This window comes from Numenius arquata, chromosome Z (assembly GCF_964106895.1).
Source record: "Numenius arquata chromosome Z, bNumArq3.hap1.1, whole genome shotgun sequence".
Lineage (NCBI taxonomy): Eukaryota > Metazoa > Chordata > Aves > Charadriiformes > Scolopacidae > Numenius > Numenius arquata.
The window spans coordinates 67,501,364-67,624,727 of NC_133616.1; the positions used below are offsets into that span (position 1 = coordinate 67,501,364).

The window sequence follows — 123,364 nt, forward strand, 5'->3', positions numbered from 1 at the left end:
TGTTTGACCCTCCAAATCATTACTTTGTCAACCAAAACTCCCTGAGATGTACCATCCAAAACATTATGTAATTAAGGTATGCTTTCAGACATAGAGAAAATATGGCACTCAGCAAAGTATAAGCAACTTAAAGACTGAAGAAATAACAAACTTTTCAATGGTGTTACAACTACACTAAGCATTTAAGCATATAAAATACTATGTGAAGTCATATTTCTGAAAGCATGTCCCAGTAAAATGATATTAACACATCTGATCCTTGAGCTCTTTATCCCAGGTTCCTTTGCTTGCAGTCACAAATTTAATTCCTTTCTGTAGAATCATAGAATTGTTTGGGACGGAAGAGGTCTTTAAAGGTCATCTAGTCCAACTCTCCTGCAATGGGCAGGGACATCTTCAACTAGATCATGTTGATCAGAGACCTGCTCTATTTATTCACACCAACTTAAATTCCCCAGACTGTTTCCACTTTTTCTGACACTTTGCAATGCTTCATATCAATAGGTGATAAAACTGAAAATCAGTAAAACACTTAATGGCAAGGTACTAAGAATAAGTACTTACAGTTAATGCTTAGCAGTCTTGCTTCACAGGAAATACAGAGAACACAAATGGCAAGCAGAAAACATGTAATCAGCATCAGTTTCTGATGAATTAAATATTGAGATGTGACAGCAGTATGAGCAAATTGTCATTCCAGACAATTGCATTTCCATGCATTATGTATATTCTATATATTTTGTAAGATGTTTCTGTCTTAAAATGCTTTGCGTAGTCTTCAGGGCTCAGGGCGGTTGCTGACACTTTTAAAAAATCTTTGAAACACTACTCTTTTCCACTAGTTTAACCCTGTAAAGTCTAAAAACAATACTGAAAAGCTCCCCAATGGCTGAAAGCTCCTTTCCCAAAAGTGAACAAGGTGTTTAAAATCCCCAGCTTTTCATGCCAGACGTTTTGGTTCTTCTTCTTTTGATAATGGGAATTCAATGTTAAAGTCCTTCAGGCACCTGTGAACATCTGATTTGTAAATATAAAGGGTCTTACTGCCATCAGTGCAGCTCTCCAAAACTGAGAATCAGAATTATTTCCAAATTATCTAGAATTGCTTTCTCAAAAATAACACACTCACATTACCATACATAACCACCAGTACAAAAAAAAACTATGATGAAATATATTGGTGACTGCTGTAACCACCTACTGGGCAATAAAATGTAGAATTTACAAAGCACTATAGAGTAGGATTTTTATAAAATAAATCACTTAGAAAGGGAGAATCAACTTAGAATAGATAATGGAGAAGGAAAGAAAGAATAGCTTCACAGGCATTGATGTGAATGTTGCAAAACCCACACAATGCCACTAAAATGTCAATACATGCTGAGTTATTGTATCATGGTAGTCAGGATACTGTTGTTTTTTTTCAAGTGTGAGAAACCATCACTTTCCTAGATGCTGTGACACAGAAATTCTTAACGAGGATCACTGTACAGGAGTTTACATATAACTGACTGTAACACTGTTCAAATAAAAGATATTAAGGAAAAACACCAACTCTATAGTACTTGCCTACAGCTGAGCACCTACTGCTCATCTTGTAAGCAGGACTCGAGGCCTGGCCTTTCCTAGATCCTTACTTAATCCTGGCAGAGTTCCTTTACCTAATGCACACATTTAACATACAAAAATTTATACAAAATGATTTCATATAGACAAAGGATCATGGTATGTATTTCTCAGAAATTTGATCTCTCATTGGCAACATCTCCAGGAAGAATATTAAAGCTCTAATAAAATATTTTCTTTACTTTAGTGTGTATTTTTATGACCTGAAACATGCAACAAATACAGTGGTATTTAAGTCAAACGTATGCAGGCAACTGCATATATGTAAGTATGAAATCTCTTTCAAAGTTAAAAGGAAATATGCAGGTGAAGAACTGGCCCCAGATCCTTGTAGGTAGCTTAAGAGATCTTTCTTACATACTGTATTCTGTGAGATAATAAATTAATTCATCTTTTCACTGCATCTTAGTGATTAGAAATCTACTAGATAGATGCGGTCCTTGATGAGACACTATTTTTGGCACGGTAAGAACAATGCTGAACTTCAGGGACACTGAAACTACACTTATCTGTTTTCTCTGTATCTTCTAAGCCATATTTCCTGTACTAATAAGCTAACGTTGTACTTCTGTCAGCACAGTGGGCTCTAGAGTGAGTTGAAGAGAGAAATGTCATTTATCCTCCCCTTTCTCTCATCTTGAAACAAACCACCAACATATTTTTGTAAATTTAAAACCATCCTCAAAGCAGCCTCCTCCCTCATTCTAGATACTCAGTTTTTTTAAAAAATTATCACTTTCAAATAAAAGCTCTCTAAACATCTGACCACTTTCTTTACAACTCGTAAAGGAAAAACTCTAATACTTGTTCATTGGCACTTTCTTCTTGAATAGCTGTAAGCTCTGCTTTTCCTCTTGACTACTACAACCTTCTCTGGTACTTGGAAGGTGGGGAACAATCCTGTTTGCATGCATTCTCAGTGCTGAGTATATTAGTCATCTTCTGAGTGTTACTTCTATTCTACTATTGTTTACCTCCTAAACAATTAATGAGCTTTCTCTGTTTCACTCCTCCTATTTCCTTCTTCCCCTACCTCCCCCTTGCTCAAAAAACCCCCCAACAACCAGATTAATAATAATCAAAAATCTCACACGGAAAGAGCAAAGCTGGATCAATTCTTCACCATAGTCGTGTGATGGTATGATGCTTCACAACTTTTTCAACTTCCCATTGAAGGTTTTAAGGAAGGAGTTCTCTCCCCTTTTCTTTCAAGAGCCCAGAGCCACAGGTTCATCCTGATTTGCACCTTTGGGCATTATCAGACTAGAAGTATCGATTACTGAAAATTAAAGTTATTGACAAAAGCACAATTTTCAAACAGCTAAGTACTTAGTGTGAATAGTTCCATGGAAGAGAGACCACAGCCATAGTTAAGGGATGTGCAAAAGAGTCTGGAGAACTACAGTCTTTATTGTAATAATAATAATAATAAAAAAACACATAATTTTAAGGTGCTACAAAAAACTGAAGTTTTTTGCCTTGAAAACAAAGACTGACTATGTGCTTCCTTACAGCTAGGCTCTACTATTAGGTTTTTTTAATTTTCCCCTAAGGAATCTTATGCAACTGCAGACGGTATGAAAAACAGAACTCAAATGAATGACTATGTGCTAAATGCTCACTGCAGTGAGATGTGCAATTACAGATAGCTCTGATATCCCGTAAACAAATGTGCTCAAAGCAAAAATGGTTCTCGCTCCAGCTGCACTATTTTGAAAACACGTTGCTGGTATCACCTAAATAACTGCTTTGACCATTAGAGTGGAAAGGGTGACACTTCAAATTGTGTTTGGATACAAAATTTAAAAAGCTTAAGAACTATTCACCAAAAGGAAGACGCTTATCCAGAGCACAGGGCGCATTTATTTTGCATAAGTGCACCAGATGACAGAAGAAGTCTAAGCCATTTTACAAGTGATTTAATAGAAGAGACAGCACATATGATACACTCCATCTTTCTGAAGTCACATAAAGGAAAAGATAAAAAAACACAAACAAAACTCCCCATAAACGTCTTTCTTCATTATTCATGAAGGCCATATATAGTGGCTTACAATTTGTGGACCTTAAGTTGTTTTTTTAAACTGTTGTCTCTTAGAATTATATGCAGTCACAATGGCCCTGATATTTTATAGCTTTTAACCATTTTATAATACAGACAACGCATAAGATGAAGTGGTGTCACTTCTTAGTCTTTATGGGATTAAAGTTTGGCTTTAAACATACGACTTTACTCTGCCAGTGATACATTAAAAACCCAAGACAAGTAACATGATGGCATTGTGAAACAATATGGACAAAGATCAAGCACGGGAAAGATGACACACATTCAGTGATTCAGGTTTGGAATCAAAAACTCATTTCCAAGTGAGGAAATAAAAATAAAAGCTCAGTTACAGCAGCCTTACAGAACACTGCGCTTACTCCAAGTTTTATCCTGGCAGCTGTCAAGCAGTTAACATTGATGAAAGTGTCTACAGAACCATAAAGCATTATTATTACCTATGTCATGCCCAGAATTCTTTTTACCTGTATAACATGATATACTAGAGCAGTTTGGATATGAAATATTTCTCTATCACTACAATAAATCATAGCTCAATAAAATGCCGTAGTGCTGAAAGGAAGTGCTAGAATTACTGCCAATGCTAGTACTACTAGAAATCAAAACCTGTCAGATGCTATACGCTTAATATATCTCTCTTCTCTACCCATTTTAAATTGTAAAGAGCCCATCAGAAGCAATGAAACACCTCATTACAGATACTATTACTTAAATTGAGGGCTGTCAAACAGTAGCACATTATTCTTTTAAAGGCTTGATTAGTTCAGAAGACAGCAAGCACCAAAATAACGCATGCCTGCTGGCTCCAAAATGCAAAATGTCCTGTGCACCATATTACAAACACAAGATAGTTTAAACACATTCTTTTAATGAGCTACGTAATTTTTGACACAATAGCCTCACGTCACTTGATCAATTTCAGAAAAAAAAAAGGCAAGGAATTACACAATGCACTTATCTGTAACTTCTCCCCACATTTAAGGATAAAGGTAACATTTCAACTGAAAACTACACAGCCAGATGACGCCTACTCTAATATTTGACCCACATGGAAAGATTGAAGGAATTGAGGTTGTTTAGTCTACAGAAGAGAAAACTGAGGGAAGAAATGATAACAGTCTTCAAATTTGCTGCACCAAAGAGTTGAACAAATGGTTCGTGGCTAGGAAGGATGGAAGAGGAAAGAATGGTCTTCTGTTGTAGACTACCTCCTGATTTTGCACTTTTTTTTTTTAATATAGAGAAACTGTCCCTGCGCAAAGCCACAGCGAGTTCAGTGTAGTTCTCAGCAGACTGTACGCAGTCTGTGTAAAGTTTGCGGAGACCTCCAAAATCTTCAAGATAGTTATGAATAATTAAACCAGGAAAATAAAGAGGTCATAACAGATTTTTAAACCTTATTCCCTAGTTTTATTGTAAGTATTTATTTCTTTTCATAGTTAGTACAAAGCCTACTGTTTGTCTGGATTTTGTGGACTTTCAGTTTGATAGTCATTGACATCAAATTCCTACAAAAAGAACGTGTACCTCTTTCAGTGTAAGGAAGAGATTTTCTGTGTAAAATTGAATTTTCATTGAACATACTAAGTTTCTGCCTCTTTTTGAGATTTCGTCTTTAAACCTTGTTTTATCTTCTTCCAAAAAAAACTATTTAGCAGCATCACCAATGTGCATAAGCTTTCCAAGATAATGTAAAGCAGATCCTGTCTCATCTTGCTGTTTTTAAATCTCTTCAGCACTATTAACCACTCTTTTCATTCTTCCTGCATCATACTATCATCTCATACACGGATGAAACGTATTTACACTTCAATATACAGAGAAGCCATCCTTGCAAACACCAACATTTTTTATTGAGAGAAAGGGAACCCTGGAGAGTACTGTGGATAGTTTTGTTCAGCACACCTGCACTGAATGGGCTCTTCCATATTAAGGAGTATTAGATGAAGGAGCTGCCCAGCCAGACCATCTTTTCTTGTCTTTCCAGCTCATTGCTTGCTCCTCTGCACCTCACGATTTGAACACAAACCTAAAAATATTACCTTCAGACTGCTGAAGAATTTTAACATCCCCTCATATATGATCTAAGAGGAACCTTTTTCCATTTTCATCACGTTCCTCTGAACATCCAACAGTCTGTAACATTTCTTGTTTAGTGTAAGCATAATTACTACAACTTCAGAGCACAGAAATACTGAATAGGTAACTGTAATAAAGGTAGACTCTAGTGACAGAGATGGAAACGGTAAGTTTTCTCCTTCTGGATTCTAACTACTGAGATTTATGTGATTAGGTACATATGTGGACCGCAAAAGGTTTCTGTGAGTATTTAGTTAAAATCCCTAATCATTTTTTAACATATTTGTACAATAACACAGTCCTTTTAAAGTATATGCCCAACTACTGCAAGAAATCAGTATATCTTTGGATTTTGTTATAACTCCAGAGCTAGTCAAACACTATTATTATGTGGTGATGCAGTGCAAGGAAGGCAGTTGAATCATAATTTTAAATTCTCAAATCCGCAGAGAAAATAAACACATGCTCAGTTTACTCTGAGTAAACTTTCATGCTCACATATTCTCTGAAAGTGCACTGACATATCAAAGAGTATAGCCTAAGAGACAGTAAAGTTTTGGGCCTGATTTTATATTTAGAGAAGAATATGAGTGTGAAATATAGCAACCACCAACAGCGGGATCAAAGAAGTACTTTAATCACCTATACACACACAAACTAGTTTATTTCAGAGACAAACAGATCTAATTAGCTACAGGGAAACTGGTTAAGTGTCTTGAACCGTGCCCTGAAGCCCCATAGCCTCCAGTGCTGACAGTGAATCCCCATTGGTAGGGGGGTAAAGCTTTGGTTTAAAGCCCTGCTTCAGGTAAAGCCCTCAGTTTTACAAAATACCAGCACACAGGTTAGGTGCTAAAGTTAAGCCCTAGACCAGTCCTAGGTTCTTTGACCTAGGAGCTACAACTGCAGATATGTCACATCTCTTGAGGAAAAGGGGATCTATTTGTGTCAGTCATCAACTCAGCAAGATGATAATTTGGTGTTTCTGCTTATGTGCTATGTAATGTGGAAGCAGTAACTCTTCATCTGCTAGTGGGCATTTGGTCAACTGGAGACACTACCTGAAAAGCACACAGTGCAGACATCAACTTTTCAGCACCTTTTCAGCACCAGCTATTGTGTCTACTACTCCACCAAGGTGCTGTGCCATATACCCAGAAACACAGTTCCTCCTCAGTTTAATCCTGAGTGTGTTTCACATAAGCCACTGTCAGCCTCCTGCTTGCAGTGGATCAGTGTCTACTAATTATTTTTATTTCATATCCTGGCACTCGGAAGGCCACAAATTCCACTGTTACAATTTGCAAATATTTTAGGGGCCGTAGCAGCAACACCGTTATACCCTCAGCAAGTTTGCTGACGATGCAAAACTGGGAGGGGTGGTTGACACACCGGAGGGCTGTGCTGCCATAGAGCGAGACCTGGACAGGCTGGAGAGTTGGGCAGAGATGAACCTGATGTACTTCAATAAAGGCAAGTGTAGAGTGCTGCACCTGGGGAGAAAACCCCATGCACCAGTACAGGTTGGGGGCTGATCTGCTGGAGAGCACCTCTGAGGACAGACCTAGGAGTCCTGGTGGACAATAGGATGACCATGATCTGACAATGTGCCCTTGTGGCCAAGAAGGCCAATGGCATCCTGGGGTGCATCAGGAAGAGTGTGACCAGCAGGTCAAGAGAGGTTATCCTCCCCCTCTGCTCTGCCCTGGTGAGGCCCCATCTGGAGTACTGTGTCCAGTTCTGGGCTTCCCAGTTCAAGAAGGACAGGCAACTGCTGGAGAGGGTACAGCAGAGGGCTACAAAGATGATTACGGGCCTGGAGCACCTCCCTTACAAGGAGAGGCTGAGGGACTTGAGTGTTTTTAGTCTAGAGAAGAGAAGACTGAGGGAGCATCTGATCAATGTTTATAAATACTTAAAGGGTGGGTGTCAAGAGGACAGGGCTGGTCTTTTTTCAGTGGTGCCCAGGGATAGGACAAGAGGAAATGGGCACAAACTTGAATATAAGAAGTTCCACCTAAACACAAGGAGGAACTTCTTTCCTTTGAGGGTGGCAGAGCACTGGAACAGGCTGCCCAGGGAGGTGGTGGACTCTCCTTCTCTGGAGACATTCAAAACCTGCCTGGACAAGTTCCTGTGCAACCTGCTCTGGGTGGACCTGCTTTGGCAGGGGGGTTGGACTAGATGATCTCTGGAGGTCCCTTCCAACCCCATGTGATTCTGTGAATGTAAACAGATTTTTGAGCACAGAAGGTAGCAGGTAAAGAAATTTGCTAGGCAGGGAAGAGGCCAGGCAGTGGCTTAGGAAAGAGGTTTGTGTTTGATGGACTCGTTCGGTGCAGCTCCTGACTGCCCAAAGCCGGGGTGTGGGGGTGGGTGCCGAGCAGCACCCCTCTAGTGCCAACACAAAGAAAACTAGAATTATTGCAAAGGCCTCGCAGGCTCATGTCTCTCCTCAGCACGCTAAAAATGCCAAAGATGAAAGCCCAACCATCCACTTCCAAATTCCCCTGAGCATCTACTATTTTGGCTACTGCACCCACTTGTGGGATCTTCAAGGAACCCTCCCGCACCGACGGAGTAGCTGAAGTCACAGCAGGTCTACTTGCCCCCTCGAAGGTACGTCCAGCTCCTGTTTGGCCAGGCTGAGCCCCCCGAGGAGGCCACACTGCTTCCTCCACCCCCCAGAAGGAACTGGCACTATGACCACCCCGCCCCACTCCCCGGCCATTTGTAACCACCTCAAACCCAGCCAGGGGCCCGGGGCTCACCCTGGCAGTCCCCCGTACCCAAGAAGTAGAAAAGCCCCTCGGACGAAAGCCGCTGGGTCTCAAGGCACCGCACCTCTCCCACCGCCCACCTCAGCCCGGGCAGGGCCCCTTGCGCCAGCGCTCCCCAGGCCCTGCGCGCCTCGCCCCTCCCATCCACCCTCCAAAGCTAAGCAGCGCCAGCGCCGGCTGCAACTGGGATGGGTGACCGCCCTGCCGCTCTCCCCCCGCTAGCCCCCCCCGCCCCGCCACATGGCGCGGGAGGAGCCGCCCGCCCGGCGGCGGCGGGCGCAGGCGCCGCAGCGTTTGCCTCAGCGCCATGGCCGGCGGGGGGCCGGCGGCGTTCCTCGGCGCTGTCGCTTGCCTTTGCTTTCTGGCCCCGGGGGTTGAGGGCTTCAAGAAGAGAGGACCCAGCGTGACAGCCAAGGTGACTCTCGGCCGGGGCGGCTCCGCCGAACAGGAGAACCCCCGGCCGCCGGCCTGAGGCGAGTCGGGGTCGGGGGGTCGTGAGGGGGCTGCGGCGTCTCCTCCGCAGGCTCCCGAAGGGGTTGGTTTTGCTGCCAGCTCCGGGCCCGCTGTCGGGGGTTACAGAAGGGGTGGGGGCCGCCGTTCGCCCGGGTTTTATAGTGTAAAACCGGTCACTCGCCGGCTCCCTCCTTTCCGGGCCGGATTCTGGGCAGAAGGGGAGGCCCCAGCGGGGGTCGGGTTTGGGGGGGGCTTGGACGAATGCCTTAATTTTCCTATTCTGTGTTTTGGTTGGGTTTGGGTTTTTTTATGTGTTTTTTGTTGGTTTTTTTTTTTTTTCCCTGAACCCCTCTGGGCACGCCCCTAGGTGCTGCCACACCTGGAACTTCCCGGTGAGCCCCACCTGCCTCTGGCTCATGGAAACAGGAACTTTTAAAATCCCTAATTACATCTTTGCTCTCTGCTGTGGCCATGGGTGGTTTGGGGCTGCATGGATGTGTCCTTGCTGGCTGCAGCCACTCGGGGGGTCCGCCGTGCTTAGGCTTAGTTTTTGTGTGTCCTCTTCCATCTCTGCGGGAGCTCTTGGTGTCCTGAGCTGTCACCGTATTGACCCCTTCTTTCCTGTTCCATCATCGTTCCTGCCCGCAACAGGCCTGGGCACCTGGTGTGGTTTAAAAGCTGACCTGAACCCCGTCGTGACTCAGAGCCAGCTGCCATCGAAGCTGGGGACCCAGCATCGCCCATCTCCTTCCAGGGCAGGATGGTTACTGTGGCGATGGCAGATGGCACTGCCCAAGGGATGGGCTCGCTGGCCCTGCCGCCTGGCAGCAGGATGGGGATGGACCCAGTAATTGCAGCACGCCAATTTCCAAAAGACTTCCGCAGGCAAAGAAGCGCTGGGACATCTGCTCCAGCTTTGGGTAAAGTAGGGATGAGATGTTTCCACCTCTCCACTGGCACTCAGGAGCGAGTGCTGTAGTCCTGGTGAGAGACACATCCACTCATGAAAGCGTTACAGGGCAGGGGCAGAGCTGCTTCCTCAGCCACAGGCTGTGTCTTTGACTGTGGACTTCATTGCCACCATTGTCTACCATTGTCATCGTAGACATTGCCATCGTTGCCATCATGAATTTGACATTTTTTGGGGGTGGGTGTGGTGGTGTAAATCTCCTGTGTTTCAGCCTCCAAACTGTCTTCTGGAAATACATTCCAGTTTAATTATGCATAAAGTACTTTGCTTCTTCAGACCTTCTGCCTGGGATTCCATTTGATGCCCTTTTCTGATTCTTAACGTTGTGGGACATAGAGTATTTCAGCTGCCCATTTTCCTTGTCCAAGCCAGTTGTAACTTTACAGAGCTCATCAAATCACACCAGTTTTCTCTTCCAGCTTGCATAGTTTTATTTAATCTTTCTTAATGTGAAAGGTATTCTGGGTCTTTGAGCATCTGTGCTTCCCTCTTCTCTAGCTTTTTAAGGTCGATTTTATCATTCTGCAGTAGAGAAGCCAGAATTACATGCAGCGCTCAGGGTATGAACACACAGTACAGGTATATACCGTGGCATAATTATGCCCATATCTTGTCCTTAGCCGTTTTTAATTATTTCTAACATTCATTTTCCAAACTTTTCATCAGACTGCGCAGGGTGACTCCAGATGTCTTTTCTGATTGGTAGCTGATTTGGGACCCCTTGTTGCGGCTGTGTAGTCCTCTTCCGCATGCAGTATTTTGCCTTTATCAGGAGTTTGTTTGTCATGATATTACCTGGTCTCTAGGAATCCTGAGATCTTTCTTTCATAGTCAGTTCCTCCCCCCCGCCTTCCCCAAATAATTGAATACTTTTGGATGTTTTTTTCATTTTGATATACACCATCTTGTGTAAATTATATATGAATATGTTCATGAGAACCAACCACTGTTACAGGTGGACTTTTTCAGTCTTAAAATACTTAAGCAAATTGTAAATAAGATTAAAAAAAAATATATAAATGTTAGTAAGACTGAAAATTTACAGAATCACAGAATATTTTTGCTTGGATTGGACCTTTGAGATCATCGAGTCCAACCGACAAAAAAACCCAAACCAAACAAAAAAAAAAGCCCACCAAAACCAAACAAAAGATCCCCCCAAATCCCAGAACACCAAAACCAAACCAAAACACCCACCCACAACCACACACCACCCCACCCACAAACAGACACAAACCAACAATCTCGGGCACTAGAGCATGCCCTGAAGTGCCATGTCTACACGTTCCTTAAATACTTCCAGGGATGGCGACTCCACCACCTCCCTGGGCAGGCTGTTCCAGTGCCTGACCACTCTCTCAGTAAAGTAATTCTTCCTAATATCTAATCTAAACCTCCCCTGATGCAACTTCAGACCATTTCCTCTGGTCCTGTCATTATTCCCTTGGGAGAAGAGTCCAACACCCACCTCTCTACAACCTCCTTTTATGTAGTTGTAGAGGGCAATGAGGTCCCCCCTCAGCCTTCTCTTCTCCAAACTAAACATGCCCAGTTCCCTCAGCCTCTCCTCATATGACTTGTTCTCCAGACCCCTCACCAGCTTGGTGGCTCTCCTCTGGACATGCTCCGGCAGCTCAATGTCCTTCCCGTAGTGAGGGGCCCAGAACTGAACACAGTACTCGAGGTGAAGCCTCACCAGGGCCGAGTACAGAGGCACGATCACTTCCCTACTCCTGCTGGCCATGCTATTCCTGATACAGGCCAGGATGCTGTTGGCCTTCTTGGCCACCTGGGCACACTGCTGGCTCATGTTAACCCGGCTGTCCACCGGCAGCCCCAGGTCCTTTTCTGCTGGGCAGCTTTCCAGCCACTCTTCCCCAAGCCTGTAGCGTTGCCTGGGGTTGTTGTGACCAAAATGCAGGACCCGGCACTTGGCCTTATTAAACCTCATCTTATTGGCCTTGGCCCATTGATCCAACCTGTCCAGGTCCCTCTGCAGGGCCTGCCAACCCTCAAGCAGATCAACACTCCCACCTAGTTTGGTGTCATCTGCAAACTTACTGAGGGTGCACTCAATCCCCTTATCCAGATCATCAATAAAGATATTAAACAAGACTGGCGCCAAAACTGAGCCCTGAGGGACACCACTGGTGACCGGCCGCCAACTGGATTTCACCCCATTAATTACAACTCTCTGGGCATGGCCATCCAACCAGTTTTTTACCCAGTGAAGAGTACACTTGTCTATGCCATGATTCGCCAGCTTCTCCAGGAGAACGCTGTGGGGGATGGTGTCAAAGGCCTTACCAAAGTCCAGGTAGACAACGTCCACAGCCTTCCCCACATCGAGAAGGCGGGTCACATGGTCATAGAGATCAAGTTGGTTAAGTAGGACCTCCCTTTCATAAACCCATGCTGGCTGGCCCTGATCCCTCGGCTGCCCTGCACTTGCCGTGAGAGCTCACTCAGGATGATCCTCTCCATGATCTTTCCCGGTACCGAGGTCAGGCTGACAGGCCTATAGTTTCCTGGATCATCCTTCCGGCCCTTCTTGTAGATGGGTGTCACATTGGCTATCCTCCAGTCATCTGGTACTTCTCCTGTTGACCAGGATTGTTGATAGATAATGGAGAGAGGCTTGGTGAGCTCTCCCGCCAGCTCTCCAAGTACCCTTGGGTGAATCCCGTCCAGCCCCATAGACTTATGCATGTCCAGGTGTGTAAGCAAATCATTAACTACTTCCTCCTGGATTACAGGGGGGTTGTTCTGTTCTCCATCCTTATCTTCCAGCCCAGGAGGCTGAATACCCTGGGGGTAGCTGGTCTGACTGTTGAAGACAGAGGCAAAGAAGGCATTAAGTATCTCAGCCTTCTCCTTGTCCTTGGTCACAATGGTTCCCCCCGCATGCAGTAAGGAATGGAGATTCTCCCTGACTCTCTTTTTGTTGACAGGTTTATAAAAACTTTTTTTGTTGTCCCTTATATTAATGGCCAGATTGAGTTCCAGCTGGGCTTTTACCTTCCTATTTTGTTCTCTGTATAACCTAACAAGATCTCTGTACTCTTCCTGAGTTGCTTGTCCCTTCTTCCAAAGGTGGTAAACCTTCCTTTTTTCCCGAAGTCCCATCAAAAGCTCTTTGTTCATCCAGGCTGGCCATTTTCCCCTCCCTTTAATTTTGCGCCTCATGGGGACAGCCTACTCCTGGGCCTTTACGATTTCTTTCTTGAAGAGTGTCCAGCCTTCCTGGACCCCTTGCACCGCAGGATTATCTCCCAAGGGACCCTCCCAACCAGGGTTCTAAACAGGCTAAAGTCTGCCCTCTGGTAGTCCAAGGTGGAGGTTTTGCTAACCCCCTTCCTTACCTCACTAAGAATTGAAAACTTGACCGTTTCATGATCGCTAAGACCAAGACGGCCTCTGACCTCCACATCTCTCACTAGTCCTTCTTTGTTTGTGAAAACTAGGTCTAACGAGGCACCTCCCCTGGTAGGCTCTCCTAATTTAAATTTATAAATTTATAATATTTATTTTCTTTAAGAGGTTTTGGTGAAGAGTCTGGCCAAATGTTTTTTGAGATTTCAGACTTATGTGTTGAGCAGCTCACTAGAGTCTCCGTGCTTATTGAACTACCAGGGAACTTGAGGAAATATGCTTAAAAGGACATGGCTTCTCTATGCAAAAATTGCTTCTAGAGCTACCAAATATTTTCATATTTGATTTCCTGGCCAGAAATATGCACAGACACCTTATGTGGTGCGCAGTTAGGAAGTGCAGAGCTTTCCAGATCACCCAAGTGTGTAGCACAAGTATGTGGAGTGCTAGCAAGAAGCCAGGAACTTACTGTTTGTTCACAAACAGAATAAGCTGAAGGGATGCTTTTTGGAAGTACTGGGCTTGCTGCTTGAGTGAGCAGCTCTGCCACGAGTGTAGCCTTCTGCTTGGGTTAGGTTTACCATATATGATGGATTTGTCTTCATGTGCTCTGTGGAAATGTTTGATGTTACTGCTATTTGGGGTCATTGTTCGGTAGCCTCCCTTGAGTTACTCATATATGCTTGGATGTTTCAGGCAGTCCTTCTACTAGGACACCATTTCCAGGCAAAATAAGGTGCATTTAGAAAATGTGGGCAGGCTATAACCCTTACTTAGATAACCCTGGCAGCAAAATTCAGAGAAGCGTGTCTAAAAAAAGGTTAAGAAGTTAGTGAAAGTGTGCTGTTAATACTTTGGGAGTCACACATCTAAGAACTATGTTGTTTAGTGCCAAGTGCCAGGGAAATGAATGAGGTGTATCAAGAGGAATTTTATTTTCTTTATGGAACTTTTATAGCGTTAGCCAAAAGTTCAACAGTCAAAACCACATGGAAGATCAAGAAACAGTAGAAATGTTTAGTAGGAGAGTGTGAAAGAGGCATTCACATTGGAGAGACTGTGGTCATTTATTATCATCCTTGGACTAATTTCTTAGCGTTGCAGACAAGTAATATTTGGTCGAGTGCCACAAGGAACAGCAAATACCACATCACAGGAATACACATTGCTGTTTCCTAGAAGTTGTAATAGTCTTTATGTAACTTTTCAGAACTTCAAAATGCCTCATTTCCTGACAGCTGTTCCTATTTTCAGTAATTGTTGGAACATTTTTGCACGTTCAAATATGCATTCATATATTCTGAACTATATTAAAATGCTTTATAAATCACTTGCCTTTTTGAAGTTGTTTTTCAGCAACATCTATGTTGAAGCTTTTAGGCAATCAGCTGAATAATTTAGCCTGGTTATTTCTTTTCCAGGTTTGAATTCATTTTTAGGAATGAGCCATAGGATTTTCTTCCCACTGTTTGTCAATTTAATGAAATTTAGGCTTTCGCCTATACTTAATCACATACATGCTAATGCCTAGAACAGTGAAGGTTGTGAGTGGATAGCAAACTATCGATTGTGGGGAGTCTTAGTGCTATAGTTCTTTGTTATTATTCACCAGACTAGAACAGCATCATTGCTTTTCCTTACTTTCAGATTGGATCTATTCTGTACAGCATTAAAGACATGCATGTATGGGAAAAATCTTTGAACACTACCTTCAAACTTGTGAGGCAGAAGTCTTGCTGAGCCCTTAAAAGCAATAACAATCAAATAACAATCAAAACTATACATTTTGATAGTCTCAAACTATAGTTCTCAAACAGTTTTCTGCATAATCTGATTTTGGTAGCTCTGAAAGGGTTTTTCTTAAATAGCACCTTCAGGAACGGAAGGATTCTATTAAAGTAGACCAGCCATAAGCAGTTTCTTACTGCCTTAGCTTTCAAAAGCTTGGCCTTTTTGTTGCGCTCATGTTTGTATCACTTTTGTTCTCTTCACAAAAATGTTCAGGTGTTCTTTGATGTGAAGATTGGAGACAAAGATGTTGGCAGAATTGTAATTGGATTGTTTGGAAAAGTTGTGCCAAAGACTGTGGAGAACTTCATTGCGCTGGCAACTGGAGAAGTACGTTTGCAGTTTTCTTCCACTGTGTACTCAAGTTTGGATTGGGAAGTAAATATTCGTTTAATGCTGTTTCAATTGTGAACTGTTGATCTTAATTCATTGGAGCCTGTGCAAGAGTGCCACCCCACAGGCTGTGCTCTGCTGTGTGTCTTCTCAGGACCTTGGGGCTTGTTTCACAAGATGTGATTGTGAGATGTTGGATATCACCACCTCAGTCTGTCCCTGCAGGTCTAGCGTGCAGAGGTACTGTGGTCAGATACCAGTCAAATAAAGGCAACGGTTTTGATCGCCTGAATAATACCTGCTTTGTGGCAGTGCAGCTTAGCTGCATTCACCTGCATCTCAGTTTGATTTGTTTCTTGGCAGTATTTGTCTCTGGTGGTGGTGTATTCTGTGAAATCTGGCCATTCACCACATCTGTATTTCCATATGACTTTATAGAACTGGATGTTGTGTTCATTTAAAGAATTATTTCATTTTCTTAGAGAGGATATGGATACAAAGGAAGTAAATTTCATCGTGTGATCAAAGACTTCATGATTCAAGGAGGAGACTTTACAGCTGGAGATGGATCAGGAGGTAACATGCTTAGTATGTTCCAGATTCCCTTTCCTTTCTTCGAACGTCTATGGAAAAGATGGGCAAATTAGCATATTGTCTTGGTCTTTCAGCTCACATAAATTAAAAAAACCAAAACCAAACCAACAACGACCATTTGTTTTAGAGCATCTAGTACTTTTCCAAGCATCTTGGAATATAAGCTGCAATCATTTTGATTACCTGATTCTAAGTATGGGTAGAGCTTCCTTTGTCCTGAATTTTTGCAGATAGTTCTTTTCTGTCTGTGACTTGTCTCTGTTGAAGAAGCATGGCTTTGCATGGTGGGCTGGCCCACCAGCTGAGCTGCCCCTACAACATTCGGTCTCCAAAAGACGGATGTCTCCGCCCTTCCTCTGCTCTGGCTTTGTGACAGCATTCCTTCCCCGAGGCACTCACTGATTGCATGTATACCTGAACCAATTCAAGTCATCTGGCAGAAAACTAATCTGAGAGGAAATGGTGAAAGCACGTAGAGGGATGATGGCAGGTAGGGAAGGAGTAGGCTGTCCTCTCTGCCCTCGGCTCAGCCAGTTCTGTGGAACCTCCTAAAATGTGTGATGGGAAGGAATTTCAAAAAGGAGTAGAGAAATTAAAAAATGAGGGTCATGCCCTCTCCTCTTTTTTCCTCTTACTGAGTTTAAAACCATGAATTTACGGGTGGTGTGGGTTCTGGCTGGGTGCAACACTTTTCCCTCCTGAGCCTCCAGAAGACCAGTCCACAAAGAAGAGCAATCCCAGTGCAGCATCTCTTGTCGCATGCATTCTGGCTTCTGATTTCTTGTCTTCCTTTACACACATATTCTTTATATGCTATGATTTGAACTGTCTGCATAAAATGTTAGTGATTTCCCTCCTGGGACAGGATGGGAAACACACTTTTCCTTGCAGCAAACAATGGGGAAGGCTAAAATACCAAAGAATGAGACAGACAGCCTTCTCTTTTCAAAGTGATGTTGGTTTAAACATGACTCGAATGTTTTCTCTTCTGAACTGTCTTAGAAACCTCAAAATCCTTATGTAATGATTGTACAAATCCACTCCAAGTCCTTTAGGGTAATTTCCATTTGGTCTTCATATATTTCTAAACATGTCTAAAGCCATTTCTTATTAGGAGGAAAAGTTGTAAAAGTAAAGACTAAAATTGTCACAAAATGTGGCAACCTTATTTTTGGCATATTTTACGTAATTTAAATTTGTTGAACAGGGTGAAGTATACTGTTGTTCAGTGGTGTATGGAAACAGGACCTTTGAAGATGCTCAGCTTGTCTGTTAAATTCAAAGGATAAAGCATCATCAGCTTTAAATATTCTCTCCTTATATGTGGTGTTTAGCTTATCTTTACGCACAAAATGCTTTTTAGTTACGGAATCACTGGCAATGAAACAGTGATGTTGCTGTACTTACTCAACCAGTGAATCTTCAAGTCCTAAATTTATACTTTGTTTTTCCCATTTTTGAACAAAAAGGTTTTTTTTTTTTTTGTGGGATGTTTTAAGTGTGCTTTCTTATTTTATGTCATAGGAAGAAGCATCTATGGAGAAAGGTTTCCAGACGAGAACTTCAAACTCAAACACTATGGAATTGGATGGGTTAGCATGGCTAATTCTGGCCCAGACACCAATGGATCCCAGTTCTTCATCAGTGTGACAAAGCCTTCCTGGTTAGATGGAAAGCATGTAGTATTTGGCAAAGTCCTTGATGGAATGGTAAGCTAAAAGTCGTGACAAGATGAATCCAATAAAATCTGGACAAATTCTGCCGCATGATATATCTGTTAGTGTAACTTAACGCCATTGCAGTTCAAAACAATTGAGTGTTTATCTAATATGTACATGGTAGAAAATGATTGTGACGAGCCTGGAGCTGGACAATTTAGAATTGAAATAGCAAATGTTGACTGCAGAAATGGAAACTTAAATCGTGCCTTTGGCTTTCAGAGCTCTTGTTTCAGACCACTAACCACAGAAATCAACACTGACACCTTTGCAGATTACAAATGGAATAAGTTCAGGTCCCCCTTTCACTAACGCTGTTAGCCATGAAATAATTGTATTTCTACAAGCTAAAATCTAATTTTGTAGCCTGTGCTAGTTATGGATAGCACTTTCACTGTTAGGGTTTTTAGAAGCATGTGAACGTAAAATATACAAAGACATATATGCAGATCTGTTTAAAAAGAAAAAAAAATTAGTTAATTCCCTCAAATTATACACAGCTGCAAAACTGATCAAAGGCCAAATACAATTTAAGTTTAAAAACGGCATTTCCAACTGATTATAATTTTAGTAGTCTGGTTTTCCTTTTAAATTATTCCATTTAATCTCTATTTTGAAGTGAGCGGGGAAAACACGAACTGCTGCACTGACCAGTTCTTTGAGGAGTTTAAGACTTCATCAGAACACTTGCCACCCCCCCCCTCTTCATACTGAGTTCAACATTCATGAGCTACAGTAGTCACTGAAAATTTTTGAGGAGAGATTTAGACTAAGTTTTAGCGTAGTTAGATTAGTGGACAAATACCCAAAGTGAGGTTGTCAGTATTCCTAACTGAATTTTGTCCTTTAAAAATACTACTTTAATTAGGTGCCTAGCATGAGGCCAATACCTGTACCTGTCTGACTGGAGGGCATGGTACTGCACTTAAAATCAGAGTGTGTGTGTGTGTGTTATAATAAAGGTAAAAGCAGTCATCAAATTTCTTGAAGCACAGTTACATCTACGTGATCAGAAAAGTAATTACTGCTCATCCTTTATGATCTCCTAATTCCCTTTCTGCTCATGGGCTACAGATAGATAGACCCTGTATGTGCTCGATTGATCAGCTGAAAGGATATTTTCAGTTGCCCCTTCATAATATTTTTGTTGGCTGAAAGTTTTTATATACAGGCAAACAGCCTCCCATGTTCTTCTGCCAGCTGTGTGTGGGTTGCAGTGGCACAGCTGTTAATGTGGGACCTCAACAGGGTAAAGGTCTTTGTTCAGAAGTTGCTTAATAAATAATAATGCTAGGAGCACTTAGTTGTTTTACTAGGTACCAGCCTTGAGCCACTGGAGTTTCCTTGGTTAAACTGAACTTTTTTTTCTTTTTTCATTTTTAAACAGTCTGTGGTGCACTCGATAGAACTCCAGCAGACAGATGAACATGACCGGCCCCTTCAAGACTGTGTGATTGTGAACAGTGGCAAAATAGCTGTAAAAGAACCATTTGTAGTTGAAGTAGGCGACTGGTGAGACCAACAGTCAGAAAATGCAAAGTAAAACTTAATCACTTTTCTTTAAGGCCTGTTTTTGACTTAACTATCCATTGAGTTTTCTCCTCAAAACATACGACGCTATATTTAGACAATACCTATCATTGCCAAATACACAAAAGATACAACCATTTCTATAACAACTTGGTGGAGCTGTCACTCCTTGAAATTCAACACATATCCCACTAAATCCTAGATCTTGCAAAAAAAGTCTTTAATGAAAAATTTTAGAAGTACTTCTATTTTTTCAAGGTTTGAAATGTAGTCATTTTGTTATTTTTGGAAATTTTTGCAGTATTTTTTTTCTCCTTTCATCTGAAAAATACTATTTTCTATAACCGTATCAGCATTTTTAAAAATAAAAAAAAGTAAAAGACAGAAGTGTTTTGAATAAATAAACTTTGATTTCAAATGAATACTTAATGAAGGCCTTTTCCTATTCCTGCCACCAAAGGCCTTTTCTTCTCACCTCAGTTGATTCTGCAAAATACACAGGGGTTGCCGCTTTCCAGGAAATGAGGTTGTAAGGTTAGAGCGGGGATGGTAAATTTCTCTGATCTTCACGTGCCAGACGAAGTCCCTGCTGTCTTTCAAAAAAACCCACAGTATTCAGATACCGTCCTGTAATCAAGAAAGAGTAGCTCTGTCTATTGTTAAGCTAGAGCATCCGTTAGTAACTGATTAAAGCAGAAGAGTCCTTGTCCTTAAGTCCTTAAAATACTTTTAAGCTGACAACGTAACCAGTAGCTTTTAAACAAGGCCAGCATAAGGTACTGCTTAGAGACAGCCGTGTTTGTTAGGCTCCTTAATGAGCTACATGGTACTCCACAGGACAGAAGATGGGGGACTTCTTCTCCTGAGTTTCCAGTGTGCTAGAACTCAAGAGAGAAGAGCCGGTGCCGAGATCTGACGAAGGAAGGATTCATCCACCTGCACAGCAAGCAGGACACCGCTTACCTTTGTAGTTTGCTGCAGGGTGTCCTGGATCCCCTGCGAGGTATCCAGACTTGGAGTAGCGCAGGGAGGAGCGAGTACGATGGCAGGGAGCTTGTAGGTACCTAGGGGCACCACCCTCACACACACAAACGGCAAGATGCTGTGGGCACGGATTTACCTCAGGTCCTGACACATCATTTGTAGTTACAGGGTGCTTCTGCTGGTTCACCACCCACAGTCCTGGGGCCCCTCCAGAAGGTAAATACTGACACTTTTTTCAGAGCCCTGTGAAACGATGACCGTCCTCTTTAAAAGAGAGCTAGAGGAGGACTTGTTGAGGGCCTCTAAATTTGCCTAGTACTAGGCAGTTAGACTTCCATTTTACCCCTGTTCATGTTTCTTTCTATTAACTAACTGTTTGAAGTAAAATTCTCTGGGAAGCAGCGTTAGGAGTAACAGTGAGAATGCCTCAGACTTCCTTGCCTAAATAGCTTTCTGCTGGTAGCCGAAAGCTTTCCTAGAGGTTGATGCCGCAGACAGCACAGAGGGTTCTGCTGCCTGACCAGATGCTGCAGGCACAGGCCTACCTTTTGTGAAAGTCCCAGCTTTTCACCGTCCCCCAGCAGCTTTAAAACAGATTTCGTAGTCAGCAGGAGGTAACACCTGCGTCTGCAGGGTCAGGCTTCTGTCGGTGTCTAGCTTTGCCATCACAGCTTCCATGCAACACGCCCGTCATCTCATGACCCCAATGACTTACTGGCTGCTCAGTTACACTGAATTCTTCCCCCACATCCCGCAAGACATATGCTTTTATTGAGCCTAGCATGTTCAGATAGCATGGTGCTGAGAGTCCTAAATGAGCAGACACACAGGTATTTTCTCATGCTTCATGTGGAGGTATCTGTGAGACCCATCTCTGTTGACACAGCTCAGAGAAATGTCTTGATTGAACAGAAATGCACAAAAAATACACTGAAGCAGTACATTCATGTTCTAGTAATTTATTTTGTAATGTCCAGTAGCACACATACAAATTTCCAGTTAAACCTGAACAGATATATATATATGAGTGTATATATATATGTATCAGTTTTAGTTTTATCTTTTTTACTACTTAATCATGTTCTTGGTTTAGATTACCACAGAGTTGTATGCTCTGTGACTAATAAAATGTTAAGATATGGAATACAGTCTGGAAGTTGATGTGAAGAGTAAACATACAAACAGATTAGATGTCATAACTGAACGGAGGCGCATAAATGCCATGTAAAATCCCCTGGTAGATAAAATCATTTCAACTGAAATCTAGAAAATTTCCTGAGAGAGTGCTATGTACTTCGGAATATGGAAGCTTGTTTTCCAATAGAAACTCTCCATAAACCTGCATTGGTTCTTTTCCAACCTGGTATTAAGCAGATTCAAAATAATTTAAGAAAAATGAACAAAGTACTTTTAAGTCGCTTTCAATTTCTTCTTGCTTTAATTTTTTTTTTTTTGGCAATTCCTCACACACTCTCTTCAGTGCCAGCACTTTTAATCCATCCACTGCCAGCAATGGGTAATGTGCTGGGAAAAATCCTGGTGCAAAAAGGTTTGGTGTAATTTATGATAGAAATTGTAGAAATAATTAGTAAAGCTTTCAATTCTTTTCAAAGGTTAGTGTAATTCAGTGTATGACTTTCAGCTTTTAGTGTTAAATAGAGCATGTCAATATATAGAAGGTATAAATAACTTCAATACTGTTGTTTCCATATCTTCTTTTTAAAAAGCAGCAATTGTAGTAACATTGATTTTACTTAAAAAGATAGAATGCTTGAACTTAAACTGAGGTTGTGCCTCTTGCTTCTGAGCACAATTTTTCACATCACAGAATTTTATTCCTGTTAATTCCATTAAACATGACTCGGAGACTTGATTCAGCTTCTTCTAGCCACGCGTCACTTCTACCTGGGCAGTAAATGAGGATAAAATATTCCATGTAGAATGCCTTCTATAACAACGTTTGGAAAGTCATCTGAAAAAAAAAAAAGGAAAAAAAGAAAAAACCTTGGTTTCTTATCTATGTCAGTACAATATAAATGTTTTTGTGAAGCTTAACTAGGTAAGGCCCCGTGTAATTTGGGTTACTGCATCACTCAACTGTTTATCCGTGTTGGGGATGTGCTATTAGTAATGCTGTTTCAGCACTAAAGCCACTTTAGTGTAGCACTGGGCATTGCATGAATGCGCTGCCAGATTTGTAGCTTATTGATTTAAAGGGATGTTCTAATACTTAATGCTGCTAGGCTCCAGCTCTTTATCTGAATCTTTTCTCACAAGGAAGATGGATTACACTGGCAATTCAATTTCTAACAAAATCTCAATATACTTGAAGGAATTCCAAGATTGCTACTGGGAATACTTCAAAGCTGTTTTTCCATTGTGGTTTAAAGCAATGTTTAGACGGAGAAGACTTGAGGATGCCTATACAATCAGAGATGATTATTTGAGGCAGGGAAATTTCAGGCTGTCTAAACATAAAATGTCATGTGTTACAAAAAGTCATGCCATAATATCTGAAGGAAAAAAAAACCCACTATGTTCTTACCACAGATCTAGAGCAAACTGGCACTTCATTTTCATGTTGAATTTAGCGTGAAAGAATTACCTGATAGAACATGGGAATAGATCCACACAGAGGAATGGCAGGATGCACACTACTGAAGTGAAAACATTTTTCAAATGCACCAAATCCTGTGTTTTTAATGAAGGGTTTGCTTAAATCACTGGGCATTAAAGTAAGTAAGAATTTCTGATTGCATCTTACGATCTTAAAATTGCTAGTATGCTAGGAGATGGGTTTACCTAGAAGAACGGACTATTTCTGATACAGAACTTTACACACTAATCAACCTTTCCTTCACCTGTCAGCCTACAGGATATTCAAAAAGGGGAAATTAAACTTTTACAAAAGTCATTAGATAATTGATAAGTTACATCACCTGATGTGGGTGGGAATTAGGTTTTGCCCCTAATTATTTTTCTAGAATAATTTTGGAGGTAAAAATATTGAGCAAAAAGTAGACTTGGACTCAGTAAGAAAAAAAATAATACTTATTATCTTAAAGGTGTTATCTCATAAGGTGATTCCAGTACATTAAATGATGTTACAAACAGATTTGTTTAGGATGTTTTAGGATGTTTTAACGAACTGCAGCCTCCACTATAAACAATACATGCCTATTCTCCCCAACTTCTCATAGTAAATCATCATTATAAATTACTTGTTAATATTTTGAATCCAATAATGATTCCTCAGGTCCTGCAAGCTCAGCTAACCCAAATCACCCTGGTAGAATAACCCTGTGCTGTTGTCATTAATGTTATTAAAAATAAACTTGTAAGGGCAATATGATGCTTTTCTTCTAAATTAAATGCTGCATTTCCAGAAGCCAGTTTTTACTGGTTCTTCTGTAACATGCAGAATATATAGGAAAATAAGTATTGATTAAAAAAATGATACAACTTTACAGCATCAGATTTACTGTGAGGCTTTGTTGCTTAAAAAAATCAAGCATATTAATTTAAGTTAAATATATAAATACGCTGAAGCACAGTCTTGCAAATCTGTGAACTTAGATGGCTTGAAGAATCCTCAGAACAATTTTCCAACAAGTAGCAGTAAATCTGAGATTCCATTTTTTAGTTTTTGACGTATCATTTTCAATTTGCAGCATTTTAGATTTTTCCTTCATTTTTCTTCAAAACAGTACATAATTTTTCCCTCCCCCCACACCTTCAAAAAGAAGTGTCCACCTTACACAGAAAGTGATGTGCTGATGCACTCAGGCTGTGTTAGATACATCACAAAAACATGCGTCTGACAGTCAGTGAGGTTTGTAACTATGAATCTCATTTTTGGAAAGTTGGCTTGCAACTCAACAATGCTCAAAGCCCAGTCATTAGAATAATGGCAAGACTATATTTTGTAAAGACAGTGCAATAAGGTGTGTGTGTGTGAAGGGGAAATAATGTTCTTTTGAGTGTTAATTCCAGAAGCAACTATTTGTTTCATTAAAAACCCCAAAATACACAATTTCCTGTTGTATGGGGAGATGACTCATAGTCATCCAGGAGTCATCCAGGAATGACTAACTCTGGTTCTGGTCCAAACAAGTGTCACAATTCACCTACATCAAAGAGCACGTACAGTGAACAGTTATTTGTTAACGGACACTTTTGGTCATAGTTTGAACCACCTTGGCTGCTTCTTACAAAGCAGAGTCTATCAAAATAAGAGCTGATCTGAGAGAGAAAATTTTAGAAAGTTCATCTGTATTTTCTCTGTGCTGCAAACTAAAAATGAGGAAGAATTAAAGGCAATAGTAGTTGCGTAAAAATTTTGTTTTATTTCTAACTAGACTTGAGTCAACTACTGGAACCTCTAGACGTATGACTTGATTTTCTTCTTCCTTTTCTAAACTACAACTCACATTCTAATTTGTGTTCTAATTCATTAAGCTATAAAATAACTTGCAAGTGAATCTGATGTTTTAGGGTCTTCAAATACAAAGAATGTTCACCTGCCATATGAAACTCTAAATGCTGCGTGTCAAGGCCAAAAAATGCCTTGGCAAAAGCCTGAGAAGTCCTTTGTTTCAGATGTCATTAATGAGACCTACTTAACATTTAAACATATCACGCATTAAAAGAGGCTTTTATCTTAATCCAAGTAAAGCACTACTTAAAAGAGTAGTTACAGAATTCATGATAAAGCTCCTAATGATTTCAAGAAAAGGAAGTTTAGCCTTACTCAGAGTACATGTTAGGGAGGGAAGATAAATACCATCACAGAACTGCAAAATCTTGAATAGAAATCTTACAGCAAAACCTTGCATGTGGGCTGGAAACATTAAGTACTGTCTTCATTTTTCAGGATAACTGTATATAAAATCCATTTTCTCTCTCAGAAATGGTATGGAATTAAATGGTCTTCATAATTTACACCCTGCTCTTGAGGAATCCATGTTTTCAATTAAGAGGAGCATTAAACAGTAAGATTAAGACATGCTAAGTGGCTCACTAAATAGTTGTATAGGCAGCATCTGGACCAACTTTTAGACAGAGGTAACTCTGTTGTCACTTTGGTCAGAAGTGACCTTGCGAAGTGACCATCTGCCCTTCCTGTGCTTCTGTTCATCGATCTTGTGATTTGCACTCCAGCCTCAAATGGGCGTTCAGTCCACCTGACCACACTAGTGCAAAGTCGAAGTAAAAACTAAACAACCCTGCAATGTGTTTTCTAACCTGGACCTCGGTCCCATGGGACCTCTGCATGTGCTGTTTCAACTACAGCTTTAAGTTCAGTAGGACTCCACAGGGTCAGTAGCGTTGGGTCACACTACTAGCTAGAGTGGGCATTGCCTGCAAGAGAGACTATTTAACCCTCTCAAAATACATGAGCCCAGTCCCTATGGTTTTGAAAAACAGCTTGAAAAAGCAACAGAATCACAGAACAGTTACAGCTGGAAGAGATGACTGGTGGTCATCTGGTCCAAGCCCTTGCTCAAGCATGGACACCTAGAGCCAGGTGCCCAGGACCATCTCCAGGTGGCTTCTGAGTATCTCCAGGAATGGAGATACTCCACCACCATACTGGGAAACCTGTAACAGTGCTCAGTCAGCCTCACAGTGACAGAATGTTTCCTGATGTTCCTGATGTTCATGTTTGCCACTCAAAAGAGCCTATCTTTGTCTTCTTTACACCCTCCCTTCAGGTATTTATATACATCTTGAGAAAATCTCAAGAAAGTACTCTTTGTTGGCTAAGAAACTACACGCAAACAAGAATTCTTTTCTGAATTTACTCTTAAAATTTTCATGATTTTCAAGGCAGCTTAAGAACCTGACTCTTAATTTCAAACAAAATGCCACATTAAAAAAAAACCAACCTTAATTTGCATCTCTGGTAGAAAATTCTCCCTTGAAAGTGTATTACACTTATAATACAAAATTTAGTAAGCATAACAGTTCAAATGAGAAACCCAGGAGGAACAGACTACTAAAACTGGTATTATTTTTCCCAAAAAATTTTTTTCACACATTTAATTTAAGACAGAGGATAAGTTCTCTGAATTAATAATGCAAAGAACTTCTTATAATAAAAAAACAAAAAAGAAGAAGGGTTTATAACAAGCTCTTTCAAAAACTCTTTTGAGCCATGTATTAAGACATGAAGGCTAACGTAAATGTCTTGTGAAACACATCAATTATACTTAAAGTATACATTCTTTCCCCCCCTCTCCCCGCCCCACCCTAAGGAGCTCCAGAGGTTATAAACTGTAAGAAATAGTAATAATCCAAGTGGAAATAGAAACATGCTTGCAGCAGATCGACTGGTGTTAAGGGAAAAAGCACTTACAAAGGACTGGGCCTCTAAGTTCAAATCCTTCAGGCAAAACAGCCCAAAGGGTGAACAACAAGAAAAGCAAAGCAATGTTCTTTGTCTTTTGATTTGCATTCTCAATAGGTTTGTCTGAGAACAACTCGGGGAGAAAATTCCGCCCTTTTATAAATCACCCACCCCATTTAGTGTTTTAATGGTATCTTACACAAGAGCTATCGCTTTATTTGCAGGTTATTAGATTTTGGACCAGTGTCATTTGACTAGGCCGGTATTAATAATAATGTGTTTTATGTGGTGCAGGGTCAGATCAGTAAAGCGCTGTTAACAGATGACAGGTTTGATTACCGTTGGCTTTAGGCAAGACATATGGATCCCTTAGGAACAGCAGCACAGGCTGGTGGGACAGTTTGCTGGAAAGGTCAAAAACAGGGATGTCAGTATCAAGGGACAGCAAGCAGAATATTGTACAAACTAGCTTTGATAAAGTGAGGTGGTCGAGCTGGGCAGGAGCCATGCCAGTATGTTTCTGCACAGCAGCGCTGCCCCAAAAGGGCAGGCTCCACCTCCCGGGAGCAAACTTCGCTGCTCCTCAGCCACACAGTGAAACCATCAACGTGCAGTTGGAGGTGAAGGGGCCGCATCCAGGAGGGACAGCTTGCAGCTGGCTTTGAGACCTCCTGATCCTGCTCTGTTCCCTGGTACTTGGTGTAATGCAGGCTACAAGGTCACCTACAACCAGGCTCCGTGGTCTACAGGCTCTTCAGGCCACCAAACAGACTCCAAATTTCACCACCTTGTTCCAACCCCCAAAGTGGTTCCTGTACACCTCACCCATGAAGAGAAAGTCCTTGGAAGACCCTTACAGAGCTGTCTCCCCCCCTGCATATCCTCCCCAAGCCAGTGCCAGCCCTCTCCAGTCTGCTCTGTACATACATGTGCCAAGCAGTGCAACCAGATACATACAAAGCTCTATCAAACGCATAGGGGACAAGCCAAACCTCTAATTTCTTCTGCCAATTCTTCTCGCTATGGAAAGTATACTTCAATGGGTAAAAAACTTCCCCAGAAATATCTCAGAGCTAGCAGTATTCTACTGGGGTTTTGTAAGGAATTTTTCAATACAAGTATAAGGATGCTCAGTTCACACTACGAGTGGATGGATCTAGAACAGCTGATGAAACTAGCCATAATATTTAACAAACACATCTAATTTTAATGCTAAACTACTGCTATTTTGTCAACTTCAGGGAACATATACAGTAAACACCACTAATTTCAAGCAGTTTATTAACCTGATGTCCTAGAAAGAGTAGGAATCAAGCTCACCTTGATTCTTCGGATTCTGTTTCATCAAAAGAGCTGCAAGTGAAGTGAGAGGAAACTTTGGTTACAACAAAATTAACTCTGCAATAAAAAAATCCCCAAATCCTTTAAGAACCATCAAAGAGAGCAATCTTTTTCTGATCACTTGCTGCATAATGCAGTGTGATGGAATGAATGTAGGAGATCACATCATTTTACAACCACTACCTGGAAATGACAGCATCCCTTTAACAGATTCATAATCATATCTATCTATCTATGAAGTGATAGTGTACAGTCCCAATGAGTGTATGAGAACCATAGAATGGTTAGAGTTGGAAGGGACCTTAAAGATCATCAAGTTCCAACCCCCCTGCCATGGGCAGGGACACCTCCACTAGACCAGGTTGCTCAAAGCCCCATCCAGCCTGGCCTTAAACACTTCCAGAGATGGGGCAGCCACAACTTCCCTGGGCAACCTGTTCCGGTGCCTCACCACCCTCACAGTAAAGAATTTCTTCCTAATATCTAATCTAAATCTCCCCTCTTCCAATTTAAAACGATTACCCCTTGTCCTGTCACTACACTTCCTGACAAAGAGTCCCTCTCCGGCTCTCCTGTAGGCTCCCTTCAGATATTGGAAGACTGCTATGAGGTCTCCCCGGAGCCTTCTCTTCTCCAGGAAGTCATCTCTTCTTGAGAAGTCATTCTCTTCTCCAGCTGATGTCATTAACTACAAGTGAAAACTACAAGTCTCTTAGCTTCTGAATCACGCTTGAGATTGCCCTGGGCCATAGACACCTCTGACTGCAAGATGGCCTCAACATTATTTCCACCTTTTTCAACTGGCCTTCTCTCCACTGCAGATCCACACAGCCTCCCCCAAAGTGGAAAAGGGCCACCTTGCTTTCTGGGGAGCAAGTTCTGGTAATGCTGCTGGACTTTCCAACTATGTCAGCTTGCATAGCAAAAGAAATTATTCTCCCTGCAAACCTTACAGCTGCAGATGGTAGCAGAGTTTCCAGTTACACTATTTTCGGTATTTCTGTAGTCATTATACTCATCATAATCATACTAAGCTTCCGTTCTCCCACCCTGATCAAGAACCTTTCCCAGAGGAGGGATAATGGGGCTATTGGGATAGATGTCATCAGAAAGGTGAAAGATCCCATTTTCAAACACACATGGGAGATCATAAAATGATCACAGAATTAACTTTATTTTGTTCAGATACCAGGACCATAAAACACATGCAAAGGCTTTCTTCTATGCAACTTTAGTTAGTGTTTATGAATATTCTACAAAATTCATTTCAGTAGATAATTCAAGATCTATGAGAAAATCATATTTTTCTCATCCAAACTCTCCTTTGCTTTCCAAGAATATTACATTAAACCTCACTTCTGTCTTTGAACAGGCTGGATTTATTTTACCACATTTTGGGGATGTATAAACATACTTAACATGAACCTAATGCCCATTTATTTTACAGTGTTACAGTTGGCAGCAAGACCTTTTTAAGTCAATGGAATTGCATCAGCAGTGAGTGGATATGGGCCTTTTGGCCTCCATGTATTTTTCAGTAAATGAGAGCTTACCCGCAGCTTTCTGCTTTTGGCAAGGTAGGTACATGGCGAACGTTCAGGAAATCAAGAAAAATTTTAGGGAGCTCTTCATTTTCTAAAATGACTGTCTGTAAAAAAAAAAAAAAAAGGCACAATAGAAACCCAAGATTTTTTAATATTTTAGATATTGCACACTTTTATTCAAGCTACCAAAACATTTCCCACTTGCAACATTTTTCAATTCTTCTCCCTTTTTTTTTTTTACACCTATTTTGGAGAGCTTCATTTCAATAAGAAAACCACAGTTCTTAATGAATCATATAAATACATTCAGCCCAAGCTACTACATTCTGTTTCACCTGCCATCACTGGTGCCAAGCCAGATGCCTCTCAAGCAGAGACATCTGATTCTGGAACTAAGTTATTGGCACATCCATTTGTGAATAAAATTCTGTTTGTTTAAAACATGAAATAAAGCAGCTACAGCTCCGTGCTTTCGTTTTCACCTCACAGAAGGCTCCTGTCCAACACATCAGTGGAAAAATGGAGTCTCCACTTAGTGCAATTTTACTAATGCATGCCTTGGTAAATGCCAACAAGGGAAACTCTTTGCTTGGCTTGACAGACCAACTTACAACGTATTCCTGGTATCTGTGCTGCAACTCCTAATGACAAAGCTCTGACCCAGAGCTGCTGGCTAGATCTGCCACAATCTTCCACAGCAATGACATAATGGCCGGACTCCATCCTCCTTTGTTTTTCCATTGATCAGATGATGATCAATTTTCAGTAAATTAATTACAAATATGCTTAAAAGTATGTAGCAGATACATGAGATGCTTAGGTGCGTGTTCATCATGAAAGAATGACTTTTAAAGGAAACGACAGATCTCTTGACAGTTTCAAAGAAGCAGACCAAAAATAATTGTTGATCTTTAATTTTCACAAGACAAACAAAACAGTTCATAAATTCAACCAACGTCTCACATGAAAGATCAAGCACCTATTTATTTACTTACCGTTCATACTGCCATGCACTCTCATAACACACATATTTCACATGCAAATGAAAGCCACAAGCTCTTCCCTAAAGAGTTTTACTACATAAAGGCCTGGATCCAGAGTGAACAGGTGCATGGAAGAAATTTCACTACATTTGTAAATAAAACTACTTGTACAAGTAAAGCTATCCACATTCATCCTGCTCATTTTCTCACTCTACGATAGGAGAAACAAAACCTGGAGAAGAAACAAGACTGGTGATGGGAAGAAACATTACTCTGTTTACATTCAGGAGGTAACTTGTTCCTGCCTGTGTATTTTTTTACAACACAATATCACTAGGGAGACGCAATGATATGTAGAGGATAAAAGGATCTCAAAAAAAATTATGTTGGAAGAGACATCTGGAGGTCATCTAGATTTTATAGCAGGTTTTATAGCAGGTTTTACAGCAAATGGTTTGGTTATTTGTGTAATGAAAACCCAGTTAGTGTAAAAATTACATAAGATGTACATAGACTTAAAGAAAAACACATTTGAAAAACAAAGATATTTGAGAACAGGTTCCTTTTTATGTTACATTTGCAAATGTAGACTCTCAATACAGAGTCTATATTTCTTCAACACCTGAGGCCATCACCAATGAGTTTGAAAAAAAGAACTGGGAAAAATGAAGCTTTTGAACTTTTTTGTCCTAGATTTTAATGGGTGTAACAAACAGGGAGGTCTGAAATGTTGGCCAGTGTTAAGCCTTTCAATTCACCTCTATATGAAGATGCTGCATTAAAAAATGCCACTTGATTTGCATATTGCAAAATCAGCACTCTGCTGCTGCAAAATTTATCCTGTTCTGCATTCAGGTTATGCACAGAAGGAGGGGTGGAGGTGGATGCATATTCAGAGGGCGTGTGAACTGCATAACAATGCATATGACTTGCTCAAATAAAACCATCTTACTAATTATATGCAATGAAGAATGGCAAAAAGTTGTGTAAAGATGTTTAAGGGCACCCAATGCTTACATGCAACTTCATGCTTGCACATCCTGACAGCTTTTTCTGAAAGTTGAGCTGCCTGCTGAGGCTGCTGAACAGAACAGTGACTGTCAAGGAAGAAGGGAAGGATACATCACTGTATAAAAGGAAAAATCCCAACAGTTCTTACAAACCTATTTGTTTCTGTTTCCACTCACTCCAGATTAATATATCATTCTATTTCTTTTATTTTTTGTTCATGACATGCATCAAGTCAACCCAAGCCCTGCTAGCCTTGCCCTGACCAAATATGTTTCACAAAAAGATGTAAGTAAATAGCATCTGTTTTAGTGTGTTAATCCATGTAGTTTGTTAACTGTCAGTAACTCTGCTTTGGTGATCAATAAACTTGAAAATGTAGCATTTGCAGAGAAGCAAAGGCAATATTACACTGCACTGTACTTTGGATGCTACCTTTCCTGATTGGAACTTTTGTCATTTCCAGAATTTTATGACAGGAGGGATGACTGCATTGAACAAAGGAGGATTTTTCAACTGATGTAACGTAATGTGACATACATTTTAAGGAATTAAAAAATAAATGAAGGTACAAGTTAATACTAATAAGGGGGCAAATTATCTTCTGGCTTGACTTATTGGCTTCAATACAAAAAAGGGCCAGTACATAATCCAGCCATTTAATATGCACGGCACAAACCAAAGAAAAAGAGAAAAAAAACTGGGAACAACAACAAAATAAAAGCCAGCCACACTGGATTAGGTGTGTCTGTATAGCTGCATTTCCTACCTCTGGTGGCGGCCTAAAGTGGATGCCCAGAGAAAAATGTAAGCGTTCAGAACTTCCTATTTAAGTTGTTCAAAAAAACACTCTTAATCAGAATTAAATGGTACCCTAATTGGCTTAATTTACCTGGAACAACCCCTAACACAAGATTTTTAACTTCTGACTGAAATCTTGTAAGAAACACAGATTTTGCAAACTTGATCTTTAAATAACAGCTGAGCAGAAAAGGAACCAGCAGGTAAAGTCTCTAAACCACTATCTATAATCTGTGATGTAACATGCTCAACCATAGCCTTTGTTCAAGTGAATCTATGACATGGGCTTGTAAATAGGACTACTACTGTGTTTGCTCCGCAATCAGAAACTTAAAGATATATATTTCCAACGAAATAAAAACTCGCAATTAGCTTGTTAGTAATGTGAATTTCTCATACATCTGAATTCTACCAACATCATAGCCGTAAGTTTCAAATATGGTCCCCAGAGTGCTAAGTAGACTAATTTAAGAAAAAAAACAGCATATGTGTTTCCTTCCTAAAATAAATAAAAAACACCAGAACTAAAACACCTAACACAACCTCTGGCAAGTGATTTGGGAAGTGACTCCAGAAATACATTTTTCAAACTCATTGATTTCAGCTGAACTAAGAGTATGAGCGCCATATTTTCTTAGAAAATCGTAAAGGGTGTTTATCTGTTACTGTCACACTTTAATGAACTACTCCATGCTTCAGGAAAAAAAAAAAACAAAACCACAAGGGAAAGCCTGATGTTTACATCAGCAGAAACGTCTTTTTCATCGAAAGGGTGCAATTATTATGTAACACAAATCACAAAAATCCCAATTTTTCTACCTTATCAGTTTCATAAAATCATGTTCCCTAAGGATGTCATTGATTAGTTGCACATGTTCTTTCAGTGACATCTGAAATACTTAATTGTCGGTTATCTTCTCTCCCTCAGCAAGTAAAATATAGTCACAAAATTGCAAAGGGACTTGTTCTGCCTTAACCTTAGCTAGATGCCATCATGCAGTGGAAAACAGTGCTAAAATATCACAGGATAATGCTCTCCAACAAGGGAGACATATAAACAGCATAATGATTTCCCACGAGTTTCCTTTTTAGAAAATTGTCACTAAAGCCAGGGTAAATGGTGACATATCTTCACAGAGGACACTGCAAAATCGAACACTGGCATTCTAGTTAGGTCCAAACCTACTCATCAGCCAATTATAACAGTAACTGAACATCTTGCTGAAAACCCGAACAAGACCACTGTGCTAACCTTAGGAGATCACGCCACAGGAATACATCATTTTCACAGATTTTTATTATTGTTTCGTTGGGTTTTTTTAATGAAAAAAGATTTAAAAATTAATTTATTACAATCATCTAACATACTTTCCCAAGGTTGCTGGAACAGCTGTTAGAGGGGGAGAAATGAGAGTGGGGAGCTGAGTTATAAGGTTTTTAAGAGTCCTTACAGACTTTTCCATTCAATCGGGTTTAGTTTGAAATGCTGTACTGTTAGGGTGAAAAAGTTCATGACAGTTTTTCCTCTCTTCACAGGGAAAGACGCTTCACAATACCTAATTCAGTGGTGCAGCTAAAATGGGGGAGAAGAAAATCAATACCTTCCAGCTACAGTAAGTAGGCCTGAGTGTCAGTCTCCACTGGGACCAAAACCCACATCTTTTAGAACACTTTAGAGTCTATATTCTTCTATTAACCTGCTTTTCCTGAACTGCTTTACACAGTCCCATGAAATGATAAAAAGGTTACCAAAAGACCGCATTAACTAAAAACCAAGTAGACGAAGGAACCAGACTTCTAAGAGCAAGCTTTCCTTTTTTTAAAGTAATAGTAGATACAATAACGTTTTATATTACCCATTGTGAACAACTATGAAGAAACTCCCTTCTTTAGTGAGGATGTTGTTATAGGTTATCAACAAGAATTATTTCTAAGTAAGTTGTCGCTTAAGTTGTCGTAGTAAGGAGACTATGCTTTTCATTACTACCAGAAACATTCACTGATGGGCAGTTTTGTAAGAACAGGAGGAGGTTATAAGCCACGCTCAAAACTCTGTATAAAGATACAAGGAGCATGCAAACACACATACAATGACACAGAAGTGACGCTCTGTATGAAGGCAATACCAGCTAGTTAACACTCCTAGGCTATGCATCAAAGGGAAGTCAACAGTAAAAGTGCCATCTACACAGTGGAGCTTGAAAGTGAACAAGATACTGACCGTAGGTATTACATGCCAAAATACTTCCAACAAAGATCCATAACCTACTATGTGAAAGTTAATGTAAACTCACAAAATTAAAAAAAAAAACCAAACAAAACCCAAAAAGCGCAGAAGGGAACTGCACCTCTGAACCTCAAGACTGGAAAATAGTAGAAAAATCCCTGCACCAACTTTCAGATCCATTTGTTATACTTCCAGTGAGCTTAAAACTCACCAGATACCTCCTGAGTGACAAATCCATCACAACATTCTCAAGCTACACAGAAGAAAAATGAGCTAGATGGAAGGGAATCCCAACAGGTTAAACAACTGAAAACGATCATCACTGAAAATGTGTATGCAGAAATTAATGACAATGTCTATAAGCTATTATTGTTTTTACTTAAGCATCACCTACCCTAACTTTAAAGAATTTTACTCATCTTTATTAAAAATACTACCAAGTAAGTTTTAAGGTAGTGAGTACTTTAGTTAGAAAGGTAGTTAATTACACATTTACAGTTCCAGCTAATATTTAACTACTAAGTGTAGAGCGGATTCACTTGAGCCTAAGTGTAAAAATGTAACCCACTTGATGTGAAAAATACAATACTGAATTTTTTTTGGAAAACTGGGAACATAATGTAGGGGGAACAAACTGAATCTCTCTGCAGCAAGATAGGAGACTAGCCCTTGAAAGATTAGAAGCAAAGTGCAACAGACTACAGTTCCTTTGAAAAATAAAAATGAAAGGAAGCAGTCAATATCATTTCCTGAGACACTGCTCAAAGGACTGGAGGTTAAGACAAAGCTGGATGAGAAATGAAGAAATCAACAGAGCAAAAGGAAAAGAAGCAGAAGGGCAGGACGAGTTAATGATATTTAAAAAAGTCAGTAGGAACAAGAAAGGCTTTAAAAGTAAGTAACAGAAAAAAGTAGTACAAAGAATAAGCAGATCCATTAATGAAAGACACAAAAATAAATGTTGATTTTTAAATGGCTGAAGTGTTTTTTAAAAGTCAATGGACGACTAAGACAAGAGACAATTAACAAGTAATTAAGACCATGTCAATAATGCTGCTGATAACAAAAATGGTACAGGAATACCTTAGACTATATATATATATATATCTCAATCAGTAGATCCAGAAAATATACATCTAGGACAGTAAAGAAATGAATTAGTTATGCTTGAAAAAGTCATCTCAAGAGTACAGGGGAAGAAGGTTTGGAAAAAAGTAACTGCATTTAGAGTCCACGCTACAACAACAGGTAAAGCAGAAGAGGTTTAAACTTGCAGGACTGTTGCTGTTTCTGAAAGCTTAAAGGAACTAAATACAAATACGCTGTAATTAAAAAAAAACCCAGCATTCAGGTTGCAAACTACGACACCTGACAAGTTAGGAAACTGGCAGGTTTTTTGGTTTCTTGCACAGTCAGATGCTGCTCTCCTATGCTGATCCTTGAGCACTGAGGAGGTCAGATGGGAAAAAGAAGCAAAATCGCCCAACAGTATCTGATCAGGTAATTAAAGACTATCATAAATACACACTCTAAGGCAAATAAAGCTGGTACTGAAAATGTCAGTTCTAGATTTTCCAAATTTGCAAGTGTTTCTTCGGTCCTAAGACTGGTCCTCTATATTTAGTGAATTTTTCTGTCTTCTTAGTATGTGAAAACCCTTTCTTAGAGACAGAACCATATAGGTTGGAAACGATCCTTAAGATCATCCAGTCCAACTGTTAACCTAACACTGACCCCTCAGCACTACATCTATGTGTCTTTTAAATACCTCCAGGGATAGTGACTCAATCACTTCCCTGAGCAGCCTGTTCCAAACCATGACAACCCTTTTGATGAAGAAATTTTTCCTAATATTCAATCTAAACCTCTCCTGATTCAACTTCAGGCTGTTTCTTCTTCTCCTATCACTTGTTACTTTGGAGAAGACACCAACCCCAGCCTTGCCACAACCTCCTTTTAGGTAGTGGTAGCGAGTGATAAGGTCTCCCTTCAGCCTCCTTCTCTCCAGGCTAAACAACCCCAGTTCCCTCAGCCGCTCCTCCTAAGACTTGTGCTTGAGACCGCTCACCAGCTTCGTTGCGCTTCTCTGGATGTGCTCCAGCACCTCAATATCTTTCTTGTAGCAAAGGGCCCAAAACTGGAACACAGTATTCGAGGTGGGGCCTCACCAGTGCCGAGTACAGGGGGACGATCACTTCTCTACTCCTGCTGGCCACACTATTCCTGATACAGGCTAAGATGCTGTTGGCCTTCTTGGCTGCCTGGGCACGCTGCTGGCTCATATTCAACCGGCTGTCAACCAACACTCCCAGGTCCTTTTCTGCCAGGCAGCTCTACAGCCAACCCCAAGCCTGTAGCACTGCATGGGGTTGTTGTGACCAAAGGGCAGGACCCAGCACTTGGCCTTGTTGAACCTCATACCACTGGCCTCAGCCCATCATCCAGCCTGTCCAGATCCCTCTGTAGAGCCATCCTACCCTCCAGCAGATCAACACTCCTGCCCAACTTGGTGTCAACTGCACACTTACTGAGGGTGCACTCAATCCCCTCGTCCAGATCATTGATAAAGACATTAAACAGAACTGGCCCCAGTACTGAGCCCTCGGGAACACCACTTGTGACCGGTCAACAACTGGATTTAGCTCCATTCACAACTTTTTGGGCCTAGCCACTGAGCCAGTTTTTTGCCCCGTGAAGAGTACACCTGTCCAAGCCATAAGTACCATCATCAAGCCATCAGCATTCATCACCGCCAGAATTAAACTCTGAACCCTCGGCATATACTTTTAGTTTTCCTTTTTTTTTTTGGATACTCATCAAGGGATGGAAATGATTTTATGACTGAGGTCATAAAATCTACACAAGAATATTTGCTTGTTACAGCAACAGGTCAGCAGGATCACACTGTATTCCTCCAAAGGGTGTAAGAGAACTTGCTGATGATTTTTTTGAACTAGCACTGGTGTATACCATATTGTTTATGGCTGCTTTAGAGCTGGAGGACTACAAGAAAGACAACCGTAATTTTTTTTTAAAAAAAAGAGTACTATGAGAGAGCTGGGATTCATAAACTAGTATGCCTGTACCAGGGAAGTTGGTAACAACTACAATAAGGAGTAGAATTAGTGGGCACATGGGTAAACGTCTCTGTATGGAAAAGTAGCACAGGGCAGCTGTTAAGGGAGACCCTTTTTCAAAACTTACTGCAAGCCCTGAAAGGATCAATAAGCACAGATAAATGTGGTCCTGTTGGTAGAGCCGCTTTTGACAAAGACCCCCACCAAAGGCTTTAAGGCAAACCTAGCAGCCATGATCCTTGCACCGATAATTCAGTCACAAGTCCTGAAAGAGAGGTTAGGAAAACACGGCCCGGGGTGATGCATATTGGAAAAAAAAAACCACTAACAATGATGGACTTTAGACTGACCATCAGTGACCAGAGGAGTGAGATGCTGGGGGCTACAATATATACCTCAAAAGATAAGCTCCTTATCCAGCAGCAATTAAAAAAAGCAAATCAAAAGTTTATTAGAAACTATTAGAAAAGGAATCAAGAAATCATTAGAAAATATATCTTATATAAGGAGGGGCTTCATCATGGAACAAGTAGTTGAACCACGTGCCACAGCACATTGCAGACACTGAAAATGTATACAAGTTCAAGGGGAGACTGAATAGATGATGGAAGGGGAATTCATTGAACTGAAAATGCATGGAAATGGAGAGTATATTAAGGAGGAATTATCACAGCACGTTCTCTCTGTTCTCCCTCATGTACCTGCTTTTGAGCACTATCAGAAGCGGACTATTCTCCCAGAGGAGCCTCTGGCCTAATCTGCTCCAACTATTATTTTATGCTATGCCAGCTGAGGTACAGGGTTAATTGTACCAGTCCACAGTAGTGGATTGCTCTCCCAGAGAACGAAGATGGAGCATGGCTGGGATATGGCCAACTCATTCTCTTCTCCCTCCAGTTCACTCATCGCTAGTGCCTTTCAGGTGGTTGGAAGAGGCTGCTCCCATCTGCCTGTCCTCACCAGCAAAACCTCACCGTGGAAGGTAATTTATCCGCTTTTGTGCACCCACAGACCCCCTACGTCCTTCTTCTCCCAGCATTGGTGAGGGTGGAGATTTGCTGAGGGGACATGGGAGCTCTTTTCTGCTTTGTGGAAGGACTGCTGGGGACAGAGGACCGACCTGGAGGCTGACATCCCCATTTGCACGCAGTGAAGAAGAAGGGGTGATGCAGGGATAATAATCCAACACTTTTTTCTTGCTGTCAACTCTGAGAAATTTTATTTTAGAAATGTGCACATTAGTTAAAGATCTGTAAAGCCATATAGTATTAAGACAAAACAAATATAAACCAGAAAAGAGTTATTGGCACACAACAAATGCTTTAAGAAAACTTAAAACATGACTTGGAACCAAATATTGCTTGCCTTGTTTTACTGGTATTGAATACAAATTATCTGAGAGAAAATACATTTCTGAATGTAAAATAAAAGTGAAATGACTGTTATTTCAATTCACTAGAAGTTTTATGTAGACAGATTGTGAGATATATTAAAGTAATTCACACTTCATTAAAAAAACCTGTTTGACAGAGAATACAGTTTTAGCTGCAGAAGGGCTGCAGTGTTTGTATTTTCATGTTTAATTTCTAGACATACTAAAATATATAAAGTATCTTTTTTTCTCCTGTTACCATGTTTCATTTCAAAGAGGAGTTTGAAAAAAGTTGTCCGCTATTTCTGCACAGAATAATCTTACTGTTTTTTCCTGTGCCGCCATATTTTGTGTCTATTACATTTACTATGCTCGTAAATAGTCCTTTATAAGGAGGAAAGCTATGAGCAAGCCTGAAGAAAAGGCATGGTTAAAGAAAACTAAGCTGTACTCTATTCTTCAGAGCCAAATACAACCGAATGATACCTCAGCAGCCAGAGAAACAGAGGAGTGTCTCTGCAGCATGACTGGTTTCCTTTGATCCCCCAAAAACCCACTCTCTGCATGATGTCACAGACTATTCTGCTAAGATGCAGATGTTGCATTGAATCTTAGATTTTTTGGTCAGATAACATGGTTTTGGTCAAATAACACAGCTTCGAGAGAACTGAAGAAGCCTAGAAAAATACTGAAATACTAAGAATAGCCTTGAAATTGCATTTTCACTTCCGTTTTGATTCGTAAGAAATGTCCCACAGCTCTAACACGTTTTGCTGGGAACAAGAAAAGAGTCAGGTGGCTGATGAAGACTGAGGAAGTTAGCTATGAAAACAAGTCTTGCTTTTCACAAGAATGACAATTTCATGTAAATGCCACATCAAAAATCTAGAAATCATCCGAGGCTGATTTCCTCATCTGCATTGTTTCCGCAAGATACTGTAACAAAAATGCTATTCAACTCTACAATAATTTCTCATTTTATCTCCCCACTATTTTCTTGTCAGAGGTTTTGGGTCAGAGTAAACTCTTGAGAAATGACTCGACATTCCCTTTGAAACTAATTAGACTAAGCAGAAGGTACCCACTCCAAAGTCCAAACAAGAGAATGTAGAAAGCACAGGGAATTCACTGCACCTAGGGTTAATGAACTCATTGTGTCATTTTTGCAGAGGTAAAGAAGGGGTAACATAGCTGACCAAATCTATTTAGATTTATATGGTGGGGTTTTTTTTGAGTTTTGTTTTTCAGTTTTGAGCGTTGGTAACGCTTTCAGCAACTGACTTTCTTGCAGAACCACTGTAACAGAGAAAACCCTCTTTATAAACATGCACTTTTCTAGATCCCATCAAATTAACTTCTGTTTGTAATAATTCTTATGTTTAAAACATTTTCCTGCCCCCCACAGGAAGGCAAGACCCAATCAACTTAGAACAATGCAGTAAATGCTGTGCTGACAGCATTAGTCATTGATTCAAAAGCATCTGTTTTCTGAAAAAACTCACCAAGGTTTTTTCTCTTTGAAAAACATTCGTAAGAAATTTCTACTCCGGATTGAAACAACAGGTTAAAGTCAAAGATTCAGACAATTTCCTCTTGCCTGTTTATGCTACAGAAGCAGCATAATAAATAGTCAAGATGTAGTGATATCTAACCATATGGATATTAAAAAGGCTTAGACAGCATTTCATAAATTACACAAGCAAGTTGGAATCAATGTCAGAGAACAGAATTTTGAACAGATAAAGTAGGACATTTTTTAACAGACACTAATATGCATGTTTAAATTAAATTCTTGATAAATAACTAGCTACTAACTATGCTGTGAGAATATTTTGTCAGGGGTCATAATTCATGGATTATTTTCATTAAAAAGGAAGACAATAAAAATGACATGGAGGATAGCAGGGCAGTCATAACGGAGTAAATTATTTTATTTTCCCAAACAACCTCAGAGCAGGAAGATGCTCAAGACAGTTCAAAAATCAACAGTAAGCACTTTCAGCAGTAACAGTCACTGCAGAGCAGTCAGGTGGGCAAGGAAGATTTTAATATGTGTTGTCAAAATATTTAACTGGTCCAGTTCTGTCATCAAGTGGCTGAGTTTGTTAACTTTCGTACAACCACACTTGTGGATCTTGACAGATGGGTTATTTCTATGTTCAAACAGATTGATCGATGACTGCACCCTGCTTCTCAATACCACTTACCATACTACTCTTCCAGAAATAAAACTTTAAATTATCTAACATGTTTTGTCTTAGAACAACCATTTCTAAGCTCTCTTTACTGAAACCCTTTTCTATCATATATCTACATTTCATTAAAAGCTGTCCAAAAAATAAATATCTTGTTTATGCCAAAATTCTGCATTAAATATCCTTTCAAATGAACTTTCAGAAAAAGCTCTCTTTGTCCCCCACAACTCCCCCCTCCCATTTCAGGAGAGATCCAACAACAAATTATTAAAGTCTTACTCATCGGTGAAATGAACTGTTTGCAAAATCAAGCCCAGCGTTTGCAGCATGGTTTTGCCTTGCTAAGGAGTCGACAGTCTTTACAGAAGTAGAAAAAGACATGCATAAATAAAAAACATAGCAGTACAAGAAATGTGGTGTAGAGTCGGCAATGCTAAATTGTGGAATATCTTTACAATCTTAAGTACTTGCTGGCTCACAGATTCAATCTGCAGTGGGAATTAATGTTACCAGAAATGTTAGAACTAGAGAAAGTAACTCCCTTTCTCTGCAAGCATACAAACCCTGCTTTTTGTTTGCGTAGAGCTGCTAACAGAAGTTGCAAGGTTTTCCCTGTTTTTTTCTTAAAAAAAAAACAAACCAACCCCAAAGCAATCCCCCAGACCTCCTGTCCTTTTTTTTTCACTCCCACCACCCTGGCAAAAAACCCTTACCTCTCTTTCAGAGAAACAAGCATGCCTTGTTACATGCTGCTCTGTAACTATAGGAGCAAATCAATAGCAGCTGAATGCCATCTGCTTCGGGCAGCAGAACAGCACCAAAAGTGTGAGCAATGCATCTTCCCTTATTGAAAGGTTATTTTATGCAAGTAAACAATTCATCGTCTTCTTGCACGCTTGATGCTCATTTACCACTTTTGATCAATAAAATATGCAAAACAACAAAAAAATTGAATCCTAAGAGTAGTTCTGATGCCAGTGTGATAGTTAATCAATAGCAGGTCTCTGTTCAGTAAGGCAGGCAGTAGGGTAACTCCTTTATTGTATAAACCCAGGAAAAAGTGTGGAAATGTGTCTTGTTGCCTCTAAAATGCAATAAGAGAGTGAGAAACACAACTTTTATCCTGTAAATTAAAAAAAAAAAAAAACGAGAATGAATCAAAGCGCATTATTTTAATTGTATTTTTTTCTGTCACTACGCAAAGGGTACTTATGTCAGCTTGCCTGATCATTTCTCACAAAGAATCTGCTGCTATGCTGTTGATAAAGCTATATTATCATTAACACAGATACTTGGTTAAATTGTAGCCATTATAAGACAGACTTTGGAGAGCAACCTACTCTGAAGGTTTCCTTCGAAGCTGCTCTACCTTATTAAGTCTTGGTTTTCAATGTATTTATGTTTCAGGTGAACTCAGTTTTTCTGTTAAAAACAAACTGCTATGGGAATTTCTTTTGCACAGTGTTTCTTTTAGTCAGACCACAAACTGCCTTATTACATTAAGCCTCCTGACAATTGATCCAAGTAGAATACTTCTCTCCCAACAAAGAAAACGACATCATTTTTACAGATACTGCAGAACAAAACCTCCAATTTAAAGAGTTTCCTAAAATAACACAAAATACTTGAAATAACAGTTGCTGCTCACAAAGGCTCTTTACTCTAGTGATCCACATATCCTAATATTAAAAAAACGAACAGTACTCTCTCATTTGAACAGCAATTTTGCAGATTATACCACAAAGATAAAGCCACAAATTTAGTTGCACACTGTATGTTCTAATCTGCACTTCATATGGCATTTTCTTAATTGTTCTTTCCTGCTTATATCTAGAAACACAATTATTCAGGTATGTGGCCTTTGCTCACTTTGGTTATTTGAACGGAAAAAAAAGCTTGGTACGTTTCTGTAGAAGAGTATCTTATGCAGGGCTTCCATTTAAGAGAACTACCAAGTACAAGACTTTTTTAAAAAACGTACCATTTTTCTCTATATTTGCAATGCAAAGACACTTCCTAATGTACTGGTTATGGACTTCCAGAAAAGACTTATTAATGTGAAACCAAGCAATACTGAATACAAAAATAATTTCATGATTAGGTTAGTGCAAACACTAACACAGAAGAGACAGAAAATCTCGTTTCTTGTTTAATTCTCACGATTCATACAAAACAAGACAACTGGAAGAACATATCTATAAGCCAACTTGTACAGAATTTTTAAGGTAATTACTGGTAATTAACAAAGCAGAAATTTGAACATATAAAAAAGTTCTTCTGACCAACCAATGAAACTTATGAAATGTAAAAACAGATTTGTGTTTTGGGTCTATATAAATCTGTGAATTAGAGGCAGGTTTGTAAGCAACAGTTCAAAATTTTTCTTTTATAACCTTGTAAGATCCCAAACATCTATAACTGGCAGCTGCCCCTGCTGCATAACGAAGCTTGGATCAAGCTCCTTCTGCATGCCTTCTTCAAAAATGCTTATATGAACTCCAATACACAGTTTGATCACATTTATTGAAGCCAAAACAATTTTGATCAAATTAATAATACAGAACATAGTAGTGAAACTGCAGTAGCTTTGAGTCAATGACCCAACTAGCAGCAAGGGTATAATTTAAAGTCAGAAATTTCCAGTGCATGCACCGTTAGCCACAGTGAACCTGTTACTGCTCTAAAGGGAATTGTTTGCCTCTTATTAGATTTTCTACAGCACAGCCATAAGTGATAAATGTACTGCTGTACTCACTGTCAAGTTAATCAATGCTGCCAAAGTTTTGTTGACCTAACAGTAATCCATAAAGTGAGCGGCATTTTCTCTATCCCTATGACATCTCGGTCCTCAGTGGGGATACAAATCTTACAACAGCTTCTTAAAAAAAATGAAAAAAACAAAGCAAAGCAAAGCAAGGGGAAAAAAGATATTTTCAAATTTCTGTCTTTAAATTATCAGACTCTGAGAATTCCTTGCCTCTCTGAAAAATTGCTTAAAAATGAAGACCACACCATGAATTCAGTTTGATGGTTAAAATACTAGCAAATGGATAACTTCCCAGCGGATAAAGTTTTGCCTACTGAAAACAAGGTAAAAAAAAAAAGCTTCACAAGTCTTCCAAGGAAACAGTTGTGAACACGATTTACTTGTTACTATAGATTAGTGCACTGGTTCAAACAGAGCACAGTGCAGCAATTCTGAAGACAATAATGTGAAAACAATAATAAAAAATCACCACCAATAAAAATTGTCTATTTCTGTGTCTGGCTGTAATTCACAACCCATGAGAGGCATCACCACTGAAAAGAAGAAAAAGTCAGGAAACCATTCGTAGTAGAACGAGCTACTCTATAAACAAACTGCTGCCATGCTCTCACAAGCAATTATAGACATATGAAATATGAATCGCCATTGATTTTTCTTCTAGAGGTCACTATGCTCCATGTTTTACGCACTCTAGGCATTTATTTGGGTGGCAAACTGACAAGTTTTTACAGAATTAACGGAGCAATGTAATCCTTGCTCAATTGCAGGTACTTCATTATGGTTCTGTTCCTTGACACTTGTCCCTCCCGAAACTCACTAGCAAGGGAGTCCACGATAAAGGTGAGGAACAATGAAATTACTCATGAAAAGAGACCATCCTAACTTGGTCAGTGAATGCTTATCTACTTCCGCTGTGCTGACGGCAGAAAAGCAGCATCAGTAGGAGGGCTGCATTTATCACAGCGTAGCAATTCTGCACACTGTGTTCTGATTTGGCTAAAACTCTCCACATTATTATTATTGAAAGAGGGATGACTTCTCCAGGAAGGAGAATCAAGATTACAAGTTAGTCCCCTAACAGAAGTTAGATAGCTACCCGTATTTCTGTTAAAAATTATCATAACATTAAAATACTGCAAGAATGCCAAGCTTCTCTCTACATCTCATGTTTTTGATGTCACACTTAGCAATTGATTGATGTTCCTTACTCAGCAACTGGAAAACTACTTAATTTTGGCTAGTAAAGTCCACAAATGAGGTTGAAACTGAGACTCGTGAATTAATGAATCATATATCCTGGCATTTTTAGACAGCAATCTTCTTTACTTCTATTATTCATTTTCGGTACAAATATTTAGTCTATGGGTTTCTCATTGCAAGAAGAATTAGTGAAAAGGCTGTGTTGCATCCTTCCTTCTCAGTGGTTATTCTACCTCCAAAGGCTCCAGTAAGCCTTCGCATCTGAAGCTAAGGTTAAATTATTATTTTAAGTATATTTCTTTGTGCCTCAACAAAAGGACAGACCAATACTATAATACTGTGGCATGGAGAGCTTAATCAGACTCTAGACTCCATGATAAGCCAATAAAAGAGAGTATAGAGTATGCCAACAGTGCAAGTATATCTGGAGCTGTGGTACCCCAAAATCAAAGCGGATGTGGATACAGTATAAGGGTTCAGAAAGGATTTGTAGTAGAATTGAAGTCTACAAAAGACCTTACATTCTCTGTTGACTGGACACAGAGGTGACCTTCAACACACGATCATCAGAAGACAACGCTATGACTGACAAGTAGGTCGAATAAACCAGTTAAGGGGACAAAATGAAATCTCAGGGGAAAAAAAACAAAATGGAAAAAGGTGGCAAGATAGGTAGTGACATATGAAGTTGAAAGAATATGCTATAGATACAAAAATAGTAAGATGGGGATTAAGATAACATATAGACATAAAAATGGTAACGTGCTGGTTATAACTGGTAAATATACTACAGGAAATAATTCAGAAGTCGCCATCTACATATTAACAAATGCAGCTTCTCCACCTGTCCCATTTCTCAGTGTCAATCAATGGTGCGATGGGTGGACTTCCCTCTGATTTCCTTCATTAACATCACCACTTCGTAAAATTGGGCAAAAATATCTGACCAAACCAGAGCAATTGGGATTCTTTTCAGAATTTTCTTGGCTTTGCAGCCAACCCGGGCTGCTAGACCACTTCACTGGAGCGCTGTCTGTACTTTTACATTAATAATAGAGTTCCTGAATATCTGCATTGGACCACAATTATCAACAGTCTCCTGCACCATTCAAGCACAAATTAATTACAAACCCTACTAACCTTTTTTCCCAATACTACAAAAAGACCCCAATATCCTCTGACAACTTACTGTTGCAGTACATGACCTCATCATTCCAGCATTTGAATAACTAATTAGATTGCATTATTAAACTTGTCTGAATTTGATTAATTATAAAAAAAATCCACTTGTAAAGCAGGTAAGCACTATTGCATGGCATATAAGTACAATGTCACTACAAACAGGCAAACTGCTTCCATATCCTGATATCCTGAAGTTATACAACTGCTGCTGTCCAAACTATTAACACGTATCACTGCATGACCTTGACTGAGTCTAAATACACAGAGAAACATCTGATAGGATAATGTAGAGACAGCTGCTTAAATGCTGGTGGCTGCAAGATTGTGAATCCTGTGCATGGTCTTTGCTCCTTCTGTGGCTTTATGAGTGCTTTTGAAATGTTACATAAGGAATCTTCCCCACTGAACCAGGCGTGAGGGCTGGACCCCATGCTGAAAACCGCACTTGGAGACCTGGATGCCCTGACATCTGGAGAAACTGGAAGAGGTTTCACTCATCTAATTTCTTCATGATTTCTTGGTGACATTCTGAACATTTGCCAGAAGCCAACATTACAGGGAAGCTGCTCAGAAAACCACAGTTACTCACAATAGAACTAGTCACTTGCCAGCAAGGATATAAAGAAAAACACTGTAAATGACCTGTGTTCAAAGTGCTATGTCTGTTGTAGTATGTCTGTTATCGTCAGTTCATGAGCTGATATGACACCATACTATCACAGTTACGAATGCTGTATTTCCCTACTGATGATGATATTCAGGAAATAAAAAATAAGATGCTCAAAAATGGAGGATGAACTCCCCCAGTCAGACACACATAACTGGAATGACATTTTCTCAGAATGTTTTATTGGGAAAGTTATCACTGACCTTTTCATTTTCCTAGAATAGACATACCCAGTGGGTTGCAAGAGCATAAGAAGTAAGATTTTCATCCAACCATTTTAAAACTGTAATTCTACAAAAGCAGACTCCAGCCACGTCACTGCTGTAAAGGCCAGCGATGCACCACACAAACTGCTATTCTAAGAGAGCAGTTTTAAAAGCTGTGGCAGCTGGTGTATTTGTGCTGTCAGTTCACGTGAGTGATGCCAACATGCACAGCAGTGATACAACTTGCCTAACCAAGGTAATTCTGTAAAATCTGACTTAGAAATAGATTCATAGATTCATAGATTGGTCCAGGCCAGAAGGGACCTCCAAAGGTCATCTAGTCCGACCTCCCAGCAGTCAGCAGGGACACCCCCAACTAGACCAGGTTGCCCAGGGCCTCGTCGAGCTTCACCTTGAATATCTCAAGGGAAGGGGCCTCAACCACCTCCCTGGGCAACCTGTTCCAGTGTTCCACCACCCTCATGGTAAAGAACTTTTTCCTAATATCCAATCTAAATCTCCCCTTCTCCAGCTTAAAACCATTGCCCCTCATCCTGTCACTGCAGGCCTTTGTAAACAGACCCTCCCCAGCCTTCCTGTAGGCCCCCCTCGAAGGCCACTATGAGGTCTCCCCGGAGCCTCCTTTTCTCCAAGCTGAACAACCTCAGCTCCCTCAGTCTGTCCTCATAGGAGAGGTGCTCCAGCCCCCTGATCATTTTGGTGGCCCTCCTCTGGACCCGCTCCATCAGGTCCATGTTCTTTCTATATTGAGGGCTCCAGACCTGCACACAGTACTCCAGGTGAGGTCTCACCAGAGCAAAGTGGCAGAATCACCTCTCTGGATCTGCCGGCAACACTTCTTTTGATGCAGCCCAGGATGTGATTGGCCTTCTGGGCTGCAAGTGCACACTGCCTGCTCATGTCCAGCTTCTCGTCCATCAGCACCCCCAAGTCCCTTTCCTCAGGGCTGCTTTCTAATACCTCATCCCCCAGTCTGTATTTATACTGAGGATTGTTTCTTCCCAGGTGCAGAATCCTGCACTTGCTTTTGTTGAACCTCATGAGGCTCAACTGGGCCCACCTCTCCAGCCCGTCCAGGTCCCTCTGAATGACATCCCGTCCCTCTGGTGTATCGACAACACCACACAGCTTGGTGTCATCTGCAAACTTGCTGATGGTGCTCTCAATCCCTCTGTCTATGTCTTTGATAAAAATGTTAAACAGTACTGGTCCCAGCATGGACCCTTGAGGGACACCACTTGTCACTGCTCTCCATCTGGACTTAAAGCCATTGAGTACCACCCTCTGGGTGCGACCATTCAGCCAATTCCTTATCCACCGAACCGTCCACCCATCAAATCCGTATCCCTCCAATTTGGCAAGCTGGATGTTGTGAGGAACCGTGTCAAAGGCCTTACAGAAGTCCAGATAGATCACATCCATATGTGGCCCCTTGTCTACTGACCTAGTCACTTCATCATAGAAGGCCACTAGGTTAGTCAGGCAGGACTTGCCCCTAGTAAAGCCATGTTGGCTGTCCTGAATCATCCCCCTGTCCTCCATGTGCCCAAGCATGGCGTCCAGAAGGATCTGCTCCATGATCTTCCCAGGCACAGAGGTGAGGCTGACAGGTCGGCAGTTCCCAGGGTTCTCCTTTCTACCCTTTTTAAAAATGGGTGTGATGTTTCCTTTCTTCCAGTCTGCAGGGACTTCACCTGACTGCCAGGACTTTTCAAATATCATGGAAAGTGGCTTTGCAACTTCATCAGCCAGTTCCTTCAGGACTCTGGGATGGATTTCATCAGGTCCCATGGACTTGTATATCTTTAGATTCCTTAGGTGATCACGTACCATGTCTTCAGTTATAGTGGGATGGACTTTGTCACCTGGATCCTCAACTTGTGGGCCATCAACACAAGAGCTAGGAGGAGAGGGGTTGCCAGTGAAGACTGAGGCAAAAAAATTATTGAGAACTTCCGCCTTCTCCTCCTCCATTGATACAACTTCCCCACTGCTGCTCATTAGGGGGGGTACATTTTCTTTAACCTTCCTTTTCTGATTAATGTACCTGTAGAAGCCTTTCTTGTTTTTCTTTATGTCCCTTGCCAAGTCCAATTCTAGCTGTGCCTTGGCCTCCCTGACCTCATCCCTACACAGCCGGGCAACATCCCTATACTCTTCTCAGGTTGCCTGTCCCTTCTTCCATTTCCTGTGTAGCCCCATCTTACCCCTTAGTTTGACCAGCAGGTCCTGGCTCAACCATGGTGGTTTCTTGCCTTCCTTACCCAATTTCCTACATGTTGGGATTGAGATCTTTTGTGCTCTATGGAAAGCATCCTTAAAGATCTGCCAGCTTAAATTAGTCTGTTTAGTGTGTAACAGGCAACATGTATCCTCTCCTACCTTTTTGATGGAGTAACTTGAAAGCCTTATATACACAAGTATCAACAACTGAAGCAACATGCAATATTTTCTTTGAACGTACTAATACTGAAAGCTTATAAATTTATTTCAATATCAAAGGTGACAGAGAGGTTTTCTCCTCATGCTGATACACTCATGCTCAAAAGGTGAAAGGCTGGCACTTAAGAGGAGCATCCAGGTGGTTTTCCTACGGTTTGTCATTAAGGGAAATATCCAGAGGACCCACGTGCAGAATGATACTTACACCATGTGGGTCAATACCATTTGGCATGCACAGACAGCTGGAAGAAAGGAACACCCATCAAAAATGTCTAGATACATATGATTAGGGACACCCACCTGTATTAAGGAGGGATCAAAATCCAACGTGTTACATCTCTACCAAACACAGGGATTACTGGTTATTAACATAACCAAACCACACGTAGAGATTACCATGTCAACTATACAGTAACAGACACAAATGTTGTAGTATAAGCAGGGCTTTCCTGAGCTTTAGATGCAATTGCAGGTAAATCTTGTGGTCACACCTGAATTGTAGGATTTGTGATTTTCCTATGTCTGTTATTTCCTGCATGTTGAAGGACAAATGTACGTAAAGTGTAAAATACAATTTGACATCCTGGTAAAAGAGGTCTTCTAAAGAAACAGCTTTTAGTGCTTTTGTTGTGAAGGGAAACAAGCAAGACTAATTTCTCTACCATGGATAAAATTTTCTTTTGTGCTTAGTGGTTACTCTCAACTCTATTTTGTTGCATCAGTGCTTCTTATTGCTTTATATAAAATTTGCATTCATTGATAACGTTGGTTTACTCTGACTGTTATACTGAGCTTTCAACTAATTGCTCTCAATTAATCTGTTCCACTCTTTGATAGCTTATTTATCAGATTGGGAAAGATAGATTTAATGCTGCTTGCTGGAAACAAGTTCTTTAATTGGAAATACCAGAGTGTTTAGCTTACTTCGTGCTCTAGCAATTAAGGACAATTTGGAAAAGCGTTTTTCCCCCTACCATTGTCTCCTTGATTAGATATCCAAAGAAGCAGACAAAACAAATGACAATACCACCTAGCAATATTGGTTCAAATAAAAGCCCAGCAGCCAAATTACTTACTATGAGACATGTGAACCATCCCCATCAATTCCAATGCTGTGTTACATTAATTTTGCTGTATCTTTGCCTCCCAAGTAGGTAAATGGCAAAATTTCTTTCAAAATGCATAGCTCTATGCCTGCCTCTACACAATTATCCCTTTCCACAAATAAGCCAAATCAACAGCAGAAATTATTTTTCTTGATTAAGCTCCCACATTTCTCTTGGGATGAAACAAAACAAACAATTAATCTTTCCTTATTTGTTCTCAGAAGAACCTGCATCCCTTAAATGTACGATAACCAGGGTACCTGTGGCAGGCAGTCGGCAGCAATTAGGCTTGTGCTGAAAATGAATGGACTAGAGTCAGAATGCCTAATCTGCTGAGAGTTTCTACAGGAGGGCAAGGTTAGACCAGGAAAATTCCCTTGCTGTGGAAATACTGTTAAAAATTACCACTTGACTTCAGCATAATTAACAAGGTTTGGGAATTTATATGAACTGAGTAATTGAAAAGAATTAGCAAGAGATATATATACATTAATCTTCACCAGTTACAACGTGCCTAATGAAATTAAAGGTTCTACTTCTACTTCACGCTTTGTTTCCACAAACTTTTTTCATCTACAGAAGAAAAAGTATATTAGATATAGACAATGATAGTTATGAGAACTTAAAAAGAAGAAACTGCATCACAAACCTCAATTTTTGTATCAATACTTCTTGAAAATTTTCTTATATATAATTCATAGCATTTATCATAAGAAACTCTATGAAAGTTTCTTATGTCAATGTCCATGTTTTTAAAGTCAACAGGAAAAATTCATATCAGAATTATAAATTTAGGCATCATTCAGTAATGCATATTTGTTTATAAATGTATTTGCACTTAAATTCAAGTCTGTCTCAGTCAAGACATTATACAATCAACAGTTTCAGCAAAATGAACTTTTTTACACATTACTAAATCGGTATTATATTTGGATTACAGAGACAATAAGCAGGTAAAAAGAAAAATAAAGGCAAGCAATGCTGATGTGTGTGGAGACAGACAACGTTAGCAGAAGATAATGAGCATTTGATATTCTCCTAGGCTACCCATGAGCACAGGACCCTTTCCTCTTAGTTCACTCTGAAATCCTTCAACATATCCTTCAGAAAGGAGACGTGCAATATTGCATAAAATCCAAGAAAAGGGAACACCCACAACGGAATTGCATCTAATGTGGTAGAGTCCAATTTACTGCAGGACCAAAGGAGAAGGCTCACTGACCACCTTTGGACAACCTATCTGAGGAAGACAAGTCATCTCCTGCTTTGCTTACCTCTTTTAGCTACTGATGGACTAGCTCTTACTTCCTGCTTAAGCAGCCCTTCTTGCAAAGGGCTCTTTCCTTGCAACATCTCTAAAGCAGAAGCTCAAGAATTACTGCTTATTTAATTCAGTGTCTTTCTGGTAAAACCCTGTGATTAGTTCCACAGTTTTTTGTTGGGTTTTTTTTGGTTTGTTTAGTTTGTTTGTTTTCCCTTCAGAACGGCCTATGCTAAATTATATAAACAACGTTAGATAAAAACATTAAAATTATTATGGCACACTTCAAAGTGAATTATTGTCAGATTCATGTATCAAACTTTAATTCAGCTTCCTTATGCGTAAGGATTTATTTAATGTGCTTACATATGTAGTATGATCCCATATTACTTCCCCCTTGCCCAGAATCAGTTCATCCAAAGCACAGAATGGACGGCACTCAGTTATTCAGCATATATTCATTATTTTGTTTCCTTCCTTCTCACCTCCAAACGTCGCCTGTGTCTTATGTGGAAATTCAAATCTTGCTATAAAGACAGAATTATTCACTTCTTCATGAACGTTTTTCTCTAGCCCTCATGTGCACTTTATAAATGTGTAAAGAATATTAATGATTGGTCTTCAGTCACAAAAAGTGTGAGCAAATGTATACTATCAGATTGCATAAAGACAATGATTTGGCAGACATAGGTCTAAACTGCATGCTAATTTAGTTAGTTAACCACAACAGAACATAGTGTGTTGCACTATATATGCAATAATAAAATATTCTTTCACTAGAAAATAAGTTTTTCCCTTATTTGACAGTTCATTAACTTTACAGATTAATTTTGAAGTAAAAGCTCTTAAATCTTGCCTCAAAAGTCCAATTTAAAAAATCAAGTAATTTGTACATCAAAAATAAGAATTAGCTTATGTAGAACAACACAAAGCAGGAAATGAAAATGTGTTTAGAATGCTGTAGATTGATTAAAAAGATAGAGAAAACTGAGTCTTTCTACTATACTTCAGGTCATGACAATAAAGACTCTTTGCAGGAATTACAGCTCTCTCCTTCCTTCCTTTACTATAAATGGACAAACATTGTTTGACTTATTTATTTTTCCCTAGAAGAAAAGAAGTTCAGACTTGATACAGATACAGTTCTATTAAATATTTAGTAAGGAAAAAGAAAATTTAATGCCTACCTGTCAAAACGAGGACTTGACTTCAGGAAAGGAAGGTGACCCTTTTTTTCTTTCATCATAGCTAAATGAAATAAGTATCTCACACTTTGTATTGCTCTAGAAGGAATCAGACTATAGTGACTATAGCAGTGCACCAGCACTCAAGTTTTAATATCCTTCTTTAATATCCTATCTTTAATATACTTCTACTTTAACAGGCTGCAACATATTAGGCAAAGAACTTGATTTCTTTCTCCCTCCTCATAAAATATCTTACAGTTATTCTGAGCACATGCAGGTCATGATAGAGACCATTTCTCACTGTATACAAATGCACAATTAGTACTGTTTGATGTTCATCTTAACTTGGGCAAAAGTATGTGATACAGCAGCATTATGATATACAGCATAATGAAGACAGAACAAGCACTTAGAGATGGTTTCCAAACCTGTCATGACTTCTAATGTAAATTCTGCTTTTAACTGAGTAAAATTTATTTTGATCAGCTCTAACACATAAAAGTGAAATGAGAGAGAAGTTAATGCAGCACAATTCTATACAGCAAAACCAAACAGATTATTGAAGATGAAGGAAAAGATATGAATCATAAACCATAATGTAGCACCACTTGAAAAGCAAAAAATGTAACTCTTAAAACATAAACCAGGTAATTTTCCGAAACATGCCTGAGAAATGCTTGGAATATTTGTGCAGAAAACACCTCTCCAGATACTCTTAATAAATGTCTCTTCTCTAAATTATCTACAGAATTATTTTGCTTTCCTGTTTTCTCTTGCTTTCCATCTCCTTTTACCAAATATGCAATCCTGCATGTGTCAAGCACACTTCTTTAAAATCCACAGTCATCTAAAACCAGCTATGTATCTGTACCACCAAAGAAACATGTATGCACAACAGAATCTTAAGAGAGCTGGTCGCAGCAATGATGGATTTAAGTTATTAACTGATCAAAAAAAGATGGATGGTGGTCTGCTTTTCTTAATCTACATCATCATCTAGATCTATTTAAAGATATGTGGTACACTAACAAACTTAGTTAAGGTTTCGATAAAATCAGTAGAATAATCTGCCCTGTTACATTGAGACTGTATCGATCAATAAAATCACTTGTACTAGGAAAGTACTGTTAAGTACTGACAATCCCAGCCATTAATATTATTTAACACTCTGCTCACAATCTTTAATGAGGACAAAGAACATTTTGCCTTTTTATACTTACCATATCATTGCTTCTAGAGCTCCTTACTGGTACACTTCAACCTTGATTACTACAGACTAAATGGAGTTAGAGAAGGAAGACACTGAATAATTTTGGATAATGGAGAGAATTTTCAATATGATTAATAGATGTGGGTGACTCAACAGACTTTCCAGCAAAAAATCAGTTAAACCTTTTTTTCACGGAAGCCAACTTTTACTTGCACACTAAACTCATTCTTCCCAATGTATTCACCTGTATCTAAAACAAAACTGTTTTCCAGAAACAGCAATCAGGAAGATAAGCATCTGTTCTGGACTTTTCTTCAAATAAGCCAATTTGGTCTTAAATTAGTTAGAAATAGATTCCAACAGCAAATGCACGCACAGGACAAAGGGAAGGATTGCCTCTGCAGAAATCTTTGTGGTGGTTAATGAATGACATAAGGAAGTCAAAGTAAATTCTATCCAGCTCCTTCCCTCAGATATGGGGAATGGTTGACCAGAAGCCTAGTGGGAAAAAACTTGCAGGTTTTTTCATGCACAGAATAAGGTGGAGAAGAACAAAAACAGGCCCAAATTTTGCACAAAAGTTTCAGAGCTTAAAATTTCTTCCTCTGAGTTCAGCTTTTAAATATACAGCCAGTTACCTCTCATGTGTAAAGCATTTGGTCTTAAATGGCATTACCCTTTACAAGTGGCTTTGCACAGTGGCATCTGACCTGCATACCTCTTCATTATATCAATAGGATTCAACCATGTCTTCCCAGCCGCATGAGTCAATCTTTTTTCTTTTAAGAATAGTGTTTGTGATACATACAGGGCTCAGTTCATGAAAACACATTAATGTTTAATCAAATCTAATAACAAGCTGAAACACAACTATGTGTTTAATTACTTTAAGGACTGTATAAGAAAGGTCACAATGGTTCAGACCAAAGGACCATTTAGCACTGAATCTTATCTCCAAAAATGGCAAGAGTATAAAAATGGAAGAGTATAAATGAGCAAGACTAACATATGAGACATTTTCCTTCAATACTCTAGCAGCCTTGGAAGTTATTTCCAGCTTGAGAACCTTCTATGTTTTATATAAACTGCTCTTCCATGAACCTTTCCAGTCCTCCCTTAAAACAATTTAAAATTTTGCATTCATAATGCCCTTTGGCAAAGACACACAGGTACACAGTAAAAATGAAATGTTTGAGACAGAATGCATTTCTGAGAATATAAAGGAAGAACAATTGTAATGAACGTTAACATTGACCGAGTGGATAAATGTGATGAATGTGAACCACACAGAAATAAAATTTGAATAGCTGAATGATCATTGAATAGTTCTAAGATCATTCCACCATTACATTTCCAGAATTAAATAGTAACCAACTTGATTTATTTTTATTGGGTAAAAGCAAACAAATACCTTATAGAAGTGCACACATCACACACAAAGATCTCAATATTTCTACATAGCTCCAACAGCAGTTGTTCAAAAATGTCTATCACTACAGGTAATACATTTTTTTCTTCTTTAATATTGATATTGGAACATCAAGAACTGTCCCATTTCGAAAGCACTTACAGATCGCTTCTGATCCCAGAGAGCTATGTCAGCTTCAACCATCATACAAGCCGAATCTCCCTGTCTTTATATGAAATCCTAGCTCTTGTTCTGCCTAGCAGAGCTCAGGCTGACTTTTACGTACTACCTTGGGACATTTTTTCCTCCATTTCACAAAGAGAAAACAGTGAAAAATCCTGTGCATCACCACGGATTTATTTTCCCCACTTTCTCATCTTACTCCAGCCAGACAGCTCTGAAGCAGTATTTCAGCTACAGTTACAGAGGAGGAGTATTCAGCTACTGGAAGGCAAAACTCTAGCCAATGCACAATGTGGAGTACTTGCAGACTGACATCAGGAGTCTAGACGGCTTTTATCAGAGTGGAGACCTCTCCAGTCTTCTGGACAGACAAGGTTATAAATGACTGAGTTCCCATTCCTCCTTGTTAGAATAGCAAGAGGCAAACAGAAATTGAATCAGTTAAGCAGTGAAGAACTAATGAAACTTCCCACTAGGTGATGGAAAACTCTTTTTTTTCACAATTAGGTAAAAAACCCTGAGAAATCAAATTATCTCACTCCCCAGAATGATAGCGAAAAGGGGCTATGACTGACACTCAAAAGAAATCAGAAGATTCTTATCCTCAGTTGCAATACAGAATGCTGTATTAGCTCTGAAATGCTCTGTTGCTTTCCAAATAAACAAAAAGATCCTTTTGGTATTTTAATTTTTTTAATTGAATCTAAAACTTTTACAAAGCAACAGCCCACAACTAGGCCAACTTAGAAGAAGATAGTTTCAAAAGCTTTAGAATACAATTTGGATTGATGACTAAAATCAGAGGGGTTTTTGTTTCTAGGGTTAGGGTAGGTTATTTAATCCTTCCAACCAGATTTAGTGATTTGTTCATACCCATTGCCCAGTCAGAAAAGGCAATTTATTTATGTATTTAAACTTGACCACACGGAATTTAGTATCAACACTTACTGAAGGAATTAAAGAAAATCATCATGGCCCACGAAGAAACAAGACCTCGGGCCAAATTTTCTGTAAGACAGTTTTCCTTCTGCAGTCACTAACTGCAGAAATAGCTCTTTTGTCTTCATTTTTTTTTGCAGTTGCTGTTGAACTGTTCCCCAAAAAGAGTAAAAAAATGCAATATAATAATGGGTGATTTTCTCCTTTGTATTTCTGATGAACTTACTCATAAAGCAACTACAGATTATGCATAACTCCATCCCCTGTTTTCCTAACTCCACCCTGCTGGAAACTAAGACAACTAAGGAGTACAGGATTGGATTCTACTTTCTTAAGAGCAAAATCATAACAGATATGGTTTTATTTATCTTTTTCAGGAAGGATTGGTAGTTAAAATATTTTTAAAGAGAAATGCATTTTGGAGAATACTGAAATATAGGTCAAAGTGTTTCTCAGATCTCCAGATTATTTCCTTAAATGGAAAACAAATCTCTAGTCCAGTTTCATAAACTCCATAATTCATTTTGAAGATTTGGATTCCTGAAACTGCTGGAATGTTGAAGTTCATCAAGTCTTCAAGTCTCACAGCCAAGCAGCACTTTAACCAATCTTATCTCCAGGAATCAGGACTGTTCTCTTTGTAAAAAGTTCAAGAGTAAATAAAAGGCAAGTATGTTTTCTTGACCTCAGCTGAGAGAAATATTAGCTCTACATGATAACTCTGGTTAGAGACATATGTACATACAGACCCTACATACATACAGAGCAGTTCAGAAGGCTTACAGCCCTGTTTTATACTAGTCTTGCCAGTCATAAGAAGAATTTCTTCAGGTCACCCAGAGCATAAGAAATGAGTTAGTATCCTGAAGCTCATCAAAAATATGGGCCTCCTCCAAAATCTCTCCTCATAACCAAATCACTTCAGCAAAGACAAGCAGGAGCTACACAGTTGCATGCTGAGGTGTGGGTGCCACTTCACAGTGAATTCTGTTAACGCCGCCTGTTATCTTGTTGGACTGATGATATCAGCAAATGATGAGATTTCTTCTGCCCAAGGGGGTTAGAAAATATCTATTCCATTGAACTTTAAAAGGCAGACCTGTCAAAGGGCAAGTCCCTGGGGCAGAGAGACTGGATGGCAATAACATCCAGTGTCAGCTTACTGGGACAAGGATATGACCTAACTCCAAATCACTAGAGAGCCGGTGGCTAGATCAAATTCTTCCCCATTACCAATTCACTGGAAATAAGCTCCATAAAAACTGCTCCTCCAAGAGTACATCATATAAAATCTATTTGTAACAAATACTGATCCAATTGACAACGCAGCTGCAGCTGCTTCGATAACCAATTAGGTAAGGTCCCTCAGTGCTGCCCTTAGGAATCCCAGCAATCTCTTCAACAGCTAAAATAAAACCCCAACTACCTGTTCAGTTGGTCCCTCCACAAGATGACTTACTGAACTCATACACAACAAGAACTGTGCAAAAGGGAGCATTTCAAGTGACCTATATCCCCTTTAAATACACTTCCAAAGCGGACCATATTTCTGTATTGCTTTGTGATAAGCAGTCAGTCCAAGATTATACAGTGGATTAAAAAAAACAACCCACCAGCCACTACCCAGAAGCTATGATGTTGATTAACAGTCTGCCCTATCATCTTCCACACTTGTCTTTACCTTCTGGTACTTTCAAGCAAACATATTTCTCCAGGCTCACAAACATACTATCAGGACTCACAGACTTTCAATGCAGGTCCAATTGGCAGCCCTTCTCCAATTAGAGTCTCCCTACACAACTAGCTGCCTCAAATCTGCATCCTCTACCTTTTCTCAAACCCAAATTCTTCAGGAAACATGTCAAGAGAAGACATTTCATAACTACAAACAAATCACAGCTAAGTTCACATCTTAGTGCAATCTAATACTACTACCAGAGAGATTTTTGTCAGCAATTGTGCAATCCAATGACTTATTTTACAAATTTTAAATCAAAACCACCTGCATTTTCACCTCTAACGCATCCCAAGCTACAAACTCAGATATACAAAAATGTACCTATTAAGTCAGAATTTATATCACACACTAATTGATTTATGGTAACTCTTAATTGATAGCCACCACAAGGTAATTAGAGCTGGCTTAGTCCTCTTCCACTGTAAGTAACAGGGATTTTCTTATTTAGTGGAGACTAAATCAGCTCAAGCTCAACCAAGTCCTGTGTGCTATAGGTTAATATCATGCACAGAGACAGTTACAACAGATCACTACAGGAGCAATAGCTTATTGCTTCATAAAAATTTCCTTGAATATTTGGGTCCACAGTCTGTCATTCACTTATCTTTGCATCTGTTTCCTCATTAATAAATTAAATGTACTCCTCCTTTCCTCTTGTCAGTCAGTTGACTGTTCTCAGTATTCACAAGGACGCTGGTATTATTATTATACATGCAGCTAAATTACTACACATACTAGTGCTTACTAGTCAACTGTTCCACGGTATTAAAAACTAAAGTTGTAAATTCCAACCAAACATGTAAAATATGAAAGTCACTTAGAAGTAATATAGAAAAATTATTCTTTCACAATTCCATGAAAGTTGGTCTATTACAACAAGAAAAAATCCCCATTCAACCTTTCAAAGACAAGAGAAAAATAAGCCATCTGATGAATATTAGTTAACAGTGGATACTGAAAAATTTAAGAAAATTTGTATCTCACCATTTAATAATATATGGTTTATTCATAATTTTGCTATTCTTCAGAAAGATAAAATGAAATGTTTCTGAGCTTCTGTTCATCCATTCCAAGAAACAACAAACCTGTGAAAGCAACCTGAAAGCATTTAAGAGGGCACTTTCATCATGAAAAGGTCACAAAAAAGTAACAAGGTACTGGCAAATGCAGCACCTTCTGGCTCAGAGAGAAGAATTTCTTGCTTTCTTTACTACTTGATACAGACTGACTCTACTACTCTGATTTCACATCATTATTGTTATCTACATTTACTATAGAAGACTACTTAATTAAAAGTATATTCAGAAGCCAAAATGATTACATAATACCAGATATTTTTGTGTATTTGACTGCTATCTGCATGGCATATTGCTTCTTGCCTGTACAGGTTTTCAAGGTGCAAAGTGCAATAATGAGAAATGAATATATATTGAATTTGAATGTAACATCTGTGTAAATGCTCAATCTCTACATGAGATTCTGGCTGGCTGTGAAAAAACCGTTAATGACTACCATGACTCCATAATAGTTTACCAGCTGCACAAGCAGCTGGCTACTAGTACCACCACTGACTAGTGATGGCAGTAGCCAAACTGCTCTCACAGATTAACTCTCATTAGTATCACCTGAAAATATGTTTGCAATGTTTTATATACATGGTGTTAAACTAAAAACTGATCAAGTCTTCTGAAATTGTAGCATGTTCCTACACATGTCTTGGAAAATGCTTGGCACTACTAAAACCTTCAGATAAGTGAAGTGCCTTAATATGAACTTTTAATTGCCTAAAATCAGGCTCTTACTATTTTAAAATTTAAAATTTCATGGATGATTAGCTCTGCTTTCTTGCAGCAGAAACAGAAATTAATGACTTTGACAAGAATATTAATTATTTTTGTTCTTGTTTTAATTTAGTATGCACATTAGTATGGAAATAACTTAGAGGCTTGTCATGCTTTTATCAGATGACATCCAGCAGTCCCTTCCAGTCTAAACCACTGCATGTCCCTATGATAGCCAATGGTGATAGAAGAGGGGTAAAGTTAATTAAATGTACAAGGCTATACAAGATCAAGAGCTGGCTAACTCTTCCAGTAGGGGGAGATGTTCTTTTAAAGTTTCTCAGCAATTAAAAAACGCTAACTAATTTACCCCTGTATCTTTTTAACAAAAGCAATGTCATAAGAGAAATCAGTACATGTGCCTTAGTAGCGATAATCTCCAAAATACAGTTGTATGAAAATAGATGAAAAAAACCCCAAACACCAAAATTCACAGCAAACGGCCGTTAAGAGAAAAACATACTGATTATGGAGCAAGCTGTGCTGACAACCGTCAAAACCAAAAAGGCCCCATTCCTTTTCAAATCCAAAGTCTCTCCAACCGCAATGTTTTTTCACCCACACAATAAATGTAATTTTTAGATGCCAATGATGCTATAAATATGATAGAGCAAGAAGGAAAAAAGGATTCAATTTTTCAACTTAACAATAGTAACGAAATATTTAAAAATAAAAAATGAAAATTAACCACGTTGCCTGAAATGTTCCCTACATCTCAGAACAAAATCCGAGTTGTGATTTTCTCATTATTTACAAATTTTTTAGAAGTTTTATAACAGAATTAATACTGTCTCATGTCACACTGTAATTCTATTCTCCTCCATAAGCAGTTTTCTTTAACAAAATCTTCCTGAGAATCAAGGAGGTTCCTGAATGGTGCAGGTTACCATCTATTTTCTATGAATGCAGCTCACTGTCCATGATGTTGCAGTTCACCATTCTTCCAGTTGTGCCACTGCAACTGTGGATAACGGCGTAAATAAGATCTCTGAAATTTTTACTATTTTTACTACTCTGATCTGAGTAAAAATAGAATACTCTCACTCTTGCATTCCTCCCAAAACAACTATCCTTTGACTCGGATCGTTTCTATGATGCCCTTCAATCAAACAGCACTTGCATCAGTACAGCTGAAGGTGTAGTGAACTGGGAATACATCTAGAGGAATGCCTTAATCTGACTTTGTCACCAGAGAAATGGCTGTGAAAGTACACCTCAGCGGTTTTTTAAAGCAATCATGGTGAGAGTGAAAATTCCATTTATTAAAAAAGCATGGTATTTATCACTGGTATATTTAGATGCCTGTATATCTCAGTCACTCCTGAAGACTCTTTTTACAGTCTGTAGTAAAATCAGAACCCAAATAGGTACAATCTGGGACTTTAAATGCAAGTTCTCAAACCAACTGAGATGAATATGGGACGACAGGTGCATTTCAACTAGATGAACAGTTCAGATACAGGCATTTCAGATACAGGCATATCAGATACAGTAGAGGGAATATGAATTTGACGAGTTGATTCTTCCCTAGTCTGTCTAAATAGAGATGAGTTAAATAAAGCCTCCTTGTATCTCTTCTGCAACACTTTTGATAGGTATGGTCAGAACAACTTTGGAAAGAATAATATTATTTTCCCCATTTTAGGCGTAGGAAAATGAGGTACTAGGAGGTTCGCCAAAGTCAGTCAGCAGCTTTTGCCAGAATCAGGAAAAAAAAGGCAAAACAGTCTGGATTTCTAGCAGCTAGTCTTGCTAAGTGAACACAAATCAGTAATGAGCCGGTAAGTAGTTCATTTCCCCCCTCTAAAATTGCCCCTCTAAAATCAGTAAAACACCCCACTTTATATGTTCAAATGCTTTGGATACTATCACTCTGAAAATCAACGCCACTTTTACTTTCACAGTGCTGAGAGGAGACTCACCTGCAAGTACAACTCCAAGCCTTGCCGTCGCTGCTCCAAGACCTTGGGGACCCAGTTTCTCACGTGCTTTGAAGGGATCTCTGGAGTTCTTATGAACTTCTTGAGCTGCAAGTGAGAAGAAATGCAGACAGAAACAAAGTATAATAGCATCCCTTTAATAAAATAAACATGTTTTTGTTAGAAATGAGGCAGTACAGGTAAAATAACCACGCATAAAGGACAAGAGTAGGGCAATGAAGTTACTCACCATCAGCTCACTGAAGTTAACAGCAGATTTCATACTTACAGGTTGCAGTTAAAAATCTCAACATCTAGCTGCCCTGGTACTCTACGAACAATTTGTTGTGACTAACAGCCTTAGAACAAAACGGCAACTATATAAGAATACTTGAAATGCATTCCTTGTTAGTCAACCTGGGATGATACCTCACAACGTCACTGTGACGTACCCAGATATTGCCTTGCTCAGGGCGGTGACAAAACACTAAGACAATTTCCAGCTCTAGATTTAGGCAACTATGAACAAGTGGGAGGAGTACAGGGAGGAAACCTAACCATTTCTCTGGAGAGCTGGCAATCAAGACTGCAAAATATCCATGATCTCAAATTGCACCAACAGATTGACAGCTGTGTTTAATGTCTTATACAGAGAAATAGCAAGACTGCCACTGAATATATTTCTCAGAGAGCTCCATAACTATTCCTCCAAAGATTCCCACAGGAAAGCTTTTACACATATATATGGAAATGTGCACATACATACACAAGCACATATAGGTAGGCACAAACATACATTCTAACAACACTAAGAATCCTCTTGCTGGAGCAACTTTTTTTCAAAACCAAAAAATATTAATGTTTTCCTCAAAAATACAGAGCAAAATAATAATTGGAATAGACTCCATTGCATTTTAATAGAGGATGACATTAGACATTCCTTCTGTTAGATACTGCCTCTGAGTAAATTCGAGGCAAGAAATTCACGGAAAGAAACTCAAAATTGACTTTGACATGCATACCCATGGGAGACTGAGAATTTACATTTCATCTTTGAGCTTGCTGAGATGTCACTATAGGAAAAAAGCAGTGCCAACATATCAACGTCTCTACAATTACAAGTAACGAAGTTGCAGCAAGGAAACCTCAATTGCTCTGGAAACATTTTGTGACTTCCTTATTTCTTAAGGTGCTAAATTAGAATTAAATGTGAAGTGAGAAAAACAACCGACCAAAACAAAATCCCAAACCCATGTACTTTTACTGACTGATCTTAAAGCCAGAATATAAACCCCCATTTTTTCCTCTAAATTGGTTGAGAATGTTGAAGAAGCTATGGTCACAGCTGTTGCGAACTATGACAGCGCCTGCAGATGAGTAACAAATGAGGAGAATGCTCCAGATGAGGGGAGACAGATCTGAAACAATACAAGCGTCCACCAAGGCCTAGCTGCTTACAAGATAAATACTCTGTGGCTGGTACCTCAGCCAATAATTAACAATCCTTTTGTGCTCTGTGGCTCTGTTATACAAAGCATCCAAAAAACAATTGCGTAAATGTTCATGCACAGGTACTGTGTGTAGGTATAAAGCACATGCTATACAGATGTACAAAGAATAAAATACAAGCCCACTTTCTTATGCTTACAATAATCCAATAATATACTGCAACAAATAATTATTACAACGTCAAAGAATATTAAGCAAACCTACGTATGCATTAGTTATATTGCTTCAGCCCTGCCCCTACACAAGAAATATTTATCTGAGGGCAATTATTGGTTGTAACACCTTCCTATCCATAGTACTGATGTATGCCTTTTTGACATACTGTAGCATCTGCTTCCTGCAAAAAGGGCTCAAATTATCAAGTAAAGAATTATTTCTCCAAGTGTGAAAAGTCAGTACGATTTAGAGTGTACACTAATTACTCTAAAACTATAAATAAGTTGCAAACCAAAATGCAGAGAACTCAAGTTTTTTGCAAATTTCACTGCAGTAGTTGCAACAGTATCACTTTCTAGACTCTGCTGCTTAAAAAGAACTACAAATATTTAAAAACGTAAAGGCAAAAAGTATAAAAAGGAATTAGGGAATAAATACGAAAAAATGGTTGTATTTTTGACTATGTTATACACATCGAAAGAATTTAATTCTTTCAAAAAATTTGAATAAAAAAATAATAAATAAAAAAACTTTTGTTCAGACTTGAATACAATACTGTGATGTGAATGGTGCATAGTCTGGAAGGCCTGGTTTGTTGTTCATAACCAGGGCAAAGTATAATGGTCTACACCCATGTTCTTGGAAATGGTTTTGCTAAAAAAAAATAATATCAAAATTAATCACAACATTAATTGGCATTCTGATGAGTTAAAATGCCCTATATGAGCAATGGAGTCCTCCTTTCTCCATACGATGACAGTGAAGCATGTCCTTCTCTGGCAAAAGGCAGAATCTCCCCTTCAGCCTCCATTCCCGTTTTCTACCACGGTTGTTCTCTACAGAAGCTTTGTTTTTCCTGCTCACTACAGACATCTCCAGCACTAAGGGCACCTTGAAGACACAGTAAATCTAAAGATACCTTTCCAATTTCCATGTGCTCACAGCAACTTAGAGTGAAACTTACATTTTAAATTAAAGGGAAAGAGAGGAACAAAAGAAAAATACCCTATTGGCATGCTGGAAGCAAACTGGTATCTGGACCTGAGTATAAATAGTGTCATGGGATGTGAACAAATTGTTCACAAAGAACAATCAAGATACAAGTTCCAAATATTCTTCTACAGTACAAACTGTTCAAATACACGCCCCAGTTTTTCAAGAGTGTTGAGATTTTCTGCTTTAACACAAAACAGAGAGAAGAAAGGGTGAAACCACACACTGTATTACCAGAGAATGCTTTCTCCAGGATTTCTGTAACACAGAATACCCTAATAAAAGCTCAGAGCATGAGCTATTCAACCATGTTTACTGAAATTTTAGTACAACTTCAAAAAATAAAACTTAAGAAAAGAGGTATACTGATGCTAATATATGCTGACTGCTTTGAATCTGTACAGGGAACAAATAAGAAAAACTCACTATGAAGTTTGCAGAGTAATATGAACAGACAGAAAACAGATGAGGAATAAGATGAAACAAATTGAAGAGTGGTGCAGGTGCAAAGTGTCTGCTTAAAATACCTATTTTTCAAGTTTGTTTATTTTGCTGCTATTTCTGGAGAGAGACAAAGGGACTATCATTTATGGTTCTTCTGGCGTTCTAAGAAGAAATCTCTTGAAAAGGAGTTACTGCACAGGAATCTGTGTACAAGGAGACAAATCTGAGAACAAGACTGCAGTCATTCGTGACTTTTGTGTGGGGAAATTGTGCAACTCCAGAAATTACAGTGAAATTAGACAACAAGAGGAAGAAGAAAAAGCGGAGGCATTCAACTCTTTTTTGCCTCAGTCTTTAGTAATAATAATAATAAAAATTAATATAATATATAGTATAAATATAATAAACATATAATATTTAATATATAACGTTATTATACAATTATATTAGTATTATACTATTTATAATAATAGACCTTGGGCTGCCCAGTTCCCTGAGTTGGAGGACCACGAGTGTGGGAACAGTGAACCATTTGTGTCCATTTGTGGGCCATTCAGTGTCCATTTATGGACACTGAAATTTTAAGGCACCAGCTACATCAGCTGAATGTTCACAAGTCCATGGGGCCTCATGGGATTCATCCCAGTGTTCTGAAGGAGCTGGCAGATATTACAGCAGGATCCCTCTTGATCATCTATCAACAGTCTTGGAAGTTTGGGGAGGTCCTTGCTGACTGGAAGCTAGCCAGCGTTAGTCCAACCTACAAGAACGGCATGAGAGAAGAACCAGGGAACTACAGACCTGTTAGTCTAACCTCAGGACTTGGAAAAATTATGGAGAAGATCATAGTGGGTACTACTGAACGGCATTTAAAGGACTGCAATTTAAAGGAATGCAATCATCAGGCACAGTTAACAGGGGTTCACTAAGGAAAAGTCCTTTGATGTCCTTCTACGATAAGGACACCTGCCTAGTGAATGAAGGGAAGGTGGTGGATGTAGTTTTTCTGGATTTTAGTAAGGCTTTTGATACAGTCCCTCACAGCACCCTCTTGGACAAGTTGTCTGGCTGTGAGATGAGCAGGTACACAACTGCACTGGATGAAGAATTGGCTGAAGAGCAGAGCTCAACAGGTTGTAGTGAATGGGGCTACTTCTGTCTGTTGACCCATCCTTAGTGGTGTTCTTCAGGGCTCAATCCTACACTCAGTTCTGTTCAATATATTCATCAATGACCTAGGTGCAGGAGTTGAATGCACCGCTAGCAAGTTTGTTCATGATCCCAAACTGGGAGGTACTGTGGCCTCTCTTGAGGGACAAGAGGCATTGCAGAGGGATCTATACAGATTGGAGCACTGCGCAATGATTAATGGGATGAAATTCAACAAGTCCAAATGCCAGATGCTGCACCTAGGACAGAGTAACACCAGGCACAAGTATACACTGGAAGAGGAGTGGCTGGACCCCACCCCTGCAGAATGTGGTCTGGGGGTGCTGGTTGACAGTAGGCTCAATAGGAGTCAGCAGTCTGCCCTAGCAGCCAAGAGGGCAAAACGCATCCTGAGGTCCATCAAATACAGCATGGCGAGCTGGTCAAAAGAGGTGACTATGCCACTGTATTGAGTGATGGTGCAGCCTCACCTGGAGTACTGTGTGCAGTTCTGAGCCCCACAAGTTAAAAAGGATATGAAAGTCCTTGAATGCATCCAGAGGAGGGCAACAAAGCTGGTGAAAGGACTGGAAGGCATGTCCTGTGAGGAGTGGCTGAGGCCTCTGGATTTGTCTAGTTTGGAGAAAAGGAGGCTGAGGAGTAACCTCATTGATCTCTGCAGCTTCCTGAAGTGGGGAAAGGGAGAGGGAGGTGCTGGTCTTTTCTCTCTGGGATCCAATGACAGGACACATGGGAATGGTTCAAAGCTACACCAGGTTTAGGCTGGATGTTAGGAAGCATTTCTTTCCTGAGAGGGTGGTCAAACACTACAACAGGCCTCCCAGAGAGGTGGTTGATGCCCCAAGACTGTCAGCTTTGAAGAGGCAGTTGGACAATGGCCTTAATGACATGCTTTAACTTTTGGTCAGCCCTGAAGGAGTCAGGCAGTTGGACTACATGATTGTTGTAGGTCCCTTCCAACTGAAATTTCTTTTCTTTTTCTTTTCTTTTCTTTTCTTTTCTTTTCTTTTCTTTTCTTTTCTTTTCTTTTCTTTTCTTTTCTTTTCTATTCTAATTCTATTCTATTCTAATTCTATTCTATTCTAATTCTATTCTATTCTAATTCTATTCTATTCTAATTCTATTCTATTCTACGCTATTCCATTCCATTCCATTTCATTCCATTCCATTCCATTCCATTCCATTCCGTTCCAACCTAGCCTAATCTAACCTAACCTAGCCTAACCTAACCTAACCACAGGAGATGGTATACTTGGGTAGGGTGTGCTTTAAGCATATAAGTCCTAATTTTCTCCTCTTAATGTTTCCTAACTTATTTAGTTGTATAATTTCTACTCACCTGCTTTATTTTCAATAGCAGGATTATTCTTATATGTAAAATAAAGTACACATGTATGGCAAGGCTTGGTGGTGGGCGAGTGAGTTGTACTACTGATTGTGACATGGTTGCTCATGTGGTATCATATTCAATGCAAACATATGGGGGAAAATATCTGAGACATATCAGAATTAAAACAGTAAACAAGGAAATGTGTATTAAAAAGTGGCAGCTGATCCCACAACTGGGACAAGAAGCAAAAAGGCTAGAAATACTGGCACATCTTAATTACAGTGCAGTAAAGCAAAATTTATTCTTTTTCTTTGGACTTTTGAGGGCTAACACACAAATGGGTCAACAGTTGCCTTTTGTTCACATGAGTTTGCTTATATCCATGCACCATATAGGGCTGGCAAAATTCATCCTCTCTGCCACCAGGATAATGCTTCTTCCCTGAATGAAATGATTTCTGAGATGATTCAAGGCCGCTGCAGTGGCAGGAGCTGTAAACGCCCGTGCTCCACTCTGTCGTTTGCACAGGAAGTTTTTCCTGTGAAGGCAAGCAGCACCAAAGAAGTTGAGTGTGCACACACAGTGCACTGCCACTGAAAGCTACAAGCCAATAAACATTCAGTTGACCCAGATCCTAGGAATGAAGGACTGAAGCTCTTCATTGCAGCCCCACCACTGGCAATGGGCTCCAATGCTTTTCCAGAATTCTCCTTCATAATACTTGGCTTCCATAAGGCAGAAAAAATGTAAAACTTGCCTTTCAGCTGCATAACTATATAGCAGCATCCAGTTCAGCATGGAGAGGAGAAATCATACTTTTCCTTTAACAGTGATCAAAACAGTTTAAAGAACTATTAGAGGATAACCAATCTTGAAAGTACTGAGTTCCCTTCTATATATTAGTACGATGATTGGTATTTTATACCACATTCATTGTATGAAGAGCAGCTGAGTGAGATGGTCTGCACTGTATTTTTCATTTCTAGTTTCCTGGTGTATACAAGTTGTTTCCTCAGCTTTACATACAGCAGGTAAGCAACGCAACTTACAGAATTAAAAAATTATTTGCCTAACTGGCTAAATACCAAAAATGTATTTATTTGCTATATGATTGTGTCTTATTTTGTGATTTTACAAGAAAAACATACTACAGGCAGCATTTTAGCAATACAGCATGTAAACAATAATCAAAAGGAAAGGAGAGTTAGTAACATCTGAGAAACCATCATCCCTTTTCACAAAACAGAGAAGAAACTGAGTGAGTTAGGAACTCATTTCCAGAGACATGAATCACAGGATGTATTTAAGATAAACTATATATTGTAACAATTTCAAGAAAGAGTACAACATTACAACTAAGACAAAACAAAGTTATATCTTATAAAGAAAGAGATCACTACCTTTTTATGAAGTGCATGGAATTCACTATACCTCTTCTCCACAAAATGTTTCCTTCCACTCATTAGCACCTCTATTTTAAAGACCTGAAAATTATAAATATAAAAAGGAGATTAATGTACTTGCACAAACAGTTCTGTGACATGGCTGTGACTGCACGCTTTGCCGCGGTCATTTAATTTTTGAGGTGGTCTCAAAAAAACCATGATGACTCTCAGGAGGCGCAGAAGTACAACAATGATTAACGGGAAGTATGGCTGAATCTTCTGTTAACAAGTTTGTTCAACAAACATACAAAAAGAGAAATTAAGCTCGGACTGCATACTGTACATTAAAAAATAAGCATTAAAATATTCCCTTTCAGAAATATTTAATACATTTTGAAGTAGTTAAAAAAAAAAAAGATTAAAACAAAGGATGCTAAGGAAAAAAAAAAAAAGAGAGAAAATAAATAAAGATTAATTATGTTTCCCTTTCACAATACGGCATACTAACACACACGTGTGTTAGTCACACTGGGTAACAGATGCAGGATGTTATGCATGGAAAAGCAGAAATAAATACAAACACTGTATCATAGGTTAATTGCCTCCTAACCTACAAATTAATCTGTAGTCTCAATTGAGCTTGTGCTACTATCTATACACTAGGAAATAAATAAAAAAAAAAAAAACAACCACAAATATTGCAAATGCTTGTTTTCTTTGTGTGATACATGTGACAGCTTTTGTTGCTGCCTCTGGAAGGTTGAAAGGCCAGGAGAAGAAGCTCTCTGGATCCACTAATTAGTAGTCACTAACATGACATTTTCTTGATTCTTAGGTCACTGGGTCAGTTCTGAGGGCAAGTGATGAGAAATACTGTGAAGTACTCAGGAAAACACGGTCTATTAAATGAAGACAAGATCAGCAGAAAAGCATACAGAAAAGGTGCTTGGTCTATCTAGGAGTTCTTTGTTTTCTGTTTTGCTCAGAAAATGCTGGAAATAATTGTTTCCAGGACAATGAGACACGATGTTCAGGACAGATGATTACATCAAGACCAAAGACTTAGGCCAAATAAAAAGTTCTTTGAAATATATTTGCAAACAGCGTTTATGCCTGAATGCAGAAAAAAGGGGTTTCTGTCACATCATACCCAGCTAGCATTGATCAGAGCAAACATATAAAAACCATGCTGGATAAACACCTTCTATTGTCTACTAGACCCTGCCTTTCAAACAGGTCAAAATGCCATGGTTTTCACCAGCTAGCCAAACCACATTAGAAACAGACAGCATTTTATTTAATCCAGACTGAAATACGTCTACCTTTGTTTGAATGCAGTATGGATGGGACTGCAGTCATTTCACACCAGTGTTTACATTACCAAAATCAGTTCAGATCGTTGTAATCCATCAAAATAACTTGTGCTACATTTTACATCTTTGAAAAGGACTATTTCCGTGTCCTAATCACTGTGAGCAGATGACCTTATTTGGGTGCATTGATTTCCGCCCCCCCCCCCATCTATTTAGACTATTTTGGGAGAACAGCTATTGGCTATTAAACAATCTTCCTCTACACATGAAAAAACTCCAAGGCACCCTTAGGAATATGTTGTAAGTTCAGAGTTGTAAAGAGAACCACATAAAAAGAAAAATCAATGTAGGCTTTTTTCTTTAGTTGAGACTTAACATTCTAACGATATGAGAGAAAAGCATTATTTACATCATTATTGTACACACTGTTTGAAAGAAATAGTTCTGCAAGGAACAAAATGCTTTGTACAGGAAAGCCACTGCATGGAAGTAGTTTCAAGGGTAGCTTCATGGGAAGAATGCATAACAGAATAAGAAACTAGTTAAGTTAGAAGTGACCATGAGTCACTAGTTAAGGTGCTGCAACAGATTTGAATTAACTTTGAATCTCCAGCAATTATGATCAACTCATAACACCCACTTACACCTCAGTCAGCAAAGAGCCTCCGCACCACTGTTAGTTTAGCACTCTGTTGGCTACAGGGTTTGCCAAGCAATTCGGAGAAGTCTAAGGGGCTACTGCCTCAGCTGTAAGCACTCTCTTGACAGGTAACTTTCTTGTGAATCATGGCTTGGCTTGTGCAGTCCCATTCTGATTTTAGTTCATACATATGTGCAACTTCAGAGAAACATCCTTCCCTCTGAAGTCTATAAACCTGTCATAAAGGAGAACAGTTGGAATATGGGGAAGAAAGGAAATACCAAACCCTCTGTGGACCTTCCTTTCAAAGAACATATCTATTTTGATTTGTGTCCCATCACTGGTTAAGGAATTACAGAAATGGCTTCAGAACACCAAAAAGCATGCAGCATTTATTCAGCCTCCTTTGTAATCTTAGCAAAGTTTTAATTAGTTTCCATAATTTTTGCTAACAAGATAACAATAAAGAATATATTTGCCGGTCACTTTCGCACAAGACATGAGAAGAGAAAACCACATCTTCCGTGGTTTTAGACAGTGATGTTCTTTCCAAAACCACAAATCTGCTACCTTTACCACCTTCAACTGTTTGCAGCAGTACAGAGGCTTTAAGTTTGCCTTCTACCCTTCCAGAGCCCTTGGATCTAGCTTTAGCAGCCATCTAAAACTTACACAGCTGGACAACAGATCTGCTTTGTATGAAGTTGAAAATTACTGTCTGAAAACAAACCCCTGCAAACGGGATTTCTAATCTACTAACTGCGTCACTTGTATTTCACAAATGCAAAGCAATTCATAATACACAAGTGGAAAATCTGTATATGTTTTTGTTTAATGTAAATCTAAATACTAAGTTGATTTACAAATAACTTACAAAGCAGAAATGCAAGAAATGACAGATATTGTGCTCATGAACTTCGTATTATTATATTACTTTATTTAGACAGCATAAATTCCAGGTTTGCCTCCTCACTGTTTACCAGATCACAATTCTCAAGAGCAAACTAAAAGAACAGAAGTGAGTTTCTGTGCCACTATTTCATTTAACGACATGGCTTTGTGTGAAAGACAGAAAGATACATTAGCTTATGAGAGAGATAGGATCTTTTCATGGATTCAAAATAGCTATAGACAAATCTCACACAAATTGAACTGAGCAACTGCAGGCACTGACAGAAAAACAATGTAAGGAAACTGGTGAACATAGATGAAAGTGCCAAAATAAAGACGGAAAAACTATGGGGGAAAAAATGCAACACTGCAAGGAAATTACTTTTCTTGTAAAAATGTTCATGTTCTATGAACAGATAACTCCAAAAAGACATATGACTTTTTATAAGTGACAGTTAGTTAAATGAAAAATGCAACAATTAATCACTGAATAAGACAAGTAAAATGCTTTTCCCATAGTCATTGAAATACCAGAAATTACACTGCACTGAAAGATTTGCAGTTCATCCTGACTAGGGCATGAGGGACCATAGATATGAAGACACCAATTAGAAAATTCTTTACAAGTACTCTGGAACTAGAAATGACCCATCTTTCTTGGTTACTACCAGAAAAGTTATCAATGATGTTTGCACAAATCCAGAAGATCATTATCCATTAAAATAATTTTTCCAACAGAATTTAACCCACATGAATAATGTATGGGACAAACACCTTCGGATTGGATACCAGTATGAATAATGATGATCTTTTGCCTAGCAGAATTACAGATCTGCAGCTGCAATTCATAACCATCAAACCAGTAAAGGAAACGTTTCAAGAATTCCTAAGGTTTTCATTAATAAGATAGTAAAGACTTTCAAGTTTGACTATAAAACAGATGAACATGTGATATTTAAACAAACAAACAACTTTTTTGCCTCTCTTCTTTGCCTCCATTTTGTTCCAAAGATATGGGTTATATTCAGATCTTGGAAACCATTTTCTTACTTTAGCAAATATGCCTAATTTTGCCATTTTTCCTGAATTTATCAGTTTCTCACCATTAGCAAACCCCTAACTGAATGATCCTTTTTCACTATTTTCAAGAGTACTTACATTTCTCTTCTTGCTGCAGAAACTGGACAGTACTACAAAATAACTAAAATTGGATTATATACAGGCAAACAACTGGTACTCTATCACTTAATTTCCAAGACAAAGAGCACAAATGGAATTTAAAAAGAACCAACAAGACATACAAGAAGCACCCATACCTTCCTGTAAGTCCACCAGTGTTTTAAGTGCACATCAAGGACTGCGTGGCAAATAACACCGATACTGCCCTCCTTCAGTTCTTACATATGTCAGATGCTGACACTGGATATAAAAGGACATCTTTTATTTGATGGGAAATATGCAGCCCAAGTAACTTTGTCTCAAAACCCCAGAATTATCAGTTTAACAAAAAACACAGACAAGAATGACAAACATGACCAGGGGTAGGGAGGGAAACTAGTGAGAATAATAACTTCTCAGCTTCATTTTCTGTTACCTGAGAAATGCACAGATGGCATTTTTATATTCACTCATGGAAATTACATTAACCACACAGTTTATAATTATGGTAAATTAATACTATCATATTGAGTGCATTTATAAATGGAAAATTAATTGCAAAGTATATAAACTTCTGAAAAATTACAGTTGAGAAAGAGATTTTAGGCAGCCTTGTTTAGAATGAGGAGATACAAAAACCAGAAGCAGAAAAAGAGAAGTTTACAAAAAACAGATACATTTGTCTAACACTGACCAGGAAATAAAACCCCACAAAATTCTAGTACTGTGCTTTTCTCTCTCAAGACCAAGCTTACCAACGCTAATTCTATTTAATACATTACTTACAGAAATAAATACATCCCTTTAGGTGCTTCAGTATGCTTGACAGACTTTTGTCTGACAAACGGCTAATGCATTCAAAGTGTCAAGAAACTAAACCTTAAACCTTTGTCATGGCTGTACGGAAGGAATTCCAGAGCAAATGAAATGACAGCTACGGTCCATGAAACACTAATAGGATTTCCACGTGTTTAGTGTTTCATTATTGTTCAGACAATGGCACATTTTCTGTCTCAGTTGTACTATGACTAGAACAAGACCACAGGATGGAGTAGAGATCAAAAGATGACTTTAAAACTATTTCCATCCAACTGATCCAGGCGAAAATGATAGTCTGCAGAATCAGTAAGAGCACTGGGTAGTGGTGCTAATCAGAGCTGCATGTAGCTGCAGCTGCAATTCAGCATCTCAGGGGTGTAAGTGCCTCATGGCAATGCTCCATACTTCTGAATGCCCTCCACAGCAAAGGCGGAGACGACGGTATTCAGAGCCAACTTAAACTTCATAGCAGCCTTGATAAAACTGAATCTTGCTATCCCCCAAATGAGAACAACTTATTCTGACTTCTTCCTTTGGAAGGGGGGGCAGCAAAACTCAGTTCTACAGTGGGCACAGGGCAGCTCAAGGGTGCAGAGACAGGCTTGACATGGGTCACAGAGGCATGAGGTAAGGGAAATCTCCCTTTTTCTCCCTCCTCTCCAACCACATTCCCCTCAGTACTAGTTCTCCCATCCTGCACCCACTGTTTACTTTGGGTTATCCCCACCGTGTTCCACTTGCTGAAATACGACCTTCTGTGCCTTAGGTAGGTTGCTTATAGTCACATCTTTGCCTCCTCCCTGTAGCAATTGCTCTCCCTACTCTACACAAGCAGCACCTATACAAGCTCCTACACAGTCTTCCCATAAGGAAAGGGACCCCTTGCTGCTGCAGAACTGGGAAACAAGTTGGGTCACAGCTAAGTAAAAAGCAGAACAGCTCCTAAAAAGCTCAGTTTGATCCTTTTGGTTTTGCTGAGTCCCAAAGAAGGGATGAAAGTGACTATAAGAGGCACTAAAGGAAAAGAAGCAAAAGAGTAGGTACTAGAAACTGAGAGTAATCAGAGTGTTGGGAGGGGGACGAACAGAGCTGAGAGCCATCCATCCTTCCTAGCAGCAGTCCTCACATGCTGAACCCTTTTTTCTGATGGCCACCAGAGCAGGGAGAAAGCAGGAGCTGCAGATGGGCTGCTCAGCCAGCACAGATGTTTAGAGCACTGGTCCTCACAGGCAGGCAATGGGCCCAGAGCTACTGCTGCCTCTCTGCAGACCTGGGCAACTGCTGTTGTGCCTGTGCTTTGACCTCCAGCAGTACAGCTCTACTCCACACAAGTGTTCGCTTTTACTGAAGGGCCCAAAGAGATTCAGATCCATTACATTATCCATTGCAAGATGCGTGTATCTTACCAAAAGTCAGCTCAAAAGTTGAGCTGAACCTACAAACAGCCCCTTTCCCCCATCCCAAGCACTGTCATGTCTGTTATATGAAATCAGACTGTTTCACTTAATCCCAATTACAATGTACAATATTACCTCACAGCACAAGAAAAAAAGTACAGTTCTATTAACTATGGAAATCAAGGCTTGACATTATGCAATTACGATATTGCTTTGTCCAGAGTTTGTGAGGGAGAAAGACCATGTAAGAGAAGTGAAACATTCACTGCAGGATTTCCAGAGAATATTCCCAAAAGCTCCAGCCCATGTGAAGCAGTTACCTGACCTCTCCTGGCCTGGAGAAGCAGCCTTACTGTTTTTATAATGCAATAAATACATTTTCTACTGTGACATAAACATATTGAGAGAACAAGTACGTTGTTTCACTCACTCCTTCTGTTAAAACGCCATGTTATTGCAATCTAACTTGGACCTTCATTACTAAAAACAAGATGTGTACACAAGAACAATCAGAAGCACAAGTTCTTATAAACATGGCTCCTATTTCAAAAGCCTCCTTACTAATTTTATGTTACCTTCAGCCATTTATTTACAGCAAAAGCTATCTCTTCACTGACACTTAACAGTGTTTCTGGTACCAGTATCTACCCAAACCAGACTACAGTCTCTTTGAGAGCCTTTCAGCATGCAGTTTGTCTTTCCCACCAATACTACAAAATAATTAAGGATATTCTCTTTCCTACGCTCTTTTGCAGCATGGGCCTCCTCCACCCAAAAAATGGCACAGTGTTGGTAGGAATTACGTACAAAAGACATGCACAGGACTCCGGGGTATTCTTCTGAAGGTGGCCGTTGACAAGCGTATGTCATATTTCTTAGGGAATAGAGGAAAAGGCAGTAAAACAATTTATACTGCAACCCAGTCAGACAGTTTTGTAATTCCTACAACATGGGAAGCTCGAGGGAGGCTTCTACAGAGCTGTCACTGTTGAATGAAAGAGTAGCTGACATATAAGAGTAAGTAGTTTTCTGATTTTTTCAACTCTCTTTAAACCAATCTTTTCCAAACACATGGTTCATAAAATCCCATAGGAACTTCTCTGTCATTTCCTGAAAAATAACTTACTCGGCTTTCCAAGCTAAAAAGCCTCTCCCTTGCCAGCAAAACACTGACTATGGAAATCTAATTTGTAACCAAATCAAGAAGCTGCGAGATATGACTTGCGTTTGATATTTTTCTTTATTAGCCCTGCAGAGCACAACAGTTACACAGATGACACCCTTTTAAAAACTCGTTTTCACTGTGGTCACCTACTTGGCTAACTTCTTTAAGAACTTAAGGAAAAATGTGTTGGTCTTTTACTGAAAAAGGGAAAAGTTCCTAACACATGCTAATGTCTACAGTTACACAGACAAAAAAATTAGCCTGCTCTGCTCTATTTGTCCATCTGGATCATCTCAATGTCTCTTATCGGAAGTGTTCTACTAATAGAACCAACATGAGCCTCTTTATGAAAAAGATTAACTTTCCAATAGAAATAGCACATTGGGATAAAACTGAATATTGCAAAAAAAAACTGATGGCAAAAGTATATTTGCATGAAACGGAGGCATTCTAAGCTTGATGAAATATAAGGACTCTTCTATTTTGTTACAAAATCATTTGCTATTTTATCTGGACAGTCTACAAAGAGTCCTCTCACGTCTCAAGGAGGTGGGTCCTAACCACAATGGAAGTGTCCCCATATTGCATTCAACTACCTGCAAGAAACACCTTTTTGCAAGAAGTTATACACAAGACTATGTTTTTTCTAGAAACCTGCAGTCTGTGTTAACTTTGTTTGCACTGGTATTTGCCGTCTGGAGAGCACCTAGGCCACCTAAGCCCTCCTAAACACAGATGTCTTGCTTACAAAAAAAATGTCAAATAGTGTCAAAAAACACATTAAAAAAAGTATACAAGCAGCAGGGTGATGAGCATTACAGTTCAGAAAAGCTGGCTTTGTACTGTCTCATATTCCATTGCATGTGAATTTAGCCTTTTCCTCTGCTACTTACTAACTAAACATATATGAACATGAAACCCAATAGTATTTAGTCAAGCTACAGTATACACAAGCCATTAAAAATCAGCTCCACATTCTTCACGGTGAGTAAATACCAGGGGAAAGAAATACTGTGCATCCACCCTGCATCTTTTCTTATTAAGAGTCTCTGCACTAATCCATCTGAGAAAACTCTGCTTCTCTTTACCTGTCAACATAAGTAGTTCATCCAAATCGTTTTTCAAGAGCAGTAGTCAAACTAGTCAACGGAGGTTGCTTTTCTAAATGTCTGCACAGCTTAGCAAAGATCCTTCATATATTACATTTAAATATTGGGATTAGCCTGTGTTCAGCCCCAAAATGGAGGATTCAAATGCTACTCTGTTACTAATGAAGATGAGCAGTCAGGATGCATGCAACATTTTCAGGCACATCCTTTCAGGAAGTTAACTCACCCAAACTTTCACTAAATTAGCATCATCCTGCCTTCCAAAATGGAAACCTAATTACCTCTGCTACTGCCTGCAATCTGTGTTATTCTTACATGCAACTGACAGCACTATTTCAAACATCAGCAAGCATCTGAAAAGAAGAGTACCAATTTATCAAAGAACGCCATCCTGCTCACCAAAGGTTTCTCTTGCCAGGTTAATCTACTTTGAATGGTAATTCAAAGTAGGCTGAGGAAATAAGCTCAAAAAGCTATGAGGCAGCTTCATTTCTTACTGGACTAAGCCTTCTGTGACTGAGAGAAGACCTGAAACAGGTTACCAGGATGTGGTTATCAGTACATCCAACTGCAGAAAACCAGATGATTCTTCACGTGTAGGGAAGATGGAGAGAATGGAAGTGACAAACTCAGCACAACTACTGAAGAAAATCCAAAAGCAGCTATCACAAACAGAGCCCAAAAATAACAAAATATTGTGGCCAAATTAAGATTTAAGTTTTTAAGCTTCTGAATTTACATGCTGTGACTAACAGAGCATTTATGTTGTAGTTGGCTTGGTGGTCACAGTGAACGCAGATATTCCTGAGCCAGATTTAAACTAGTTCAGATAGTGCTTGCAGCAGCGTGGGCAGTACAAGCTGCAAAACTCGTGGCAAAGTCTGGACAAAGCTCAGTGCCGAGGGGGGCAGCCTGGCTCTGTCCTGGCTACATCTGCAGGAGCTGCAGCCAGCGAAGGGCAGCCATCCCACAAAAGGGAATGGGGTGAGTGTGAAGTTCAGAGACATGCAGGGTTCAGATTTGACCTGAACAGAAGGGAAGAGAGAAAAATTTGCTCCCCGTAGAGTTACAGTATAAAACACAACAAGCAGGTGAATCACGGAGACTTCATGTAGAACTGCACTGGTATGAGTGGAAGAGCTAACGCAGCACAGAAATTGACTCAAACACTCATATCTGAGAAAAGGCAACATCTAAACACTTATGGAGACTACATCCAGTGCAATTATGTCAACATATTGTATAGGTTCAAAGGCAGTAGAAACACTAATACGACCGAATATCCAGGATAATATATATAATTAAAGTATACTATTAGCAATTTTTGCAATACAAGATTGAATAACGTATCAGAGAACACTGGTTGTGCAATTAAATATTTATCATTTCAAAGACAATGAAAATTGACTCATTGAGAATTATGTTAATGTGCAACTGGCCTCTCAATCACCTGCAAGAGGCAAACATCAAGTAATTACATGCCTGCACGTGTATCCAGCCAGATAAAGTATTACGTATCCAACACATTTCAGAAAGATTTTAAGTAAGTTATAAATTGAGTCTGATGCTGGAAACATGGAAATAAAAGCGTGCATACTGCAAAAAAAGTGACCAGAAACAGGTGGTTGAAAATCGTGCTAAATGTTTTATTGATGACTATCACTGGAAGTGAAGATTACACAAGGTGCAAAAACTCTTCAAACATTAACTAGAAGCATCAGAGTGAAAAAGGATCATTCAGAGGTCTAAAAATCTGTGACAGTCTTTTGTCAAAGAAGAAAAAAATTAAAGACACAGCTGAGCACAGACTACCAAAGAACTAACTTGGCTTAAACACTTCAGTAATAAAAGCTAGTAGATTCCTAAACACAGCACTGTGAGAAAACAATATCCATAAACTAATTTTTTACCTGAAATTTGAGAGTCACACTTCATATCTGGGTTCTGGAGTGTAAAGAAATATTCATTTACTGTACTAGAAAACTCTGGATGTTCTCCACCTGCAGACACCAAGTCCCCTATTTAAATACATACAGACATAAATCCCTAAATTAATTTCGATAAACTCAGAAGTACTATCAAGAAAAAAATGACAGAGAGCAATAACAGTCATTAGAGATATCACTCCTTCCTTTATTCTTAAGCTTCAAATTTTCTTTTTGTCTTATTATGAACTTAGTGAAAACTTCATTCCCCTATGCAAACCTTATCGAATCTCGGCAATTTCCTAGTTCTTACCTTTTGTACTGAATAGAAAATCTTTTGCCATTTCTATTCACACAAAACACTGCCATAAATAACTTCTTCAAACATTTTTTTGTTACTAAAGGTCTATTATTGTGTCTCCAGTGCCTGCCTGCAGAAGGAATGTAAACTTTGCTTAGTTTGCTTTAAGTTCTTAGTTGATTCTTCTACATATGTGCAGAAAGTGCCATTCTCTATTTACAGTGCAGAGAAAATGCAACTTACCTTATCCTGTATGTGTATGAGGTGCCATCTTAACTCCAACTGCCTCAGCAAGTGCTCATCTTTCTGTACAGCCTCTGTCCCTAATTACCTTTTCTTTCATCCACATACCTTTTTCACAGGTAAGAAAACTGAACGGGTAACGAATGGACATTGACCTTGCATAAGTTGATTCCTCACCTTCCTGTTTCATGCTGCAGCTCACACACACTACTGCTATTTTTAATTAACATCTCAATAACATTTCAAGAGGACCTGAGGTGGACTTAATTTAATAAAATATATTATAGGAGTTAATGGCAGTGCTAGGAGTAATTAGAATAATCTAATATTTTCCATTACAAGGCTGTTCTCAGTTACTTATAGTTTTGCCAACCTTTAATTTTTGGGCTTAGATTTTCCATATCAGGTATGTGATTCAGAGAGAAAATATTTTTAGAAAGTTACAGCTCAGGTAGTCCAAACACACACTTGAAGAAAAATATATTTTACTTTACCCATGCCAAAAAACTCCAATCAAAAACCCCAAACCCAACCCAAAATAAAACTCAAACCCTTTCACACAAAGTCCCCCAAGATGTGGACAAGACGACCAGGAAGACAGCTGGGAGGCAAATTTGGCAAACCCATAAACTTCTGGAAAAAAGCCTAACTCCTCACAAAACTTTGCACAGAACGTGCATAATGCAGGTTCTCCGATGGTATCAGCACTGCTGGTGCTCTGGTATTTTTACAGTGTACCCACGCTGACTGAAAGCTTATGGCATCTCAACAAAGTTAGAGCAAATTTCAGGCCTACAGAATACTCTTCTACAGTTCAGGAGCCGATATGATGTTAGGGAGCAGAAAAAAGATTGGAGGACCTTTTTAAGTTCTTGTAAGAAAGAGATGCTGGACAGGAATCTACACTATTGTGCAGAGGCACAACAGCTGAAAAGACCATACTGCAGGCCAAGGAAGAGCAGGGGAAGGGTCTTTAGTCTGAAGTACTTTGGCTCCTGCAACATTGAAGGGAATGCATGATTTTGTCATGTACGAATCAGAAACGTATGTCACTGCATCTGCTTGCTGTGAAAACCCATTGGTAACACATGGTATCCCTCGCCCTTCCTCCACTGCTGGTGAGGCAGCTTGATGATAAAAACTCAGATGCCTTTTAGTTTATAAGTCTACAACAGGGACTAAAAGCTCCGTGTACCCTGGTCGTATGTCTGAGGCAGTACCTATCCAAATGAGATATTCCCCTCTCTTCATTCCTAGTCACCTGATCAGGGGTAAAAAGTAGAAAAAGGGGAAAACATTAAGAAAAAATTACTGTGAATTTAAGCTCTTCACACAATGTAACCCAGCATATTTGCCTGCATCCCTTACTTGCAGCGGTCAGTCACACACTACCTTTCCCCACTGAGTGTCCACTCAGCTCAGCATGCCAGATTGCCAGGATCATGGGAACAAATGAGCAAAGGACAATGTCCTTATGGGCTCTTTCCATGTAAGAACTAAAAAACATTTTAAAATGCAGGAAAACTGTATGTACAGAAAGTGTGGCCTCAAGATTAAAGCAAATAGTCACATCATGGTCACTTTGGAAACTTTAGATCTAAAATCCAAATGCATCTGCAATGCTGAACAACTTATTTCATGCTTTTCCTAGGAAAATCTACTTGGGCACAATTCAGAGGCCAGAGGTTAAAAGCCCACGTCCCCAGAGACGCAGTGGATGCCAAGCAGAGACATACAATGTGTTTACACCCATGCAGAAACCAAACACATCCTACCTCGCATACTGTTGTACAGGTCCCTATTTCACGACATGATAAACCAACCCTGGTACTTACTCACTTCCTTCCTGATTTTGTCAGGAAGGCTTTTTAATATGGATTGCATGTAAAATGTGTGGGGAAAAAAAAAAATCAAACAACAAAAAAACCTGCCCAAAACCATGCCACCACCCCCCTCAAAGCTGGCAAGTGCATACAAATATCTCCTACGCTCAAGTCCTCCATGCACTGCCGGTGCTGGCATCTAGCTGATTTAACACGAGAAGTGGTATTGCTGCAGGGACCACTGTTTTCTACACATAGATCCAACATTTTTCAACTCCTCCTTCTAGGGTATATTAAAGAGGTGGAGGAGGAAATAGAAGAGCTATTCCACAAAATGCAGTATTGATTTTTCTACCTGAGGAAAGAGACTCTCTGTGAAAAATATCTCTTTGCCCCTCTACCTCATGAGAGAAGTCTCAAAAAAAGACGTTAACCTGCAAAACCATGAACCACTGCAGAATTTTGCTCTAGCCAGTGTTTTTGGTGAACATTAACACTATGTAACTGAAAAATCATCAAATAGCATTCATACTAGAGGTAGTCTTGAAACACAGAAGGAAAAAAGTTATTTTCCTCAAAACTTCTTAATCACTGCAATTACTAACAAATACCGAATGAAACTAGTGGAGGATTTTTAAGTAGAATGAACACCTCTAATTATTCTTTAAGACCACAGAAAATAGTGCAAGTCAATTCATTAAAATGTGTAGGCAAAAAACAGCTGGTGTTAAAAGGGTGACATTTTCTTATTCCTATATTACTTGTTAACTTTGTAAGTTACTGACCACTAACTCTACATGAAATTCTAACGCCCTACTAAAACTGAACATAACATTTCTAACAGTAAAGACTGATAGAATTTGTAGTGGTCTTAAAGAAAGATACTGAATTTCACTGAATTTTTTTTAGAGTTGGAAGGGACCGTATAGATCATCTAGTCCAACTCCCCTGCTGAAGCAGGATTGCTTAGAGAATGCTACTCAGGACTGCATCCAGGCGGGTCTTGAAAATCTCCAAAGAAGGGGACTCCACAACCTCCCTGGGCAGCCTGGTCCAGGGCTCTGCCACCCTCACCGTAAAGAAGTTTCTTCTCATATTCGAGTGGAACCTCTTATGTTCCAACTTGTGCCTGTTGCCCCTTGTCCTGTCACTGGGAACCACTGAAAAGAGTCTGGCTCCCTCCTCCTTCAACCCACCCTTGAGATACTTATAGGCATTAATAAGGTCTCCCCTCAGCCTTCTCTTCTCCAGACTAAAGAGTCCCAGCTCTCTTAGCCTTTCTTCATAAGGGAGATGCTCCAATCCCTTAATCATCTTTGTTGCCCTTCGCTGGACTCTTTCCAGTAGTTCCCTATCCCTCTTGAATTGGGGAGCCCAGAACTGGATGAAATACTCCAGTTGTGGCCTCACCAGTGCAGAGTAGAGGGGGAGAATGACTTCCCTCGACCTACTAGCCACACTCTTCCCTATGCAGCCCAGGATTCCGTTGGCCTTCCTGGCCACAAGAGCACATTGCTTGCTCATTGTCATTTTGCTGTCTACCAGGACTCCCAGATCTTTCTCTTCGGAGCTTGGCTCCAGCAGGTCCACGCCTAACCTGTATTGGTGCCTGACATTCTTCTTGCCCAGGTGTAGCACCTTACACTTTTCCCTGTTGAACCTCATGAGGTTCTTCCTTGCCCAGCTCTCCAGCCTGTCCAGGTCTCTCTGGATGGCAGCACAGCCCTCCGGGGTGTTAGCCACCCCACCCAACTTGGTATCATCAGCGAAGTATTACTGTATTACTGTAGTTTACAGTCACAAGATAGCAGTTATAAAATAATTTCAGAAAAAAAAAAATAGGACTTGAATGCTCTTGGACAGTTGTTGCTTTATGTACGTATTACCCAATACATTGGGTTTTAGAAAAGTCTTCCCCCAAGATGTATCACCACATCAATCTGCAAAATAGCTTGTAAAATTCTACCCATCAGAAATATAAATAAATATTGTAAAATGTGTAATCCTGTTCGCAGATCTTTCTTTGCACTGAAAACAACATTTTCTATCAAATCTCCTTCTATCCATTTTTTTAAAAAGTACCAATGGAAAAATTACTGCGTGCAAAGCTCACTCAGTTTTTCTAGAAAAATAAGACTAACACCAGATCTACTGCCAAATCTGGCCTATTTAATAGTTTAATCAGAAAGTCTACATTAGAGAAACACTGGGGCAGGGAGAGGTAGTGGAGAAACTCGAAACATGATAGGACAAGACCCTGCGCAATCTGATCTATGCTGGCCCTGCTTAGAGCAGGGGTGGAGTTGGAGGGTGCCTGGACCTCCATGGGCCCCTGCCAACCAAAATGACTCCATGATCCTATGAAAGCTCCTTCTAAGTCAGGAGGAAAATTAGAAACACAAAAAAAATTTCTTCCTTTTCTGTGCTTGTTTTTTGGAAGACAGTTCGAAGGTCCAGTTATATATTCACAACTTTTCCTCTGTCACAAATTCATACAGTTTTATGTTATTGAGCAGCAATTTGTCGTTCAGCTATGCAGAGTAACTACCTTGAGAAGTTAAATTTATTCTCATTTATCAGACGATATGCTGAACCTGTTGTTTCTGTGAAGATCCTGTTGCGATATTTTGAAGAAGGTGGGCGGGATGGGAGACAATTAGCTTCACACTATTTCTCTTCCTAAGAGCCTTTCATCTTTCCCACCAGGTACAGAAAAAAAAAAAAAAAAGCAGGTCTAAAAGTCACTGTTCATACAGTAATTTATTCATAATTGACAACATCCTTCCTAAATTACAAATAATGCTGGTTTGCTCAAACAGCAATTCCAGAGAGCCAAGAATGAATCCCAAGCATGCCTCACCTTTGTGATTCTCTCCATTTCCTCTGTGATTCTGGCAGTGCTTTCTTATACATTCATTATCTCCATTCCAAACAAGGATAATATTAGTTTTTATGGGTTCTACAAACAAGAGTGCAATTTCTCAGATTGCTGGTGATCTAACAGTGTCTTTTTTGTTGTTATCACTTAACAGTGTAGCGCACTGCCCCAACAAAGGTTCAAAAGCTAACTAGCAACAACTGGCTCTCTTCATATGTCATAAAAGTTGCTGGATTAATGAAGAAGTTTATCAGACTACAAACATGTATCAATCATGCACATAAGATTACATACTGAATAATACATGTATGTAACACAACGGAAGTTACTATTTAAATTCTATCTTATGTGGTAAAGATTTAAGGTGAAGCCTCTAGTAAGAGAAGATCAATGCTTTTCTATGTTCAGCAGCCTTCAAACCTATGTTCAATGAAACATACTGAAAATTGAAAATTCAGCAGAAATTTTAAGTAAAATGAATTTAATATCCAAGAAATAAATTGTATAAATTTACATAAGCAAAACTCTCTTTTTCCATAGTCATTTAAATTGGCCCACGGTGTCATCTCACAGGAGCTATACTCTATTGATACACATCAATCCAATTCTCACAAAGACTCAGGCCTGTGTATAGGTCCTAAAAAGCAGCAGAAGAAAGCATTATGCTGTCAAAGCAAACTATTATTAAATGTGTGGCATGTAAGTGGGACCGTACTGTCGGGTAAAAATGAGGGTGTCCAAAAATGTTGAAGGTATTGAAATAACCTTCGAGAGGCACAGTGTCTAATTAGAGGATAACTGAAGCAATCTCAAAACACCACAAAAGACACAAAGATACACGAATGATCTTTACCAACAGCACATCTCAGTTACTACATTAAAACAGAAATCCGTGGAAATAGAATAGTAAATAAACCTCATTTAAAATACAAGTCTTGTAACCACAAGTTTTTATATCCAACCAACAATACATAACTGCCAGATGATCTGTTCACACTACAAGATCTGTAGACATTTTAAAGTTGGTTGTTTGGTTGGGTTTTTTTTTCTAATTTTATGGTACAACAAAGCATCCATTTATTAATGAACATACTGTGCTTAATAAATAAATAAATAAATACATTGCCTGTTTCTAGTAAGAGGTATTTAAAATATTCAACATATCAGGAATAGAAGTCTGAAAATAGTTTTCATGTTTTCACTTTCTTAAAATGGGAATTCAAATGCCTTGATTTTTTGGTGAAAAGTCACAGTAATGACTAAACAATGACCCAATATCTTCTGTCTTCTACCCCCTTCATACAAGCTGGCTCACAGTTCTGTCATACCAATCTCAACAAACATTCTTTCACAGATTATGGTCCAGTCTAAAATAAGAACTTAACACATCTTTCCTCTTCCCCCCACCTCCTATTTCAAGGTATTTTAATCAGTGAAAAGTTGTACTTTCTAGACTTTTTGCTAATGCGAAAAAAAGAAATTCTCTGACTAAAAAAACCTCAAGTGACTTGCTTCCAAATCAGATTTGTACTGTCCCCTCTCAAGACACCTATTTACATGAAATCGCTTATAGTTTCTCTGCCTGTATAAAATGCAGATGCCACTGCACATCAGGCCTGTGTTTGCCTCTTTGCACAGACAGTCCAAAACAGTTTTCCTGATCTGTTTCAACTTGAAATGTTGTCAATATATGGATTGTCTTGCTTTCTAATTCAGTGAAAAATCTAGTTTTCCATTAGTCTCTGCCTTTCTAATTTTCGATACAGCTTTACTAAATGTAATTATTAAAGGCAGATTCAAGAAAGCAATTACTGAGCTACTGGTTTGTATCTCTGAAGTCTTAATAAGGAACAAGAAGTTGAAGTGACAGAAACACTGCAAAATCTGTAAATAAATAAAAAAAAAAACGAGCTATGTGTTTACTTTAATATATGCAATACACAGAGAGATAAACCAGAATGGTATGGAAAATTGCTATGATCAGTATATGTTTGGGGCAACCACAGCACTCCTTGTTATCACAAATTAGTTTTAATCTTTACATCACTGTGCAGTGTATTTATAATTGCAAGTGTATTGCAGAACTGTTGCAGAAATAGCTCTAGAAAGAATTTTTAAAATATGATACCAAGCGCAGGATTATGAACAATGGTATTTTACCCTCTTCATTTGGGGATTTTCAATTTATCCTGGAGGTTACAATATTTGGAGGGTTTATACTGGACTATGAGATATCTAATCTCACTTGCCAGTACTAGCAATCAAGTATTCAAAGTACAAGAAGGGTGATTTTGTGAAAAAAACCCCGAAAATTAGTAGGTAGAAAATATGCAGTAGATTGTTTTAAACCTAAAAAGCATCCCACAAGAAACCACTAAGTTGCAGCAGAGCCCTCTTGCTAGCTTCTACAGAACTTCAACAACCATTTTCAACATAGTTGAGTTCAGACACACTAGACTTCAGCTAGAGTATTTTCCTTCTGCGTAATGATTTCCTCCACCCCACAAGTCAATTACCTACCTTTCTCCCCCACAAAAAAGTGGGTAACAGCCTGGCCACAATTAAGTCAAGTAACAAAAGTCCTGCTTAATACTTACACCTTGACACCACTCTGTTTTTGGAACAATTATTCTACACACGCTACCATTGTTGTAAAAACATTTTTGTCATTTTCAGTATCAGAAAGAGTGGCAATATTTCTCATCTGCAAGGCAACAATACTGGCTCTGAGTGAGTTCACAAGTCAAATTAGAAATCAACTTGCAATAGTTTTCTGATTTAAAATAAATATCAGCCTGCACAGAGCTTTCCAGCAGTTTCCCTTTCATCACAATAGTTCATCATATGCAGTGAATTAATCCAAGTATGCTAGCAAAGTAGCAACTAATGACTTGGCATCACCTACTTTACTTTCCATTGTACTCATTAGAAATGTAGATCAGCACCTAGCCATTCCTTCCACATAACACACAGGTAAGTCACACCAAATCATTAACAATACAAAGGAAACGTAGAAGTAAGACCCGATGTCTGAGAAAACAGGGAATATAGTTACTTTAGAGTGGTTTTGGTTGGCTATTCTTAACCAAGATTCATGCCCCTCTCAAGAAACCTGGTCTAAGTTTTACAGCTGAGGACAACTATTGTTTGAGAGTCCTGTAGAAAACCCCTTAGAGATGCAGAAAAACCTGAGAGTCAAAACTGAGGACTCCAGAAGGCAATGAGAATTGTGACTCCGGCTCTGAAAGCAGGTCTCTCAGCTGAGACATCCTGGTACACACGGGCAGTATGGCGAGTGACCAGTGAATACCAAATCTCCAGTATGGTAACTTAAGCACTGGCCACAGGGCACAGGCCCAAAGCATGACAGAGCGGAACCACAGCACCAAATCTGAGGGCCCTCGAGTTTTTCTTCATATAAATCACGATTCTATCTAATGGATATAAACAGCTTTAGCAGGGGAGTTGGACTAGATGATCTCTAGAGGTCCCTTCCAACTCTGACAATTCCATGATTAAAGCACGATAATATTATCAAGGTGGCGGAGACTCAACTGGGTACGATAGATAGGTAGCTTCATTACACACCTGTATACACACACACGCACCATCACACACAGATAACATCCCCATCTTCTCAGCAGTTTTGCCCGCGGCCAGGAGGGCAGGCTGGACGGCAACTTCGTATCAGTGAGATTGCTATTACAAGTAATAGCAGCAGGTGTTACTTCAGTTTAACAAAACCACAGATGTTTTTAGAAAAAGATTTCATTTTAGTAATGTATTTATTTTCTCTTCAAAATCACTTTTTCCTTCTTATGCGGTAGCAAATACGGTAAAGATAAGATGTCTGTGCTGCGTAGGAAGGATTAAACCAACCCTCAAGATGAAAAGCCAAATACCATGCTCTTGTTCAAACAGCTGAAATGTTTACCTATCCCCAACCATCTATTACAGAAACTTCCTCTCCTCCCAGAAAATTGTGGCCTGGAATGTGTTGTAAATACCTTATGGGAAAGTTGGGTAAAAAGCCTGTTCCACGGTGTAAGAACCATAATGCAGCAGCTATAAATGAAATACTGAGTAGTACTAAGCTTTCTCGTCTTTGTACTAACTCTATGGCAGTTGATCCTCATTGGAATCATGAAGTACAACAAAAAAATTCAAGTGAGAAAAATATTGCACGTTTCAGCTGCAGTTCCCCACTATGGCGTGTAACTATTTTCTTCTTTACTCCCCTCTTGTCAATTTTGAAGGTTTTTTTACTCTACAACTGAAAAAAATGTCAGCCAATCAAAACTCTTCCATTTTTTGATTCTGTGGTGAAATATTGAAGAAGTGAATTCTCTGATCCTTCGAAAGAGTATGCTAACATAAGTAGACATTTTACCCATTGCACGCTGCCCAGGAGAACATTTGCAACATTTATTTAATCTTCCTTCATTTTAACAGCAAGTAGAACTAAAGATTTAGTATCAAAAGACAAGAATAAAGTAAGAGGTAACTTGTAACCGGGCCATTTGAAACACTGTGCTCAGCACTGTCCTGTACTATAAAAAGCCTTTTTTTCCTCTTCAGTCTTTTTAAATGATTTGACTTGTACAAGCCATAGTCATTTTGTTGCATGCTTATGGAAAATGAAAAATCTTGTCTGTAGCAATATCAAATCATTTATACATAGCAGACATCAGCTGTCATTTCTGTCTATCCCAGCAGTACACCCCCTCCCACGCTTCTCTCTTTAGTCTAGGTGAGCTGTCAAGTTTCTAGTTTCTGACGTGTATTTACATCATTCAATGACATCTGACAGTAGTGAAAGGCCACAGAAAACTGCTTATTGATCAGAGCAAAACTAGTTGACGGAACAGATGAGGTTGTATCACAGAAATGCAGCCACACTCAGCTGATGACATTTTGCTCCCTTGTATACAAGTGCTTAATGGAATACAACTTCATTATATCATGCCACTAGTGCTTAAAGAATTGCACAGTTCTCATGAGTGTTTTGTCTATGCGGTGATGAGTACAATCTATTTGTACTGGTACCAATGTATTACTAACCTGTTTTGCTCATGAACACTTGCAAACTACCAGCCAATGTGTCCTGATGAATATACTAAGAGACACTGAAGACTCAATCTTGCCAAAATCTAATTGAGCTGACCTTTTAAAAAAAGATGGAATTACCATTTAGGGAGCTAGATCTACTCGAGATTTAGTTCTGTAGAATTCTGTGCTGCTTAGTAAAGACATTTTAAATGACCATTTTTATGCTTAGGACTGGTACAGTTTCCCAATGGAAGTGATAACTGATCATTAGTATTACAGAGGCTATTATATCAACTTGCATGAGAGTCTTTCAAACTGTATTGATTTAAATACTGAAGAGTTCTTGAGCAGAGGCTCTCCCTACAAACTGTCCTGCAGTTGAAATATCCATTTTCTTATTTTTATTACTTTCTTCCTTTTGTTATCTTGAATAGAAAACCACATTTATGTAAACTTGCTTACCACAGAGTAACCTGTAAGGACATAATTGCAATATACAATCATTCCCTACAGAATATGTTTGCATTAGCAGTCTAACTGGAAAACTCAAAGCAGTTTTAACACAAAGTTAACTGCAATGATTCAAAGAAGCAAGTACCTGAATAACTTGACATCATGAAACTTCTAGGGGTACGCTGATCACAGAACAGATCTCAGAAGAACTTGCTTTCCATTTAATGTATTACAGTAGACAGGAGCAAGCAGGTCTTTGTTTCCAAGGAAAAAATCCCAAAGGGGCAAAGATGCCTACATTTCAAAAGTAGCTCTTCACAATGGGTAAGTGTTGCTCAGCCTTTGTAAGTCAAGCCTTACATTCAGGTTAATTACTTATAACTGAAAACAATTTCCAGATTGAAAATAAAACTATTGGCCACCTCAGACACTCAGAAAATTCCCTCCATTTCAAGGGGAAACAGACAAAAGATTCCATTCTCAGAGAAGGCATCTCCTATGCCTTGACTTAGACAAGCAGCATGAGACCGGAGGTTGTCTAAATCCAAGTCCTACGTAACTAGAGAAAACCAAGTTTTAAAAATAACAGAGGAATGCAAGTGAATAATGCCGTAAACAAGCAGTGTACATCATCTGCTATTTCTCAGTAGAAACAACATAGACTATCCTATATACGACTTACTAAAGATGGAAAAAGATGACAACAGTCTATTTTCAGTTCAGTTGTATCACCAAAACTTATTTCAGACAAAAAGAATAACTGTTAGAAGTGTGTTGTTCTTTTATTGGTGTTCTTGTGATGCACTTACTGCAAAAAACCTAGAAGAATTTTGCTTTCAGACTGTAAAAAACCTTGGGGTAAACCAAGATTTTCAGAGGTCATCTCGCTAAGTTTGGATTGAGTTTCAGGTACAGAGCAATTACTCTAATAAAACTTACCAATTTCTACTCCAAAGGGGGGGGGGGGGGGGGGGGGGGGGGGGGAAAGCAGCACAAGTTACAAGACTTAATTTATTTTATTAACCCTGACAAAACACTTTTTCCCTTTTGTTTTCTTTTCTCAGAAGCAGATGAATTGATCTCACTGAAACTTGAAAAGAATTTCAATGTGTACTAATTATTTGTGATGGAAAATGTCATCCCAGAAGACAATATTTACAATGATTCAGAAAAATGAAACCAAAGACTTAATCTTACCAAATGGCTTTCAAATATATCTTCAACATTTTTCCACAGTTAGCTCAGTACACCTCTAACAGAAACTGTGTCATCTCAGATACTACGGTTAGCTGTCAGCATTTGTTTGCACATACATAAAATCATGCATATTTAATATGTACAGACCTAAGGAGAAAACAGAAAATAAAAAAACCCCATGCAATGTACGTGATGCCAAATGTCTGAAAAGCAAACTCTGTGATCTTCTTGAATTCAGTGGGATGGGAAGAGGAAGCATTCCAGACAATGGACAGTATAGATAGGATGCTATTTTATGTATATTTAAGAAACTTCTTCTAGCACTGACTTTTTTTTTTTTTTTTTTTTTTTAAACACAAAAAAACCAAAGAGGTCTTCTGCATTTCTGCCATAAAATCCTTTACTACACAAGTTTTTATTCATAAGAACTCAAAGTTATCAAGAATATCTTTAGACAAGAAGTTGCAGACAAATTACATTTTGTCCTTTCCAAGTCTGGTTCTTGTACTCTGTGCTTATACAGAAAACAGGAAATTCTCTTCATCTCAGTTGTCTGATATGCATAAGTATCTGGGCTCAAAGCCTTGACACTGATACAGATAATGGCAGCAATTCATAATCAATTACGAAAAAAACCAAAAAACCCAAGTGAACCTACTTTTAATTAACTCTGGATCTAGAACCGTTTGCTTTATTTGCAGTGCAAAGTATCTATCCAAAGCACAAGCAACATTTCTCTTCATTCAATGAAGTTAATCTATTTTGAGTTCCTCTGAAAATCAAGGATGCACTACACAGTATTAATCATTCCCAAATTTTGCTGGACCTTGGAGGGAGTACTCTTTGGAAAAGCAAGAAGCCATACACTTCCACTGTAACAGAATAGGAGCTAAGATGACCGGAAACAGAGACTGTGACAAGCTGCTAACAAATGGATAGATAGAGGACGAGCAGAATTTGAAAGTGAATTATAATAAACACATTTTGCTCTTTCAGTCTTTAGATAACATAAAGTGACCTTCACGTCTGTAACATTACTACTTAAATCCTTTTAGATTCAGCTTTTATTTTCCTAAAGCAGATCCTAACTGCAGCATGCAACAATCTCTATGATTTGCTCATATTTAGGGCATTATTTTAATCTTTCTTTATTTCATTACAGGAAAACATACAGCACAGATTTCTCATTCCATTTTAGAAGAGACAGAACACTTTTTCTTCCCTTTTCGTCTGTGAGTAATTCACAGAAAGCCTACATCCCTGCATCTGACTTCAAAAGAACAGAAACTGACTCTTTATGACAGGGATATATGAACTGGGTAAATGCCCAAGCCATTGCTCAAAGCATGCCTGCAGCAGTATCATCCCTTCTTTCTAGACAGGCACACCAAGCTGAAGCAATGACTTTTCTGTTTTCCTAGTTAAACTCAATGGAGTTAAAGTCAAAGTCAAAAGAAAAACTAACACTCGGATTCATTATGCATCAGAGGCATCTTTCTTTGTTAGTCAAGAAGAATAGATTTTAGTGCCATAGGCTGTTGTCTTATAAAAGGTTTACAATAAATCAAGAATCTAACATTTTTAAAGGAATCCTGAAAGACTGAGAAAAACAAATGCATGTAGTCACAAACACATTGTTTACTAATTTTCAGTAATTTACAGTTCTATCTCTGCTATTTTGAATCCCAAAGTATGAGACACTACAACCTGCGTCGTATAACCAGATCGTTCTATTGGAAAACACCACTTAAGAGGGCTCCTTTGAGCAGGGGCTCATCTTTGCACTGAAGACACATCACTCAAAAGGGTTCCACACTGAGGATCTATGACAACTTCTGCAGTGTGCTCCCATGTCACTTTTTGCTCCCTTCTCCAGCTTCAGTCTTCTTACTCTGCTTCTCGGCAAAATGACTGATTTGTGTTCTGTACAAACTTCAGTGTACAAGCAGTAACTTCCAAACCCATACGACATTCACTACTGTATGTTATAACAAGTCTTTTCACCCTGCCTAGGTGGCTCAACTGTTACCACCTCTCATTTATGTTACTAGCTGTTTCGGTCTGTGAACTGTTTTCAGTTTGGGGTTTTTTTTTAATTAATTTTTACTTTTTTTAAGTTTTAACATTTTTATATTAACTAGAAGTACACCTGAAAATAAGATTGATTAAAAAAAAAGGTAAATTGCTACATCTGTGATTTAAGGAAAAAAAAAGCCTAAATAGAATCAAAATTTATAAAATGTATACAGAAAAGCAGTACATAGAGGAAAAAAAAAGAATCGCACATTCATCTAAATCCATAGAAACATTGTTTCAGTCAATAAAGTGATAAAATATTTTTATCTTCTCAGATCCTGGAACCTGCTCCCATTATCTAGTCTGAACATATTAACTTGGTGATCTTGTCAACATACTTCAAAAACCATTCTCTGGTTATATTTTGAAGAGAGATGAGTGTATGTTTCCCCCATGGATGAAGAAGCAAAAGGATTTCCGGGTGGTTTTTTTTTGCCCCCAGTATCTTGTTCACCAAGTTGCTGTTTGAAAGAGTAGTTCAGTATGCTAACATTTTGTCATATTCCTAATTTGTATCAAAACCCTGAACTCTCCTGGAAAGTCGTATTTCAATTTACCTCAGAACGGATAGCATTTTTTTTTTTTTTAAGAAAAAGTGCAGGTAGTAATACAATTAATCACTGAGTAATGCAACAAGCATTTGCCCTAACCAATACTCCCTTTTAAAAAAAACATACTATTATCTCCCAATTACACTACTCATTTACCACTAACCATCAGAATAAATCATACATAGGTCGTGTTAAGTAGTATGTGCTCTGATAACTATTAGTATTACCTATCTGAAACTAATAATCTCAGTTGCTACTATGTTAGCAACATACCATTAACTTGAGCCACTGTAGAATTTTGCTACATACTTACCAACTGAAGAGGTGGAAATAGTCACATGTTCAGTCTTTTAAATCTTTGATAAGCATAATAAAACAAAATGTATTTGAAATGAAAAGGAAAGCAGGCTTTTGTTTCAAAGATCAGTTTTGAAGAAATAAAGGCTTAGAAAGGTGTTAATAAAGGTGTTAAAGGCTTAGATGACCAGAATAACCAGTAAACTGGGGACAGGGAGAATCAAGAAAAGCCGTGATTCACTTAAGCTACAATGATGTTACTAGAGATGGCAAGAAGAAACATTAGAAGAAGGAAGAACAAGTAGTCTCATGCTACACTAAAAAATACTCACATTGAAGCGGAAGTAATTTTGTTAATTCAAGTAACATTTGCTGAAAAGATGCTCATAGCTTTTTGTTATGGGATTACTAAATTTGTTATTCTATTCCAATCAAAAATATACTATGGACATGTGAAGACATTTCTATGCTTGTAAGATATCACTTTTTAGAATCACTTAATCAAGCAAAATATCAATTTTATAAAATAAGAATACAAGCAAAAGATTGATAATCTCTCCCAGCACTTGTTTCTCCACCATTCCCCCTCTCCTATGCTACACAACTTTTAATAAAGAGACAACCGTTAAGGAAATGAAGAAATAATGATACTCTTTATTATAATGCACAAATTACCAATATAACTAGAATTTCAACTAATTCACTGAAAAAAAGGTGAAAGACACACACTTGTGCAGATCTTTGGTTCTCTTGTCAGAGTGGAACGCGTGTAAAAGTGATCAGCACAAGTTTTCAGATACTGCTCATCAAACAAATTAAGCAAATCTTAACAGGCACAGAAAAACAAGCAATGCTGCTGCCTACTGTCTTGCTGTTACCTCTTTCTGCTCCCATCTGCTGTTGTACCAGTATTACAGAAATTAATCACTTTATCCTTACAGGTAGCCTCTGAAGCAAAGCCTATGAATATTACAAATATGCTCTTACTCTCTATCCCATTTTCACCTGACTCCACATGGCTCTCTGTGCTTTTCTGAAGCAAGCTACCAGACCACTGTGACTTGCTTGAATGAGAAACTGAACTCTAAGGTCCTGGATCTCAGCTAGGGCACCTGGCTGGGGTATTTTTTGCTGGAAAACAAGGTTTTCTCCACAGGCAACTTACAATGAAGATTCTCAATGGCTTCAAAATATTTTGAAACAAGGCTCAAGATCTTTATGTGAGCTCCTGCAGGCACAACTGCGGCATATAATAACACATGTACAGAACCTACAGCAATAAGAAAGAGGAGATCATGTGAAGGATATGGAAATAAACAACATAGGTAGCTCCATATGATTATGTGCAATGCATTCCTCATTAAGAAATCTCAGTAAAGTATTACAAAGAACAAATCTCAGTCTTCATGTTTAATTTAAAACTGGATAAATGCTCCATTTAAGAAAGGATTAAGATTCTTATGTCCTCTCATCTTTCTTCAACCTCATCCAGAAAATGTTTCAAATCGTAAGATATAGATTTTAGCGGAGGGCAGGAAGGAAAGAGATATTTCACAACATTGCTACTACAGAAAAACTGGAAACAGACGGATCTTATATATTGGTTCGAAGTGACCACATTGATTATCAACTAGTTGCACAATTAACTGCCCAACTTAGGAGAGCAGGATATTACCAGTCATCTATTTAATTTAATAAATGAGCATTTTAGAAGGAAAAACATGCTTGGTATCTTTCCGCTAGACTTGTTAAAATGGCTTTAAAGTTTGCTTTTTGCGTGAAATAGAAGAAAACATTACTGAAGCATTTATATGGGTCATCAACCTGCCTCACCAGACTTTCCAGCTTCTTTTATTGTGTTAGGGCATGGAAATACATCAGCTCCAATGAGAACCACTTTTCTTTTCAGCACACTCTGTTTTTCAGCAACCTGTGAAGACTCTCTCAAAGTCAGAACCTCCTGAAAATGTATCATTACACATCCAGTTTCTGACATATCCACACTTTGCAGTTAGCTCAGATGTTAACTATAATATGTTTTGTATGGATAATTCCAACTCAAAGACAATACAATAATATAATAAATAACAAGTAAAATTCTTCTCTAGGATTTACTGTTTTCAAGTGTGCTAGCATACACAATTTAAAAAAGTAATTAAAATTACTTATATATTTCCTAAATTCAATGCATAGAGTGACCCCTACTGGCCTGCTAGGCACCCCAGCAAAGATACAAACTGACAAAAAACACCACTCCAAGAAGTGAACCTGAGCTAACTTACATGGACATTCCTCAGATAAAGAGCATACCTTATTCAAGTTACAGCATGGCTAATGCTAATAACACAGCAGAGGCAAAAAATAGTGTTTTCTATGGACTGTTAAACATTCATTCTTATTATTATTATAAATATCAAAATAATCATGGTAATGGCTTGTAAAGAATGCTTATCATATACCAGTGTCTACAGCCAAGAGCTACATTTTTATGAAGACTTCCAATTTTTTCCAATAAATTTCTTAAAAAACACGCAGGAGAAACAAAATTCAGTCTACTAGATGTTTTAAATGAGAAAAATTTATACTTCCTGTACTTCCCCAATTAAACATGAGTAGCAATTATGACAATAAGGCCTCCATGAATCTGACTTTGCTTGCTACTCTTTTATTTTATATATAAAAACCTAGGTCACAGAAGTATCTAATTATTTGTCTAAATACTGTCTGCTTTAATACACCACTAACTAACTAATAAGCCAGATAACCAATAAAGTGTCTGTAATACACACACTTTATCACATAATACACTGTTTTATTAATTTAAACAATCAATGTTTTAGGAGAATCAGTTCAAGATCTTAACAAGAATATGAGTACACTCACAGGTTAATAAAAGAAGAGGAATGTTCTCTTATTTTTTATAAATATATATATTAGACGCACAAACACACACTTATGCGTGAAATCAGTACCCAGTTAGGATCAACTACAACTAAAATCAGCAAAGCTCACACTAAGCGTGAATTTCTTTGACCATTGGGCATTTTAATAACACACATATGATTACAATGTAAAGTGTGCAGGAGACAGACCAAACAAAACAGATCTTTGCCTCTGATTTCATTTTGGCCAGGATTAATTCCAAGAATCTAGTAAGAGAAAGCAGTGCTAATTCCCACTCCTGAAACAAACCTTTGCTTAGAAAGCTTAAGCAATAGAAGTAGAAATCCACTCTTCTTTCTGCTTCAAAATCGTCTGCAAATTAAAAGGAATATTCTGTAGTGACTGCAAGTTTCCACTGTATCTAAACCAAGTCACTCCAGTATTGCTCAATAATATGTGCTAATACTGGGGGCTTACAAGACATCCCTTGTCCCAGATGCTCAGGAGTAGCTGGAACCCGGAAGCAGAACCTGGACCTCAGAGCCTCTCAGCAGTCAAGAGAAGGCTGGCCTGCACCCTGCCTCTTACTTCTGACCAGTGGTCGAAGCAATTACAGCCAGAAGTTATTTTTAAAATGCATTCAACCAGTTCTAACTTAGCACACCAAGTCCCTAGAGCCTTCAACAGGAGCTCAACATTTTATAGAGATTTTATTTTTGGGAGCCATATTTAAATATTTACAATGTTACACAAAGGAGAATAAAAGAAAAAAAAAAACAGTGACATGCTATAAAACATTTAAGAAGCCTGTAACTTGGCTTTTCTTTTTTTTAAACTTTACAGTGAACTTTACTATTGTTTTCACTGAAATACTGAGTACTGCAATATCCACTGTAAAAGTATAAATTTAGACATTATTACATCAAAAAAAAAAATACAATGAAAGTACACTGAGGTTAAAAGTCAAGCACCCCAGAGAATTCAAGGAATAATGTTGTCCATGTAAAACTTAATCAATCCCTTCAGGCTTAACGCCTCAAGAGATAATTAAAAACTTATTTCTCAAGATTCTGGCACTATTCAGTGAGCAAGCGTTCTAGCATTATTGTAGTTGGTCTTGTTTATGTTTCTTCCCAGGTCTTGTAAGTGACGTCTAAACACAGAACTGAACCAAACACCAAGCCGAGTGGTGCAATTGATCTGCTTGAGGATGCCACTCGGAAGGACCTTGACAGGCTTGAGGAGTGGATGCATGTGAACCTCATGAAGTTCAACAAGGTCAAGTGCGAGGTCCTGCACCTGAGCCAGGTCAAGGGAGGTGATTCTGCCCCTCTGCTCTGCTCTGCTCTGGTGAGACCCCACCTGGAGTACTGTGTCCTGCTCTGGAGTCCTCAGCACAGGAAAGACATGGACCTGTTGGAGCAGGTCCAGAGAAGGGCCACAAAAATGATCAGAGGGATGGAATACCTCTCCTGTAAGGACAGGTTGAGACAGTTGGGGTTGTTCAGGCTAGAGAAAAGGAGGCTCTTGGGAGACCTTACTGCTGCCTTTCAGTACTTAAAGGAGGCTTATAGGAAAGATGGGGACAGGCTTTTTAGTATGGCCTGTTGTGACAAGACAAGGGGTAATGATTTTAAACTAAAAGAGGGTAGATTCAGGCCTGATACAGGCAAGAATTTTTTTTAGGGCAAAGGTGGTGAAACATTGGAACAGGTTGCCCAGAGAAGTTGTGGATGCCCCATCTTTGGAAGTGCTAGAAGTCAGGTTGGACCTAATCGTCAACCCAACATAGTGAAGTATGTCCCTGCCCATGGCAGGGGGTTGGACTAGATGACTTTTTGAAGGTCCCTTCCAACTCAGACCATTCTACGATTCTGTGGAAGCGATTTTTTACAATTCCTAGTCTACACCAAGAGAAGGGCCCTAAGTCTATTAGGAACCTCAATTCCCTCTCTGTGGTAGTAGAAAGTAACAGAATGCCAAAGCTATTGCCAAGCCAGCTTCAATACCAGATGTACTACTACATCAGTAGGCCACTCTGACCAAACTACAGCTTTTTATCTGTGTTTTAGTTTCAAACTCCTGATCTCTGTACAGCAGTGCAAAGCCACACTGTGACTGCATGGGTGTATGAGCGCGTATTTGGCTGACTTCGGCATTTCCACACTCGGCTCCTTCTCAGACCATGGTCTTATGGCACCTTGTCTATTCTGCCCTGCGCTAGCAGCTGGGCAGTCCATGCCCACACTGAGCTCTCAGGTTAAAACCACTCATGAGGACATCAGTTAGTAATCAAAGTTAAATCTTCAGTGTTTAGGACAGAGGCACATCACTACACTGCTGTACACCCAGTATTTTGCACCAATCCTTCTGTTTGATCATTTCCTTGGTGTTAAGGGCAAAAAGCTACATCTAAACATGAGCAATAAACTAATTACATATGTGAAGAATTAACTGAAGCTAAAATATCTGTGGATGTCTCTAAAGAGGACTAGAGTGACAGGAGGCAGAGTACTATTGTACTGCTTTGCTCTTGCTCTGTTTGTGATTTCTGACAAAGTACATGGTCTGTGATGCAATGGAGCCCAACAGAAAGAACATGGGAGGAAGCACACAAGAACTTTACTGAAAGTCATTGCACAATGCCTCCTGCATCAGGGCAGAGACACCTGAACATGCATGGAAGATCAGGAAATGGAGATGACACTGATCTTTGAGCACTGAAGCACACACTGACAAGCAGCAGCTCATCCCACAAAGCTAAAAATATGTGCTTGACTAACTCATTAACCAAATGCAAGATTAGGTGATAGCTACTTAATCTACAGTAAGTTCTACTGATACAAGTATGTAAGTTGGCAACAATGGTTGCCGTAAAAATCCCCCTGAAATACTATTTTAAAAAATACATTTATTTGATCAGGTCCTGAAAACATTTGGGAGTAAGTGGCACAAACTGCTTGGTCTTTGTTCTGTTATCTGTGTCATTAGTAAACTTGAAGAGCCTTCTAACTTTCCAAACTTGCACAGTCTATCTTCATGCCTCTTCAGATGAGATCGGACTGAGATGGAACATGTCTCTACTCTTCAGGTGTTGACTCTGGGAATGGCTCCTGCATGGACTTCCCCTCCTATAAAAATGTGCCTGTCTCCTTTTTTAACAGACCGATAAGGACAAAGGGCTGGACTGAGGTTGGAGACCCAGAGCTCTGATCAGGACTCCTGTCACTCCTGTCCCTGCGCTACTTTCTGTGACACACCAATCCAGCCACTTCTTAATAAGCTACTCATCTGGCAATTTCAGCACTTAGAAAGGTTTCATTTTATGGCAGATATACACAGGAAGAGGTGCACTGAGGTAAGTGTGGCACTGAATTTTCGCAGCTTCTTGACTAGCTTATAGAGGGAGATGTTGTCCTTAATGTTCTGCACCTCCCTTCATTGCTATGTACATTTACAGTTATGGAAACAGATGAGGGGGACCAATTCTGAAGTACTAAACAAGACACATACTGAACACAAATGCTTTACTGAATAATACTAGCAGTGTTTAAAAAAGGGGAAAAAAAATCTGATGTGACAAGTCCACTCCAAGCACTGCTGTCACCTCAAAATTTAAAGCTGGGAGCAGAAACGAATGATTATCTGCCAGGAAGACCTGGTAAAAGCAAACTGATCTCTCGAGCAAACTGACAAATGATGTTTCTTCACCTGCATGCAGACCCAGAGATGGAGCAGCTCATGATTGTTTCAGCAACTGTCCCACTATGAGATGCTCCTACACTTTGCAGGAGAAGAGAACAGAGCTACTTTGGGTGAATTCTCAACAGTTTTAGAAAGCCACAGAATTTGTAAGTGATAAGAAGTTAGGGGATGGATATAGGTAAAAAATTTTTAAATAATGCAAAGGACGATTGCTGAGTGTCAAGCTATGTTCACAAAAAGAAGCTTGACTTTGCTGGGAGATGGTCAGCTGTGCTTCAGAACGTCCACAAAATTTCCTTACACAGGTTTTTCTGTACGTTATACCCCAGTAGTGAATGACCTCAGGTCTATACTGGCTCTGTATTTCTGGGAGTCTCCTGGCTCACCTTGCTGCCCGCAGGCAGGACCAACTATACTTCTTACTCTTAACAGAAACATCTAAGCTTCGTATGGACAGAGTTTCCATACCCTGTTCCTGAAGGATGTTCTGCAGTATCTTTGTTATTCAGCACCACTTCATAATTAGTCTACTCCTGTTAGATAGGACAGGAAATTGCACAGCATAGGACTACAGCATCTCCAATCCACAGAGTGATTGCCTCCTTTCTTTTTTTCTACAGCCTTTTAAGTTACTGAGGTTTGTTATGAAGTTTCCACTCAGTGTTTTCTTTTCAATCTGAACAGCCCCTGGTGTATTTCATTCTTCACACTGATCAGAGATCCAGAGAGCAGTGTAACACACCATTTTTCCTCCTACACTATCTTCTCCTGTGGACACTCTTTCCCACACACTCACATGTTTCTTAGAATGCAGTACCTAAAATTGGACATGGTACTCCATGCTTACCATACACTCCTCATCATTGACCTCCTTTTTACATTCATCTTTCGCTACCCCAACATGCATTTGCCTATTCTGCAACAGCATGACATGAGTGACATGGCCATGCTGTGGTGAACGATAAGCCCCAGACCCTTTCAGGAGTATGTGTTGCCTAATCTGTTGGATCTTACTCCATGCTACCGGTTATTTTTGACAAAATACAATACCTGGCACCAGTTCCTATTGACTTAGTACCCCACTTGCCTTTCTTGAATAATCTTTCCAATTCATCACAATTATTTTTAGTTCTATTCTTGTCCTCTAGCATGTTCACAATCACTTCCACCTTGGTGTTGATGGCAAATTTAATTAAGGACAGTCTTATGCTATCATCCAGGTTATTAAAGCATCAACTCATACAAGACCTCAAGCAGACCCCTTTGCAATACAACCCAATAAATCCTTCCATTATTGACATATGCATGGGCTTCTATGTACTTGCATCAAACTATGTATAAACACGTGCGTGTGCACGCACATCTATGTTCTGCCCCTATCTGAATACAAGGAGATTACACTGACTGCAATACTTAGTTGGGGTTTTTTGTTTGTTTGTTTGTTTAGTGGCAAGTGATTTAGATTGCCTTCAGTACAAACAAAAATTGTGTTAACAGCATGCTTACTGGATTCAACTAACTTGTACTTTCCACAACAAACCACATTTTTTAACTAGGAAATAAGGCAGAGCTGTTATACTGATGCATAAATAACATACATGTAAGCTGGCATGTTGCAAAAGCCTTCATTGTTTCAAGAAGTCATCCTACAAAAAACTCCACCAAGAAATAAAAGCAAAACATACCTCAGAAGTTGCTTTACATCAAGCTTAAAAATAAACTTTCCTTCTTTCTTTTTATGTGCAAGACTGAACAGTGAGTTCTGATCCTAACGCAGAATTTCTCTAAGGAACTGCATAACACAACAGTATTTTTCTGAATATATTTAGAACAGAAAAGGAAAAAATGCAGGCTCATTTTAAAATCTTGCTTAGCTATGCAAAACTGCTAAGCAAATGTGGAAGCTACAGTGGGAAAGAAAGTGCAGACTCGCACAGACTTGCTAGCGGGGTGCTCAGAGTTACACTGCTGTCAGAAACTCCCTAGGTAAAACTAGAAAGAAATAGTTTGTGCTCAAGCATTTTTACAAATTCCTCAGAGATACCATAAATATTAATAAGAACATATTTTAAAACAGTCTGTTAAATATTAAGGCATGCGCATGTATGTTATACTAATGTACAACAACTGAATAAAAATCTGCTCTTCCCACAGGATTCACTACAAAATTTCTTTTTTGGCTCTCCTGTGAAATTCTTGTTAACCCAATCTAACATGTTCAACATAACAAGACTCAACGATCTGGCAGTTTTTAAGAACAGATTACTGACATGGTTTTGAATGTTTCTTAGATTAAATCACTAACATTAACACCTTCACATTAATCGATTGGTGTCAGCAGAATTCTGGAGAGCTATGCTGCAGGCACCAACACCAAAGCAGTAATCAATTAAGGAAGTCAGCTGAAAAAAATGATGCAAAGATCAGAGTTGTCAATGGCAAAATAATCTCATCTCAGTGGTGTCAAAGGAAGAGTAAAAAAATGCCACAGATTTACTGTATTATGCAAGAAAACTATTCCAAACAAAGATTTAGCAATCCAATAATTGTCAAATAACTATTGCAATTAAAATCTATGAAGAAATTCTTCATGAATTTATATTCTAGACCATATTTATGTAATTTCATACAAGACACATTTCAGTATAAATTGTACAAGCTTTTTTTTTTACAGTATTAAAAAACATACTTGCTAAAAAATCCAGTGATTTTATGTAGAGAGTACTAAAACTCCAAACAATTAATATAAACACCAAGAAAAAATATATACAGTTTAGTTCCTGGAAATTAATTAAAATTTTTATACATCTTATACACTTTGCTTTTTGAATAGGGAGAAATAAAGCCACTGATTTTTGGCTATATGTTCCATCTGCAAACAACTCTTCAGCACAAATAACACTGCTGCGTTGAGCTGCTACGTTCTTGAACCTGCTGAGTTAGCAAGGATCTCCACAGCAGGGTGTTGAGAAGGAGAGCGTTAAATACCACTCAAAATAGGGTTCTCATTTCTCCATACTCTTTGTTTGGCTATCACCATCATGAGGGCCTCTACCATGCTACATGCCATAGAAAGCTACCTGACACAATCTGTAGTGCATTCTTTACCTTCCACAAGCAAACCATCAGAATCTATTAAAATTACTTTACGCCGATAGCACTAGAGACATGACAAATCACAGGCCAAGAGTCAGATACCAAAGAATGTGTCTCAGGGCGTTGGGGCCAGGCCCATTTGCAAGCAAATGATATTGTGTGAAGCTGGCATGCTCAGTGCATGACAAACTGATGCAATTTCAGTACTGTCGGAGAAGCTGGGTGAGATTTCTCTGATGCTGGCTACGGTTAGTGTACAGAATTGTGCAGAGTTCCCAGATTTGAATCACTTGGGGCCTGAGAGGGCTTCACTTGACAAGCCACAAATAATTACACTACACTCTTTCTATTGTACTCTATTATTTTGCCTCTTATCTCTAGGCTTTGAGCACTCATGAACAAGCAAGGTCGCTTCTATTTTGACCATGATGCAACAAAACATTGTTCTTTTGTGATATGATAAATAAAACACAGCCCTGCAGACTAAACATTTTTATCAGGTCCATTTTCCACTTTTATAAGCAACAACAACTTTCGGAGCTTGTTAGAAGAGTAGAGGTTGGAAATAACCATGCAGGCAAGTTCATGAGCTTTTCACTTAGGAGTGTGATACAGCTATCTCGTTATTGTAAAAACTCATTTGAGAAATGGGGCATTAAGTTCTTAGCCCGTAACAGATAACAGTTATATCTGTGATTACTTTAAGCAGGTTTTTACCCCCTTTCAAATCAGAAATTTTTGACAATTTAGTTTGCGAGTAGAAAAAAATAGTTTTGAATGTGCAGCATGATGCCAGTTCTTTCCCAGATAGCAAATGCACTTCAAAGCTAAAGTAACTGCATTGTGTGTATCAGTTCACAAAATATGTCATTTAAACACCTACACAGTTAGGAAAGTTTTGTGTTGTTGGTATTATCCTGGCCAATGAATTTAAAAAGAGTAATGATATTCATCACATTCACAGGCAAAAGAAAAAGCAGTGGCTTTCATGGTTTCAGGAACTAACTCTTAGTCATCTTTTCTTAGTTTACAGAACAATTTCTTCTTTCAGAAGAAATTCCCTTCTTTCTCCCATGGTCTAGGCAAAATTTTTAATTTAGAGTTCCATATTACAAAGCAGATGGTACTGGCTTTTTCAGCCTTAAAACTATGTTCAGAGGTTTTCTAAAGCTGCAATTTAGATACAAACCATCTAGTAGTAAAGGAAACATTAAAATATGAAGACTAAATGCATGTAGAGAAAAAAATGATTCTACCAAGTACCTTAAAATTGTTTCTGATTCCCATTAAGGTATTGTCCTTATGTTTATTTTCCAGATAATTACATAGTAGCAAGTAGGTACCAGAAGGTGAAGAGAAAATGTTACAGGACTTTTTAGCTGGAAGTGCTGAACTTTTGAGTATATTCTCCTCCTTTGTCTCTAATTCAGGCCAACATAAGGATTGTCTTGTTTGAAAGGAGGCAATTACTATCCTCAATAACACTCCTAATAATTTCTTACCAAGTTGTTTTAAAACACATCTAAGAATATTCTTTCATCTTCCCAACTGGTACTAAGAATCTATGGCAAAACCTGGAAGTCTGACATCATAACATTTGCCAAGGGAAGGTAAAACCAGAACTACTAAAGCAACAGATTTTGATATAGAGGAGAAATATGGAAAGCAATTTTTTTAAAAAAAAACAAACAACCATACTCAGCTGTACTTCAGAATCTACTTAAGCTTACTAATCTCTGTGTCAAACAGGAATTTTTAAAACATACAGAGGAAATAGTGCAAAGATTGTACTCCTACCAATCACGTATCCGCATCCACATCCACATCCTGAGTACTCAGCAAAAGGAAAGGCCTCTGACATTTTCTATTCAATATTAAAAATAGAATTTTTCAGTTTTTACTGACTTTTTATGCTCTCTCACCACAAGATAAAAGAATAAGCTAGCTCTTTAGCTTTTAGAAGGAGAATGGATCTTTAATAAAAATTTAGCTTTTAAATGTTCCCTAGCTTGCTTTTAAGAATGGGGCTTTTTGAAATTTCATGTAGTGTATGTCATTATGGGACATAATTTTTCTTAGAATTTGGACGAAAGCAGAAGTGCAATAGGCTAATATATTTTCTGATTCTATAATGTCGTAGCATCAACTCTAAATTTGGTTTACATTTTTTTTTCCCAAATATACATTTCTTCACATTTTTCAAGCAAAGTTAATATTTTTTATAACATTCCCTAACATTACTACAAATCCATTAATTCATTAATTTGTGATTAAACTGAAGACACATTCCTTATGTTTCCACATCTCAAAAGAACAAGAACATTAGATTGCAATTACCATCACAGCTTGACTGCAAGGAAGACTCATGACCACGGAGTCCTATCCTGGAAGGAACTTGATTACTAAGTAGAGAGTACAGAAGGGAATCTATATGCAAAGAAACAGAGTCCTGTGCAAGACCAGAAGTAAAGACAGTTAGCTGCAGTACATATGGTCACTTCTCATAAAAGCAGTTTGTTCTAATCAATAGAAACTTGCTGCTGAACAATTGATTGCTTCACCACATAATCAAGATTCTTTGTTTATCTTTATGTAAAAGATGATAGGAAAGCTTTAGATTTCATTATTTTCCAATTTGGACATACTGCAGCACATGAATACCTTCTGCCCTGGTATAAAAAGGGAATCCATTTTTAAAAAGTGAATCAATTACAGGAGGAGACAAGGAATATAAAAAAATAGTAAGAATGAAGATCGGTAATTCTCACAGTTTTCAAGGTAAACTAGTGGAAGAAAAGACTTTCACCAAAGTTTTATACCATTTTCACTATATTAAAGAATTAAGTAGCCAAACAATAATAATACTGTTTTAGATTGACATTACTTTTCACAGCATCTCATCAGGCAAACAACTATTACCAAGTGTAAGCAACACCTTTCAAGAGTGATTTTTGAAACTCTGTGTACCATGTACACAATTCAGCAACTGTCATCTAGATGCCCTGGTCTTAACTGGGACCCACAAACACTGTGACATACAAGTAAGTAATGTATTAAATGGAAGATGCAGTGGAAGTCTGGCTGTCATTTCTTATAAATTACTTGATCTAGCTACACTGCTGGCAGTTTCAACATCCAAAAGCATCTTCTCAGATTTCCTATTTATATGTTTTTAGAGCTGAAGGTTGTTTTGAACAGGAGGTGGAGCTCTCACTGCACCAGGAGAGGAGGAATGAGAGGAAACATACTTTTTTTTGGTACCTGGAATGGAGATGGTGGTCCTTTCTCATGGTATGCTCTTTCTGTCCTGTCTTATATCAATGCCTGAAAGTATCCAAGCATTACTGTTGTGCCCCAAATACTTTGTTTTAAAGAAAACCAACAACCACACAATGTTCACTGGTTTATGAAATGTGAAATGTTTATAACATGATACATAAGGTTGGAAAAATAATTAAAAATAAGACTGTTCCCAGAGAGTATCCATGTTCTAGCTAAAAGATCTTTATCATCATGACATCTAAGAATAAATAGTTTGTTAACAGGCTACATACACTTCTCCTTTCATTTCCCATTAAAAATGCAATGCCACTTTCAAAGGGAATAATGACACTTCTGCTTTGACACCAAAATCCCCTTCTAGAATGCTCTACAAAATGCTATTTCAGTCTTCCCCACGCCACAGAAAGTCCAGACTTACAGAAAACTGAAAATTAAAAGCTGATACAAGTCCTCATGTAATTCTTGTAAAGAGGAGAAACAGTGGTTGCTTACACTAAGAGTATTCAAAATGCAGTAGCTGGAAAGCTTCCATTAGCACACTACTGTGGTGCATACCTAACGTAAGTACTTCCACTGTACTCAAATGTAGCACTGAAGTTCTGACACCAAGTGCTCTGCCGTGCAAGCCTGCCTTCTCAATGTCTCCTCATTGCCAAAGCATCACGAAGACCTTTCTCCACCTTGACAGAACTGGCTCGAGACTGACTAAACTTTGTCTTCAGTGGCCTATTGTGTAAGAAACACAATTAGGTCACTAAGCTGCAGCATAAAGTCCCATCGATTTATTTTCTATTTCTTGTGAATTCAAAGATAATAATTACAAGAACCACTAAGATTTACATATATTCAGCCTCCATAAAAGCAATCCTTTAAATTCCTCCATATAAAAAATTCAAGAAGGAACTAAAAAGAGAGACAGTTAAGGCCGAGAAGAATGTGTTCATGTAAACCAGCAGCACAGACAACATTCCTCATAAAGACTGCAAAAATCTATAAATGGCTGGGTATCTGGTGGTATTTTCCAATGGATAATTCTGAATTGTGATATTTTGAAGAATTGTCATTGAAAGTTTTCAGTTATTCTAAAAATAAATACCTATTATCAGAAGGACAGCTTTCTAAAACTACTCCTGCAATACTAACCTAATTAATTTAATAACCTAGTCACTGTTGTAGATGAAAAACATATCCTCAGCTTCTTCAGGACTCACCAGTCACCTAACATAAAAATGGTATCATATACTGAAATTCCAAGATAACTTCATAAATGTCATAACAATGATGACTATTTATCAATTAAACCTGGAATAAATTACAGCAGGCATTAAAAAGTTCAAAGACAATTAAAATATGCTTTACAGTAATTAAAAAAAAAAGAGAGCTCTATTACATCTTCCCTCATGTTGCATTTTAAAGTCTGGTGTCTTCTTCCTCCTGGGAGGTAAAGAATGTACATATGCTTAACACTATCTTTGTTGACAAGATTTTACAAGTGTCACGACTTGATGCAGGAACTGTTAAGCGCGAATCCCTCTGATGAAATAATTCCATTGGTAGAATCATACTATAAACAATGTTTTGCCACTACTACCTCTCAAAGATTCAATGGAATTCAAATATATTTTTATTGTGATGCATGTTTGAATGCTCTGCTACCCCATATCTTTCTGAAAATGTAACTTCCTCATCAAAATCGCAAATCAGTAGATCTTGGGAGAGAACTGGGTAATGGATGTTTTGCAGTTATGGTTTACTGACAGAACATGTCAACTTTTGGTCTTTCAGATGGTAAATTGATATAGGTAATCATGCTGTTGCTTCTTTATCTTACCGCTGAACCCCCCTTCAGGAATACATCGAAAGTGATTTCTTGCTCAGAGGAATCTTACATGGTCCTTTTCACTAAGATTTCATGACTGTGAATCAGGGGGCTTTGAGCAATTGCACAACAATTAGAGATCACCCAGCTGTATGTCTCAGTCTAATCTGTCCACACCTCGAAGCAGATTAAACACACAAAAAAGGAAACAGCTTTATCTGATTATTATATACACATTCCGTCATTTTTTCACTTTGGTTTTACGTTTTTCCAGTTTCTGCCTCCATTTGCACTGCAAAATTCTCTGTCTTACTTTATATTCTTCAAGTTTCCATTGCATACCAAGTGGTCAGTTTCATATCACTGACTTACAAGTCTGTCAACAGAAAAACTGACTAGAGGAAAGAAATTTAATCATCACTGCTGACAAATGCACACATTAATAATTTTAAAAAAAAAAAAAAAGTATTTTCAATAACAGCAATGTTTGGCCTAAATTATGAGGTCTATTTCTTCCACTAATGCATGCTTCTTCATTGGAACTGAAAAAAAACAATTGTCAAGATAACATTTTTCTGACATTACAGAATCACCGACATATGTCAAATTATCTTTATCCTCTTCATCTTCCCTTGTAGAAGAGAGAAGAACCTGTACAGACCTACTCAGACTCCCTTGTGGAGTAACGAGGACAACTAAAAATTCTCTACGAAGACACTTAAGACAATAAAAAAGGCTAATTGATCTAACACCTATATTTCTGTTTAAGTTCCTTGAATTTGGAGTGGCTGCTCTGTCACTCATTTCAATAGAACTTGTGACACAAGGTAACACGTGGTGGATTTGTACAAGCCAGACGGGTAAGCAAGAGGTCTTTATACTGGCAGATTTCATACTCAAGGCACACAGTTTTTTTAAAACTATCATGTTCACACAGTCCAGAGACACAGTGAAAGGGTCAGAATAGTAATACTTGAAAGTGATTTTACATAAACTCATTCACATAATCACTCCCTACATGCTTTATAACTACAATATTTATAAATATTCCCCCTTTATCTTTCACGTTTATCACTTGCTACTGTGGCTTACTCTTAGGCTTCGTATGGAAGAACATCTAGGAAAGAAAGAACATTTCTGACTCTATGCACGTTTACTTTAACAGTAAAGAATGCTGAAATACATAAGCTAGACCAAACTTTAAGCTCTTGTATTTTTATCCTTCCATAAACAAGAGTATAGCCTAGTAATTAAGCTGCTGCTTCTACGGAGGTAAAGTCTACAGACTTTCAAAAAATCCACAGTACTTTAGGATTTTACATGTCATATCCTACTTCCACAACATTTGCAACTCCAAGAGCAATTTGGGAAGTAGTATTGGAAGTGTTAATTAAAAACGTAGTAAGCACATGTGTCAGTCAAGTATGCCCTCTGCTCTATAACACATTTAAATGTATGTCACCTTGACCTGCAATATACCACTGCAAAATTTTTTTGGTCAATATAAGTCAAATGTGCACTAATTTATTCAGTAAGTTTCCTAGCATCTAAATCAACATTAGAAATCTAACTTGTATTTATTATTCTGTTATTGACAAAGGGAGCATATTTAAATGATAACAAGAACACATGGGTGTCATTTCGAAGTTGAATTGTTCCCTAGGGACATCCTTAGTAAGCATCTACATTTAAAGGTCATTCACTGCCAAATTATGAACAACTGTTGCATTCATTAGCACAGGCTCAATAGTTTGGAAGCTAGTGTCATCAATTTAAACTGACAATGAAATTTAATTGTCCACAAGGAAAACAGACATTTTCCTTATTCTGTGTTTAATCATACCCCAAACAGAACTGGAACAAGTGCAAATTTACTCTGTATTTTTTGGGGAGATGGTGGTGGTGAAAAAAAGGCTTTCAAGGTTTTGTATCAGAGGAGGAATGCTTTAGTAAAGCTAAGCTCCTGAAAAAAAGACTGAAAGAGTGTGTTTCCCATTTACTTTGTTGGCAGAGCTCTATCTCAAGTGTTGCATTATAGACTTTTCCCTCATTTTTCTTTCTAATCTTTTCTTTGCCTAAACCAATCTTTCACTGGTCAAGACCCCACCCTTTCTATTTCTTAATTTCTCTGTGGTTTTCGCTTTGAAGCTAGGGAAAAGTTTCCAGTTTCTGTGACAAGTCATTTCCACCCGCTCCCCAGAACTGCATTCTGCTTCTACAGCTAGCCAGTGGCTGATGGGTCTGTGCCCATTCCACTTTCCCAGTGCGGTCTAGCTGTACCAAAGTGAAAAAGAAAATCATCTGAAACAACAGGTTTCAGGGAAGGCAAGCTGAAAACAAAAAAAAAGGAAGTTGGTAATGAGCTTACCTAAAGAAAAGAGCAAACGCTCTTTTTTAGTCTTTCCTTTCAGGCAGTGAAAATACTCAGTGGCAGGACAAATCCAAGAGGAAATGGATTCTGTTCTACTAAAGATAAGGAAGCAGAAACCCAGAAACAATAGGAAAGTGTGTTTTGGTAGCCATGCAGAGAGGAAAGAGTCTCCTTCCAGTCTCTCATTTCATGCAAGAGGTCACCACCATCACTGCTCCTAGCAATGAATCTAGGATGACCATCACCACACTTCTCAAGTGCCCTCTTCAGCCCTGCTTCTCTGCAATGGCCCAATAGTCACAGTGCAGAAGACAACCTCTGTAACCCCTGGCATGTTACTGGGCTGGTGAGCGATCTTCTGTTTGTCCCAAGCTCCATCACCCTTTTCTGCTATTAATCATATAATCTCTGGTAAGTTCCTTGTTTTAGCTACTCCAAGAAAACATTTTAATTCTAAGCAAGTTATCACTTGAGGGAAAGAGAACAGTAAAACCTTAACTGTGTAAAGTAGTCTCCTGTGATCATAGAATCACAGAATAGTTTGGGTTGGAAGCGATCTTTAAAGGTTATCTAGTCCAACCCTCCTGCAATAAGTAGGGACATTGTCAACTAGATCAGGTTCTTCTAAGCCCTGTCTAACTTGACCTTGAATGTTCCCAGTGACGGCACATCTACAACCTCTGTGGACAGCCTGTTCCAGTGTTTCACCACCCTCACCATAAAAAAACTCCTTGTATCAGGTCTGAATTTCTACTCTCTTTCAGTTTAAAACCATTACCCCTTGTCCTACTGCAACAGGTCATACTACAAAGCTTGTCCCCATCTTCTTTCCTTTAAGTGCTGAAAGGCCACAATAAGGTCTCCCCAGAGCCTTCTCTTCTCCAGGCTGAACAACGCCAACTGTCTCAGCCTTTCCTTATAAGGAGAGGTGCTCCATCCCTCTGATCATTTTTGTGGCCCTTCTCTGGACCTGCTCCAACAGGTCCATGTCTTTCCTGTGCTGAGGACTCCAGAGCAGGACACAGGACTCCAGGCAGGATCCCACCAGAGCAGAGCAGAGGGGCAGAATCACCTCCCTCGACCTGCTGGCCACACTTCTTTTGATGAAGCCCAGGATATGATTGGCTTTCTGGGCTGCAAGCACACGTTGCCAGCTCATGTCTAGCTTTTCATCTGCCAGTAACCCCAAGCTTCTCAGCAGGGCTGCTGTCAATCCCTTCATGCCCCAGACTTTATCGATATCCATGGTTGCCCCAACCCAGGTGCAGGACCCAGCACTTGGCCTTGTTGAACCTCATGAGGTTCACATTGGCCCAGTTCTCCAGTTTGTCCAGGTCCTGCTGGATGGCATACCATCCCTCACTTGGTGTCGTCCACAAGCTTGCTAAGGGTGCACTCAATCCCATTGTCTATGTCATTGATACTAAACAGTACTGGTTCCAATCCAGACCCCTGAGGGACACTGGCTCAATGTCCAGATGGAGAGCTGGACACAAGCATTGACCACTACCCTCTGGATAAGACCATCCAACCAGTTCCTTATCCACTGAACAGTCCACCCATCAAATCCCTATCTCTCCAATTTACAGAGAAGGATGTTGTGGGGAACTGTATCAAAGGCCTTACAGGAGTCCAGATAGATGACATCCATAGCTCTTCCCTTGTCCACTGACGTAGTCACTCCATCATAGAAGGCCACTAGGTTAGTCAGGCAGGACTTGTCCTTGGTGAAGCCATGCTGGCCTTCTCAAATCACCTCCCTGTTCTTTAAGTGCCTTAACATAGCTTCTAGGAGGATCTGTTCCATGATCTTGCCAGGCACAAAGGTCAGTCAACCTGACAGGCTGGTAGTTCCCAGTTCCCAGGTAGTTCTCATTGCAACCCCTTTTACAAATGGGTGCAATGTTTCCCTTTTTTCAGTCACTGGGGACTTCGCCTGACTGCCATGACTTTTCAAATATCATGGAGAGTGGCTTGGCAACTACATCTGCCAATTCCTTCAGGTCCCTCAGGTGGTCTCGAACCTGATCATCTCTTACAGTGGGAGGGACTTTGCTCCCCCAGTCCCTGCCTTGCAGTCCATTCACTTGAGAGGTGTGGGAATAGAGGTTGCCAGTGAAGACTGAGGCACAAAAGTTGTTAAGTAGCTCAGCCTTCTCCTCATCTGTCGTTACCAGTTTGCTAGTCATGTTCATCAGGAGCAATACACTTTCCCTGACCTTTATCACCATACTGTTTTACATATTAACACGATACATGAGCCTGATGATGCAAAATAACTGAAATTGAATTACCTATATAATTTCACAGAAAAAAACACATACTTCACTCAGATACAATGCACTAGTCCAGGTCTGCACTCATCTCCTTTAATTTGAAGGTTACATTTCAAAGAGATTCAATACTTCACAGTGTCACTTCCTCCACTTACCTTGGCTTTTCTAATGCACCAGATTCAGGTAGCACAGAACTTGTGAAACATCTATTTAATCACAAAGTCTTCAACACCCTGCAAGCCCCATCTTTTATAGCAGTATCTACCAAACCCACAGCTTCCAACTGTTAACCCCCACAAAATGAGGTCCAAAAGAACAAGAGCTGATGTGGTATGAACATGGCAACATTCACAAGCACCAACTGTCCAAGTGAAATCACCTTTTTGCTCAATACAAAATAATTCCTATGTTACTGTTTTTTCTTAGGTAAATACCTCTGCCTACACAGTATCTTCCTAGCTAGTACAGAGCAATGGTAAACTCTCATTAATCTCAGTTTTGCTGGAGGGAGGTCTTACAGTATATCCATTTGCATCGGCCATGAATTTCTATGTTTGGAACAATACCGATGCAAATTATTTAGCAATGTAACAAACTGACAGTTACATTAGAATAAGCCTTGCTCATGCATAGTCCATAAGCTCTTTAAAACATAAAGGAAATACACCGTGTTATTATCAGAACAGACTTCCATGTTCTCTCCCACAAGCATGTCTGACCCAGAGGAAAGTTAGCTATAATTTCTAGTACAGTTTCATGGTCGGGGAAATCCTTAAGCTGATGCATCTGATAGTGTAAAGTATGATAACTTCTGTATGGGATGTGGTATAGAACCCCACTCATCTGATTGAACATGCAAAGTAATTACACAGAAACAACTACCAAACTCTACTGAACCTAAGCAAGTTTCAGATGCGTAAGTTTGACTCATCACCAGTGATCTGAGAGGCGCAGTGCTGTAATAATCAACAGTATTGTAATAATCAAACATTTTCACTTTCAAGATCATTTTCTTGAAAGACTTCTAGGAAGATAACAGTTTAATTTCTGCTTTTTTGAAGCTTACATAGCTTAACATTTATAAAATGTAAAACACCAAATCCTCTAGATAGCAAGATTCACTGACAGAATTACTATTAAAGAAATAAAAAACTGCCTTAAACCAAATAGTAAGTATATATATATTGCTATGAAAATTCCTATTTGTGCAGTATGCACATCTTACAAACCACTCACTCTGTCACTTCAACTAACCCAACTGGCATATGCTGTGATCAGTCTGTGCTATTTGTAACCACACTCAATCAGAATGTTTTAAAGCAAATTTCATTCCCTAAAATCACACGGAAATGTTGTAGAGGACCACTTGGATTTAGATTAAACTAAGAGGTAGAAACATTAATGCAGTCACACTTTCACGTTAATGCATCTGAAGTGGTTCACAAGGCTTGTAAATACTTGCCAGTACTGAGGCCCAAAGAATATACAGCATTAGCATCAGGGAGATGCACTTGCTTCATGAAACTATGCCTACATGGATCACTCTTCCAGAAATTCTACAGGGTTAGATTTTTTTCCTGGTATTTCTTACCAGCTCAGAACTACCAAATGACTAGATTTAATAAAAGAAGATAGGTTTGAATATCTACCTTCAGTCAAATGCCTTGAGTTTTAGTCCAGAGCATCCCCTGTCTCCACCCAGAAACATGTGGAAAACCATTACAGCCCAACAGCTCCATGGGATGAGAAAATCTCTGAAGTTGAAAAGGACCTCTGAAAATTGTGCAGACTAACTTCTCTGCTCAAGCAGGGTCAGCTAGAGCAGGCTGCCCAGGACCACGTCCAGTCAGGTTTTGAGAACCTCCAAGGATGGAGACTCCACAGTCCTCTAGGCAACCTGTGCCAGTGCTTGACGATCTTCATGGTAACGAAATGGTTTTGTCTTATGTTTAAATGGTATTCCCTATATTTTGATGTGTGTCTATTGCCACTTGTCCTGTCGCTGGGCGCCAATGAGAAGAGTCTGGCTCCCTCTTCCCCATTCCCTCAGTTCAGGTTATTTGCCCACCGTGACGAGATTGCCCTGGAACATTCTCCAGGCTGAACAGTCTGCGCTCTCTCAGCTTTTCCTCACTCAAGAGATGCCTCAGGCCTTTCATCATGTTTGGCCCTGTGCTGGGGAGCCCAGACCTGGACCCAGCGCCCAGATGTGCCTCTCTCAGCAGGGCCGACCGGCATGGAAGCCCCACCTTTCCCCACTCGCTGGCCATGCTGCGTTAACCGCTGTCGCTACCACCACCGTTCCACAGCACGAAGCTCGTGTGGGGCAGGAGATGCCCGACGGGCCGAGGCCACCCCTCCTGCGCCGAGGTGGTCAGGGCAGGCCTTGGCAGGGCAGGGTGTCATCGTCCCACCCCGCGGGCCCCTCAGGCCGGCACCTGCATGGCGGCCTGCCCCCCGGCCCGGCCCCCGCTCGCGCGCCGCCACATCGCCCCCCCGCGAGGTGCGGGGGTCTCCCGCCCCGCCGCCCCTCACCGTGTAGCCCCGCTCCAGCTCGCTCTCCTCATAGCGGAAGGAGGGGATGTACACCTCCATGGCGGGGCGAGGTAGGGGGCCGCCGGCTCCCCCTCAGGGCGCCGAGCGAGGGGCGAGCGGCGGCGCCGCGGCCATCTGCACGCGGCACGTGACGCCGCCCACGTGACACCGAGCGGGGCGGGGCGGAGCGCGCGGCCCGACCCGTGGGCTGAGGCCGCTCCCCTCAGGCCCGGTGGCGGCGCCGGCGGCTCCCACACGGGCGAAGGCGGCCGGGAGGGGGTGAAAACGGCCTTAAGGATGTGTGAGGAAACGGTGTCAGCGGAGAAGGTCGAGGCTTTTCCCCAGGTTAGGTAGGGGGCTGCCCGCCTACCGGCCAGCAGAGCGGCGGTACTCCAGCTCTGGGGGCGGGGGGTGAGATGGGCTGTGAGGACCGCGGGTTCCTCTGAAAATACCATATTTTTAAAAGCAAAGTTTGAAAGCGCCTGCTTGAATATGCCAGGGCAGGGGCGTTGCTTTGGAGCACAGGAAAACGGGGAGAAAAGAAATTCACTTCCAAAGGGATGGATTTATCCAGTCCTAAATTCACAGCAGGGCTCAAACCACTTCCTACGCCTGCCTGGTCAACAAACTCCCAAGAGCTGTACAAATATGGTACCTTTTATAATGCCTGTCTTGAACTGATACATGAAATTAAGGGGAAAAAAAAAAATGTTCAGCCCTGAGGAGACCTGCCCGCATTGTGGGTATTCCCGAGAAGCTGCCTCTTACTTTGTTACTTAGCAGAGCGAGCCAAACTGTTTCAGAGAAGCGTAGGTGATTTCTAGTCACTGGGGAAATTAAATAAAACTTCTTACTCCCAAAAATCAGCAACGGTGTTGATGACTTCAATAGTAATGGAGGCAGAAACAGAGGGTGGAATACTATATGTATTTAGCAGGCAATGCAGTTACACGAGGGGAAGCTCGCTCCCACCTCACACAAATTTGCTAACCCTAAGCTTCAGACCATGTGGAAGCACTGCAAAATCACAACAAACTGCAGCTGTATTAGATAGCAGTACCTTAAAACTCACATTGTAAGTTTTATGAATGCTAGAGAGTCTCAGAGGCTAAATGGTTAAGACAAGCAGCTTCACCATCTGTCACCGATCTTTTAAAGAGTAGCTACCATTATAAGTTTGTGTGTATGCAGGGCTCGATTTTGCATGTAAGTCAAGTATAAAAACATATCTCAAAGATGGACAGAAAACAAATGATTGCTTCTATCAGACCTCTGTGGCTATACTATCTCCATGATTCTAAGATAAGCTTTTTGAAACATCTTACAAAAACTAATTTGCTTCCTTCTAGACTAGTAACATGAGGGAAGGAAGGAACATTACAAGCTCTTTTTCCCTCCATTTCTCTTTGTTTTACTGCCAGCTAAATTTGATTATATTTTGCTTTAAGCAAAGACCTGTGACCTGAAGAATTCAATACAAAAAGGAAGGCTTTTGACTAAAACCAAGAGGGCTAAAGCAAATCAACACTAGTTGACTTTGCTACACTAAAGCAAAGTAACAACCATACATAATAAAAAATCACCTGAAATCAAAGCAAGATAGTCCTCGGGCACTTGTTTCTGCACAATGCTACTCCTATGGCAGTGTCTTCAACTGCAGATGACCAGCAGGACAGTCCCAGCACTGCTCTGCAGTAGCGGTGACAGGAGTGAACAGGTTCCCAGTCCCTGTGTGCTCCCGCTGTAGCAACCATGTCCTTGAAACACAGCGAAGGGAGTGAATAAGGAATCCCTTTTTCCCCCAAGGATACCCTGATAAATACATTGTAATCATCCCAAGGAAAGACAGGCCATTTAATAATTGTCTGTAATCAGTCTGGTAAACATTAGGGAGTAATTATCATGCTATCATTATTGTTAATTTCTAGTTAGGACTCCAGTTTAGTTTCTGTTCTTCCCCAAATACAAAATGGATGGACACCATTTATGCTGTGATGCATTTATGCCGATGAGAAGCCAGTAGAATTTCATGGGGCCACTATTTGTGGTTCTTTGCAATCTAATAACCAATTATTTCAAAAAGCTACTTTTCTCCCTAATATCATGTAACTTATTAACAAAGAAAAGTTTGAGACATTAATCTGGTTTCAAATTCAATAGTACATAATGGAACTTTTGACTGTGCATCAGCCAAGAGGAACAAGGAAGATTACATGGTGCGCTGAATTCAAATACGTCAATATGTTTTGGAATGTTAAATACTTAATTTGCACAATATATCATCATTAGTTGGCTAATCTTTAAAGTTACATCTAAAGAAAAAATAGGATTTCTCCACATGGCTGACTGGCCGGGGATTGTCTTTGTCTCATACGTTGAGGAGCAAAAATTTAAGAAACATTAATTTATAAAATGCTATCAACGTGTGTTGAAAATCATCCAGGATTCTTCTTTTTGAAAGCTAATTGCATAAATGATACAATGATTCCCACAAACAGCAAAGCAAGGAGAATATATTTAAAATGTAGCTTGATTTGAACTGGTGTAACATGTATTAAAATAACATAGTAATCTTAAAGGCAAAACTGTAAAAGGGTTGAGCTCTACTGCTAACAATTATATAGGCTGCCTTCAAATTAATCTCTTGAGCAGGCCCCAAAATGACCTCTAGGAACTGTAGGTGCTGGGTCTTCAATGCTGGTTTTTGTTACACATATCAGTATCTTGGGTGATATGTTAACTCCATCCAGAATGTAAAATAAAGGAAAGAATATACTCCAGTTATAACTGTTACCTGTCATTAGACTCTAGCTTAACCTTCCATGATTACAGAAACTATGAATCATCACTGTTTAGAATTGGGTCCAATCAGTGAAGCATGCCACTCAAATACTTGAGTAAGAATGTGATATTTTCACAATCACACTTTCAGACTAATTAAAAATGAAATATATTTTTGAAAACAAAACAAAAACACCCCTTTGCTGGCCACTTGTTTTTCTTTTTTTCCAAAGCTGTCACTGCGCAACTCCTCCTAAAGGGAAGGATTCAGCATTAATCATGCTAGAATGATTCACGGGAGAGAAAAAGCAACCAACACAGGCCACTCTGAAAGATCAGTTTCCATTAATCCTCATGATTCAAGGGCTTTCTGAATGACTAGTTTCTAGAATAGAAGTAGGCAAAGAAATGCATATAAAAATTCTAATCAAAATGATAAGCACACATCAAAACAAGAGACAAGATTAAAGAAACAGATAGTCCTTAATAAGATCACAACCTCTGTTTGCTGATTTTTCAGCTGCTACCAGAAAGACTGGTTTTAAGTAAACTTGCACCTTCTTGTACTCCTTGTACTCCTACAGATACTAGTCTCCTAAGTAAATAGTAGCAAAATTCAACATGATAAAAAACTGAGTAGAACAGCGTTTGCTTTTTAAGGGGTTCACATCTTCCTCACTCCTCTAAAGATTTAGCTGCGTTTTTTGGTTTGTTTGTTGTTTTTTTTTTAAAGTGGTGTAATTGTTTCTAAAACATCACAAAGCACTTTCATCAGCCAGTGAGTACAAACAAGATCACCCAGAAGGAAGACGGGCAGAATCATAACTCTAGAAAGGTCAGTCAGTTTTCTACATGAGTTCACAGAATCAAACAAAAATCTCAGCCTTTCTCCTGAGAGTCACAATATTTGGAGCTGGTAAGTAGGTAGCTTTCTGAAGACCTGGGGTGGTGTGTCCATGCGTGTGTGTGCACGTGGGTATATGGGTGGGTCAAGGAAGGGAAATCAATGTATTATTACGATGTAAGATAACTGCATGTTTTCATACAGTGCAGTGCTCCTCTACCCTTCTGAGACCTCCCCTGGAAGTTCCACATCAGATACGAGGCTAAGATAAAGCATTTCCTTTCTCATGATTTGTGCTATCTTCCTTCCTTGTGCTCTTCTTATCTCGATCTCTCTAAACCACAGATACAAGGTTTATCTCAAGCCTTTTTTCGCCCCTCCATTTTCATTGCGTATTTCTTTTACTTTAGTTTTCATACAAATATCCTGCTAGAAGGATTCTGCCTAACCTACCCTGCATATTCACTGAGACCCTCTTTCCTAATGACAGATTTTCTTAATGACAGAAAACAGATTTGGGTTATTTTATATTCCTTCCCTATTTTAGTAATTTCCGTATTAATCTGACAAACAAACAAACAAACCCCACAAACGTAGTGTTTTAGCAGTGAAGTCAAAAGTAATTTTACTTACCAGCAAACTCACACCCTCATTAAACTATGGAAGACAAATCTTTTAAAAAAGGAAGAATCCTCTTAGCAGATAAGAAGTAACATTTTCAACAACCTGAAACTTCACCTCCTTACATGTTTTAATACTGAACTTTTTTGTTTTCCTCACTTGGTTGTAATGGACTCTTATTTTGCCAGAGATTCAAATTATTACACAGCCTGTTGTACTCTAAATTGGAAGGACAGAAAAAAAAAAGTCTTTTTTTTTTTTTTTTTCTTTAAGACAACCATTTCATTGTACACATAATTTTAGGATGTAGATGTAGATATCCTGTTCACTTAAATGTACAGGATATACTAGCCAGCAGCTCATCTCCACCAGAATTTGAAAGAAACTGACATATTTGGGGCATGAGCTCCAGAGACGCTGAAACACAAGTTCCCGTATAAGGGCTTCGGAGGGAATAACTTAGGAGAGGTAAAAGAAGGAATAATTGATAGAGAAGTAGAATATTCCATTTTAAAAGGGACAGTGACTAAAGAATCAGAGACATAGTAGACTGAACATCAGGTTAAGAAAGAGGTAAAAGTGTCTTCAATTTGAGCCACATCACATCATAGCTTTTTAATTTAAGAAGCACCATGGATATGATGGATACAAGAATGGGGATCACTTAAAATTTTTGTAAACATCTACAGAGTTTATTTTAACCTAGAAAGTAAACTAGACTTCAGTAGTACCTTGTCTTTTATACAATATTCCAAACGTAGTTCACCATTTTGCAAACATTCATATTGTTCATGCTGGTGATTCTTCAGTAGTACACTGGCTTGGAGTTACGGGGAAACACCACATAAATTTAGTGCAAGATCCTGTAGTGAGCTCCACAAAGAAAACAGTTCAGCAACACCTCCATTCACTTGGCTTGAGAAATGTCTGCTAATATGGATGTTTATTGTACTAGAAAAGATGATAAAGAAACCTTTAATCTTCATAATGTAGGGGAATATACGCAAAATAAATTAACAGATTCTCGAAACAACAAGAGTTTTATGCTCTTGTTGCAAATTGCAATTGTTGCAAATGTGACAACTGATCTAGGTCTTCTATTCAAATTAACCTTGTGATACAAAAAACAGACTACTGATTCTTTTGTATTAGCAACCCTCTGTAACACTGAACTCCAGAAATGCTATTATCCTTTTGTTCTCCAACAGGCTTCTGGCTTTAAGAAAAAAAAAGACAACTCATTTTCAGTTGTCCAGTACAAAGAAAATCAAACTAATTCCTGCTAGAAGACTAATGTGAAAACTATTTCTCATTCTCTCATCACAGAGAGAAGAACCCATAATTCAACTGAATTCTAATCCTGATAGAAGGAAAAAAAATGATTAAGAGCTAAGAAAGCTGGATAAAACACTTAAAAGAAAAAAATCATTAAAGTATACGTTTACCCATTTTGAGCTCTGCATGTCCAAATTGTGTCTTTAATTCTGGAAGTACCTGCTTTCATTCTCACTGGAACAAATCTGAAGTTTAATGTTGGTCAATTTTCATTAGCACTGAGCAAGCCGAAGCCAAGCATATCATAGCACTTAGTAGAGTGTTAGGCCTAGATTAATTTCTTCATCTTAAACCTGTTGCATACTTACGCCTTTTGAAAAAGTTACAATGAATGATTTAACAAACGGTGATGCACAAGGTACTATAAGCTTAAGGTTTTAGCTTTCCACTGTTAAAAAAGATGCCTGATAAAGGCTTGATTAATGTTTTTTTTTTTTTAAAGTAGCAGTTTAAACTTTAACTTTTTAAAGTAACTGTACTAATTTCCTTGAAAATTCCTAGAAATACCAAGTAAACAGAACTCTGTACAGAAATAACAGGAAGCACTAATCTGGAAAGTTTAGACTAATTTTGTTGCATAAATCAGAGTGTATGATATTCCAGCTGAATTCAGGTTTCCATTCTGTTCAGAAAGAGTACTGGATGTCTCTTTAAGCTGGCCCAAAACCAATAAAAATTTATGGGCTTATCCTGCAGTTTTATGATTAGCTGAAAGCAACAGCTTCTCCTGCATTTTGTATGATTAATATTTGTCTAAAATTTGTGGTTATTAATACCTGCCATTAATATTAATACATGCCATTGACAAGCTCAGTATGTAATTAGAATGGCAGAGCAGCACATCCTGTTAATATTCTGTATTTCAGAAAAATGTTGAACTGCTCTGATTTCTTCCAGATGGTATAACTGGCCCCTGCAAATATATTTTCTACCCAAGAAAATCCAAGTAGAATGCTAACCCTTACAATTAGCTTGCACTCAGCTCAATTACCTAGTTTTCTTCCTCCCTGATTACCAGAATTATTGCAAGATTTTTTCTTTTTCTATCAAGACCACTGAAGACAATTGATGAAATTCA

General features: G+C 39.1%; 2 protein-coding genes across 3 annotated transcripts; one reads left to right on the forward strand and one right to left on the reverse strand.

The window, feature by feature from the left end:
- The first annotated feature begins 8,808 nt into the window (after positions 1 to 8,808).
- Positions 8,809 to 19,734, forward strand: PPIC (peptidylprolyl isomerase C). Its single transcript, XM_074165762.1, has 5 exons — positions 8,809 to 8,965; positions 15,350 to 15,463; positions 15,949 to 16,042; positions 17,585 to 17,769; positions 19,166 to 19,734. The coding sequence occupies exons 1-5, from the start codon at positions 8,858 to 8,860 to the stop codon at positions 19,292 to 19,294; spliced, it is 630 nt and encodes a 209-aa protein (XP_074021863.1). The 5' UTR covers positions 8,809 to 8,857; the 3' UTR covers positions 19,295 to 19,734.
- A 1,503-nt stretch (positions 19,735 to 21,237) lies between these two features.
- On the reverse strand, positions 21,238 to 116,875 carry SNX24 (sorting nexin 24). Of its 2 annotated transcripts, XM_074166238.1 has the most exons (7): positions 116,706 to 116,875; positions 69,469 to 69,552; positions 62,470 to 62,574; positions 29,536 to 29,630; positions 27,962 to 27,994; positions 26,981 to 27,045; positions 21,238 to 22,264 (listed from the first exon to the last, which is right to left on the reverse strand). In XM_074166238.1, the coding sequence occupies exons 1-7, from the start codon at positions 116,763 to 116,765 to the stop codon at positions 22,194 to 22,196; spliced, it is 513 nt and encodes a 170-aa protein (XP_074022339.1). In that variant the 5' UTR covers positions 116,766 to 116,875; the 3' UTR covers positions 21,238 to 22,193. The 2 variants fall into 2 exon arrangements, with proteins under 2 accessions (XP_074022339.1, XP_074022340.1); XM_074166239.1 differs by lacking the exon at positions 69,469 to 69,552 and having other exon boundaries at positions 116,706 to 116,867.
- Positions 116,876 to 123,364: the final 6,489 nt, after the last annotated feature.

What these genes read in the sequence shown, in the direction of transcription:
- PPIC (XM_074165762.1), top strand. Translation starts at nt 8,858, where the DNA reads ATGGCCGGCGGGGGGCCGGCGGCGTTCCTCGGCGCTGTCGCTTGCCTT. An exon ending in GACCCAGCGTGACAGCCAAG is followed by an intron (nt 8,966 to 15,349) that starts GTGACTCTCGGC and finishes AAAAATGTTCAG; the next exon opens with GTGTTCTTTGATGTGAAGAT. An exon ending in TTGCGCTGGCAACTGGAGAA is followed by an intron (nt 15,464 to 15,948) that starts GTACGTTTGCAG and finishes TCATTTTCTTAG; the next exon opens with AGAGGATATGGATACAAAGG.
- SNX24 (XM_074166238.1), bottom strand. Translation starts at nt 116,765, where the DNA reads ATGGAGGTGTACATCCCCTCCTTCCGCTATGAGGAGAGCGAGCTGGAG. An exon ending in AGCTGGAGCGGGGCTACACG is followed by an intron (nt 69,553 to 116,705) that starts GTGAGGGGCGGC and finishes TATAATTTTCAG; the next exon opens with GTCTTTAAAATAGAGGTGCT. An exon ending in TGTCTTGCCTAAAGCCAACG is followed by an intron (nt 22,265 to 26,980) that starts GTAATCAAACCT and finishes TTTTTTTTTCAG; the next exon opens with ATGACTTTCCAAACGTTGTT.